Here is a 144,179-nt window from a genome sequence, read left to right as displayed (position 1 = left end):
CCATTTAATACTATGCAGCAATAAAAAGGGATGAGGTCATGTCCTTTGCAGGGACATAAATGACATTATTCTCAGCAAACTGACACAGAAACAGAAAACCAAACACTGCATGTTCTCACTCATAAATGGGAGCTGAACAATGAGAATGCCTGGACACAGAAGGGAACATCACACACCAGGGCCTGTCAGTAGGTGGGGGGCTAGGGGAGGGATAACATTAGGAGAAATACCTAATGTAGATGACGGGTTGATGGGTGCAGCAGATCACCATGGCACGTTTATACCCATGTAACAAACCTGCACATTCTGCACATGTATCCCAGAACTTATAATTTAAAAAAATAAACAAAAATAAAACAAGAAATGAGAGGCTAGAAAAGGAGGCGCCAAAACTTAGATAACGGCTTTCATTCATAATGCTCTTTAAATGGCTTTGGTTTGGCAAAATAAAATGTAACTTATTTTACTTTATTTTATTTTATTATTTTATTTTATTTTAGTCTTCTGATTGCTACCAGGCAGTCTTAGATGCTGAAGGACATAGCAGAAAACAAGTTAAAGTTTTTTTTTTAATGAAACTTATGTTCTAGAGAGACGAAGATCTCAAGACAAATCCACAAATAAGTGCGTACTATGTTAGATGGAGATGTGCTATAAAGCAAAACAAAGTGAGATGATGTGAACACACAGTGAAAGTAACACTGTTTTATAGAGGGTGGCCAGGAGTGATATTTCTGATAAGGTGATAATTGAGTGGTCCTGAGGGAGTGAGGGAATGAGTCATGTGGGCTTGGGGAGGAAGGACCTTCTTGGCAGGACCTTCTCTGCGCTGCTATCCTGCTTGAATTTGAGAAACAGCGCGGAGGTAAGCACTTGTACTTGTTATAATTCAGGGGAGAGTGGATGGTATTTTGAACTAGGATGACAGTGATAGAGATGGTGTGAGAGGTGGCTAGCTTCTAAATATACATGGAAGGTGGATAGGACTTGCTGGTAGTTTGAGTATGTGGCATAAGTGAAGTTAGCAAGATGGAGACTATTGATGGACCTTGACAAGGGCAACTTCATTGGAGTGGAGGAGAGAAACTGGGGCCAGTGAGTATAAACAGCTCTTGTAAGAAATTTAGCTTTAAATAAGGTCTTTTGAGAAATTTAAGTCAATTTTTATTGCCATTTATGCAATTATCTATGCTCTTTTTCTTTGGTGTCCAGTGATTTTTTTTTTGTATATGTCAAATTCTCCCTATTATAAATGCTAGAATTTAATTATTTCTATTTTAAAACATTAATCTATTTATAGATTATTGGCTAGAACTACAGTTTTAATGGTTGTTTTATAATGTATTTTAATATGTGGTAAAGCAAGCTTCTTATCCTTTTCTTGTTACAAGCTTTCCTATTATATTCTTTTACCTACTTATTCTTCCAGATGAAGTTTAGAAACATCAAGAGTATTTTTAAAAAGAAATTATTTTAAAATTTTGATTAAAAATATTTCAATCCAAACTCATTTTTAGAAAAAAAATAACATTTTAAAAATATTCAATTCTTATATTCAAATTTGTGCTTTCTATTCTACTCATTAAGACCCCTTTGGTGACTTAGTAAGCACACTTACACGGTCTTTCATAAACGGAGTGCACAGCTGTTTTAAATTTTTTGCTGTGTTTGTTTCTTTTGTTAATAGTATTTTAGATTATATGTTCTAACTGGTAACTGCTCAAACTCAGAAAGATTATTGATGTTTGCTACTGATTTTTAATCTGGCCAAATTACTGAGTTCTTTTATTTGTTTTAATATTCTTATAGGAGATTCTATTGGCTGCCCTATGTGGACAATCATATTACCTGCAAACAGCAATATTATTCTTTGTCCCTTGAAGTAGTTTTACCACTTAATTTTATTTTCTTCCTAATTACATTGCCTATAAATTATTGTTGTTGTCATATAAATCTGTTTTAGAAACATATTTATAGTTTTCAATGTCCACATCTATATATTCGATTGATTTCATGGCTCAACTCTAATTCTTGAAAATTACATTTTTAAAGATTTTGGTTTTGATTCAGAAGTACCTGAGGTAAATATTTGACTATTTCTGTATATTTGTTGTTTTTTAAAGAAAGAGAAAAACTTTGGAGATCTACATATCTGAGATTGACTGACATTTTTATTTGCTCTCACACATGAATGGCTACTAGGCTAATTATAAAATTCTTATTGTGGGAAATTCTACATTATATATGTATGCAGGGTTATCAAATGTAGAGTTGTAATTTAACTACAAATATTATGTTTCCCATGGATATTTTTTCTGTCTGATAGGAATACCAGGGGAAATAAAAATTAAAGAACCAGATCACTGATTTCTAGGAATAAATTTCCCAGGAAGTGGTGTTCAAACTTTGCAGGCAGTTTTAAAATATATGAACCCAAAGGCACGGTAGTGCTTGCCTGTAATCCCAGCTACTCGGGAGGCTGAGGCAGGAGAATCGCTTGAACCTGGGAGACGGATGTTGCGGTGAGCGGAGATCGCGCCATTACTCTCCAGTCTGAGCAACAAGAGCCAAACTCCGTCTCAAAAATAAAAAATAAAATTTAAAAAGCCCATTTGCCCATTTTACAACATTTATCTCTCATTCATTTTGAGTTAATTTTTAAATTACATATAAAGTACCCATCCAGATTTATTTTTTTCATGTGGATGTTCAATTATTCTTGTATTATTTGCTGAAAAGACTAACCTCTCTCCTTTGAATTGTCCTTGTCCCATGCATTCTATAGATTTTGTTTTGAATGGAATTTCTCTTCTATTTTTAAGTTGGTTTTTACTAATATGTAGAAAAGTATGTATTTTGTATTAGACCATTTTGATGAACTTCCTTATTAGTCCTAAAATATTTTTACCTGTTTCTTTTAAATTTTTGAGGAAAATGGTAATGGGGTATTTAAATTATAGTAGTCTTTTTCTTTTCAATATTGATGCCTCCTATTTTATTTCCTTTACTTATTGTGTTGGCTAGCTAAATCAAAATGGTGATTTCAGGAATCACTTATTGAATTTTATGAACTGCTTCACATTGTTCACATTTACTGGTTTGTCTGATTCCTGTTAAATATAATTTATAAGGTTATTGAAGTGTTCTTTTAATCCTCGTTTGCTTAGAGTTTTAATCAGGATTTTTTAAATTTATCTATTTATTGAATAATAGACTTTTTTGTGGAACTTGTAAATTTTTGAATAAACACAACTCATTCAAAATAAATTAATCTTTTAACACACTACTTAATTTAATATTTAATATTTTATTTTGAGTTTTTATATCTATATTCATAGGTGATATAGATATTTGATTTTTGTATTAGTTATTCTAACTTCCTGAAATGTGTTGGGAAATTTTCCTCTTTCTACTTCTGTTATTGCTGGTTTTATTTTTTCCCCTAAATTTATGTTGTCTTGCACTATTTATTGAAGTGCGTTTGCAGGAGGATCTCTAAGTCAGCATTTTTATTAGAATCATTCATGTTGTTGTACATAACTGTGCTAAATTTGTTTTCACCACTGAATAAAAGTTGATTGTGTGAATACACAGCAATTTGTAGACATCTTCTCCTCTTGATAGACATTTAGATTAATTTCAGTTCAGAATTGTGATAGTTCAGAGCTATTTCTGTTCTGGGCTATTGCAAATAATGTTTCCATAACATTCTTTTGCATGTATCGTGGTTTACATACACAAGAGTTCCTCCAAGGTACACACACATACTCTATGAGTGAAGTAACTGGTTTGTGGAATATGCAACCTTCCAACTTTCCAGATAACGCCAAAATGGTTTCAAAACGACTCTACTAATTTATATTGTCACCAGCAGATATGAGTTTCTGTTGTCAACATTCTTGTCCAAACTTGTTTTGTTGAGACTTTCCTTTTTAACAGTCTACTATGTAAGTGGTAATATCTGATAAGAACTCAGAAATTGGGCTGTGTCCACACACCTCTGTCATTACTAAAGGAAAACTGAAACTACATTCCCTATCTATAAAGAAAAATGTTAGTCTGATAGAGGAAAATAATCCATGTTACTAAAACTAATTTCAAAGTAACTCAAGGTCTTTACTGTTATCTCCTGGAGGAGAAGACAGGACCCCAGCAACACTAATTCAAGTACCCTCTCTTCTCTACCCATCCAATGCCCTTCTTGATCTTCTCCATTCAGATTCTGTCTCCAACTCTAAGACTCCTCAGTCCTCATTCCTCTACCTTCTTTGTTTTATGCACTTCTGTTCACACTTTCATGTACTTCCCTTCACACGTTTGTGATCTTTTATTCCAAAAGTCAAAGAACCATGTCTGGCAAGGCAGGATGCTTTTTGGAAGTATGAGAGGATAAGACAATCTAATCAAGTTATATTAAATTCTCATGCTAAGAATTTAAAACAACACACCACATACACACATACACACACACACACACACACTCAAGAGAAATCTGCCATTTACTCTTCTATGTCATGTCATCCTCATGGCAACCTTGTAAGGAGGTGTATTAGTCTGTTTTCACACTGCTGATAAAGACATACCTGAGACTGGGTAATTTATAAAGAAAAGAGGTTTAATTGACTCACAGTTCCACATGGCTGGGGAGGCCTCGCAATCACGGGAGAGGCAAGGAGGAGCAAGTCAGATTACCTGGTGGCAGGTAAGAGAGAACTTGGCAGGGAAACTCCTCTTTATAAAACCATCAGATCTCGTGAGACTTATTCACTATCAGCAGAACAGCAAGGAAAAGATCTGCTCCTGTGATTCAATTACCTCCCACTGGGTTTCTCCCACAACACGTGGGAATTGTGGGAGCTACAATTCAAGATGAGATTTGGGTGGAGACACAGCCAAACCATAAGAGTAGGTAATATTTCCATTTTACAGAGGAAGAAACACCCACAGAGATGTTTCTGAATTGCTGTGGAAGAGAAAAAACTAGTTAGTATTCAAGCTGTGTGACTCTCAATTTCATATTCTGAGCCACTCTGCTCTGCTTCTTTTCTAATGAAATGCTATGTAAATACGAACCTTTACATTTTGAAAGCATTCTCACCTTAGTACAAATAATTTTAAGAAAGGTAAGATACATTCCTTTAAAGATTAATCTGATTCTTGAAAAGAGTCAAACCTTGTTGGAGCCAAGATTATGTAATTAGGTAGTCACCACACTGGGTGCTATAGTTTGGGGTAAGAATGAAGATATGGATTCAAAATAATGAGACAGAATTTCCATGTCATTTATAAAATGGTTCTAAGGTATCACAAAAAGTGAGTCAGTAAGTACTCTAAGTCATGGTGCAGTTGATCCCTTTCTTGGCAGTCATTAAAACATAGTTCAAATCTAGATTCGAGAGTATACATATCAGTAGCACATACAGTTTTTTTTATAGGTAATAAAAAATTATGACATCAAAGGTGATTATTCTTGCAATAATCTGTAATACTCTTAGCAGAGTATGAAGTACTAAGAATATACTAAACACTCCACACATGCTATCTGCTGACATTAATACTAATTATGACAAATTAATTCATTTGCAGTCATCAATTATGTATGCTGTATTTGCTACTGAAAAATAATTGGAAGGCAATGTTGACTATTTTTAACAAGAAAACTAAAGATAAAAATAAATTTAAATGAATGAAGTAAATGGCTATAATGAACCTAAAATGCAAAAGCCAGTGAACTTCTCAAATTACAATTATAGGAAAAAATAATAGTGTAGAAACTTGAATTACTTAGTCATATATGAGCTTACAACTATGAATAGACCTAGAGTAACTTCTTTTTGTGTCTAAAAATGGGAGAAGGTTTATCTTCCAGACAGCAACTAGGTATCATTGGCTAAAAAACAAAACAAACAAAAAAAACCCGCTTTTTTCTAACGTGATAGGTGATTAGGAAGGAAAAAGGATTGATAAATTTTAAAGAGGAGAGAAAATATTAAATAGATATGGTTATTAGAGTTGGATAGGTTAAATATCGATGAGCTAATGGGGTCTTAATGAATCCATATGCCATAGATTTTCCCTTAATTGAAAAATTAACAATGTTGGCCAAATGAAATGGGTGACATTTAGAAACAATCTTACAAAATTGCTTCAGAAGTGTTAAATCACTGGAGAAAACTTTTCCTGAGATATGTTTGTACACACATAGACACACACACACACACACACACACACACACACACACACACCCCTACCTACCTCTGTGGCAGGCCTGGAAGGTATTTGCTTCTACCCTGGCTCATACTCTGTTGTGGTGATAGTGTCTAGGTCAAGGATTCTCACCCTTCAGGGTGCATTAGAATCCCCTAGAGAGTTGGATGAAACAGATTTCTGAACCTTACCCTCAGAGATCCTGATTCAGTGGGGCTGGGATAGGGCCTAAGAATTGCATTTCTAACTAGTTCCCTCATGATGGTGATGCCACTGGTCTTGGGATTAAGCATTGGAACCTACTGATTTGGAGTCCTAAATGCTTTGGCTCTGGTACATAACCACTTCTGCAGAATTTAACTTGGTTTGCTATCTTGCTCCAACAGTCTATAACAGCATAGTTTTGGAACATCCCATAATGTTTGTGCTGTAATGTAATATTCCTATTGTGTATGAAAGACAAGTGAATTTGGAATATTTTTGCATTTATTTTACCTCTCAATTTGAACAGAAAGAAGTAAGTTGGTGTCAGTCAAAACACTTCTACTTGTCAAATTGTTTTTTAAGAGCTCACATGTCTATAAAACAAAAATAACAACCTTGGAAAGTAAGCTTTTTGCTCAATAAATAAACATTGAGTTGTTCCACTATATTTTTGTAGTGTATTTATATTTTGATTCTTTGGAGTTATCTCAATGACAGCTCAGGAGTGAAGACAGTATGAATGCCTCTTTGAAGTCCAAAATATTCGCTGTTATTAACAGAGGACAAGAGTTACCATATTAAAAGCAGAGAATGGGATGCAAAGACTAAAGCAATGCATCTAACAAAATGGATGCATGTTACACAGACTGGCTTCTGGCTATCTAATCAGCATCCTCCTCTGTTTCAGCTTATTTCAACTAAGTTGAATACATATTAACACCATGCACTTAAAATATGGAGAAGAGAAGGCTCTTGTGGGTGTGTTGTAGTTGGGTAGGCATAGAGGTGGCACCACCTGCCCTTTTCCCTGTGTTTTATCCTCACAGTAGGACACTTGCCAGAGCCAGGCATTCACTCTCAAAATGAATATGTTGGGGGAGAGATTAGATGGTAATGACCACACCTGTATGACATGGCTATTTAAGAGAATCTCACAGGGATCTAATTCTGTCTCAAAAAATAATTTACATGAGTACATTTATGTCACAGAAATCACATCCTTCCCCATGGTGGGTGAGTTCATTCTACCCAACCAGTGAGCTCACAGTGCTACAGAAAATTGGGCTCACTTGCCTGCAATACCTGGTCTCATGCAGCTCTCTAAGACCTTTGTTTATGAGAAACAAATCGTTTCATAAATGTTAAGTCTGAAGTGGAAGTTTTTCTTTGATTATCTCATTTTCTTGTAAGAACCAGTCAGTGAAGAATTAATAGCTGAACTTACTGTATCTGTTTATATGATGCTCAAAGCCTGCCTTTTTATTCATTTTAAAGTAAAATGTACTCAATTTCTAACCTGACATTTGTAACAACATAGATGAACCTGGAAGAGATTACGCTAAGTGAAAAAAAAGGATAATTTCAGGCACAGAAAGACAAATTTACATGATTCCTCTTTTATGAAGTATCTATAATAGTCAAACTCACAGAAGCAGAGAATAGAATGGTCATTGCCAAAAGATGGGGAAGGGGGAAATGGGAAGTTGTTGCTCAATTAATATAAAGTTTTGATTATGCAAATAAATAAGTTCTAAAGATCTACTTAGAATATTGTGGTTATAAAACATGACAATATAACATCATGTCTTTTAAAATTTATTAAGAAAGCATATCTCATGTTAAATGTTTTTACCATAAAACACATACACAAAGGGAAACATTTGGAGATGATGGGTATGTTTGTCCTTTGTAATGGTAGTATATCACAGGTGTATGCATATGACTAAATTCATCCAATTATACCCATTACACATGCACAGTTTTAATGTTTAAAAAAATCACTATTTCAATAGTTACTGCTTTCTTCTTATCATTAGACTTTAAGATAATGAATAATTATTTAGTATCTACTACGTATTTTTATTTCACTTTTAAAACAACTTTGAAAGGTAGATCTTATATTCATTTTTCAAGTAAAGAACTTGAAGCTAAGAGAGGTTAGACAATTTCCTCAAGGCAACACACACACACACAGAGAGAGAGAGAGAGAGAGAGCGCACGCTTTGATAAAATCAGGACTGGACCATAATCGTATTAATTTCTACACATTTTTTTCCATACCATGCTTAAAGTTGCTTTGCAAATAACTACTTCACTAAGATTTTAATTCCACAACTTGCAATTTGTTCGTTGGTGAAATCTATACCCCAAATTGGCTACATTATAAGTGAAATAAAGGATACAATATAGAAGATTTAAACTGGAAAAATATTATAAACTGAAGACAATGCCAATGGAAAAAAAACCCAGAAATGACTAGATTAATAGTTAGCAAAACAAAAGATTGATCAAACATAAATAAAGGAAAAACATATAAGTTGGGGAAAGACTTCACAAATGATTGATCTGATTCACTCTAAAGTAGAACAAAAAAATCTTCTAACTTGATATGTACAAAAAGCATATGGAATTCATTTTCAAAAAAGGAATTTTAAAATCTTGAGAAAAGTTCAAGTAGTTTTAAGTATATAACACAAAATAGAGAAATAAGTCGTCTAGATTTCATTGCTTTAAAGAAACTTGTGTCTTTTACAGATGTCCAAGAACATGAAAATGAATTGCCACTTAACTATAACATTTGAAAAATGTATTTGATAAACTGTCTCTTCTATCATTTACTAGTGGATATGTTCTGAATAAAAAATAAGCAAAACATTCATTGAAAACTATTAGGGAATTAGAATAAAAAATATTTTAAAATGCACATTATATGATCATAGTTATTCACTTATCAATGCATTATTACATATGTGGCAAAGCTATTTTGCAATAAACGAATTGCTAGAGTTCTTACCAATAATGCTTAAAAATAATTTCATATGCCCAACTAGTTCAAATGGATTAAATCTGATACTTTTAACCTCTCTAAAATATTAACTGACACCAACATTATGACTTTAGTGATTTGAAAACAGTCTCTATCTCTCATATAGAAACACAGAAGATAAAACATCCTCATTCAAGTAACATAATTTTTAAAATCAGAAGATTCTGTAAATTTAGGAGGGCAACCTCCTTTTGTATTTCTTGCTTTGTTGACTGTGATACTTCACACTACAGGCTAGTGTCTGGAATCTCATAATTACAGATGATTTCTATAGCTTGAGTTATATAAGTTAGTATTCTCTTGAGCTGTAACTATAGTAAAAATGATTTTATTTAGAAAGATGTGGAGGTTTTAAACAATTGACAGAATGAGTATGAAAAGCAAGTGAAATAATAGGTGGTATGGAAGAATCAAATATCAAAGCCAATCTCTTTTTATCAGAAAAACAGAAAAATGTCTAACATCACAATCATCATTGGCCCTTGATGCTTCTGCCACTGGACGCATGTCTGCTGCTATCACCAGTACATTATAATTACCCTTTTACCTCGCCACCCAGGAAGGAGCCAACCTCAGGACATTAAGCTACCATAAGAAAAGAAGCAGGAGGATTCTCTTCTTTTGGATCTTGTGGTAAAGGTGGGGCATTTCCTCTGTATCAGTCAAAATTTGATCAGAAAAAGAGACCTTATTCTAAGTGTTTCACCAGGAAGATATTTAATAAAGAGAACTAGGGGCTTATGAAACAACTGAAAGAGCTTCTAGCACGCAGATTTTTGCTAGCGTTCAAACATTCTGTATGTAGCTAATACTACTTTGGTCAAACATTTTAGGAGGATATTTATTGCCAGCGACTACATTTTCCTGTCAGCACCTAAGTAGGTGGTTTGTATGAGAATTCCCAGCAGCTGCTGCAAATCTTCACATTGGACAAAAGCTTTGAGTTCACCTGCCAATGCTGAATGCTTCCTGTCCACCTTCCAGATGCTGTGTGAATGCCTAATGAGTGAGATCTGAACACAACTCTGCTAATAAGGAAGTCTCCAAAATGTAGTTCCTAGCTTTCCAGTTCCTGTGATTCTTGAACTGTTGTTAAAGAGGATGAGTATGTTGTTGAATGCCAACATGTAGTTCTGTGTTCCTTCATGGAGACAATATACATGGGGAATCATCCTCAGATAGAAAGATAAGTTTCATGCTGAACCAAGCTAAAGACTACAGCAGTGTACATCGCAATGTAACACTCACAAGTTCTTTATATAATATGTATTTCTAAACAGATCAAAGCATCCAATGAAAATTGATTTTTAAATCACCAGTAAATCTCTCTAAGCCATTTTCAAGCATGATCTTATGGTCCCTGTACCATGTCTTTAAATATGCAGTGTTTTCTTCTAATATGATTGCTATGTGTTAGTGTAATTAGGGGGAAACAATAGCAAAACTAGATGATAGATAGATAGCACAACTGGATTGATAGACAATACATACATATATACATACATACATACATACATACATACAGATGATAGACACATAGAGGGTCTCTCCTCTTCTATCTACTATGTACAAAAAATTGCCCTTGGATCTTTGACTAGATCTTCAAATGGTGTTCTATAATCACTATATTTTACTAGAAAGAAGCTATTTATTTCATGGTTTTTTAAAAACCAATGTAGTTGAATTATTTTAAACTCACTTTACAGTGTATTTGAGTTCACCTTTCTCTGCAAGAAAGACCATTTAAGGCAACCACAGCTTTTCATTGATGCATTCAGAAAACAAAGTCAATCTGAGGGATCCAAATTAACTTAAACTTCACTGTAAGCAACTTGTGAGATTTGAAAACCACCTTACTCATCCTTCTTTCACCAACATAGATCCTAGCACATAGTAGGCACTTGATATTTTGTGAATGAACGACAGAAAACTAGCTATAACCAGGATTTTGTCCTTGATTGATCCGATTTTATCATGTGACATAATTCCAGCTATGAAAACATGTGACAAGTGACATAAATCCAGATTTTTAAAAATATTTTGTGTTTTAGTAACTTTCTATTATACACTAATTTTTCTTATGTGTTAGACAACGTAAATCATTCCTTTTTTATCTCTATTATTTGCAAATGTTCTGTGACTTTGGCAACCACCCTCTCTGATGAATTGTCAGAACTCACACTCAAATTACTTCTCAAATTATCTAATATTTAAACTGAACATCCAAGGAGACATTTATTACTTTGGAGTGAGACATTTTCAAGATTAAACTCTTTCATTTCCGACCAGATTCTAAGACCTAAGCAAGTTATTATCAATTTAAAAAATGCAAAATAAAACTAAAAATTAAAAGAACATTTTTCTTTAATTCCTCCAATGTCAGTTTTAAAATACAGATGACTGATTGTCTCTTTTACTTAATGATTATCAATTGTTACATGATAATACTTTAATAAGTAATTTTATTTCCAAACTGGCTAACATTTAATAAGACTTAGCAAGTACCAGCTAGCCTTAACTTGAAAAAATCAAAACTATATATTCCATAGATCCTTTGGCTGAACTGGTTAGCTAAAATATTATTTTATAAATTTCCCAGCAATAGAATTTGAAAAGTGATGAAAACAATCAAATAGTAATTAGCAAATGAAGCCAATTTGAAAAAGTCCCAAATAAATGGACACCAAAATCTATCTAATAAATCATTGAAATAGAATGATACACATTATACTAAATTTAAGTTCAAGTGACATTTTTTGGTTAGGTAAATTTAAATTTAATTCTGATGTTGAATCCTTGTGGTTCTTTTCCTTTAAAATATATAATTCCTATTCCTTCTAAATATGAATGTGTATTATTTAAATATAATTTAAATAACAAATTTTAAAAATTTAATGAAATAAAAAATTAAATGTCAATAACTTCTATCTTTGTAACTTTTGCAGTTTAAATTGTAAGAAAAATGCTACTATCAAAAAATAAAGATAAGAAACCACTATAAAAAGCCATTTATATTATAAAAATACAAGTTAAACCCCTTTTATTAAACATTCCTTTCACTTGTGTTTTTCTAATATTAACAACTATAAATTGTTCTTATTTTTTGAATGATTGTATTAAACTTTATTGAGGTATAATTGATCTACAAAGAAACACACATATTAAATTTATGCATTTTCATGAGCTTAGACAAACATGCAAACAATCATGATGCCATCACTGCAATCAAACCTCTAAGTCACGAGTTTACTATAGAACAAACCTGCATATGTACTACTGAACCTAAAATAAAAGTTAAAATATTTTAAAAAATAAAAATAAAATTAGTTTTTGTACTTGATTTTATATCCCCCAGGCTTGTTAAAATTCCTTATAAGTTCTAAGAGCTTTCTTGTAGCTTCCGTAGGATTCTACATAGATGATTGTGTCCTCTTTGAACACAGTTTTATCATATTCTTTTTTTCATGTGTCTTATTGCATTGGGTACAACCAGCTGCAGAGTGTTAAATAGACATGGGTGAGAGTAGATAGTCTTGCCTTGTTTCTGATCTTAGGGGGAAAGCATTTAATCTTTCACCATTAAATATGACGTTAGCTTTAAGTTTTCTACAGACGCCTCTATAGGTACTGCTATAGGTGGTGGAAGTTCTCTATTTTGGGTTTCATTAGTGAGAGAGAGTGAGAGGGGTTTTATTGGTGAGAGAGGAGGGGGAGTTGCTCCCACCTCCATCCTTCCCCACCAATAAAACCCAAAGAAATATATATGGAATTTGGATAAATATTATATCTGCATCTAAAGAGATACCATATTCTCTTTTTAGGCTTTTTTTTTAGTCTACTAATATGATAAATTATATTATATTTCAAATGCTAAAACAACCTGTATTCCAGGGTCAGATGTCATTTGGTCATAATGTATTGTACTTATATATTACTGGGTTCATTTTATCAAAAATTTAAAAACAAATTTTGCATCTATAGCATAATAGATACTAGCCTTTAGTTTCCTTTCTTTTAATATATTTGTCTGATTTCTCTATCAGAGTAATGCTACTCTCAAAATGAATTGGGGGTAGTTCTTCCTTGTCAATTCTCTTAAAGCATTTGTATAGAATTGGTATTATTTCTTCCTTACATCTTAGGAACAATAGACTAGAGAAGCTGTCAGATACTAAAAGTTTCTTTGTGGAAACATTTTTAATTAAACTTTTCATTTCTATAGTAGATACAAGTCTACTCAGGCTATCTATTTTTTCATGAGTAAGTTTTATTAGTTTGAGTGTATCAAGAAATTTGCTTAATTCATCAGAATTTTTCACTTTATTGACATAATGTTTTTAATATTCTCCATTATCATTTTAATATCTATAGAAGCCATAATAATATAATCTCTCTCATTACTGGATTGGTAATGTGCATATTTTCTCTTTCTGATTTGTTAGAGATCATTCCATTTCTGTCTTTTTTACACAAGTTTGTTGTATTATTAACTTTTTCTATTGCATGTATGTTTTCCATTATTTTAACTAATGTTTATTATTCCCTTTCTTCTATTTGGACTTTATTTGCTTTTTTAGTTTTCAAAGTGTACATTGAGGTTATTTGTTGTCTCAAAACTTTTCTCTTTTTCTAATACAAGTATTAAAATTTTCCTCTAACTATTGCATTAGCTGCAAACCAAAACATTTTGATGTTATATTTTCATTTTCATTCAATTCAGAATAACCTCTGTTTCCCTTTTATTCTTTCACTGATAGTTATTTAGAAGTGTATTATTTAGTCCAAATGTTTATGCATTTTTTTCACAAAATTTCTTTTTCACAAAATTTCATAGAAGGAGAAATTTAGGAGTGGTACCTAAAGAGGAAAATAAGAAAGCAATGCACATTATCTACTAAAATTGTGTAAGCAGTCAGTAAACCTATGTTCCAAAGTGGCATTGAAAAATTAATTTTATAGCTCTATGTATAGAGGAAGGATGGAAGCTACCTGCAATACATCAAGTTATTCTGAGTATTGAAAGTATGTTTCAGAAATTCATGTGCTCAAATAGCAATGAGACTTTGCTGAATGCCAATGAATATCATATAAATCTGATACAGTACAATCAAATGTAACTGTTTCACAAGAAAAGAAATAAAGTTGAGAGTTGCAATTAATTTGAATGGTTCTGTTTCTAGGCCTGATCACAGTTATAAGTAGTCTAAACAGATTCTCATTGGTGATTTGTCAACGTAAGTTCTTTATTTGCACATATTTATTTGATAGTAACCAAACAGCCAACACTCTGCTTATATTAGAAAAGCCATGATCTTTGATCTCAAAGTGACTACAGTCCAGTGAGTGGAAAAACAAATTTTGTGTAAATAGCCATAATGCAAAGTGCTGATATGAGTATAGGTAATGAAAGAATGGGGAGAAGACAAAGCAATATGTCTGTACAGGGCAGTCAGGGAGAGCATTGCAAAGGGAGAAGTGTTTGAACTACCCTTAAGGAAGAAGATATTTGACAAGATCAGAGTGGAAGATTGGTCCAAGGTGAATATTTTGGTAATCTATAGCAGTTTCTGTCAACACATTAAGACTAGGAAAGTATACCATTTAAGAACTACCTGGACATTTAAATTTTCAGTCTTATTAAGGTTGGTACAAATCTAAATAATAATCATATTGTCTGTTCTATTTTGGTATTATTTAATACTATTGTGCTATTACTCTTGTAAGTGAGCATTGCTTTGTCCTAAGAAAACCAGACTCACTAGCAAAATCAGATGTATAGAGAATGAGTAATGGTGAGGGACTCTAAAGATTTAAGATCATAAGATAATACGTGATTAAAGTTATATAAATGGAACTCTGAGTATGTCAAAAAAAAGTTTAAATTTTAAACTCCTTAGGAGTAAGAATTCAAATATCATATTTAATGTTCAAAAAAATCACCTCACAAACTATTTATAACATCTATTATTACTATTATTATCACAAGTGTTTAGAATTCAGTGTTGAAACCACTCTGTGATAGCAAGTTAGATGTGTGCTTTCAATTTGCACATTTACTAGGCTATTATATTTATCAGCTGTTACTCATTATTTGTTTTAACAATGTACTAAAGAATATATTTTCAGGTATAGAGCACTTAAGATATAAACACTTAAACTGAGATGTAGATTCCACATTATCATAAAATAAATTCTGAGAAATCACCTGCTTAGGTCAAAACAAGGTGATAATTTTGCAGCTGAAAACAATACAGAGTACTTATGGATTCAGTTGAATAAAATGATCAATGTTGGAATAAGAAATTATGTATGAGTCATTAACTGAAATAAATTGTCTTTCCCTTGAATTCTGTTGAGTATGGATGTCATTATTCAGATTCAAGAGAAGTACTCTTTCTAAAGTTGTTTCTAAGATGAAAAAAATAAATATCTAGGAAATATAAGTGAATTAACCAATTCAGAACTAACAAATGCTGACTTAAATGTTAGCCATTAACCTAGCCCTGAGTTTTAGTCTTGAAGATGGGTAAAATGGAGACTTTTACTGGATCTGTGACCATCCACTTGCCTTGTTACATCTAAGAAAGGATTTCAAAATCCAAGCAAGGAGTAATAATCTATTTTCCTTGCTAAGTTAGTTCATTTTCACACTATTATAAAGAATACCTGAAATTGGGTAATTGATCAAGAAAAGAGGTTTAATTGACTCACAGTTCCAGATGGCTGGGAAGGCCTAGGAAACTTACAATTATGGTGAAAGCTAAAGGGGAAGCAAGGCACTTCTTACATAGTGGGAGGAGACAGAGAGAGTGGAGGGGGAGTGTCACGCTTCTAAATCATCAGATCTCATGAGAACTCACTCACTACAAGAACAGCATAAGAGAAATCTGCCCCCATGATCCAGTCACCTCCTACTAGGTCCCTCCCCTGACACCTGGGGATTACAATTTGAGTGAGATTTATATGTCAACACAGAGTCAAACCATATCACCTGTCTTTGAGCAGAAAATAAATTTGATCTTTTTACACTAAACAAATTGTGAAAGGAAAACACAAAAACAAAACATGGGGTCCAAGAAATGCAGGAAAGACAAAGCATTAAAAACAATAAGGGAAAATTTTTCTCTCTGAAAACACTGACACCAAAAAAATAACCTATTTAAAATTTGTATTACTTCAAAGAAATGCTATGGCTCTATGACAATGGTCATTCAACAGCTTTATACCATGGTGAATACAACCCAGCTCCTTTTCTACCATATCTACTTTAGGTTACCAAAGAAGATGAATGCAAATTAAAAGCAAAACAGAAAACTTTCAAAGTTAAAATTAACTTTAAAGTTTTTTTCCAGAGGGTGGATTTGAGTCTTTCAGCATGACTTAGCTGTGTTGAAATAACAAGAAAGTGCATAAAGATAAACTCTGTGTGTGATAATTTGAGAAGGAAAATAAGAATCCACCAGAATTGTCAAGGACACCCCAATTTGGTGAGCAGAATGTGGGCAAACAGCCCCCGCGATAGCAAACAGCTGATAAAAGTGATTGAAGCCTCAGTACATGGGAGAAGCAGAGAGTCTCCTCTTGTGACTCATCTTTCCATTGGGGATCCAAGCAACCCAGGCCAAAGAAGAGCACTTTGTTTCTCCCAAGTCCGGGAGCTAACCTGGGGAGAAGCATGGAGGCACTGAGAGGAAAAAACACTGGGGAAAGTTTCAGGCATCTTCCCAGACCTTGGAACGAGAGCAGGACACTATTTATAATCCAAGCGAATACAAAGTCAGCCATTCTTTGTCGACCCAACAGCATAGCCACACAAGCATTTTAATCTTGATCCAAAGACTGAAGAGCTTGCTCTGGATTGGGGCATGCACCTCTACAGCTAGAACTGTGGCAAATGTATCAGCAGTAGGCATTACAATTGTGATCTACCCCATCACAGTCCTGGAGCAGGCGGAGAGCTACTACACCTGTGGTTTTCCTGCACAATGAGACTTGTAGCCAGGGCCAGCTTGGCAAGCTGAAACTGATCTGTGTGTGTCATTGCTGAGTGCCCCAGCCTGCATCCCTGAGATTATGGTGTCGCAGGGGTCTCGCTACTGCATCCCCAGGCAGAAATCCAGGCATTCAGAAATCCAGAGCACTTACTTGCCTGGAACAGCAGCCAGAATCACCCCACCCTTCAAGGAGATAGATAATCGTGAAACGAGGCTTTTTCTGGTTCATCCCCAGGCAAAAATCCAGGTATTTAGAGTACCCGTTAGCCTGGTTCAGTGGACTGAGCCTCTTCATCCTTTTTATGCAGAGATTATTGTGAAATAGGGCCTGCTCTGATCCACGCCAATGCAGATCTACTGGCATTCAGAGTGCCCACTTACCTGGTTCAGCAGCCTGAACCATCCCACTCTTTCCATGCAGAGACTGTGGTGCAGCAGGACCCTCTCAAATCCATATGTCATACTTAAGAGCATTTTGTGGCTGTTTACTGAATTCTTTTTTGGTACTGGTATTTGTGCCTGCTATCTGGGGACCTGTAGGTGAGCCTGCCCAGTCTGGCCCCACCCATCTTGTATCTCCTTCCCCGTGTGGCAGGGCATGGAGCTGAGACCTCTGAGAGCTCCATGGATCAGCCCATTGCCTGAGGCAAAGGATAGCTTCTCCCAGTAAACAAAGATTAAGTAATATTTCCAGCTCTGTTAGCTGCCAGCAGCTCTTACCCATAAGGCTATCTACTGGCTTATAGGTCAAACTGCATAACCCAATTAAAAAAAAACCTGCCAACAGAAGTGCACAGGACTATAGAAGTAAAGCCAAAAGATCCTACTCAGCATTCTCTACAGTCATATACATCAGGAGGGAGAGAAAAGGAAAGAAAAATACTTAAAAGCCCAAATAATATTGTAGACAAAGAAAGAAAAAAAAATCCTACCTGCACAAAAATAATAATGAAAATTAGAAGTGCCAACACATGCAGATAAGGAACTAGTGAAAGATTTCTGTAATCATGCAAAATCTGCATGTAGTGACACCACCAAAGGATCACACTAGCACTCCAATAATGCTCCCTAATGGTAATGGAAACTCTGAAATGACAGATGAATAATTCAAAGTATGGATTGCAGGGTAACTCAATGAAATCCAAGACAAAGTTCAAAATCAACACAAAGAAATTTCTAATAAGCAATCTAGGAAGTGATGACACATCTTTAAAAAGTCAATCAGAGCTTCTTGAATTGAAAAAGTCACTTAAAAAATTTCAAAATACAATTTGAATCTTCATCAATAGATGAGACCATGCAAAAGAAAGGATTTCAGAGCTGAAGACAAATCTTTCAGACTAACCCAGCCACACAAAAATAAAGAAAAAAGAATTTTAAAAAATGAACAAAGTATTTGAGAAGTATGAAATTATGAAAGTGACCAAATCGACAAATTATTGGAATTCCTGAGAGAGAAGGAGAAAATGTAAACAATTTGAAAAGTATATTGGAGGGAATTATTCAAGATTTTCCTAATATTGCAGCAGAGGTAAACTTGCAGATACAATAAATCCAGGAAACATCTGCAAGATGCTATGCAAAACAAACATCACCAAAGGATATAGTCATCAGACTGTCCAATGTCAATGCTAAAGAAAAAGTCTTAAAGTAAGCTAAAGAAAAGGGCCAGATCATGAACAAAGAGAATCCCTTCAGGCTAACTGCAGTATTCTCAGCAGAAATCCCATGATCTGGGAAAGATTGGAGGCATATTTTTGGCATTCTTAAAGAAAAGAAATTCCAACTAAAATCTCATATCTTGCCAAATTAAGCTTTATAAGCAAAGGAGAAATAAAAACTTTTTTAGACAAGCAAGTGCTAAGGGAATTTGTTACCTCTAGTCTAGCTTTATAAGTTACTAGAATTTAAAGGAGTTCTAAACATGGAAACAAAAAAAATGATACCTGCTACCACAGAAACACACTCAACTACATAGCCCATGCTATCACATTGCTATCATGTCGCACACACATGGTGCGAGTATGTGCATGCAGACACTGCTGTGCTGGCCTCAGTGGCACAAGTGCATACACACAGGCCCAGCCACCACAAGTGCACATGGACAGCACCATTATCACTACCACTGGTGTGAGTTCACATGTTCCCTGCTAGCATACATGTGCACACACAGACCCTGTTGCTGCTTTGGCAAGGGCAGACCCCACTGCCACCACTGTAATGAAGCATTTTTGCTGGCATCATGCATCAGAGTGTTGTCGCCAGCAGACTAGAAACACTTAGGCCCCTCCAGTGAAGCAGGTGCTTAATTTTGAGAGGCCAGACAACAAAGCCGTGAGCCTCACACCAGGTCACCAGGGTTGAAGCCTACAGCTCAGGAATGCTGAGCTAATCCTGGGCTTCTTGAAATCATCCGGATTTGAAGACAGTTGGCTAAATCCTACTTATATAACAGTCAAACTCTCAAGGGCATCAAGGAAAATAAGAGCAAAAAAAAAAAAAAAATCCATTGAAAAGACAGCAGCTTAAAAGATTAAAGAAACATCAGCCCACCGATGAGAAAGAAACAGTGCAAGAATTCTGACAACTCAAAAATCAAGAGTGTCTTCTTTCCTCCAAATGATCACACTAGTTCCCAGCAATGGTTCTTAACCAGGCTGAAATGGCTGAAATGACAGACATAAAATTCAGAATCTCAATAGCAATGAAGATCATCAAGATTCAGGAGAATGTTGAAGACTAATCCAAGGAATTTAAGAAATCCAATAAAACTATATGAGCTGGAAGATAAAATCACCATTTTAAGAAAGAACCATACTGATCTGATAGAGCTGAAAAACTTACTACAAGAATTTGTTAATACCAACTGAAGTGTTAACAGCAGAATCGACCAAGCTGAGAAAAGACTCTGTGCTCAAAGACCACTCAGATGATAACAAAGAAAAAAGAATTTAAAGAATAAACAAAACCTATGAGAAATATGAGATTATGTAAAGACTCCAAATCTACAACTCAGTGGTGTCTCTGAAAGAGAGGGAGAGAGCACAAGCAACTCAGAAAACATATTTGAGAATATTGTCCAGGGAAAATTTCCCAACCTTGCTAGAAAGGTAGACATTCAAATCTGGGAAACACAGAGAACCCCTGTGAGATGCTATATAAGACAGCCATTCCCAAGACACATAGCTATCAGATTCTCTAAGGTTAACATGAAAGAGAAAATATTAAAGGCAGCTAGAGAGAAGGGGCAGGTCATCTACATTAAAAATCCCATTAGGCTAACAGCGGAAATTTTTAAAAAGCCGAGGTTGCTATTCTAATTTCAGATAAAACAGATTTTAAATCAACAATAATAAAAAAGGACAAAGAAGGGTAATACATAATGATACAGGGTTTAATTCAACAAGAAGACTTAACTCTCCTAAAAATATCTGCACCCAACATTGGAGCACCCAAATTCATAAGTTCTTAAATACCAACATACAAAGAGACTTAGATACCTAAACAATAATAGTGGGAGACTTCAAGACTCCACTGACAGAATTACACAAATATTTTAAGGCAGAAAACTAACAAAGATATTCAAGACCTCAACTTGACACTTGACCAAACAGACCTAACAGACGTCTACAGAACGCTTCATCCAATGACAACAAAATATGCAGTCTTCTCATTTGACCATGGCACATACTCTAAAATTGACCACACGCTTGGCCGAAAAATAATTCTACACAAATTCAAAAGACTTGAAATCATACCAACCATACACTGGGACAATAGCACAATAAAAATAAAAATCAATACCAAGATCTCTCAAAATCATACAATTAAAAAACCTTCTGAATAACTTTTTGGTAAATGATAAAATTAAGGAAGAAATCAAGAAATCCTTTTACACTAAAGAAAACAAAGATACAACATACCAGAATCTGTGGGACACAGCTAAAGTAGTGTTAGACAAAAGTTGATAGCATTAAATGCCCATATCAAGTTAGAAAGATCTCAAATTAACAACCTGACATCATACCTGTTTTATACAGGAACTAGAAAAACTAGAGCAAACCAACCCCAAAGCTAGAAGAAGACAAGAAATAACCAAGATCAGAGCTGACTAAAGGATATTGTGATGTAAAAAATGATACTAAAGATCAACAAAACCAAAAACTGTTCCTTTGAAAGAATATATAAGATTGACAGATGCCTAGCTAGACTGATGAAGAAAAAATGAGAGTAGATCCAAACAAATCCAATCAGAAATGACAAAGAAGACATTACCACTGACTCCACAATAATACAAAAAAGCCTTCAGAGACTGTTATGAACACCTCTATGCACACAAACTAAAAAAGCTAAAAAATATTTTTAAATGGATGAATTCCTGGAAACATGCAACCACCCAAGATTGAATCAGGAAGAAGCTGAAACCTTGAACAGACCAATAACAAGTTCCAAAATTGAATCAGTAATAAAAATCCCTGGATCAGAAGGGTTCACACCCAAATTCTATAAGATGCATAAAGAACTGGTCCCATTCCTACTGAAACTATTGCAAAAAATATTGAGGAGGAGGGACTCCCCACTAACTCATTCCATGAGGCCAGCATTACCCTGATTCCAAAACCTGGCAGACACACACACACACACACACACACACACACACACACAACTTCTAACTAATTAATATCTCTGATAAGCATAGATTCAAAAACCATCAACAAAAACCATCAGCAGACTGAATGCAGCAGCATATCAAAGCTAATCCACCATGATCAGTTAGGCTTTATTATCAGATGCAAGGTTGTTTTAATATACATAAATCAACAGATAAGATTCATCACATTTTGATGTTTTGATAAAACTCAACATCCCTTCAAGTTAAAAATCCTCAACAATTTAGACATTGAAGGAATATACATCAAAATATTGAGTCATCTATGACAAACCCACAGCCAACATCACACTGAATGGGCAAAAGCTGCAAGTTTCCCCATGAGACCCAGAACAAGACAAGGATGCCCACTCTCACCATTCCTATTCAGCATAGTACTAGAAGTCCTACCAGAGCAATCAGACAAGAGAAGGAAATAAAAGGCATCTAAATAGGAACAGAGGATGTCAAACTGTCTCTCTTCACAGATGATATAATTTTATACCTAGAAAACCTCATAGTCGCTGCCCAAAAGCTCCTATATCTGATAAACAGCTTCAGAAAAGTACAGGATACAAAAGTAATATACAAAAATCAGTAGCATTTCTATTCACCAACAACATCCAAGCTGAGTGCTAAATCAAGAATGCAATCCCATTCATAATAGCTACAAAAATAAAATAAAATATCTAGGAATACAGCTAAAATGATCTCCACAGCAAGAATTACAAAGCACTGCAGAAAGAAATCAGAGATGACACAAACAAATGCTCATGGATAGGGAGAATCAATATTGTTAAAATGCCCATACTGCCTAAAGCAACTGACAGATTCAATGCTATTCCTGTCAAACTACTAAATATCATTTTTCACAGAATTAGAGAAAACTATTCTAAATTTCATATAGACCCAAAGAAAGGCCAAATAGCTGAAGCAATCCTAAGCAAAAGGAACAAAACCAGAAGCATCATACTACCTAACTTTAAACTATGAGGCAAAAGTAACAAAAACAGAATTACTGGTACATAGACAGACCCATATACCAATAAAACAGGTTAGAGAACCCAGAAATAAAGCTGCACACCTATAACTTTAACAAAGTCTACAAAAATAAGCAATGGGGAAAGGACTCCCCATTCAATAAATGGTAGTGGGATAACTGGGTAATTACAAGCAAAAAATTAAGACTAGACTCCTGTCTTTCACCATATCCAAAAATCAACTCAGAATAGATTAAAGACATAAATACAAAACCTAAAGCTATAGAAATCTTAGAAGAAAACCTAGGAAATACCATTCTGGACATAGGCCCTGGCAAAGATTTCATGACGAAGACAACAAAAGCAATTGCGACAAAAACAAAAACCGAAAAATGGGACCTAATTAAACTAAAGAGCTTCTGCACAGCAAAACAATCAACCAAGTAAACAGACAACCTACAGAGTGAGAGAAAATATTTGCAAACTATGCATCCTACAAAAGGCTAATACCCAGAATCTAGAAACAACTTAAACATATTAATGAGCAGAAAACAAACAACCCCATTTAAACATGGGCAAAGGACATGAACAGGCACTTCTCAAAAGAAGACATATATGTGGCCAACAAGTATATGAAAAAATGCTCAACATCACTAATCATTATAGAAATGCAAATCAAAACCACAATGAGATACTACCTCACACCAGTCAGAATGGCTATTATTAAAAAGTCAAAATATAACAGATGCTGGTGACATTGAAGAGAAAAGGGAATGCTTATATCCTACTAGTGGAAATGTAGATTAATTTAACCACCATGGAAAACAGTGTGAAGATTTCTCTAAGAACTTAAAACAGAACTACCATTTGATCCCTCAGTCCCATTACTGGGTTTATTACCTAAAAGAATATAAATTGTTCTACCATAAAGACACATGTATTCATATGTTGATTTTAGCACTATTCACAATAGCAAAGACATGGAATCAACATAAATGCCCACCAATAGTGGACTGAATAAAGAAAATATGGTACATATACACCATGGACTACTACACAACCACAGAGAGGAATGAAATTATGTCATTTCCAGCAATATGGATGGAACTGGATGCCATTATTCTAAGAAAATTAATACAGGAACTGAAAACAAATACTGTATGCTCTCACTTGTAAGTGGGAGTTAAACACTGAGTACATATGGAAACAAGGAGACAAACAACAGACACTGAGACCTACTTGAGATTGGAGAGTAGGAGAAGGGTGAGAGTCGAAGAACTACCTATCGGGTACCATGCTTACTACCTGGGTGATGAAATAATTTTTACCCTAAACCCCACAATACGCAATTTACCAATGTAACTGTATCCCCTGAATCTAAACTAAGAGTTGAAAAGATGATAGATAGATAGATAGATAGATAGATAGATAGATAGATAGATAGATAATAGATAACAAGAAAAACATAAGTCAAGGATTATGCAACATTTCTACTTCTGTTATAGAACCTCCAATTCAGGCTTGTGTGCTGAATGCACAGTTGATGCCAAACATGGACACACAGGTGCTTGGAGATAGAGAAAGGCTTATTCAGTTTGGCCAAAGCAAGAAATCAAGAGAATAAGATCTCTCAAATCTATTTTAACAACAACAACAAAAAAATAAGTGCTTTTTTTTTTTTTTAATTTAGTTAGAGAGTAAAGAAGGAGGAGTTTCAGGGAACCAAAGGAAACAGCCTGTGTTTCTTCAGTCTCAGATAACACCTTGAACAAGCAGACTTCTGGGTGTCAACAGGTGGTCTCAATATACTTAAAGGCATTCATTCCTTCTACAAAATTTTTTTCATGATCTTCAAATTATCTTCTCCTGCTTGACATAGAAACAGTACCTCAGCAGTTTATCATATTGTGGGAACAAGGGATGTTGGCTTTTGCACAAGCAAGCGCCTAATCAGAATTTTCGTTAATTCAGTCACTAAAAATGCTAGTGTGCTGAAATCTCAAGAAGCCCAGTTACACTTTTAACCCCCAAATAATTAAAACTTAGAAAATACTGATCTAGCTTGTATACAAGGCATATCTATAGAGAACTAGATGTTTTAAAGTTGAAAACAATTCCCATCTGAATTGTAAGAAAAGAAGGCAGACAACTTCTTTTGTTGGAAAGAATATAACAGAAAAAAAAATAAATGATACCTATGCAAATTATCTCATCAAGGTTGTGAAAGAAGCCTTTGTAATTGCTCAAGTTTATCTTCTCTACGTCCCCATTCCTTCCCCTGACTACTTTTCCTTAAAATGGAAGGGTGCTCTCAGCTAGTTACGTAAACCAGCATCTGGTCCTGCATGCTACTCTATTCAGAGAACTTCACCAAACCACGTGGCACTAAACGGCCACGTTAAGCAGACAGAACTCTCTTCCCACTCCATTGCTTCGGCAGTCTCTGGGGATCCAATTAATAAAAACCACTTTCAGGAAGGCTATGACTGAATATGCTTATTAGAAGGAGAAAGAGAGAGGAGTAGGCGAGAAGAAAATGGTTTGTAACTGAAATGTGGTGATAAGATTTCTGTTCTGTTCACACTTTATATATGAGGACTGATCAAGCTGAATCAGCAGCCCAGGTGCATAAAATCACCCCATACTGAAGGAGGAGTTTCTGAGGAGAGCTGGGAGTGTAGACCGGAGTTAAAAAGAGAAGAAGATCTGCTCATTCGAGAAAGTGATCTCTGCTGATTGTCCTTCCTTTTTCTGGACTCAGAAGTAAACTGTTTACTTAGTCATTTATTTGGTGCTGGTACTATCCTAACAACAAAACAGTAATCAAGTGTCAACATGATTCCATGTCTTTGGGGTAGAATAAAAAGTGGCACTAAGGTTATTGTATGAACAGTATATCCACTTACGGCCCTAAAGCAACTGTTTTGTTTAAAAATAGAAAAGTTACCTGTAAAAAATGTTATCTTCTTTACAAGTGTAGGAGAGTGAAATAAAAGTTTAGCAGCTCAAGTTTGATTCATATATATCTGAGTTTGCTGAGTCAATTGGTAAAGGAGGCTAGACAATGATGCATTTGTAGGGAGGGCTGAAGAGTTTTCTTAGAACCCATGGGGTAGAAAGTAGCTTGTCCAAGAACTTTATTTGCCAGAGGGGAGACTCAGTTATAAAAGTCATGCTTGGCTATGGCTCTAGCAGTTGTCTCGTGTGAACCCAGGGACTTATGTCAAAATATAGTGGAGAGCAAAGATGCTATGAATGAGAAGGAACAGACGTTCATTAAAAACTCTCTTAGATATTGTATTGCTGGCAGCCATGCTGCAGTTAGCCCACTGACAGAATGTAATTCATCTGTCCAGTGGAGTGAGGGACAGCATGATGGACCAGGGAGGTGCCTGGTTCCACTGGCTGAGAAACGCAGAAAACCAGGGTCCCCACAACGATTCTCAGAAATGACTGGTAGAGGAGGGAAACTTTAAAGCAGGTCAGTTCTGAGCAGGATGAATTCAATTATTATTTAAATTAATTTGTTGTAATAGGCTAAAGTGCAGAGTATCTGTGTACAGATGCAGGTGGATAGGAGATGTGATGGTGAGAGCCTGTGGAAGTTCTCTTCCACTTGCTTCCATTTCCTCAGGAAGATAGAAAATTAAGTCATCATCTGAGAGGGAATTGCAGGGCTGGAGGAATAACAGAGGAGAAAGTGTAAAATAATCATTTAGAGTAGAAGGGGACTGCACAGATAAAAGATAATGCAGTCTGATTCCTGGGTACTAAAGACTCACTTGAGGTTAATGATCATGAATGCAAAGTGAACTTACCAGCGGCTTTCAAGTTTCTTTCCACCAACCCTACACTCCTCTGTACCCCTGCTGATGGAAAGCAGAAGAGAGAAGGGGTGGTTCTGAGAAGCACATGGAATTCAGGAATTTCTCTTCATGCCTAATAAGATTCCAAAGAAGGGAATTCTATTTGCAGGCATCAACTCCGTGTCTCAAAAATATCATGGCCAGAGTCTGCAATTCTCTTGGTCTCAGTATGGTTGTTTTTCCTAAAGCCCCCACATCCAAGTTCTAGGTAAAAGGAAGGAGTAAAGCAAAGGTAATAAAATGCCCATCCTTCAATAAAAGTAAAGGGAAGTAATTAATGGAAAAAATGGCATGAGAATCCCTAGATGCAGTAAATGGACTGAAGGGAATGTGTGAGCAACCTTGGGGAAAGTCTTCTAAAAACTATAAATTAGAAGAGTTTCACCAAGGGCAGGAAAGTCTCCTAGCACTCACCATCTTATTAGTACCCACCTCTAAGAGGTCAGAGAGAATAACGACACAGAGCTAATGGTCACCAACAATAAAGAGTTACTGTGATTATCAGGATAGATAAAGAAATAACCAACTATAAAGACAGACTGGGAAGAAAGGCATAAGAGAGAAACTGTGATATTCTCCCTCTGCCTCCTTTCAATGTGAATTACTAATGTTGTGGACACAGAACAGGTTAGGTCTAGGTTTTCTCTCATGCACCTGGGAGCAAAGGTGACGATGACTTCCAGGAAGCTGGTGAAGTGTGTGATAAAGGGAGAATAAACACTGAATGGTTATTGTTTTTTGTCATGCAGTAAAGGTTGTGTGCAAAAAAAAAATTTGCACCCAAAATTGAGAGTCATTTGAAAATCTGTTATTAACCTCATGAGAATATAATAGATTCTGGAGAAGAAAAGATAAACTCTGATAAGTAGTTTTAAACAAAATTATGGAAGAAAATATAGCAGAAGCCAAATCTATCAAATATGATTGTGCACAACCCCAGCTGAATATAGAGGAGGAAATACTAGGAATATAACACAAAAAGACAAATACAGAATCCACCCTAAACGAACCAATACACTATGCATTAAGGAGGAATATTTGCCATAAATGCATCATTTGGAGAAAATTAGAAAAAAACACTAAAGCTAGGAAAAACTGGATCACAGAAATTAGATAACAGAATGAGATGAGAGGTGAGAATGTAGACACAAAGAAAAAAAAGCAAATACAGGTATTTTAAAAAGATTGAGTCAAAAGGTAAAACTTAACTACTTGCTGCATACAAGTGCTGCATTTAAAGCCTTAGAAAGATGAAACTTAAAGAAAGTACAAAATATGCCAAGTACAAGCTAATGAAAATAAAGTCCAAATCACCATGAGAATGTCAAGTAAGTTTGAACTCAACTTTAACAAAAAGTGTTTAATAAAAAGTTAAATTAGTGAAAACCGAAGTAATTGAAGATGGTACAAAAAAAAGAGCAATTCACAATGTCAGTGTACCAGTCAGAGATGCTAGCGGATAAAAGAAAAAAGTGCCATAGTAAATGTCAAAATAAATCTCAGAAATAGTAGGAGACTATGTCTTCTTTATTAACCTGTGGCAGATAGAGTAGGAAAAGATTTATATAAATGATGTAGAAAATCTGAATAATATGATTTTCTGGCTAATCTAACCTACACACAAAGAATGGATCTTTTGAAGGATCCTTGCAGCATTTAGAAAAAAATGATTATATATTATGTCAAAATGAAAAAAAGTAATTGAATTCAAAAGGCAGAATTATGACAAATTGCACTCTCATATACCAATGCAATAATATGATCAGAATATTTTAAGAAACACTAGAAACAAGTTAGAATTTTGAAAATAATCTCTGAAAATTTGGTTAAATAGTAAAGAAAACAATGTTCAGAATGTCTAGGACATACACGTAAAACTAATTGATGATCTTAAGCCCTTGATTGATAAATGACTGAAAAATATGTGAACTATTCAGCTCAAAATCTTAAGAATAAAATAAATCTATTGAAAGTGAAAGCAAACTAGTAAGGATATATAAAAATAAATAATTTTGTAATAAAAAAGGAACTGGAACAAACATGTGAAGCCAATATCTTGTTTCTGAAATCAAAAAAAGAAAAGAAAAATGTATGAGCTTCAGCCAGCTTCAGGAAGTAAAAAGAGTGAAAGTACAAATACATAAAATCAAAAATGAGAAAAGGGAAATAAGCACATACATCAAGAATATTAAAACAATTAATAAAAGTAACTTGCAAATTGTGATGCAAATTAATATCACCATTTGGATAATGGAAATGATTTCCAGGAATCAATACTGGTAGAAATCAAGAAAATGACTAGAGTTGGCTAAACTTTCCCTATCAACAACAACAAAAAAATCTAAGGCTGCAAATTATTTCAAAGGTAAACTTTTCCAAACGTTTCTAAACTTTTCCAAATCTTCATAGTATGGGAACAAGTTATACCCATACTATTTAAACATTTTAGGTATTAGAAAGAAAAAGAAACCTTCCAATATTTTACTAAGCCACAATAACACAGACACCCAAGTCAAAAGACAGCACAACATAAAACCCTAGAAGTCAATCATATGTGTGAATGTGGATATAACAAAAATGCATAAAATATTGAGAGATGGCCCTCCATAATATATTAAAATTAGAATGTAGGATGTAAATCATAATGAAAATAAATTAATTCCTTAGTTCATTTATTAATAAATTTTTAATGTAATTTAACATAATAGTGAATTGTTTGCATACCTAGGATGTTAAATATAATACCATGAAAAGATTAGAAATAATAAAACATTTCATATCTCTTAATTACAAAAAAAGCATAAATATTAATAGTTTTCTTTAAGACAAGTAGTGTTAAGAGTTGCTGAAGAAAATATTCCATTAAAATTCTATAGCAACATAATAGAAAAATTCTTGGTAATAAAACCTTTAAAAGGTACAAAATATACACAAACTTTGATGAAGATAATTGATATGGTTTGGCTGTGTCCCCACCCAAATCTCATCTTGAATTGTAGTTCCCATAATCCCCACATGTCATGGGAGGGACCCATTGGGAGGTAATTGAATCATGGGGGCAGTTACCTCCATGCTGCTGTTCTTGTGATAGTGAGTGAGTCCTTGTAAGATCTGATTGTTTCATAAGGGGCTTCTCCCTTTTGCTCAGCACCTCTCTTTGCTGCCACCATGTGAAGAGGGACGTGTTTGCTTCCCCTTCCACCATGATTGTAAATTTCCTGAGGCCTCCCCAGCCATGCTGAAATGTGAGTCAATTAAACCTCTTTCCTTTATAAATTACCCAGTCTTGGATATGTCTTTATTAGCAGTGTGAGAACGGACTAATACAATAATTAAACAAATATTTTAGGAAATAAAAAGATATATCTTTTTCTTGAATAGAAAAACTGAATATTTTTACATGTCATACAATCAAACTGATCTGTAACATTATTTTATTTCCATTAAGTATAATAATGAGTTTGACCCTGTCAGGGGTGCCTTTTTGTTCAAAGAAAAATAAACATCTCACCATCAACAATCAATTTGATTTGAACAATCAAATGAGAATATTTAGTAAAATTCTGATTAGGAAGTATAAAGAAGTAGAAATTTGATAAGAAGGGAAAAGAGACTCCAAATATTAAAATTCATTGTGAGGTTTCGATGAGTAAAGTCATATTTCATTCTATTGTTCTTCACCTTATTGAATTTTTTAACAAATTGAAGGTTTTTGAAAACCATACATCAAGGAATTCTGTCATTAACCTAAAACCTTTTTGTACAGTAAAGGAAACAATTGACATAATGAAAAAGCAACCTATGGTATGAAAGAAAATCTTTGCGAACCATCTATTTGTTAAGAAATAAATATTTAAAATATATAAGGAACTCCTATAACTCAATGGTGAGGGGTGGGGGAAAATCTAAGAGCCTGATTTTAAAATGGACTGAAGACTGGAAGAGACATTTTTCCAAACAAAATGCAAATTGATAACATGTTTATGAAAAACTGCTCAATATCACTAGTTATTAGAGGAATATAGATAAAAACTACAATGAGATATTACCTTATATCTGTTAGAATGGCTCTTATCAAAAAAGAAAAAAGACAAGTGTTGGCAAGGATGTGGAGGAATTGGAACCCTTTTACACCATCGGTGGGAATGCAAAATGGTGTAATTATTAGAGAAATCAGTATGTAAGTTCCCCCCAAAATTAGAAATATAACGAGCATAGGATCCAGCAATCCACTTGTTAGATGCTATCCAAAATAAGTGAAAACAGGATCTTGAAGACACATTAGCACTCCCATATTCAATGCTGCAATATTTGTAACAGCCAAGATGTGGAAACAACATAAATGTCTATCAAATGATGAGTAGATAAAGAAAATTTGGTATACACATAAAATGGAATATTATTCAGCCCTAAAAACAAGGAAATTCTACCATTTGTAATATGAATGAACTTTGAGGACATCATTACTAAGTGAATATAAGCCAGTCACAGAAAGAAAAATACTGCATGATTTCACTTGTCAGCTATCTAAAACAGATACATTCATAGAATCCAAGAGCAGAATTGTGTTTATCAGGGGCTGAGGATAGGGGAAAATGGAATATCATAAATAAACAGGCATAAAGTTTTACTTAAGCAAGATGAATAAGCTCTAGAGATCTGCTTACCTATAGTCAGCAATAACGTATAGTACACTTTAAAAATTTACGACAAAAGATCTCATGTTAAGTATTCCTACCATAATAAAAATACAGGCACACCTCATTTTATTGTGCTTTGCTTTATTGCCTTTCACAGATACTGTGCTTTTCCAAATTGAAGGTTAGTGGCAGTGCTGTATCAAGAAAGCCTATAGTGCCATTTGTTCAACAATATGTGCTCACTTAGTATCTGTCACATTTTGGTAATTGCAACATTTAAAGCTTTTTCATCATTTTTATATCTGTGATGGTGATGTTATTAGTGAATTTTAGATGTTACTATTGTAATTGTTTTGAGGGTGCCATGAACTGTGCCTATATAAGATAGCAAACGTAGTTAAGTGTTGCGTTTGGTCCGACTATTGTACCAACTAGCCATTCCCCATTTCTCTGTCTCTCTTTTGGCCTCTCTATTCCCTGAGAAAAACAATATTGAAATCAGGTTAATTAATAACCCTACAATGACCTCTAGTGTTCAAGTGAAAGTAGGAATCCCACATCTCTCAGTTTAAGTCAGGAGCTAAAAATTATTAAACTTAGTGAGAAAGGGATGTCAAAAGCCAAAACAGGCTGAAAGCTAGGCCTCTTTCACCAAACAGTTATCTAAGTCATGAATGCAAAGTAAAAACTTTTTTTTTCACTAGTGAAACAGCCTTATTGCTGATATGGAGAAAGTTTTAGCGGTCTGGATAGGAGATCAAACCAACCACAACATTCCCTTAAGCCAAAGCCTAATGCAGAGCAAACCCCTCTCTTCGATTCTATGGAAGGTTGAGAGGTGAGGAAGCTGCAGAAGGTAAGTTTGAAGCTAGCAGGAGCTGGTTCATGAGGTTTAAGGAAACAAGCTGTCTCTGTAACATAAATTGCAAGGTGAAGCAGCAAGTGCTGATGGAGAAACTGCAAGTTTATTCAGAAGATCTAAAATAATAGATGAAGGTGGCTACATAAACAGATTTTCAATGAAGATAAAACAGTCTGATGTTGGAAGAAGATGCAATCTAGGGCTTCCATAGCTAGGGAGAAGAAATCAATGCCTAGCTTCAATGCTTCAAACAACAGGCTTACTCTCTTGTTAGGAACTAATGTAGCAGCTAACTTGAAGTTCAAGTTAATGCACGTTTACCATTATGAAAATGGTAGGGCCAGCCAGGCATGGTCTCATGCCTGTAATCCCAGCACTTTGGGAGGCTGAGGTGGGTGGATCACTTGAGGTAAGGAGTTCGAGACCAGCCTGGTCAACATAGTGAAATCCCATCTCTACTAAAAATACAGAAAAAAATAGCTGGCATGGTGGTGTGTGCCTGTAATCCCAGCTACTTGGGAGGCTGAGGCAGGAGAATTGCTTGAACTCGGGAGGCGGAAGCTGCAGTGAGCCAAGATCATGCCACTGCACTCCAGACTGGGCAACAGAGGGAGATACCATCTCAAAAAGAAAAAAAAAGAAAAAAGAAAATGGTAGGGCCATTAAGAATGATGCTAACTCTATTCTGCCTGTGCTTTATAAATGAGACAACAAAGCCTGGATGACAGCAAATCTGTTTACACCATGGTTTAGTGAATGTTTTAAGCCCACTATTGAGATCTACTCCTCAGGAAAAAAAAGAGAGAAAGAAAAAGAAAAGATTCCTTACAAAATGCTGGTGCTCGTTGACAATGCACCTGGCCACCCAAGAGTTCTGACAGAGATGCACAGGAAGATAAATGCTGTTTTCATGCCTGCTAATACAAGTGATTCTGCAGCCTATGGGTCAAGGAGTAATTCCAACTTTCAAGTCTTGTTACTTAAGAAATACATTTTGTAAAGCCATAGTTGCCATAGACAGTGATTCTTGTGATGGATCTTGGAAAAGTAAATTTAAGATCTTTTAGAAAGAATTCACTATTCTAAATATTATTAACAATGTAGTTCATGGGAGGAGATCAAAATAGCAATATTAACAGGAATTTAGAAGAAGTTTATTCCAACTCTCATGGATGGCTTTGAGGGGTTCATGATGTCAGTGGAGGAAGTAACTGCAGATGTGGTGGAAATAGCAAAAGAACTAGAATTAAAAGTAGAGCCTAAAGATGACTGAATTGTTGCAATCTCATGATTGAACTTGAACGAATGAGGAGCTAATTCTTATGAATGAACAAAGAAAGTGGTTTCTTGAGATGGATCTGCTCCTCGTAAAGATGCTTTGAACATTGCTGAAATGACAACAAAGGATTTAGAATATCACATAAGCTTGGTTGATAAGGCACAAGCAAAGTTTGAAAGGATTGACTCCAATTTTGAAAGAAATTCTGCTGAGGATAAAATTATATCAAACAGCATTGCCTGCTACATAGAGATCTTTCACACAAGGAAGAGTCTGTCAATGTGGCAAACTTCACTGTTGTCTTCTTTTTAAAAATTGCCACCCTAAGCTTCAGCAACCACCACCCGGATTAGTCAGCAGCCATCAACATCAAGGCAAGATTCTCCACCAGCAAAAAGATCAAGACTTGGGGCTCAGAAGATTATTAGCATTAAAATAAAGTATATACATTATTTTTAGATATAATACTTTTACACACATAATAGGCTTTAGTATGGTATAAAGTTTGGTATAGTTACATGCACTGGAAAACCAAAAATTTTATGTGACTCACTTGATTGCGATATTTGCTTTAGTGCAGTGGTCTAGAACAAAACCTGCAATATCTCCAAGGTATACCTGTACATACATACATACATACATGCAGTTCAAAGTATTAGAAAATGCACCTAAGTAAAAGTTGGGTGTTTTATCCTTGCTCTACCTGAGTAAGTTATGAAATCTTTCCCAAGGTCTCCATTGAGACATTTTCTCAGAAGTTTAGTTTCCCAATCTGCAATTAGTATACAGATGTACAAAGCTTTATGAAAACAAAAGAACACACATGAAAAGCTTTTTTTATTTTACATTACTTCAAGATGCAGACTTCATAATAGAAAGAAAATATTTGAAGAAAGATTCATGCGTTATTTTTAGCAAATGAAGTTGGTGTGATTCTCATTCTGTTTAAAACTGCTTTCCAAGGTAGTTTTCTGCATAGATGAATTATTCTTCTTCAGGGAAAATACGTTTAATAACTTGTTACTTAGCATCTGCCTCCTCACTTCCAATATTGACAGCACATTTGTATTCTTTTCTATACCACTTGGTAGAGGGCACAGTGTCTCCTTTTTGTGCACTTAATTTCAAATTGTTAACATTACAAACACATTTCAGTTGTTAATATTATAAAACAAAGCCTTGAAGTAACAACAGAATACTTTATATATGAAATTGAATATACTTTCACCTCTTGCCCAAACTTAACACTAAATAATATTATCCACAAATGAAATATTTTAGTAGCTTAAAGGATGTTTTATGAATATAAATTATGTTCTTCCACTGTTATCATGGATACTGGTTACTCTGGCCAAATAAACACCTTGCTTTTGTAAAATCATCCTATATTTACAGCTTATATTCATATCTTTCAAAATACAGGAGTTGATAAGATTTTACAAACATGCATACAACTTCGTTCTGCATCAACTTGAGCATGATTTCAAAAAGCAAACTCTGCCAACAGCATTATGAGAGGTGTAGACACTGTACTTTATACAAAAATCAGCCAAAAAGGGAACTTAAGTGTCAGGGGGTCTCTAATGTTGTGGGAAAGAGAAATTAAGACAATCCAAATGTACATATCTCTGTACTTCATTTCCTTCATCAGTAAAAGTGGATACAAATGTTAAATAACCACTACTAGTGCATCCTATGCACCAGGCATGGTTGTCAGTGTTTTACTGCGTTATTCCATCTAATTCTCCAGCAACCCAGGAGGGTTTAGTAACTTCCCTAAGATCACAGCATCATCTCTCACTGCTGCCTCCTCTGTGCAGCATCAAGTCTGCATCTAACCTTTTGTCCACACAGGTCACATCTTATTGACTCTATTTCTGTTAACATAAAAAGCCTCTTTGCATAAAGTTATTCTCATTGCTACAGCCATGCATCTGGAATCATAATCACCCTAGCATAAGACCCTGAGCTGTCAGAAGGGTACCTCAGTCACAAACCCACATAAGAACAATAAGGCCAGATAAGTGTACAAGCCTCAAAGCAGTGTCAAGAATTTTAATTTATTTGACAGGGAGAAGGAGATTGCAACAGAATACCAGAGGAGAACAAGTAGGGAAGCTACTTTTACTATAATTTTATAGATAATTATTTCAGGTATGAAGGGATTATTGTAGTGAGATAAGGAAGAAAGTTTAATCCAAGAGATATACAGATAAAGAGTCATGACATACTGACAGACTGGAAGCAAAAGTAAAAGTAAAAGTAAAAGAAAAATCAAAGTTAAGTGCAAGTCCCTGAGTCTAGGGCCCTGGAAAAGCAATTTTGGAGAAGAGAGACAATTTGACTGAGAAGACAAGCTTTGGTGTTGACAGGCTTCATTTTCTATATAGCCTGTGTTCACTTTCTACAAAGAAGAATATTTGATTAATCAAATATCTCATTCCCCAACTATACTAAATACCAAAACCAATATAACACTGTTATCAGAGATAAATCCTAGAGGCTACCAGGTTTCTTATAAGCTATACATAGTGCTCTAAAATAAGAAATTATTTCAACTTTGTAAAATTTTAAATATATAATTGAGGGGTGTGTGTGGGGGTGTGTGTGCCTGTGTGTATCAGTGAGTGAGAGACAGAGAGAGGGAAAGGAAGAGAGAAGAAAAATAGAAATAAAATTAGTTAATCTTGCAATAGTATTGGTTAGAAGAAATGCATTTATTTCAGGAAAGACTTCCCATGGAAGACATAGATTTTAGGACAGAAGATTGGGCTTCATTCTTAATAAGTGATTAGATAAGTAAACCTTACTTACTTTATTAAAGAAATAGAAAGAATAATTCAAATTAATTATTCACTTGCTTCTTGATCCAATGATAATCTGCCAAAAGTGAAACATAAGGATTTCTCTTAATTAAATTGAAAATAAATAAAAACATTTGTTTAGCTTGACTTTTGTGGAAACTTTTCAAGTATATTGGCCTAACATAATTAATTTATTCTCCCTTCTGGCAAAGCCAAATGTTATAATTATAAACTAATTGAGAAAATTTTAATCTAATTAAGGCACAACATTTATACTTTTTGAAATAACTAATGCTTGTTGATATTCATTCATTGTTTTGGAAAAATTATATCTCCTTTTTAGGCTCACCATCAAACATGAAAATGTTTATAAAAACATAAAGAATATCACTAAAACATTTATTCAAGCAAGTCAAAAAAAATAAATTTTTGTATTGAAAAAATATATAACATACTTCTATTTAATCATCCTTCTCTTTCACTTATTTTACTACTTTAGTGATAATGTACTTTAAAAATGTGAGCTGAAAGAAATTACAGGTGAAAAAGTACCTGTCTCTGTTAAAATGTAAAGAGCAACTCTAGGTAACATACGTTGATTTATTCTGTGTTTAAGTCAAGGTAACAGCTGTTTCCAATTCAGGAGGCATATGAACAGCAGAGACCTTGTGGGCTCATCCACTCTTTAGCCTTTGGCACCCTGCAGAATAATTGAATTGAGTTTGGCGAAGTCTGGAACATCAACTGTATCAATGTAAAAGTATATTTTGTGGTGACTTTCCAATCAGTCTGAAATTTTTACAGAAACAAATGGGGGTTGGGGGAAGCCCACATAATTTTAGAGATAAGGTTACTTCTGCTTTTCCACAGCATAAACTGGCACTTTAGGGAAATTTCTGAGATAGTGGCTGATAGACGGAACTGAGGGCTGGTCATCTTCCCAGTTCCCCAGCCTCTCTTGGGATTAGTTAGGAACAAAGTACACCAGCAATTCCACTTGAACTGAAATTATAGTTGGCAGGACACAAAAGCTTAATGTAGCAGGAAATATTAACATTCCCAAGAAAAAAAATCTATGTCTGGAAAAAGATAAAATACTGTAATTAGAGTGTCTGTTCAGAATCCTCTTTAGCTGTGAGCTGTGTTTGGGTTGCCTAAGATACTGGGTCTAGGTTCAAACAGGTATTCAGGCCCTTTCTGACATTTCTCTTTAAATTTGAATTATTTGGGGTATGTAAGAGTTTTATGCCTTGAAAAATGGAATGGAAGTATTTACACTTACTTCTTTAGCAAAGGCAGATTTTAAAGGGCAGTGTTCTTTTTGGAAGAGAATTATTTAAACTCCCTAATTTTATTTGTTCAATTAAAGAGCTCTGTTTTCCCCCCATTATCGAGAAATAAAACACGTTTCTGTTCTTTTTCTTCCCCGTACGTCACGGAGATGGGAGCATAGAAAACAACACCTACTCTGGTTGAGTCTCTCTCTGGTAGCAGCAAATAATCTGGGAACTTCTTTGTAGACAAGTATTAAGAAGGACGGAGTGGGTGGAATGGAATTTCACCCACAGGGCTCCTCTAGAGACACAACTTCCTTAAGGTCTCTAATAACCATCTTTCTGCAGTACAGTTAGTTAACATTTCTGAACTCTGGATTCTATTTCTTTTGCTTCAATTCAACACTTTTATTTCAAAGCTACAGACAAACCTAATGACCTCTATAGAGAAGTGATTTATTCTTTACATTCCATTGATTTAGCACTAAGCTTGTGGGGATTTCTGTAAACTTTTATTATAAATATATTTGTTACTTTCCATTTTTGTATTTAATTTTCAAAAAAATACTCTGGTAATTGTGCTAGTGATGATTGCTCTCATTAATTCTTGCCCCTGTGTTGTCTTGTTGCCTTTTAAATTCTGTTCCAACTGCCTTTTAAGTGGTATGCCACTTTGCCCTTCACTTGGACAAATAACAAATAAACTAAAGAGATGCACAGAAGAACTAATGCTAAACTATTTGCTGCAAGTTCTGGAGTGAAAGGAATCAGCAAAAGGATAGAAATTTGACATTTAAAATGAAATCAAAATAGTATCATTTATTATTATGTCATGAAAATAAAGGAATGTGTCTTCTGTTGAAAAAAATTAAAAACCTCATGCTGTAATATTTACATTAGAATCTTCATCCATAATTGGGGGGGAGAAGACCTATTGAGTGTACTCCCCATCCTTTCAAGAAGGTGATAGATATTTTTGTTTGTTTAACTTCGATATGTAGTTAGTCATAATATAGTGTAAGGAAACTGTATGTTTCAGCAGAAAACTATGCATTGTCTATAGCTCACCTTTCTGTTTTATCTGGCTGTGAGTCTATGGGAGCTATTTTGCAACTCTTGTAAGCTATCAATAACTGATAGCATATCCTTTGCCCACTTTTTGATGGGGTTGTTTGTTTTTTTCTTGTAAATTTGTTTGAGTTCTTTGTGGTTCTGGATATTAGCCCTTTGTCAGATGAGTAGATTGCAAAAATTTTCTCCCATTCTGTAGGTTGCCTGTTCACTCTGATGGTAGTTTCTTTTGCTGTGCAGAAGCTCTTTAGTTTAATGAGATCCCATTTGTCAATTTTGGCTTTTGCTGCCATTGCTTTTGGTGTTTTAGACATGAAGTCTTTGCCCATGCCTATGTCCTGAATGGTACTACCTAGGTTTTCCTCTAGGGTTTTTATGGTATTAAGTCTAACATTTAAGTCTCTAATCCATCTTGAATTAATTTTCATATAAGAAGTAAGGAAAGGATCCATTTTCAACTTTCTACTTATGGCTAGCCAATTCTCCCAGCACCATTTATTAAATAGGGAATCCTTTCCCCATTTCTTGTTTCTCTCAGGTTTGTCAAAGATCAGATGGCTGTAGATGTGTGGTATTATTTCTGAGGACTCTGTTCTGTTCCATTGGTCTATATCTCTGTTTTGGTACCAGTACCATGCTGTTTTGGTTACTGTAGCCTTATAGTATAGTTTGAAGTCAGGTAGCATGATGCCTCCAGCTTTGTTCTTTTGACTTAGGATTGTCTTGGAGATGCGGGCTCCTTTTTGGTTCCATATGAACTTTAAAGCAGTTTTTTCCAATTCTGTGAAGAAACTCATTGGTAGCTTGATGGGGACGGCATTGAATCAATAAATAACCTTGGGCAGTATGGCCATTTTCACGATATTGATTCTTCCTATCCATGAGCATGGTATGTTCTTCCATTTGTTTGTGTCCTCTTTTATTTCACTGAGCAGTGGTTTGTAGTTCTCCTTGAAGAGGTCCTTTACATCCCTTGGAAGTTGGATTCCTAGGTATTTTAACAGACATTTCTCAAAAGAAGACATTCATACAGCCAACAGACATGTGAAAAAATGCTCATCATCACTGGCCATCAGAGAAATGCAAATCAAAACCACAATGAGATACCATCTCACACCAGTTAGAATGGCGATCATTAAAAAGTCAGGAAACAACAGGTGCTGGAGAGGATGTGGAGAAATAGGAACACTTTTACACTGTTGGTGAGATCGTAAACTAGTTCAACCATTATGGAAAACAGTATGGCGATTCCTCAAGGATCTAGAACTAGATGTACCATATGACCCAGCCATCCCATTACTGGGTATATACCCAAAGGATTATAAATTATGCTGCTATAAAGACACATGCACACGTATGTTTATTGCAGCAATATTCACAATAGCAAAGACTTGGAATCAACCCAAATGTCCATCAGTGACAGACTGGATTAAGAAAATGTGGCCAATATACACCATGGAATACTATGCAGCCATAAAAAAGGATGAGTTTGTGTCCTTTGTAGGGACATGGATGCAGCTGGAAACCATCATTCTTAGCAAACTATCACAAGAACAGAAAACCAAACACCACATGTTCTCACTCATAGGTGGGAACTGAACAATGAGATCACTTGGACTCGGGAAGGGGAACATCACACACAGGGGCCTATCATGGGGAGGGGGGAGAGGGGAGGGATTGCATTGGGAGTTATACCTGATGTAAATGACGAGTTGATAGGTGCTGACGAGTTGATGGGTGCAGCACAGCAACATGGCACAAGTATACATATGTAACAAACCTGCACGTTATGCACATGTACCCTAGAACTTAAAGTATAATAATAATACTTAAAAAATTAAAAATAAATAAATAACTGATAGCAATAGAAAATAATTATTGTCTGTAGACATGCAAATTTCACCTTCAGGTAGAGGTTCAACTGACTTCCTAATCTAGTTTTGCCTGCCTTTGCACATTCATGTCAACATTCATTTACTCTAAATAATAAGTTTCTGCTCTTTGGATTTTTTTCTTTGAACTGATTGTAACACCTCAGTGGTTTCCTCATTAATAAGTTAAATAAAATCTTTAACTTGTGTTTGTTTTTATATCTGTAAAGAGTCATGATTTTACTCACTTTTGAAAATTGTCTTTTAACAATGGTAAACACTAAGTAAATCACACAAAGGGCATAAAAGCTTTCTTTGATGAAATTCAAGCAATGACATTTTGGACTAGAACTCTATATAAATAAAGAAAGAAATTCAAGCACAAACAGCCTCATTTAAATGTATACCACTCCTATACATACTCTTTTTATTTAATAGCATTTACTACATTCTCCCTTATGTTGGAGTTCGGTGCATACTTGACTACTGCTCTCAACCAGATTTGTATAGTGGACATTTCTTAATTGCTAACACAGCCTGAGTTAATCCTCCCTTCCTCTTTTTTGATAGCATCCAGATTTTTCTTTAAGAGCACATCCTCCCTCATTGTGGAACAACCATGATATCTAGCTGGGATTGTTCTTACTCAAGAACTTCAGATGTGAGCCCTAATTGGTCTAGACAAGTAATACATTCCCATCACCTTTGCCAGAGCCACTGGTTTACACATGGACATATGAACCAAAGTTCCTCCATAAAGGTGAAACTCAAGTCTCTATTCAAGCAATTCTGGGAGCTATTGGCAGAAATAGAAGCTGATCCTAGAGAGAACACAACCTTACAATGAATCTGACACTACAAAGGGTGAAATGAAGAGAAAACAAAAAACAAAAACAGTTCCCAGATTGTTGGCTTTGCTGAACCACTGTGACAAAGCCACCCTGAAGCACACGTGTCCTATAGGCTTTGCAATCACATGAGAGAACAAATTTTCTTATTTTTTAATCCAGTTTGACTTGGTTTTCATTTACTTGCATCAAAATATTTCCTATATGATACACATTGTAGGTTTTCTGAGATTCGAACCTCTAATACACTATTTTCTTAATACCTCCCACAGCAAAAAGTAGGCACTCAAAGATGTTTTTAAACTGTATCACACTTTTTTCAAAAAAATTACTTGCACTCTTTCCAATTTTTACACTCCATTCTGTTGCGAGAAGTCAGGGACCCTGAACGGAGGGACCGGCTGAAGCTGAAGCAGAAGAACATAAATTATGAAGATTTCATGGGCATTTATCAATTCCCCAAATTAATATTTTTATAATTTCTTACACCTGTTTTAATCTCTTAATCCCATCATCTTCATAAGCTGAGGATGTGTGTCACCTCAGGACCCTGTGATGATTGCATTAACTGTACAAATTGTTTGTAAAACATGTGTGTTTGAACAATATGAAATCAGTGCACCCTGAAAAAAGAACGGAATAACAGCAATTTTCAGGGAACAAGGAAAGATAACCATAAGGTCTGACTGCCTGCAGGGTCGGGCAGAATAGAACCATATTTTTCTTCTTGCAGAAAGCCTACAGACAGATGTGCCTGTAGGAAAAATATCGATGAATTCTTTTCCCAGCAAGGAATAGCCCTGGGGAAGGAATGCATTCCCAGGGGGAGGTCTATGAACGGCCACTCTGGGAGTATCTGTCTTATGCAGTTGAGATAAGGACTGAAATACGCCCTGGTCTCCTGCAGTACCCTCAGGCTTATTAGGATTGGGAAATTCCAGCCTGGTAAATTCTAGTCAGACTGGTTGTCTGCTCTCAAACCCCGTTTCCTGTTAAGATGTTTATCAAGACAATGCGTGCACAGTGGGACGTAGAACCTCATCAGTAATTCTAATTTTGCCTTGTCTTGTGATCTTTATTGCCCTTTGAAGCATGTGATCTTTGTGACTTACTCCCTGTTTGTACACACCCTCCCCTTCTAAAATCCCTAATAAAAACTTGGTGGTTTTACAGCTCGAGGTTGCCATCAGGGTCCTACCAACACGTGATGACAACCCCAGAGACCCAGCTGTAAAATTTCTCTCTTTGTACTCTTTCTCTTTATTTCTCAGACCAGCCGACACTTAGGGAAAACAGAAAGAACCTACATTGAAATATTGGGGGATGGTTCCCCAGATACGACTCCATTCCATTCCTTTTTTTTTTTTTTTTTTCTGTATTTTAAAGCCGCTTTATCTCTGGCTTCTATCTTCTTTCTCATTTCCTCCAACACTTATTCCCTTAATTGTGACTAAACTATCTGTTTATTCCTTTACCTCTTACTTCAGGTATTTCATTTTGTACTATTAGCAAAAAATATGTATATTGTTTCTAACTGGATTATAAAGCCTTCTTACTTCCAAAGCTCTTCCATAGTGAGATAAGACAGAAGAAGTCGCCCATGAAATACAACCTAACTGATGTAATCTTTTCATCAGCTTTATGGATGCTCTGTGTGCCCTCGACTTTCTTCTTCAATTATAAATTGTCCCATTACATATTAATAAATCGTTAGAATAAATTGAGCTTTGTCTTCATCAATTGCTATTTTGAAAGAAAAGAACAATCTCAAACACCTATCTAAAATGAAGTTGCACAGTTGCACAATTAGGTAAGTAGAATGACAGTTTTGAGGACACATTAAACATATCTGTTGATTCAACCTCACTAACTGTGAAAGAGATGGAGATTACACAAAACATATTAATTTCCTCTCCCTTTCTATCAGAAAACATTTTTAAAGTAACAACAAGTGCTAGAGAGGGAAAATTAGAAAGATTAATAAAATGCAAGAATATTTTAAAAGATTATGTGTGAACAGTAATCCTGAAAAGACTATTTTTTTAAAGTTATGTAAACCATGCTTGTCTTTAGGTGATGAGAATATAGATAAAATTTCTCTTTTCTCTTTTTTTGTATGCAGAAAAGGTTTTTTAAAAAAAAAACAAAAAAAAGTGCATTTAGAGATAAGCATGGCTTCTCCAATGATCCTTCTTTGCTCTTATCTAAATAACTTCATCTATTTAACTGTTCATTATAGAGTTTTGGGTCTCCTTTTAGCCTTGGGTACATGTGATACAAACTGAATGCAACATTTCATGCCTGAGGTAAAAAGCACACGAACAAACCAACAGAAAAACAACGAAAATCTGGTGAAACCAAAAAAAAAATGCCTATCTGTTGATTTAGATATTTATTTTATCAAGTTGAAATACTTGCATTTGTTTATAATAGCAAAAACATGCAAAAATATGTAAATGTCCTTGAAAAGGAGAATGGTTTAATATGTTGTATGAGATGCTGAATATACAAACAGACAATTTCCGGATCATACATGACAATAGAACTCTGAGCTATAACATCTGCAACAACTGTTCAGGAAGACAAACGCCCACCTCCCCAAACATCAGCTGAGAATGGTCAGAACTTGGTAAATGACTGCCACCTTCCCTACATTTTGTTTCTTCTTCCAACTCAGTATGAAAGAGGGAAAGTAAAATATGCTCTCCAAACCAGCCGTACATATCATGCTTCTAGTTAACTGTTTCCAGTTTCTCCATGCCTACAATTTCCAATCAGAGCATACAGAAGTTCTTCCCTTTGGTTCACTATGAAGTTTTCTCACTTCCCTGCTTGTCCTTGAGTTATTGCCAGATGCAAGATGGTGGCTGACTCCCTTGCTATATAAACATTGACTTAATGGAATGTTTTATAGTCTTTAGAAGGAATCAAAAGACCTATATGATATATTTTAAGAAAAAAACAAGTTACATGCAATAGGAACTCCCCTATACTTTGGAATATAAATTAGATTAATATGTAGTAAAATTGAAGAAGTGCCTACCTTATGACACAGTTAGTTCACTCAGGTATAAGCTTTAGAAATTTTTCTTTCATATGAACACTATATATAAAATCTCAATAGCCTCATTTTTATAAAGGAAAAACTTAAGAAATAATTCAAATGATCACCATCAAATGATTAGATCAACAAATTGTGTAATATTCACATGGTGAGGTTCTATTATGCTTAAAGAATTAATAAGCAAAAGCTGTATGCATTAATAGTGGTGGATCTCTAAACCAAAATGTAGAACAAAGAAACTTAGAAAAATATGTGTAGGATGATATAATTTACATGCAGATCAAACCAGACAAAATTAAAATATGCATAATTTTGGTGTGCTGTAAAATAGTAAAGATAGAAGGAAAAGCAAAAGAACATTTCAACTAAAATTTAAAAGTATTGGAGGAGAAGTATAATTGAGAAGGGCATACAACTTGAAGAGTACGTATAATATTTCATTGCTTAAACAGGTGATTTGAGTTTTTCATCATTCTTTAACTCTTACATTTATGCATTATCTGTACTACTGTATGCTTGACATATGTCATGATAAAATATTTTTATTACAAGAAAGTTGCATGTTCTAAAATCTATATGGAAAGGCACAGAACCTAGAACAGCTAAAATAGTCTTGAAAAAGAAGAATAAAATGGGAGAAAGAATAACTCTACCTTCTGTCAAGACATATTATTATTAAAATAATAGTAATTATGACAGTGTGGGATTGGCCTTCTACAGACAAAAAATTAACTCCCACGTAAATATCAAATCTTTTACAAATACTAACTCAAATGGATCATAAACTTTGATGTGAAATATAAAATTATAAAACTGTTAGAAACAATTATAGAGAAAATCTGTTAGATCTAATGCTAGGCAATCAGTCCTTAGACTTGAAACAAAAAGTGTGAGTCACAAAAGAAAAAAAAATGGATACACTGGACCTCATCAAAATTAAAAGCTTTTGATTTGAGAAAACCTCAGTGAAAAGAATGAAAAGACAAGGCAGACTCAGAAAAGATATTTGAAAACCACATATCTGAAAAAGGACTGATACTTAGAACACAAAAAGAACTCTCGGAATTCAACAGGAAAAAAAAAATCTAATCAGTAAAAGGCAAAGACATGAAGAGATATTTCACCAAAGAGAACATGCAGATGGCAAAAAAGCACATGAAAGAATTTTATTATTAGCCATTAGAAAAGTGCAAATTAAAATCACAAGGAGCTATTACTATACACCTAGAATGGCTGAATGCTAATAACACCAAATGCTGGACAGGACGCAGAGAAACTGAATCTCATACACTGCTAGTGGGAATGTAAAATGGTATATTTTTTTGAAATGTTTGAAAAACTTAAAAACAGTATGTTAGTATCTTATAAAGTTAAATATACTTACAATATGACCTAGCAATCCCACTGCTATATGGTTCATTCAGAAATAAAAACAAAGTCCATACAAAGACTACCATGTGAGGGTTCACAGCAGCCTTATTTACAAAAGCCGAAATCTTGAAGCAGCCCAAATACTGATCAATCAATGAATGCATAAACAAATTATGGTATGATATAGAATACTACTTAGCAATAAAAAGGAATAAAATGTTAATACATATAACAACATAAGTGAGTCTCAAAAACATGCAAAGTGGAAAAAAATCAAACACAAAAGACTACATAACATTTAATTCAATATATAGAACGTCTATAAAGGCAAAACTATAGTGACAGAAAGCAGATTGGTGGTTGCCTGGGTTGGGAATCATGAGAGGAGATTCATTGAAGAAGGGCAGAGAAAACTTTCTAGGGTGATAGAACTGCACTATATGTTTGTGGTAGTAGTTTTTACATGATTGCATATGTTATAGGCTGAATTGTGTCCCTGTATTAGTATGTTCTCATATTGCTATAAGGAACTACCTGAAACTGGGTAATTTATGAAGAAAAAAGTTTTAATTCACTCAGTTTCACAGGCTGTACAGGAAGCATGGCTGGGATGGCCTCAGGAAACTTACAATCATGGAAAAGTGAAGGGGAAGCAGGCACATCTTCACATGGCAGAGCAAGAGAGAGAGAGAGTGAACAAGGAAGTGCTACACACATTTAAACAACCAGATCTCGTGAGAACTCACTCACTATCATGAGAATGGCAAGGGGGAAGTCGGCCACCATGATCCAGTCACTTCCTATCAGGCCCCTCCTCCAACATTCAGGATTACAATTTAACATGAGATTTGGGTGGGGCCATGGAACCAAACCATATCAGTCCCCATTAAAATTTACATGTTGAAGTCCTAATCCCCAGTACCTTAAAACATGACCATGTTTGGAGAAAGGGTCTTGAAAGTGGTAACTAAGGTTATTAAGAGGAACTAAGGTAATTAAGTTAAAATTAGTTCATTAGGGAGGACTTTAATCCAAAATGATTAGTGTCCTTATAAGAAGAGGAAGTTTGGACATAGACATAGATGGAAGACAGTGTGAAGACACAAGGAGAAAAAGGTCATATAAAAAACCAAGAAGAAGAGATCCTTCCCCTGCAACCTTCAGAAAACCAACCTGCTTATCCTTGATCTTAAACTTCTAACCTCCAGAACTCTAAGACAATAGATTTCTGTTGTTTAAGCTTCCTAGCCTATGGTAATTTGTTATGGCAACCCTAGCAAACTAATTCTGCATACAATTATGAAACTGTACACTTATGGTTGGCAAATTTTACTACATGTGAGTTATACCCAATAAAGTTTATGGGGGGGCATAAAACAGTCCCATTATCATTAAAAATAATAATAATAATAATAATTGTATTATTCCTGAAGTCACTATTTGACTCAACTTCTCACTTCTAACTGCCTTGAAAGCAGTGATTACTGTTTTTCTACCTCTCAGGGAGTAAAAAAGTAAGACCCTTTCCTACTGAATAGCTAAGCAAGACCCTTCTGTCCTGCAGGTTTGAAGTACCGTCAATTTAACAAATCAAATTAGTAATATATCCCAAGGTACCTGTACACATTTATCTTATTGTGATAACAGAGCTAGTCTGCTCTCTAAAACTGAAAAAGTAAGAATATATAATAGGCAAGTTTCTTAGGATAAGCCTTTTCAAAACTGAAGATGAAAAATGAATAATTTTTCAATACATATCAGGCAATGTCATTTTAAATTAAATTTTTGCCCTTGTGCCTACCTTTCAGTGAAAACAAACAAACAAAGCTTCCTTTGTGAGAGGCAAAGCAATATACCAGAAAGACTCTCAGGAGATTTCTCAAAACAGCATATCAAATGCACAAAATAAAATAGTACAGAGCAACTGTTCTATAGGATTTTGTGGTCTTATTTGATTTTCTTTGAAATTTACTTATGATTATGATCTCTCATTTAGAAAGTAAAATCATGTCATTTTTATGTCATGATGAACAGAGAAGATAGAAAACAGATAATTAATTTCAATACATATTCCCTAGTATATTCTCTGCATGAAAACAATAAGATGGTAAAATTTGAAGATAATGTGTGGTCTTTGTGGCCGGGAGTTCCAATTAAGTGTAATCATATGCAGTTGCCATTGTTGGCTCAAGAAGATTTAACAATTATTGTTGCAGACAGGGTGGGGCATGATAGTAACCCAGGTGATTTTACTTGATTTTCTTTTGCTATCCTTTTGAAAGGACTGATGATCTTCTGGGACATCTACAATATCCAGCTCCTCTGAAATTCAAGGAAACACATCACTGCAGTCATCAGGAAAAGGGACAATACTTTGTGTGAGTCAGGATGAAAAATTACTTACACAGATGCCTAAAGCTATGCTATAGATACTGATGAAGAATGACCAGGAAACTGGAGGATATCTAGAAATCTTGATCTGAACATTACAAAACTGGAGGCCAGGGTCGCTGACATTGGTCTATAAGGTTAGCGGTTTAGAGAAAAGGAGGACTGTACAGAGAGATGAGAGAAAGGCCTGGAAGCGAAATGTTTCAAGTCAGGATTTTTTAAACCCAATTTATGGATTTATCTATGGCAGAAAGTTCCAAGGCATTTCACACAATTCAAAATCAAAAGTGACAAATGTTTTTCTCTCTGCATCGTTTTACTTTCTGCTTGCACATAGAAGTGTAAGCAAAGAGGAATCAATAAAGTGATTTTTTTAGGCAAGACATGACCTTGAGAAAACTTGTCACATGCCAGACAGATCGTTGAAGAAAATTTTAGACATGGCAGATAGATTGGAACCTCAGAGCCAAAAGGATGTGTAGCTCTCAGAAAACCAGAAGCCAAGTCTCATCCCACAATCCAGTATTCCAGGCAACAAATCTCTGTATGCCTTTCACCTCATCTTCAGTTCCAAAAATTTGTCATCTTCACCTGAGGTGAGAATTAATAAGGAACACAGCAAGATTACTCTTTGGAGAATGCTATTATTATACCAGTGGGTCTTAAAATGTTCTGAAGGAATTGCCAGGTTTGGTGAGAGTTTTTTGGTACTTACTGCACAGAAAATACGGTCATGATAAATATATTTAATTTGTCTCAGAGCCCAGGGCTTCTGGATATTGCTCTCACATAGCAGTACTCATACAATAATTTTGGAAGGCTTCAGAACTTCAAAACAGTTTGGAAACTTTGTTTTCTATTATTTGGGTCTTTATTAAAGAAAAGTAAGATACTGCTCTTTATAAGACTGTTTGTATTCTGATCTTTAGGTAATAGTGCTATTAGAGTATGAGGGTAGGGGAAAATGAGATAAATGTGGGAGAGAGGGGGATGAATTTTGGTGGGTAAAGCACAGAAGCCTTGTCCTACATTTTCACATGATGGAAGCCTTCCTTTTTTTCCTTATTCTGCCTTTCTTCTCATTTTGAAAAATGACATTTTTAAAAATCTTGGCCGGGTATGGTGGCTCACATCCATAATCCCAGCACTTTGGAAGACCGAGGTGGGCAGATCATGAGGTCAGGAGATCAAGACCATCCTGGCTAACACGGTGAAACCCCATCTCTACTAAAAATATTTAAAAAAAAAAAAAATTAGCCGGGCGTGGTGGTGGGCACCTGTAGTCCCAGCTCTTTGGGAGGCTGAGGCAGGAGAATTACGTGAACTGGGGAGGCTAAGTTTGCAGTGAGCTGATTTCACACCACTGCACTCCAGCCTGGGTGACAGAGTGAGACTCCATCTCAAAAAAGAGAAAAATAATTATTTCTTTTCTGAATTAACCTATTGAAGATAAAATTTGTTTCCTTTAAAAAGTGTCTCTAGTGAGAAAATACAAACTAACCTTTCAGTGGTTTGGAACAGTTGACTCCCCATTTGACAAATAAATCAGATGTCTGCCTGACTCGAAAAAAGAAATTGCCTCTTGACCTGAGAAGAGAGATCTATAAAGTTTGGATCTGCCTAAATACGTTGACAAGTGGGTTTCATCTTAGGAAAAAGCATTTGTAAGCAGTGTTATCCAAGACTGCAAATGCATATAAAAGAAAAACAAGTGCAGAAATAAAAATCTACTCGGAATATTTTCCCCTCTACTCAAAGTGGAGAGCAAATCACATTAACAGCTATTTATTGAAATACCTTCTGTTCTCCCTGACAGTTAATACTAAATAAAACTAACCACAGGGAGAAAATTAGAAAAGTTTAATAAAGTGAAAATATAACAATACCATGGGTTACAATAATACATGTATTCATCTCTTAGGGGCTGCCGTAAACTGGGTATCTTAAACAACAAAAATTCATTGTCCCACATTCTGTAGGCTAGAAGTCCAACATCAGTGTGTCTGCAGGGTTAGCTCCTTCTGAAAGTGATGAAAGAATCTTCCCCTTGTCTCTCTCCTGGCTTCTGGTGGTTTCCCGGTAATCTTTGGCATTCTTTGGTTTGTGGATGGATCACCCCAATTTCTGCCTTTATCTCTACATGAGGTTCTCCTCACTCATTTGTCTATGTCTGTGTCCAAATTTCTTTATGTATAAGGACATCAGTCATATTGGATTAGCAACCACCCCAGTGAACTCATCTTAACTTGATTATCTGCAAGACTCTATTTCTAAATGAGGCCACATTCACAGGTACCAGAGGTGAGGACTTCAATATGTTTGTAGAGGCTATAATTTAACCCATAACAAATATTGTTGCTTATTTGTAGTAAACACTCACTCTGTGAGCTAATTTGCTAATTAGATTAAACTACAACTATCCCAGTGACATCCTTTACAGAACTAGAAAAAAAAATTTTAAATTCATATGAAACCAAAAAAGAGCCTGAATAGCCAAGTCAATTCTAAGCAAAAAGAACAAAGCTGAAAGAATCATGTTACCTGACTTCGAACTATACTATAGGGCTACAGTAACCAAAACAGCATCATACTGGTACAAAAGCAGACACATATACCAATGAAGCAGGGTAGAGAGCCCAGAGATAATGCTGCACACCTACAACCATCTGATCATCAACGAAGCTGGCAACAACAAGCAATAGGGAAAGGACTCCTGTGATGGTTAATATCGAGTGTCAACTTGATTGGATTGAAGGATGCAAACTATCATTCCTGGGTGTGTCTGTGAGGGTGTTGCCAAAGGAGATTAACATTTGAGTCAGTGGACTGGGAAAGGCAGACCCACCCTCAATCTGGGTGGGCACAATCTAATTAGCCACCAGCATAGCCAGAATAAAAGCAAGCAGAAGAACATGCAGACTAGACTGGCTAATTCTTCTGGCTTCCAGCTTTCTCCTATCCTGGATGCTTCTTGCCCTCAAACATCAGACTCCCAGTCCTTCAACTTTTGGACTTTTGGACTTACACCAGTGATTTGCCAGGGGCTCTTAGGATTTGGACACAGACTGAAGCCTGCACTATTGGCTTCCCTACTTTTGAGGTTCTGGGACTAGGACTGGCTTCCTGGATCCTCAGTTTGCAGATGGCCTATTATGGGACTTCACCTTGTGATCACGTGAGTCAATTTTCCTAATAAACTCCCCTTCCTATATACATCTACCCTATTAGTTATATCCCTCTAGAGAACCCTGACCAATATAACCCCTTATTCAATAAATGGTACTGGAATAACTAGCTAACCTTATGCAGAAGATTGAAACTGGACCCTTTCCTTACGCCATATATAAAAATCAACTCAAGATGGATTCTAGACTTAAATGGAAATCATAAAATTATAAAAACCTTGGAAGATAACCTAAGAAATGTCATTCTGGACATAGGAACAGGCAAAGATTTCATAAGGAAGACACAAAAAGCAATTACAATGAAAGCAAAAATTGACAAATGGGATCTAATCAAATTAAAGAGTTTCTGCACAGCAAAAAGAAACCAAAACTATCAACAGAATAAACAGAAATCTACAGAGTGGGATAAAATTTTTGCAAAATACGCATCTGATAAAGATCTATCCAGAATCTATAAGGAACTTAAATTAACAAGCAAAGAACCCCATTAAAACGTAGGCAAAGGACATGAACAGACACTTTTCAAAAGAAGACATACACACAGCCACCAAGCATATGAACAAAATACTCAATATTACTAATATTTAGAGAAATGCAAATCAAAACCACAATGAGATACCACCTCACACCAATTAGAATGACTATTAATAAAAAGTCAAAAAAATAACAGATGTTGGTGAGTTGTGGGGAATGCTTATATACTGCTTGTGGGAGTGTAAATTAATTCAGGCATTGCAGAAAGCAGTGTCACAAATCCTAAAAGAACAAAAACAGAATTACCATTTGACCTAGCAATCCCCTTATTGAGTATATACCCAAAGAAATACAAGTCATTCTGCCATAAAGACACATGCACGTGTATGTTCATTGCAGCACCATTCCCAATAGCAAAGTCATGGGATTAACCTAAATGCCCATCAACTGTAGACTGATAAAGAAAATGTGGTGCATATACATCATGAAATACTTTGTGGCCATAAAACAGAATAATATATTGTCCTTTGCAGCAACACGGTTAGAACTGAAGGCCATTATCCTAAGCAAACTAACAAAGGAACAAAAAAAAAATACCAATACCGCATGTTCTCACTTACAAGTGGGAGCTAAATAATGAGAACACATGGACACATAAAGAGGAACAACAGACAGTGGGGCCTATAGGAGGGTGAGAGGAGGGAGACGATCTGAAAAAGCACCTATCGGGTACTATGCTTAGTATCTGGGGGAGAAAATAATCTGTACACCAAACCTCCATGACACAAGTTTACCTACATAATAAAGCAGCACATGTACCCCTGAACCTTAAATGAAAGTTAAAAGAGAAAGAAAAAGATGACTGTGTTTCAGCAGACTTCACATGGTCAAGGAGAGAGTCTGAGGTAATAAGAAGGTTTGACAATAGAAAAGCTCCTCAGCATTTGGATGCTGAGGTCTGTGTCTGTTTCTTTGGGCTACCTTACAGAGACATGCAAGACAACAGTTTTTCTCTTCAGGAAGCAGCATCAAAGAGGATTCTGAACCCTTAGAAACCACAAGCCCAACACAGCAGACAGACATGTGATGGAGCCCCATGTGCTCAACGGCACAGAAGGAAACCAATACAATTTGGAAAATGGTTGATTCTATTAGTTATCTGTACTGTGTAATGAAAGCTGCTAGAAAAGGCACAAAAACCTGTGTTATTGGGAGGTTTTGCCTATCTTTTTAGATTTTTTTGTTTTAGGAAAAGACTTTGTTCTTCATTTGTCTTAGTTCTTTCTCCAGGAAGGCTACACGAAACATGTCACAAAATACAGATGAGTCAAAAAGAGACTTCTGAAGACTGTCAGTAGACCTCTCTTAATGTCTTCCTGACAGGTGATACAGATTTTCGGCATCATCCCCCAACAGGAAACTATTAACAGGTTTTGTCTGTGGCAGTGGTTCTGACAGTGTGGTCCACAGACCATCAACATCAGCATTATCTGGGAATTTTTCAGAAGTGCAAATTCTTGGTCCTATCCCCAGACCTCCCAAATCAGACACTTGGAGGGTGAAGTCAGGCCATCTGAGTAAGCACTCAAAGAAATTCTGAAGCTCCCTCAAGTTTGAGAATCACTGATCTCCACTAAAGTAAAATATTGCCTTCCAAAACAATTTGAACAAAAACTATCAGACTTTTTCCACAGTCAGTGTTTATGGTTTGCTTTAAGTAGTATGTTTAATATTAAAGGCTATAATGCTCCCTTGAATATTTGTTAATAAAATTTTAGAATCATTTTCTTTTAGAAAGCTATACATATCATGATGTTTTAGTGATGCATGTTCAAACTTCCTCTGAGAGGAGAATTATTCTTCCAAAAGCAGCCATTGCCAAAAAGATTTCAGACACAGCAGCTTCGTCCATCTCATTCAGATTAGAAAAGCCTTCTCTTAGGAGCTCTGAAAACTTTATTTACTTTGAATGTCTTGCTTCAGACAGTTTTTAAAACACAAATGTCATCTCGGACCTGCTGAATCAGAATCTTTGTGGCTAGAGACTCAAGTATTTTCAAAAATATGCACAGATGAAGCAAGGCATACCTTGTTATGAACTATAGAACAGACTTTACAAATTCTATTCTCCCCTTCCTCTGAACAGTGATTATTTTTAAAATGAAGACCATCTGGCCTGCTAAAGTCACTTGAGAGGGTAATTAGCTATCTTTAAATAAATAAATCCTTTCTGCTACTTCTTTTGAAGAATACCACACGGAGAAAAGGCAAGCCCAGCTGAAGGCAGTAGGAAGGAGCCTAATACAGAGGAAAAGATGCAGTATCCAAAGGGCTTAGCCACATTTTGTAGTAATAGTTTTTATTTATTGAGTACCTACCATATACCAGAGACTTAACTTACATTATTTTAATATATATTATCTCTAATACTTTCAACAACCTTAAAAGACAGTTACTGTTAGTTGTATTTTACAGCCTAGAAAACTTAGACACTGTAAAGGAAAGTGACTTGACCACGGGCGCAAGGGTGGAAAATTGAATTTGAAGTCAGATCTCTCTAGAGTTCTTCTATTCTTTCTGTAGTGCTGTCATTCAAGGACATGTCAGACATTGAGGCTTTGTTTCAAAGAAATAGGCTGACAAAACCTAACAGCAGGAAATCCAGAGGCAAGTATGCAGCTAGAATTAGTGGCACAGGCTAGAAGGTAGCAGAAATCAGATCCCACTAAAACATCCCACAACAGAAGAATGGCGAAAAATAGATTATTTTTAAAAGTTAACATTTGTTGAAGTTTTACAGTATGCTAGGCTCTATTCCAAACACTTTCCCTGTTTGAACTGATCCTTGTAAAAAAATTGTGAAGTAAACATTATTATTCTCTCAGTTTTACAGGGAAGTTAAGCAATTTGCCTAAGGTCGCTGGGGTTTCACTTAGACCTAGTCTAGTCTCAGAGAATGAGCTCTTACTCATTATGGAAACTACTATGTGTTACTATGATGATATTACCATAGAGTCCATAAAATGATAAACATATAGACTATATCATCACAAATTTTTATAACAAATATGATATACAATTCAAAAATATTGAATAATTAACTTGTTCAGTTGCATGATGTAAGTGTAAAAATTAATATATACTTTCTGTATTATGTTCAAGGGGTAGTTTTTTTAGGGGCTAGAGTTGCTATTTCTTGCCATGTAACAAACTAACTGAAATTTAGTGGCTTAAAACAACAAACATATATCGTTTCACAGTTCCTGTGGATTTTGATTCTTGCCGTGGTTTGGGCTATGAAGAAGCTGTTGGCGGATGCTGCAGTCTCCAGTCTGAGGTGGGTCTGATTTCAAGCTCACAACATGGCAGCTGCTTTCTCCAGAGCAAAAGGTTTGGAGAGAAAGAGAGAGAAGGAAACAAAGAGGATAGCCACAGGATTTTGGCGATGTAATGAGAGAAGTGACATCCTATCACTTTTGCCATAGTCTGTTTGCCAGAAGAGAGTCCCTAGGTCCAGCCCACACTCATGGGCAGAGGATCACCCAAGGAGAGGCTGAACACCAGGAGGTGGGACCATTGTGGCTGCCTACCATGGCACAGATGTGTTTTATTATTACTATACTGTGATGAACACCTTTCTTCAAGTTCTTTTGGGGCACATTTCCCAAAATTAAATAGTTTAAGCACAGCTTTTGAAGAGCTTCAAAGCTCTTAAAAACGAATGTAGTAGGCCCTTTGTATCCACAAGTTCCACATTTCTGGTTTTGGCATCTGTGGATTCAACTAACTATGGATCAAAAATATTTTTAAAAATAAAAATTATAAAATTAAAAATACAGTATAACAATTATGCACATAGCATCCACATTGTATCAGGTATTATAAGTAATCTAGAGATTATTTAAAGTATATGGGAGGATGTATATTTTATATGCAAATACATCATTTTACATGAGGGACTAGAGCATCCATGGACGTCAGTATCCACAGGGTTCCTGGAACCAATCACTTGCAGATACTGAGAGGTAACTTTATAACTACGTATAGTTGAAAGACACTTTACATATGTTATCCTACTTGGTGCTTCAAAGTATTTTTTTGCTTCAAGTCTCACACTGATTTTTTGTAAATGTCATAATGCTTTTCTTATTACTTATTATGGAAACGCATATAAAAAGAAGGAAAATAAAAGATTTCACAGATTGGCCACAGCACTGAGCCCAAGACCTAATGCAATAGCACAAATAAATTAAAGATGAAAGGAGGCTTAATGGAATAGGTGGGAAAGGGAGCCAGTTTGAAAGTACAGACGTATTTATGAATTCCTATAAGCCTGGGGGATAGTCTAATGAAAATACAGAACTGAAGGCCAGGTGAGGGGTTAGGATTAGAGAGCTTTTTCTTACCTTTTATTTTTTATTACAATAGTAACATGCATTCATTGCAAAATATTCAAACAATGTTAGAATGCATAAAAACATAAAAATCTTATGGTCACACAACCAAGAGATGTATGCTATTAATATTTTATAAGGCACTTCATAGAAATATGTATTTGTGCATACAAAAAAAATTGGTATGCAGAGACTGTGACTCTGTCTTCTACAAGGCGTCACATGATTCTCGTAAGTGGTGAGTATGGGTGGGTTAATCCCTTTAATCTCAGAGACTAGTGAGGGTAGGAGTGGGAAAAGAGGAAATGTCCCTGCCTCTGCCAGTTCTCCTGTCCTACTAAAGGACAGGCCCTGGGCTGAAGGAAATGGTGTTCAGCAGAGCGTTTTAGAGTCTTTGCATGGGCAAAGGTAGTTCCTGGACCTGAGAAAAGGCCAGGGAGTTAAACTGCTTTGTATCATAAAGCAAGAGGAATTGTGATTGACCATGAAGCCAAAGAAAAGAGTTCTTCAAAATAGAGAAGCAGGAGAGATTGGGGGAAGCCTAAAGGATTTTCAAAGACATATGTATCTAACATCCATCTTTTGCTTTATTTTGTGATAGTCTCTTTCCTCTAGTTTTCAGTAGAAAATATGTGTAATTATATACGTGTGATTGAAAGGGGCTCCCTTTTGTATCTTGGGTGACCTGCTATAGAACAGGGATACAATAAAGAAGTCAAAGAACTAAGGCTTTGAGCATTTAAATAAAATAGCCTAGACTACAGAGCTAGTACTTTGAAAAACATGGATTCAAAAGCAGGAAATCTCTCCCCAAAGACTCTTGTTCAGCAACAATATTGCTTTCCCCAATTCTGTAGTACTACTCAATAAATAGGAGATTACTTTTTAACATTCTTTTTATTTATTTATTTATTTTAATTCTGGAATACATGTGCAGGACTTGCAGGTTTGTTACATAGGTAAATGTTGGTTTGCTGCACCTAACAACCCATCACCTAGGTATTAAACCCCTCATGCATTAGTTATTTATCCTGATGCTCTCCCTTCCCCTGTTCCTTGCTATTCTTTAAATATAATTTTGTGTCCTGGATTTTTACTTTACAATATGTTCTGAATATGTTTAAATGACAACCAATGTGAATTTGTATTACTAGTTATCAAGCCCAACTGTAAACTAAAATCATCTGGTTTACATGTGACACATTTTTTTAAAAACTTGACATTCAAGCCACATCTATAAATTCTGATTTAATTAATTTGAATTAATCACTGGTCCACATGGAGATTTAAATCTGCATGAGTCTAAACAGAACATTCAGAGGAGGTAAAACTATAGAGAGAATATGTCACACCAAAGAGTTTGGAAATATTCACTTTGAGAAAGTGGTCAAATAAATGAAAAAATTTAAAAAGAAAAAAATTACTTTTTTGGAGATAGAGTCTTGCTCTGTCACCCAGGCTGGAGTGCAGTGGCGCAATCTCGGCTCACTGCAAGCTCTGCCTCCTGGGTTCACGCCATTCTCCTGCCTCAACCTCCCAAGTAGCTGGGACCACAGGCGCCCGCCACCACACCCGGCTAATTTTTTGTACTTTTAGTGGAGACGGGGTTTCACCGTGTTAGTCAGGATGGTCTCGATCTCCTGACCTCATGATCCGCCCGTCTCGGCCTCCCAAAGTGCTGGGATTACATGTGAGCCTCCGTGCCCGGCCCCAAAAAATTACTTTTTAAATTTTTTCTTTACTCTTTTTGTAAGAGATTCAGAAATATTTGGAAAGTCAATAATGTCAAGAATTGTCAGGAGTTTTACACAAATTAAGATAAAAACAAAGGCCCTGGATTCAGCAAAAAGGGGGTGACACACTGACGGTGTACATTAATTCAACCATTATGGAAGACAGTGTGGTGATTCCTCAAGGATCTAGAACCAGAAATACCATTTGACCCAGGAATTCCATTACTGGGTATATACCCAAAGGATTATAAATCATTCTACTATAAAGACACATGCACATGTATGTTTATTGCAGCACTGTTCACAATAGCAAAGACTTGGAACCAACCCAAATGCCCATCACAGATAGACTGGATAAAGAAAATGTGGCACATACACACATTGGAGTACTATGCAGCCATAAAAAAGGATGAGTACATGTCCTTTGCAGGGACATGGATAAAGCTGGAAACCATCATTCTCATCAAACTAACACAGGAATAGAAAACCAAAACACCACATGTTCTCACTTATAAGTGGCAGTGGAACAATGAGAACACATGGACACAGGGAGGGGAACATCACACACCAAGGCCTGTCAGGGGGTCGGGGGCTAGGGGAAGGATAGCATTAGGATAAATACCTAATATAGATGATGGATTGGTGGGTGCAGCAAGCCACCATGGCATGTGTATACCTATGTAACAAACCTGCATGTTCTGCACATGTATTCCAGAACTTAAAGTATTAAAAAAGAACAGCTTTGTAAAATACAAAAAGGAAAAATGACGGGTGACAGATAATCTTAGAATAACAACAATGTGGTGGGCAGGCTGACATACCAGCTGGGGGTAGGTGGGACACACACTGCAAGAGGTTAAGTAAAAAGACAAATGAATAAGGAATGAAGGTAATAAGAAAGTGAGAATAACTCCCTAAAAATCAATTAGTAATTATAGAGGAGGGAAAATAGTAACTTCGCTGCAAAGAATCTAGAAGGCATCACCAAGTGATCAAAGTTAACCTCACCTTTGGAAGTGAGGATAATGGAACAACCTGACATGTGTTGCCCGACATAAATGCATAGAGAAAGACATATTATGTGATATGGCCTCTGAAAATGCTTGAGCTGAATCCAACCATGAGAAAATATCAGACAAGCCAGGGCTGACCAACATAATCCAAAATTACTTGACAAAACTGTCAAGCTGAAGAAAAACAAAAGGTTGAAGAATTGTTCCAGATTTAAAAAAACTCAAAAGGGATTATACTTAAATATAATTCATGATTGAGACTGGGCCAGAATTCCAAAGATGACCCCCCAAGATTCCCTTTATAATATTCAATCAAACACTAAATTATGTCTGCAGAGAGGGTTCTTCCATGATGACAGATTTGTATAGGTGTGTATCATAGAGGGATGTAGCGTGTTCACAGAGGCCACTGTGAGCCCAGTGGCATAGAAGATGCTATTCAGTCAAAAGTAATACAGAAAAGCAAAAGAACAGATGATGAACACTAAGAAAAGAAAAAAAGTTGGCTTTTGGATTCTAGTGTAGGAGAGGACTGTTATACCTCTTCATTCTTTTCTATAGAAGTAGAACCATTTTCAGTTTTGAGACTTGACTGAGGAAGTGTTGAAAACAAAGCCCTGTACAGGGGACACCAAGAAAATCCTTATACTAATAGCAAACATGAGAGTTCCCTAAGAACTCCCCGACCTACTTACAAGAAGCATCAAATGTCAGTGTTTCTAGAGTTGGGAATGGGATTTACAGACTGGAGATGTCCCAAAATTGTCAGGGTCCAAATGCAATCAACCCATTTAATGTTTTATTTGTTTTCTGTTACTTAAGAATTAAGTCTCTCAATATAGGTTTCAGCTTCCAATTTAATTAGACTCCTTAAACACCAGATCACTCAAGTAGATAAGAATCAACCTGAACACGTTGCTGAATGTGTCAAGGCTACATTACTTTCAATCTGAATGAAAACTTTGCCTTGTATTTTATAGGTTTGATTACTTAATAACACCTGTCTGAACCAAAGAGACCAAATACTGAATAAAATAATTAGTAAGTAGTGTGAAGAAGTGTTCTCAAGCTTTGGTTCACAGACCACTGGGATTCCCAAGACTCTCAGGAAGTTCATAAGGTCAAAAATATTTTTATTACAATACTAAAGTGTTATTTTTGTTCTGCTGTGTCAACATCCACACTGCTGGTGCAAAAGCAATGATGAGTAAAATTGTGAGTGCTTTGGCATGAGTCAAGGCAGTAAATAAAGAAAAAGAGGAAAGGAAAGAGAAAGAAGTAGCCACTATACTTACAGAATATCTTGGATAAAGTTGTGAAAATTATCAATTTCATTACATTTCAATTCTTTTGTCTCTGCATTTGTAATAATTTGCGTGATAAAAAGGGAAATAGGCATGATACTCTTCCACTGCATACTGGCAGACAGTGGTCACTGTGGTAGGTAGAATTGCAGTGTTGTTCCCCCAAGATTCTCCTTCTAATATTCAATGAAACACTAATGAAGATACGGCTGTGAAGAGAGTTTACAGATAATAACTCTACCTGGCATTAAAACAGGGAGATTAACAAAGATACAACATACCAGAATCTCTGGGACACATTTAAAGCAGTGTGTAGAGGGAAATTTATAGCACTAAAGGCCCACAAGAGAAAGCAGGAAAGATATAAAATTGACACCCTAACATCACAATTGAAAGAACTAGAGAAGCAAGAGCAAACACATTCAAAAGCTAGCAGAAGGCAAGAAATAACTAAGATCAGAACAGAACTGAAGGAAATAGAGACACAAAAAAACCTTCAAAAAATAAATGAATCCAGGAGCTGGTTTTTTGAAAAGATCAACAAAATTGATAGACTGTTAGCAAGACTAATAAAGAAGAAAAGAGAAAAATCAAAGACACAACAAAAAATGATAAAGGGGATATGACCACCGACCCCACAGAAATACTAACTACCATCAGAGAATACTATAAACACCTCTACACAAATAAACAAGAAAACCTAGAAGAAATGGATAAATTCCTGGACACATACAATCTCCCAAGACTAAACCAGAAAGAAATTGAATTCCTGAATAGACCAATAACAGGTTCTGAAATTGAGGCAATAATTAATAGCCTACCAACCAAAAAAAGTCCAGGACCAGACGGATTCACACTGAATTCTACCAGAAGTACAAGGAGGAGCTGGTACCATTCCTTCTGAAACTATTCCAATCAATAGAAAAAGAGGGAATCCTCCCTAACTCATTTTATGAGGCCAACATCATCCTGATATCAAGCCTGGCAGAGACACAACAGAAAAAGAGAATTTTAGACCAATATCCCTGATGAACATCGATGCAAAAATCCTCAATAAAATACTGGCAAACCGAATCCAGGAGCACATCAAAAAGCTTATCCACCATGATCAAGTGGGCTTCATCTCTGGGATGCAAGGCTGGTTCAACATATGCAAATCAATAAACACAATCCAGCATATAAACAGAACCAAAGACAAAAACCACATGATTATCTCAATAGATGCAGAAAAGGCCTTTGACAAAATTCAACAGTGCTTCATGCTAAAAACTCTCAATAAATTCGGTATTGATGGAACGTATCTCAAAATAATAAGAGCTATTTATGACAAACCCACAGCCAACATCATACTGAATGGGCAAAAACTGGAAGCATTCCCCTTGAAAACTGGCACAAGACAGGGATGCCCTGTCTCACCACTCCTATTCAACATAGTGTTGGAAGTTCTGGCCAGGGAAACCAGGCAAAAGAAAGAAATCAAGGGTATTCAGTTAGGAAAAGAGGAAGTCAAATTGTCCCTGTTTGCAGATGACATGATTGTATATTTAGAAAACCCCATCATCTCAGCCCAAAATCTCCTTAAGCTGAGAAGCAACTTTAGCAAAGTCTCAGGATACAAAATCAATGTGCAAAAATCACAAGCATTCTTAGACACCAATAATAGACAAACAGAGAGCCAAATCATGAGTGAACTCCCACTCACAATTGCTTCAAAGAGAATAAAATACCTAGGAATCCAGCTTACCTCCTTGAAGGACCTCTTCAAGGAGAACTACAAACCACTGCTCAATGAAATGAAAGAGGACGCAAACAAATGGAAGAACATTCCATGCTCATGGACAGGAAGAATCAGTATTGTGAAAATGGCCATAACACCCAAGGTAATTTATAGATTCAATGTCATCCCCATTAAACTACCAATGACTTTCTTCACAGAATTGGAAAAAACTAGTTTAAAGTTCATATGGAACCAAAAAAGTGCCCGCATTGCCAAGACAATCCTAAGCCAAAAGAACAAAGCTGGAGGCATCACGCTACCTGATTTCAAAACATACTACAAGGCTACAGTAGCCAAAACAGCATGGTACGTGTACCAAAACACAGATATAGACCAACGGAATGGAACAGAGCCCTCAGAAATAATACCACACATCTACAACCATCTGATCTTTGACAAACCTGACAAAAACAAGAAATGGGGAAAGGATTCCCTATTTAATAAATGGTGCTGGGAAAACTGGCTAGCCATAAGTAGAAAGCTGAAACTGGATCCCTTCCTTACACCTTATACAAAAATTAATTCAAAATATATTAGAGACTTAAATGTTAGACCTAAAACCATAAAAACCCTAGAAGAAAACCTAAGTAATACTATTCAGGACATAGGCATGGGCAAGGACTTCATGTCAAAACACCAAAAGCAATGGCAACAAAAACCAAAATTGACAAATAGGATCTAATTAAACTAAAGAGCTTCCGTACAGCAAAAGAAACTACCAGCAGAGTGAACAGACAACTTACAAAATGGGAGAAAACTTTTGCAATCTACTCATCTGACAAAGGGCTAATATCTAGAACCTACAAAGAACTCAAACAAATTTACAAGAAAAAAAAAGCAACCCCATCAAAAAGTGGGTGAAGGATATGAACAGACAGTTCTCAGAAGAAGACATTTATGCAGCCAACAGACACATGAAAAAATGCTCATCATCACTGGCCATCAGAGAAATGCAAATCAAAACCACAATGAGATACCATCTCACACCAGTTAGGATGACAATCATTAAAAAGTCAGGAAACAACAGGTGCTGGAGAGGATGTGGAGAGATAAGAACACTTTTACACTGTTGGTGGGATTGTAAACTAGTTCAACCATTATGGAAAACAGTATGGCGATTCCTCAAGGATCTAGAACTAGAAGTACCATATGACCCAGCCATCCCATTACTGGGTATATACCCAAAGGATTATAAATCATGCTGCTATAAAGACACATGCACATGTATGTTTATTGCGGCACTATTCACAATAGCAAACACTTGGAATCAACCCAAATGTCCATCAGTGACAGACTGGATTAAGAAAATGTGGCACATATACACCATGGAATAATATGCAGCCTTAAAAAAGGGTGAGTTTGTGTCCTTTGTAGGGACATGGATGCAGCTGGAAACCATCATTCTTAGCAAACTATCACAAGAACAGAAAACCAAACACCACATGTTCTCACTCATAGGTGGGAACTAAACAACGAGATCACTTGGACTCGAGAAGGGGAACATCACACACCGGGGCCTATCATGGGGAGGGGGGAGGGGGGAGGGATTGCATTAGGAGATATACCTAATGTAAATGAAGAGTTAATGGGTGCAGCACACCAACATGGCACATGTATACATATGTAACAAACCTGCACATTGTGCACATGTACCCTAGAACTTAAAGTATAGTAAATAAATAAATAAATAATAGAGAGCGTGTCCCACGTTATTCAGCTGATTCCAATGTAATCACATGAGCCCTTAAAAGGGAGACAGAAGAGCCAGTCAGAAGTGAGGCAGAAGCCAGGTCCGAGAGATCTGAGGCATGAGGAGGACTCAACCTGCTGTTATTCAATTTGAAGACAAAGAGAATCACAAGACAAAAAATGTAGGAAGTAACTGAGAATTATTCCCAGCCCCAGCTAGCAAATCTCATTCCTACAGCTAGCTGCATGTCACTGAATTCTGCCAACAATCTGGGTGAATCTGGAAGGGGATTTTCCCCAGGAGCCTCCAGATAAAAGCCTAAGATATCATAATTTTAGCCTGATGGGATCTATGGCAGAGTACTCAGCCAAGCCCACTGGATTTCTGACCTACAAAATTATATGATAATAAATGGTTATTCTTTTAAGCTGCTAAATTTGTGGTAATTGTTACCGTAGCAATAGGAAACTAACACAGTTGTCCTGATAAAAAGCATCTGTGGGATTGAGTTGGTAGCTGAAATGGCTAATTTTTCCTGGAACACTTCTATTCCAAAGAATAAATGACTTACCAACTATGAGTATTAGAATTTTTATATTTGGTAGTTGTTTTCTTAAAAATGATGAAATTACACTATTGATTCCAGGAAAACAAATGACAGTATTTGTTGCCAATAAAAAATTACAGCTTTAAAGCAAAAAAATAAGAAATTTGGAAAAATTGCATCTACCATCATAAGTTTGATAACGTCCCAGTCCTGAAAGACTTTTGTATGAGATTGGTGTTAATATTTTTAAAAGTGTATTTTTGGTATTGATAATGAAGTTTGACATTTAGAAGATCTTTATAACTCAGGAAACCAAAATTTTCCAAATGACCAATATCTAATGTTTCAAAACCTTACATGGCTAAAAGATCCAATCAAAGTGCAAGATAAATCAATATACTTTAAGGTAACAGAGTTCAATAATATGATTTCTGAATTTACAATGAAACTAACCTTTAGGAAACTACCGCTTGCCAAAATTTAGTGTAGTAACAAAGAAGAATACCAAAAATTATCTGAAACACTATTGAAATACAACTCCTTTTTCCAACTACAAATATCTGTGCAAAGTGCGATTTTCTTCATATTTTTAAATAAAACAGTATGTCACAAAAGATTAAATGTAGAAGTGACTAGAATAATTCAGCTGTCTTCTATTAGTTCTTTAAGACATTAGAAGGACAAGGGGCAAGATGGCCAATTAGAAGCAGCTGCAATTCGCCGCACTCACAGAGAGGGAATGAAAACAGGCAAGTGAATTCAATACCTTCAACTGAAATATCCAGGTTCTTGCATTGGAACTAAATAGGCAAGCAACTTGGATCATTGAGACAGAAAATTAACAAAGATATTCAGGACCTGAACTCATCTCTGAATCAACTGGACCTGATAGATATCTATAGAACTCTCCAGCCGAAACCAACAGAATATACATTCTTCTCATTGCCACACAATACTTACTCTAAAATTGACTGCATAATAGGAAGACGCTCCAGCAAATGCAAAAGAACTGAAATAACAACAAACAGTTTCTCAGACCACAGTGCAATAAAATTAGGACTCAAGATTAAGAAATCCACTCAAAACCACACAACTACATGGAAACTGAAGAACCTGCTCCTAAATGACTCTTGGGTAAATAATGAAATTAAGGCAGAAATCAAGAAGTTCTCTGAAACTAATGAGAACAAAGAGACAACATACCCAAATCTGTAGGATGCAGCTAAAGCAGTGTTAAGATGGCATTAAATGCCCACATCAAAAAGCCATAAAGATATCAAGTTAACAATCTAACATCCCAACCCGAAGAACTGGAGAACCAAGAGTAAACAAACCCCAAAGCTAGCAGAAGATAAAAAAATAACCAAGATCAGAGCCAAACTGAAGGAGATAGAAACATGAGAAACCCTTAAAAAAAAAAAATCAATGAATCTTGGATCTGGTTTATTAAAAAAAATAATAAAACAGACCATGAGCTAGACTAATAAAGAAGAGAGAAGAATTAAACACAATCAGAAATGATAAGGGGGATATCACCACTGACCCCACAGAAATACAAACAAGCATCAGAGAATACTATAAACACTTCTATTCTCATAAACTAGAAAATATAGAAGAAATGGACAATTTCCTGGACAAATACACCCTTCCAAGACTGAAACAGGAGGAAATTGAATCTCTGAATCAACCAATAATGTGTTCTGAAATTGAGACAGTAATACATAGCCTACCAACCAAAAAAAAAGAAAAATCCCAAGACCAGATGGATTTACAACTTATTTCTACCAGAAGTACAAAGAGAAGCTGGTACCATTTCTACTGAAACCATTTCCAAACAATTCAAAAGCAGGGAATCCTCCCTAACTCATTCTATGAGGACATCATCATCCTGATACCAAAACTTGGCAGAAATACAACAAAAAATAACACTCCAGGCCAATATCCTTGATGAACTTCAATGTAAAAATCCTCAATAAAATACTGGCAAACTGAATTCAGCAGCATATCACAAAGCTTACCCATAATGATCAAGTTGGCTTCATCCCCAGGATGCAAGGTTAGTTCAACATATGCAAATCAATAAATGTGATTCATCACATAAACAGAATTAAAGACCAAAAACCACATGATTATCTCAATAGATGCAGAAAAGGCCTTCCATAAAATTCAATGTCCCTTGGTGTTAAAAATGCTCAAAAACTAGGTATTGAAGGAACATACCTCAAAATCATGAGTCATATATGACCAACCCACAGCCAATATCATACTGAATGGGCAAAAGCTGAAAGCATTCCCCTTGAAAACTGGCACAAAACAAGGATGCCCTCTCTCACCACTCCTATTCAACATAGTATTGGAAGTCCTGGCCAGGGGAAGAAATAAAGAGTATTCAAATAGGAAGAGAGGAAGTCAAATTGTCTTTGTTTGCAGGTGACATGATCCTATATCTAGAAAACCCCATCATCTCAGCCCAAAAACTTCTTAAGCTGATAAGTAATTTCAGCAAAGTCTCAGGATATAGAATCAATGTGCAAAAATCACTAGCATTCCTATACACCAACAACAGGCAAGCAGAGAGCCAAATCAGGAATGAACTTCTATTCACAATTGCTACAAAAAGAAAAAATTACCTAGAAGTACAGCTAACAAGGTAAATGAAGGATCTCTTCAAGGAGAACTACAAACCACTGCTCAGAAAAATCATAGAGGAAACAAACAAGTAGAGAAACATTCATGCTCATGGATAGGAAGAATCAATATCATGAAAATGGCTATATTGCCCAAAGTAATTTATAGGTTCCATGTTAATTCCCATTAAAGTACCACTAACATTCTTCACAGAATCATAAAAAAAAAACTATTTTAAAATTCATACAGAACCAAAAAAGAGGCCAGATAGCCAAGTCAATCCTCAGCAAAAATGAAAAAGCTGGAAACATCACACTACCTGACTTCAAACTATACTGCAAGGCTGCAGTAACCAAAACAGCACGGTACTGGTACAACAGCAGACATATAAACCAATGCAACAGAATAGAGAACTCAGAAATAAGACTGAACATCTACAGCCATCTGATATTTGACAAGCCTCACAAAAGCAAGCAATGGCAGAAGGATTTCCCATTTAATAAATGATGCTGGGAGAACTGGCTAGCCACATGCAGATAATTGGAACTGGACCCCTTCCTTACATCACATACAAAAACTAACTCAAGATGATTAAAGTCTTAAATGTAAAACCCAAAACCATAAAAACCCTAGATGAAATTCTAGGTAGTACCATTCAGCATATAGGCATGGGCAAAGATTTCATGATGAAAACATCAAAAGCTATTGCAACAAAAGCAATAATGGACAAATGGGATCTAATTAAACTAAAGAGCTTCTTCACAGCAAAGAAAACAACCATCAGAGTGAACAGACCACCTACAGAATGGGAGAAAATTTTTGCAACCTGACAAAGGTCTAATAACCTTAATCTACAAGGAACTTAATCAAATTTACAAGAAAAAAAAAACACAAACAACTTCATTAAAAAGTGGGCAAAGGACATGAACAGACACTTCTCAAATGAAGACATACATGAAGCCAACGAATATATGAAAGAAGCTCAACATCACTGACCATTAGAGAAATGCAAATCAAAACCACGATGAGATATCATCTCACTCCAGTCAGAATGGCTACTATTAAAAAGTCAAAAAACAACAGGTGCTGGTGAGGTTGTGGAGAAAAAGGAACACTTTTACACTGTTGGTGGGAGTATAAATTAGTTCAACCATTGTGGAAGAGTGTGGCAATTTCTCAAAGAACCTAGAGGCAGAAATACCATTTGACCCAGCAATCCCATTACTGGGTATATACCCAAAGGAATATAAATCATTCTATTATAAATATATGTGTATGCTCATTGCAGCACTACTTACAATAGCAAAGTCATGGAATCAACTTAAATGCCCATCAGTAGTAGACTAGGTAAAGAAAAATGGTACATATCCACCATGGAATACTATGCAGCCATAAAAAGGAACAAGATCATGCCCTTTGCAGGGACATGGATGGAGTTGTCTATCCTCAGCAAACCAACACAGGAACAGAAAACCAAACACCATATGTTCTCACTTATAAGTAGGAACTGATTGATGAGAACACACGGACACATGGGCAGGGAACAGCACATACTGGGTACTTGTGGGGGTGGGGTGGGAAGGGAGAACATTAGGAAGAATACTTAATGGATGCTGGACTTCATAGCTGGATGATGGAATGATCTGTTCACTAAACACCATGGCACATGCTTACTTATGTAACAAACCTGTACATCCTACACATGTATCCCTAATCTTAAAATAAAAGTTGGGCGAAAAAGTAAAAAAACAAAAAGACATTAGAAATTTGCAAACAGTAAATTAATTTCCCTCTTCTCCCTAATTAATTGTATTTGGAAAATAATTTATTTACTTAATATTAACATGTAGATTACCATGTTATTTAAATAAAATAATAATTTTTAACTTCTCAGTTTCCATTTCAAATACCGTAGTGAAAGAGGTACATGAGCGAAAGCTCTTTGGCATCCTTATTAATATTTAAAAGTATAAAGTCATCCTGAAACTGAAAAAGACATGTTGATTTTATAGGTGTGGTTATATGACTCAACTTTGAGGAGGCATTCTGAGAAATTTTTAATCTAAATTGATATAGTTGTTTCTGAAGCTGTCTTCTTCCATTAACTGGCTAGTAACAAAAAGGTGGCTCTATTCATGGGGTTTCTTGAATCATGAGTTGTAAAAACGTATAATTACATCTTGAATTTATGCCTGAAAATCTGCAGCTTTTGAAATTCATCAAATTTGATCAGAATCTAGTATGCCAACAGTAATTTAATTGAAACATATTTATAATTTTTGTCTTTCAGATTCTCTTAAAAGAGGCTATTTAACATTTGGTTAAAATGCCATTTCTAAATTTCTAGTTATTAGAAAGTATCATAATGTAATTAATTGTCTCAGTGAACTCACTTCTTCAGAGAGAAGATAATGGGGATGAGTAGCTATTAGCAACAGCAAAGCAAAAGGATGGTAAGAATTTTGTTTTTTGAATAAACTATTCCATAGTATTTATAAGGTTTATAGGCACCAGCTTCACAGTGCAACTCACTAGCATAGAAAAACTCCTATCAATATACATTATTCACCCATAAGCTCAAAATAAAGGGATGGTGAAAAATCTACCAAGCAAACAAAAACAAAACAAAACAAAAAGCAGAGGTTGCCATTCTATTTTCAGACAAAATAGATTTTAAACCAACCGTGATTTAAAAAACAAAAAAGATAAAGAAGACCATTATATAATGGTAAAGGGTTCAATTCAACAAGAAGACTTAACTATCCTCAATATCTATGTACTCAACACAAGAGCACCCAGATTCATAAAACAACTTCTTAGAGATATACAAAGAGACTTAGATAACCATTGCACAATAACAGCTGGGGACTTCAACACCCACTGACAGTATTAGACAGAACATTGAGGCAGAAAACTTACAAAGATATTAGGGACCTGAACGCAACACTTGACCAAATACACCTATTAGACACCTGCTGAAATCTTCACTCAACAACAACAGAATATGCATTCTCATCTTCACACACATGGCACACACTCTAAAACTGACCACACAATCAGCCATAAAACAATTTTCAGAAAATTCAAAAAAAATTCCAAATTCATCCCACACACTCTTGGAACAGAGCGATAAGAATAAAACTCAATAGTAGTGACATCACTCAAAACTATTCAATTACATGGAAACTAAACAAGCTGAATTTACACTTGAAATGACTTTTGGGTAAACAATGAGATTAACGTAGGAATCAATATATTATTCAAAACGAATAAGAACAAAGATATAGCACACCAGAATCTGGTACACAGCTAAAGCCATGTTAAGAGGAAAGTTAATAGCACTAAACACCCACCTCAAGAACTCAGAGAGATCTCAGATTAACCTAAAAAATCTAGAGGAACTAGCAAAGCAAGAGCAAATTAACCCTAAAGTTAGCAAAAGACAAGAAATAACCAAAATCGTAGCTGAACTGAATGATATTGAAACATGAAAATGATACAAAATGATGAATTCAAGAGTTGGTTCTCTGAAAGAATAAACAAGATTGATAGACTGCTAACTAGACTAATAAACAAAAAAAGAGAAGATCAAAATAAGCACAATTAGAAATTACAATGGGGACATTACCACCAGTCCCACAGAAATACAAAAAAAAAAAAAAACAACAAAACCCCTTGAGACTGCTGTGAACTCCTCTATACACATAAACTAGAAAACTTAGAAAAAATGATGAATTCTTGAAAATATACAACTCCTAAGACTGAATCAGAAATAAGTTAAAACCCTGAACAGTCCAACAATGAGCTCCAAATTTCGATTGGTGATAAAAACCCTACCAACCAGAAAAAGTCCAGGACCAGATGGACTCATAGCCAAATTCTACCAAATGTATAAAGAAGAGCTAGTACCATTCTCTCTGAAACTATTTCACGAATTTGACGGGGAGGGACTCCTCCCAAACTCATTCTGTGAGGCCAGCATCATTCTGATACTAAAACCTACCAGAGACACAATAAAAGCAGAAAACTTCAGGCAATATCCTTGATGAACATAGACGTAAAAATCCTCAACAAAATACTAACAAACTGAATCCAGCAGCACATCAAAAACGTAATCCACCACAATCAAATAGGCTTTATCCCTGGAATGCAATGTTGTTTCAACATATGCAAATCAACAAATACAATTCATCACGTAAACAAAACTAAAGACAAAAACCACAAGATTATCTTAATAGGTGCAGAAAAGGCTTTTGATAAAATACAATATCTTTTCATGTTTAAAACCTTCAATAAACTAGGTATAGAAGGAACATAATTCAAAATAATAAGAGCCAACAATGAAAAACTTATAACCAAAATTATACTGAATGGGCAAAACCTGGAAGCATTCCCCTCTAAAACCTGCACAAGACAAAGATGCCCTCTCTCACCACTCCTATGCAATGCAATGTTGGAAGTCCTCGACAGAACAATTAAGAAATAGAAATAAAAGACATCTAAATAGGAAGAGAGGAAGTTAAACTTTGTTTGCAGACAACATGATTCTTTATCTGGAAAACGTCACAGTCTCTACCCAAAAGCTCCTTGAGCTGGTAAACAACTTCAGCAAAGTTTCAGGATACACAATCAACATATAAAAGTCAGTAGCATTCCTATACACCAACAATATTGAAGCCAGAAGCCAAATCAGGAATGCAATTCCCTTCACAATTGCTACTAAAAGAATGAAATAGCTAGGAATACAACTAACCAGGGAAGTGAAAGATACTGAAAATTGCAAAACTGCTGAAAGAAATCAGCAAACAAATGGAAAAACATTTCAGACTCATGAATAGAAAAAAAAAAATTGTTAAAATTGCCGTACTTCCCAAAGCAATTTACAGATTCAATACTATTTCTATGAAACTTTCAATGACATTCATCACAGAATTAGAAAAAAAAAAGTTCTAAAATTCATATGGAAACAAAAAAGAGCCCGAATAGCTAAAACAATCCTAAGCAAAAAGAATGAAGTCAGAGGCATCACATTATCCAACTTTGAACTATACAACAAGGCTACAGTAACCCGAGCAGCATGATGGTGATACAATAACAAACACAGACCAATGGAACATAACAGAGAGCCCAAAAATGAAGCCACAGATTCAAAACCATCTGATCTTTGACAAAGTCAACAAAAGCTAGTAATGAGGAAAGGACCCCCTATTCGATAAATGGTGCTGGAGTAACTGGCTAGCCATGAGCAGAAAATTGGAATCAGACCTCTACTTTTCACAGTATTGAAAAATCAACTCAAGATGGATTAACAACTTAAACGGAAAATTTTAGACTATAAAAACTTAGGAAATACTATTCTAGACATAGGCCCTGGCAAAGATTTCATGATGAAGATGACAAAAGCAATTGCAACAAAAACGAAAACTGACAAATGGGACCTAATTAAATTAAAGAGCTTCTGCACAGCAAAAGAGACAACCAACAGAGTAAACAGCCCACAGAATGGGAGAAAATATTTGCAAACTATATATCTGACAAAGGTCTAATATCCCAGAATCTATTAGAAACTTAAATTTACAAGCAAAAAGCAATCCCTTTTAAAAGTGGGCAAAGGATTCAGACACTTCTCCAAACAAGACATACATACAGCTAACAAGCATATGGAAAAAAACTCAACCTCACTGTTCATCAGAGAAGTGCAAATTAAACAACGAGATACCATCTCACATCAGTCAGAATGGCTGTTACTAAAAGGTCAAAAAATAACAGATGCCAGCAAGGTTACAGAGGAAAGGGAACACTTACACACTGCTCATGGGAATGTAAGTTAGTCAGCCACTGTGGAAAGCAGTGTGACGATTTCTCAAAGAACTTAAAACAGAATTACCATTTGATTCAGCAATCAGATTATTGGGTATATACCCAAAAGAATGCAAATTGTTCTATCATAAAGACACATGCATGCCTATGTTCATTATTGATAAAGACACATGCATGCCTAAGTTCATTCACAATAGCAAAGACATGGAATTGATCTAAAAGCCCACCAACTATAGACTGGACAAAGAAAATATGGTATGTATACATCATGAAATACTATGCAGCCATAAAAAAGAACAAGATTATGTCCTTTGCAGCAACATGGACAGAGCTGGAGACTATTACCCTAAGCAAACTAACACAGGAATAGAAAACCAAATACCACATGTTCTCATTTATAAGTGGGAGCTAAACATTGAGTATACATGGGCACAAAGAAGGGAACAATAGACACCAGGGCCTACTTGAGGGTGGAAGCAGGGAGGATGGTTAGGATAGAAAAACTACCTACTGGGTACCATGCAACATGGTGCAACCCTGTCTCTACAAAAAGTAAATAAATAAATAAATAAATAAATAAATAAATAAATAAATAAATACAAAAATCAGATGGGTGTGGTAGTGCTCACCTGTTGTCCCAGCTACTCGGAAGGCTGAGGTGAAAGGATTGCTTAAGCCCAGGAGACAGAGGTTGCAGTGAGCCGAAATCATGTCACCGCATTCCAGCCTTGGTGATAGAGTGAGACTCTGTCTCAAAAAAAATTTTTTAAGGACATCTAATTTACTTATTTAACATACTGTACATGTACTCCTGAATCTAAAATAAAAGTTAAAAAAAATAGTTGGCATTGTAAGTTTAAAAATACAAAATATCTTCACTAAAAGAAGGAATTAAGATTGAAGCAGGGGGCTAAGGATTTTTTAAGGCTCTTTATTTTTCTAATCATGAAATTCTATAAATTAGAATGGAAGTATAGAAGACCTGATTTATCAAGATAAGTATATCTATCTTTTAAGGAAATAAGGAGGTATGGAATAGAATTGAGAGGAATCTCACAATTCTGAAGATCTTACCATGCAATATACTGAATGTTTGGAAGTCAGGCTAAAAAGGTATTATCAGAGGTCAACTGGACATAACTAAGAATAAATACATTTCTTTTCCTCTCATATGATTGTACCAAGGTGAATGTTTCTCGATGGTGGACCACCACTGCCCCTGGCAGTCTTTTAAGATTCATTTTCATTTTGTCATCATTTGGTGCACACAACTTTCCTGCTTCGGTTGAAATAGCTCATCAGTCCTCACCACTGAGCTTTTTATTCTGTAGCAAGCATCAATAGAAGTATGCTGTGTGCCTGGTAGAGCATACCAACACCAGTTGGTGTCATTCTGTTCATTATTCTATAAATGGTTTCTTTATCCAAGTCCTAAACTATTATCTTTTTATGTTTTCTTTATCCTCCTAAAATTATTCAAACAACCACATTTTATCTTTAGTACAGTCTTTTTTATCAAATAGTTAAAGGACATAAATCTATTTTGTACATGAAAATTATCCTCACTTTTTAAATTTCACTTCTCAAGATCACCCAAGTCAGCATAATAAAAGAATTTGGGGGCTAGTTCATTTTGGAAAATAGGTGGAAAACCAGGCCGAGGAGCAACTGGACTTTTAAGCAGGTAAACAAAATCTTTGCACACATTTATTTTCTCTCTCTGATTTTTTGGAATGCTCCCAACTCATTCGCCCAGTGCTAGACTAAACAATGTCCTCAAGTTCTTTTTCCAAAGTTAAGAGCATTTCCTGTGACCTGCAGAAGTTAGGAAAATAAACAGCAGCAATAGCAGCATCTCATAAGCAGCTAAAACTCATTGTAAAATCAACAAAGAGAAAAGCAAAGGCAATGAGTGATCTCAGATAATAAAAATTAATTGCTTTTTAGAGAGGTTAAATCAAGATTGGAGACAAAATAGAATGATGCAGTTGTAGGTCTTAGAAGCTGGCTGGCTGGAATCCCAGGAAGTAAGAGGTATTCTGTTCTTCCTAGGTACATCACGAGATGTGCACGCCTCTAAAAGTGATCTTCAGACAGGTCCTGGTCTATAAACTGTTATTAATTTGTGACTCTATAAGGAATCTAGACTAGAATATAAATCAACTACAGTACTAAGCACAGAGTTAATTTCAACTGACATTTTCTTCCTCAGGAAGACTTTCTTGATGAAGAAAGTCATGTTGTTATTTATCTTCTTATTTAAGCATCAAGGATTTACTTTCTCATTTAAGCATCAAGCTATTTTGAACAGCACTGCACTAGACAACATCTCCCAAACTCCTTAGATGTTGTTGGGAGCACATGACTAGATCTCCTTAATGTAATGTTGTTGCAAGTAGGTAGCTAGTCAGACATAGGCAGTGCCAGGGAAAGTCTCCCAATAGGTAGAAAAACCTGAAACTGGTGATCAGCTTCCCAATAAGATCTCAGGAATCGGGTGAGTGGGCTCAAGCATGTGCATTAAGATGCAAAATGGCAGAGTTTAACTGGTATATGACTTTACAGGAACACTCCACTGGTAAGGGGAGGACGCCTCAAGTGAGTATGTGCACAGTTTCAGTAAACACACTTTGCATGCTGCCCCTCCCAAGTGCTAGCAGGCCATTGTGCATGTGGACAGCCCACCCCAGGGAAAGAATCCGGGTAGAAGTAATGCAACCTCGGAAGTATGCCAATGTAGAAGACCCCAAGTCAAAGGTCAAACTGTGCACTTGATCTTTTGAGTCACCTGCATGGTCCTCTTCCAAGTACACTTCACTTCCTTTTGTTCATGCTCTACAGCTTTTTAATAAATTTTCACTCCTGCTCTAAAACTTGCCTCATTCTTTCACTCTAGCTTATGCCTCTGGGTCAAATTTTTTCTTCTGAGGAGGCAAGAATTGACTATCGCTGCAGACCTGTGCAGATTTGCCACCACTAACATAGTTTGGTACTGTGTGACTCAGATACATACTGCTGCAAACAATGTAAGCAGAAGTAATGTGGATCTTCTCCCAGCCAGAATATTTGTAGTGGACACTGTGTCATGGCACCCAGATCTTCTTCCTTGGGACTGAAGCACTCATTCCTCTAGCTGTTGTCAATGTTGACAGCTTACAGATCACAGCTGAATATCCCCTTCCAGTGATTGCTTTTGTTTGAATAGAGTGGACCCTCACCACATGGGCTATATGTACTTCTTGGAAATAGCTCACATTCAATTATCTATTCATGTATGGGTCCTGGCTCCTTACCCTAAATTTTGTACATGAGGAGATCATCTCAACTCCAGAGTTTCCTGTAGTTTGACGGAAGCTTTCTTTTTGACTATGCCTCAGCTCAACTTCTCTCTCTGTCCAGTCATGCTTCCTTCATTTCTCCATAGATTTTGATTCCAAGAGAATTATCCAAAAAACTTCCTAAACACAAATCTTAGGGCATCTTCCCAAGGAACCCATTCTGCCACAATGGTAAAAAGCAGATATTACCTTTTCTAGCTGTTTCTCTTCTCTGGGCTCACAGTCTTATGTAGAAGATTCACTAGAGACCTAGAAAGATAGAGGAGTCACATAACAAATCCTGGGCCCCAAAAGATTCCTTGGAGCCTGAGCTTACTCATCAGCCAATATTGGACCAGGATACCTTTGCCCTGTTTATTTGTTAAGCATCTGAGATTTATGATCATTTGTTGAAACAGTTAATCTACACAAACTAACATATAACATATATTACAGATTTATTAGTAACTAAATATTAAGTAGATATTTTTATCTTACTCCAAAGCTGGGGTGTTTTTCCTCCATTCTGTCTCACAGTCAATTGGGATTGCTGTGCTTAGTTTGTCAAGTGATCTTACCTCTTCATCTTTATTTTTAGCTCTTCACGTGTGATAATGGTAATTCTTGAAGAAGCTATCCGAATTTTATTTGAAAATTACCAGCAGGTAAAAAGACCCCTTGTTTTATGGAAATTCTAAGTTACTAAATAAATTTTTAATTGAACAGCTGATATGCTGATCAGGTGCAAAAGTGATATTTACAGTCCCAACCTTAGATTTGAAAATAACTATAAACTGATTATAGTGTAGATTGATGAGACAAGTTGAAATACAATTAAACTGCACTAATATTCCAAACTAATGTTTTTGGATGGCTTAAATAAATGACTCTTTGCCATGAAGAAGGAACCAAAGATATAGTACAATGCAAATTACAAAAGGCAAATAAGAATAGACTACAATTTAAAAAAAAAAGCCATACGCTTTAGACCCAAAGTACAGAGTTATGCACTGTAAGTATGTGCATTTAGTTGGCTCATTAAAATTAGATGCTAAGATACACTCAGGAGTAAACAAACTTTATGAGAACTGCAAACAGTCTGAAATTTACAATTTTATGAATATTCATAGAAGACATGAGACTCCTAGGTCAGAGGCAAATAACAGTTTATTATTTATGGCAACAGCAGAAGCCAAATTATCAGCATTTTTGCCCTGATTTCTTGATCCACTTTCCACATAGCAAAGTGAAGAGGGGCAGATGTCCCCTGCATGCACAATAGATTGTATTACAGGAGAGAAACCCAGAGCTTAGGGAACCCAAACTATTTATAATGGGCAGTTAGCATGCACATCCTTTGTTCCACAAGGTGATACTAACACTATTTACCAAGACTGTAATCAAATCTTCCTCTGGTTCCTGGGGGAGACAGTGTCTTCATCATTCGAGGCTGTCTATTATGCAAACATCCTTGAAACAACAGTCTAGGACAAAAGACAGTTAGGTCTCCTGCTCACAAGCTATACAGAACCACGAGAAATCCTGAAACAACTGTCTCTCAGAAGTCCTTAAAGAGAGACTTTTCTATGTTTGCATATCACACAACAATGTAAAACCATAAAACTCATGTTTTATGTAATTGGTACTTTTACATACTTACATAAAACACAGAAAAGTATAAAGAAAATAAACCACAGTACTTTACTTTTCATATTGTTTTTAACATTAGCTAGACTCATCTTTTAATTTTATGTCTTGAGTCTTTGGAGGACAGAATATATTCCTGGAGCTATGAATATTTCCAAACATGCTAAATTTTCCTTTGTTTTATGCCAATTCTGTCTCCCTTGGAATTTTATTCTCATCTCCCAGCTATGGGGAGAGCATTTGCCCTTCTGTTTTTCTCCCTTTGTTACTGATTGGTTCGACCAAGTCTTTGTGTTTTGTGCCCGGGAGAGGCTCTCATCTGTCATGATGAATACCCAATTAGTCCCTAGTATTGTCTTCCTGCTATTACTTTTCCCCCTAATGCAACCCTGAAGTCACAGTAATTGTTTAATGGACCAAAAAACATCTGATGATAGCACAAGACCTCTGGACTTCTAGATTGTTGTGAATATCTATGAAGATTCTTTCACTTGGCTTCTGCTGTGCAGCTGGCACTATGAGATAAATAGGCTGACCTAATTGGGGCCACTAATGAGCTATTCTACCCTTTTAAAAGAATATTTTGTCCAATTTCTTACATATACATAGTACAGCATTGGAAAGATTCACTTTTCTAGCATTTTTGCTTTATGAAAGCACGGAGTGTCCTGGGAATTATTAAAAGTGTCATCGTTGATACACAGACATGTCAGCCACCCGGCCTCTGCAGGCATATGAACTGGAGACCCACTATTTAAAGATAGTAATGAGAAAGAGATAGAAAATTACTAACCTATAATTTTTCATTTATTGATATGAAACAAAATCCTGGATAATAGCAGATATTCCTCTTAGGAAGATTTAGAGTAGAAATTTAATGGATGAAAAGATTGTAGGGCATGAGAAAAAAATATATTTCACTTGATTAATCAAATAAAACTGATGATCTGGTATCATTATATTATGAATTAGGGAAGATTACAAAATAGGATGAGTTATTATTCTTTCATTTTAATAGTTTGTCACCTATGAGGAGAGAGAAGATAATAAAGATGCAAAGTTACACAGCAAATAAGACAAAAAATAGACAGCAACAATAAAGCATATATCATAAAGAATAGCAGAAAATGACAAGTTACCAAATGGCATAGATTTAAAAGTGTTTTTTGTGTTCACAAGAAGTGGTAGGCACTTGGGATTACCAGAGAAAGCCCTATCTCAACTATGCAAAAGAGCTGGTTGTCTATCAGTGTTGAGAATGTATCCCAAGTAAGAAGATAGTGAAAGCGAGAAAAAACACAGTGACTATCTTCATTTTACACTTCTTTCCTGGATACTTGGAACATTTAAATGAGCCTGAATATATTTGGGAGTTACTGCCAATTTTAACTGAGAAATAAAGAAAGTAATTATATGAAAACTAGACATTATTCAAGCAGTCTTGATATTAGAATGTATGTCATACTATATAAGTGCAAACTCAATCACATAATAAAGAATACTTTTAGAAATCCAATGTTTAATGCTGAAATTAATATAGAAAAGATTAAGCACAGCACTGGAGAAATAGGAAACCAGAGATTATTAATGGTAATAATCATGGAGTTGAACATCCAAGACAAAGTAACTTTGAAGCAAGAGGCATGTTACTAGGTTTATTAGCGAGACTCTACAACAGTGTTCTTAATTTTTTTTTTTAGAAAGATGTGTGTGATAATCTAAAAAAAGCTTTTGTTTCTTCTCCCTTTTTCAGTATTTCCAAGTTCAGGCATACAATATTTTCATTTAATTTCAGGTGTTCATGTGTCTTCTGAAGCTCATGCACATATTCAAATATAAGGCACCCTACTCATAAAGAACTGTTAGGCCACCATCTACTGCCACAGAGTTCTGTATTGACTATTATATATCAGCTGTCCTAAGTCCTGCTTTACAAAGTCAGAGATGGGGTATGGGGACAGGTACTAAACACCTTGGTCCTAAACAAAGGTACTAAACACCAGATTCCACTTAAAAAGGAATTTATTGTTAAGCCATTTACAGACTTATTCTGTATTCTAAAGAAGAGAAAATAAATGTTTTCAGGGAGCACCATTAAAAACTGCCACCTTTGGTTATTATGCCTTTGTTGCTTATGCTCAAAATTTGCCTATTGTACTTTGCACTAATTTCTATGATCATTTAAATCTTCAGTTACCATTGAAGATAATACCTTGAAATAAGTGGCAGTTGGCCTTTACATTTTTGCTACTGATATGAGTACTACACTCATATCAAGACAATCTATTTGAATAATCTTGATTTCAGTGCTGCCCAAACCCAAACTGATTCTTTATATTGCTAATAACATCTCTACTTGGCATGTGTTCTGCATCCTATTAATAATTCTCTTTGCCCTTTTCCTAGCCAGGGGAACTGAGACACACAACACCTGGAAAATCGGGTAACTCCCACCCCAATACTGCGCTCTACAAAGGATCTTAGCAAACGGGTACATCAGGAGACTATATCCCACACCTGGCCGGGAGGGTCCCACGCCCACGGAGCCTCCCTCATTGCTAGCACAGCAGTCTGCGAACTCAGGGCAAGACAGCAGCCAGGCTGGGGGAGGGGCTCCAGACATTGCTGAGGCTTAAGTAGGTAAACAAAGCTGCTGGGAAGCTCGAACTGGGTGGAGCTCACAGCAGCTCAAGGAGTCCTGCATGTCTCTGTAAATTCCACCTCTGGGGACAGGGCACAGCTAAACAACAACAACAACAACAACAAAAAGCAGCTGAAACCTCTGAAGACGCAAACGACTCTGTCTGACAGCTTTGAAGTGAGCAGTGGATCTCGCAACACGGAGGTTGAGATTTGAGAAGGGACAGATTTGAGAAGGGACCTGCTCAAGTGGGTCCCTGACCCCTGAGTAGCCTAACGGGGAGACATCCCCCACTAGGGGCAGACCGACACCCCACACCTCACACGGTGGAGTACACCCCTGAGAGGAAGCTTCCATAGCAAGAATCAGACAGGTACACTCGCTGTTCAGCAATATTCTATCTTCTGCAGCCTCTGCTGCTGATACCCAGGCAAACAGGTTCTGGAGTGGACCTCAAGCAATCTCCAACAGACCTACAGCTGAGGGTCCTGACTGTTAGAAGGAAAACTAACAAAGAGGAAGGACACCCACACCAAAACCCCATCAGTACGTCACCATCATCAAAGACCAGAGGCAGATAAAACCGAAAGATGGGGAAAAAGCAGGGCAGAAAAGCTGGAAATTCCAAAAGTAAGAGCGCATCGCCCCCTGAAAAGGAACGCAGCTCATCGCCAGCAACGGATCAAAGCTGGACGGAGAATGACTTTGACGAGATGAGAGAAGAAGGCTCTGTCCATCAAACTTCTCAGAGCTAAAGGAAGAATTACGTACCCAGCGCAAAGAAACTAAAAATCTTGAAAAAAAAGTGGAAGAATTGATAACTAGAATAATTAATGCAGAGAAGGTGATAAACGAATGGACAGAGATGAAAACCATGACACAAGAAATACGTGACAAATGCACAAGCTTCAGTAACCGACTCGATCAACTGGAAGAAAGAGTATCAGCGATTGAGGATCAAACGAATGAAATGAAGCGAGAAGAGAAACCTAAAGAAAAAAGAAGGAAAAGAAATGAACAAAGTCTGCAAGAAGTATGGGATTATGTAAAAAGACCAAATCTACGTCTGATTGGGGTGCCTGAAAGTGAGGGGGAAAATGGAACCAAGTTGGAAAACACTCTTCAGGATACCATCCAGGAGAACTTCCCCAACCTAGTAGGGCAGGCCAATATTCAAATTCAGGAAATACAGAGAACGCCACAAAGATACTCCTCGAGAAGAACAACTCCAGGACACATAATTGGCAGATTCACCAAAGTTGAAATGAAGGAAAAAATCTTAAGGGCAGCCAGAGAGAAAGGTCGGGTTACCCACAAAGGGAAGCCCATCAGACTAACAGCAGATCTCTCGGCAGAAACTCTACAAGCCAGAAGAGAGTGGGGACCAATATTCAACATTCTTAAAGAAAAGAATTTTAAACCCAGAATTTCATATCCAGCCAAACTAAGTTTCATACGTGAAGGAGAAATAAAATCCTTTACAGATAAGCAAATGATTAGAGATTTTGTCACCACTAGGCCTGCCTTACAAGAGACCCTGAAGGAAGCACTAAACATGGAAAGGAACAACCGGTACCAGCCATTGCAAAAACATGCCAAAATGTAAAGAACATCGAGGCTAGGAAGAAACTGCATCAACTAACGAGCAAAATAACCAGTTAATATCATAATGGCAGGATCAAGTTCACACATAACAATCTTAACCTTAAATGTAAATGGACTAAATGCTCCAATTAAAAGACACAGACTGGCAAACTGGATAAAGAGTCAAGACCCATCAGTCTGCTGTATTCAGGAGACCCATCTCACATGCAAAGACATACATAGACTCAAAATAAAGAGATGGAGGAAGGTCTACCAAGCAAATGGAGAACAAAAAAAAAGCAGGGGTTACAATACTAGTCTCTGATAAAACAGACTTTAAACCATCAAAGATCAAAAGAGACAAAGAAGGCCATTACATAATGGTAAAGGGATCAATTCAACAGGAAGAGCTAACTATCCTAAATATATATGCACCCAATACAGGAGCACCCAGATTCATAAAGCAAGTCCTTAAAGACTTACAAAGAGACTTAGACTCCCATACAATAATAATGGGAGACTTCAACACCCCACTGTCAACATTAGACAGATCAACGAGACAGAAAGTTAACAAGGATATCCAGGAATTGAACTCATCTCTGCAGCAAGCAGACCTAATAGACATCTACAGAACTCTCCACCCCAAATCAACAGAATATACATTCTACTCAGCACCACATCACACTTATTCCAAAATTGACCACATAATTGGAAGTAAAGCACTCCTCAACAAATGTACAAGAACAGAAATTATAACAAACTGTCTCTCAGACCACAGTGCAATCAAACTAGAACTCAGGACTAAGAAACTCAATCAAAACCGCTCAACTACATGGAAACTGAACAACCTGCTCCTGAATGACTACTGGGTACATAAAGAAATGAAGGCAGAAATAAAGATGTTCTTTGAAACCAATGAGAACAAAGATACAACATACCAGAATCTCTGGGACACATTTAAAGCAGTGTGTAGAGGGAAATTTATAGCACTAAATGCCCACAAGAGAAAGCTGGAAAGATCTAAAATTGATACTCTAACATCACAATTAAAAGAACTAGAGAAGCAAGAGCAAACACATTCAAAAGCTAGCAGAAGGCAAGAAATAACTAAGATCAGAGCAGAACTGAAGGAGATAGAGACACAAAAAAACGCTCCAAAAAATCAATGAATCCAGGAGTTGGTTTTTTGAAAAGATCAACAAAATTGATAGACCGCTAGCAAGGCTAATAAAGAAGAAAAGAGAGAAGATTCAAATAGACACATTAAAAAATGATAAAGGGGTTATCACCACTGACCCCACAGAAATACAAACTACCATCAGAGAATACTATAAACACCTCTACACAAATAAACTAGAAAATCTAGAAGAAATGGATAATTTCCTGGACACTTACATTCTCCCAAGACTAAACCAGGAAGAAGCTGAATTCCTGAATAGACCAATAGGAGGCTCTGAAATTGAGGCAATAATTAATAGCCTACCAGCCAAAAAAAGTCCAGCACCAAACGGATTCACAGCTGAATTCTACCAGAGGTACAAGGAGGAGCTCGTACCATTCCTTCTGAAACTATTCCAATCAATAGAAAAAGAGGGAATCCTCCCCAACTCATTTTATGAGGCCAACATCGTCCTGATACCAAAGCCTGGCAGAGACACAACAAAAAAAGACAATTTTAGACCAATATCCCTGATGAACATCGATGCAAAAATCCTCAATAAAATACTGGCAAACCAGATCCAGCAGCACATCAAAAAGCTTATCCACCATGATCAAGTGGGCTTCATCCCTGGGATGCAAGGCTGGTTCAACATATGCAAGTCAATAAACGTAATCCAGCATATAAACAGAACCAAAGACAAAAACCACATGATTATCTCAATAGATGCAGAAAAGGCCTTTGACAGCCCTTCATGCTAAAAATGCTCAATAAATTCGGTATTGATTAAACGTATCTCAAAATAATAAGAGCTATTTATGACAAACCCACAGCCAATATCATACTGAATGGGCAAAAACTGGAAGCATTCCCTTTGAAAACTGGCACAAGACAGGGATGCCCTCTCTCACTACTCCTACTCAACATAGTGTTGGAAGTTCTGGCTAGGGCAATCAGGCAAGAGAAAGAAATCAAGGGTATTCAGTTAGGAAAAGAAGAAGTCAAATTGTCCCTGTTTGCAGATGACATGATTGTATATTTAGAAAACCCCATTGTCTCAGCCCAAAATCTCCTTAAGCTGATAAGAATCTTCAGCAAAGTCTCAGGATACAAAATTAATGTGCAAAAATCACAAGCATTCTTATACACCAGTAACAGATGAACAGAGAGCCAAATCATGAATGAACTTCCATTCACAATTGCTTCAAAGAGAATGAAATACCTAGGAATCCAACTTACAAGGGATGTAAAGGACCTCTTCAAGGAGAACTACAAGCCACTGCTCAGTGAAATAAAAGAGGACACAAACAAATGGAAGAACATACCATGCTCATGGATAGGAAGAATCAATATCGTGAAAATGGCCATACTGCCCAAGGTTATTTATAGATTCAATGCCATCCCCATCAAGCTACCAATGAGTTTCTTCACAGAATTGGAAAAAACTGCTTTAAAGTTCATATGGAACCAAAAAAGAGCCCGCATTGCCAAGACAATCTGAAGTCAAAAGAACAAAGCTGGAGGCATCACGCTACCTGACTTCAAACTATACTACAAGGCTACAGTAACCAAAACAGCATGGTACTGGTACCAAAACAGAGATATAGACCAATGGAACAGAACAGAGTCCTCAGAAATAATACCACACATCTACAGCCATCTGATCTTTGACAAACCTGAGAGAAACAAGAAATGGGGAAAGGATTCCCTATTTAATAAATGGTGCTGGGAAAATTGGCTAGCCATAAGTAGAAAGCTGAAACTGGATCCTTTCCTTACTCCTTATACAAAAATTAATTCAAGATGGATTAGAGACTTAAATGTTAGACCTAATACCATAAAAACCCTAGAAGAAAACCTAGGTAATACCATTCAGGACATAGGCATGGGCAAGGACTTCATGTCTAAAACACCAAAAGCAATGGCAACAAAAGCCGAAATTGACAAATGGGATCTCATTAAACTAAAGAGCTTCTGCACAGCAAAAGAAACTACAATCAGAGTGAACAGGCAACCTACAGAATGGGAGAAAATTTTTGCAATCTACTCATCAGACAAAGGGCTAATATCCAGAACCTACAAAGAACTCAAACAAATTTACAAGAAAAAAACAAACAACCCCATCGAAAAGTGGGCAAAGGATATGAACAGACAGTTCTCAAAAGAAGACATTCATACAGCCAACAGAAAAAATGCTCATCATCACTGGCCATCAGAGAAATGCCAATCAAAACCACAATGAGATACCATCTCACCAGTTAGAATGGCAATCATTAAAAAGTCAGGAAACGACAGGTGCTGGAGAGGATGTGGAGAAATAGGAACACTTTTACACTGTTGGTGGGATTGTAAACTAGTTCAACCATTATGGAAAACAGTATGGTGATTCCTCAAGGATCTAGAACTAGAAGTACCATATAACCCAGCCATCCCATTACTGGGTATATACCCAAAGGATTATAAATCATGCTGCTATAAAGACACATGCACATGTATGTTTATTGCGGCACTATTCACAATAGCAAAGACTTGGAATCAACCCAAATGTCCATCAGTGACAGATTGGATTAAGAAAATGTGGCACATATACACCATGGAATACTATGCAGCCATAAAAAAGGATGAGTTTGTGTCCTTTGTAGGGACATGGATGCAGCTGGAAACCATCATTCTCAGCAAACTATCACAAGAACAGAAAACCAAACACCACATGTTCTCACTCATAGGTGGGAACTGAACAATGAGATCACCTGGACTCGGGAAGGGAAACATCACACACTGGGGCCTATCACGGGGAGGGTTGGGGAGGGATTGCATTGGGAGTTATACCTGATGTAAATGACGAGCTGATGGTTGCTGACGAGTTGATGGGTGCAGCACGCCAACATGGTACAAGTATACATATGTAACAAACCTGCACGTTATCCACATGTACCCTAGAACTTAAAGTATAATTTAAAAAAATAAAAATAAAAAAATAATTCTCTTTGTACTCCCCTTTCTATGTTATGGCCACATGATTTTCAGACCATAGCAATATGAAAAGCTCTCAACATACTTCGTCATAGGAGATCTTGAAAACAGGTTTTTGTGATTGATTTGTGCATGGTCACATGGATAGCAAGAGCAGCCTGTTAAACCTTGTCTTCAGTCTAGGGAATCTGTATGTTTTCTCCCTTAATATACAACTTAAGTTGATGGTATTGTGACTTTGCTGACCCCACCTGCCCTCTTTTTCAGATCTGCCTCTCTTTCAGGATGTTCTTTATTTTTAGATGTCCTGGGATTTCATGCCGCCATATAGTACTTTAAATAAAGAAGAACCATGGGGGAAAATCCATAGACTATTCATAATAAAGAAGAATCATGGGGTGGAGGGAAACCCACCCCATTATAGAATAAGACTTTTTTTTTTTTTTTTTTTTGGAGACAGAGTCTCACTCTGTTGCCCAGGCTGGAGAGCAATGGCGCATTCTTGGCTCACTGCAACCGCTACCTTCTGGATTCAAGCAATTCTCCTGCCTCAGCTTCCCAAGCAGCTGGAATTACAAGCACCTGCCACCATGCCTGACTAAGTTTTGTATTTTTAGTAGAGACAGGGTTTCACCATGGTGACCAGGCTGGTCTCGAACTCCTGACCTCAAGTGATCCGCCCATCTCAGCCTCCCAAAATGCTGGAATTACAGGCATGATGAGCCACCATGCCCAACTAGTAGAACAAAACTAACTTTCTGTACTAGCTTGAACACTTACTAGCTGCACATCTATAGGAATCTGTCCTAAACACACTATACCATACCTGCAGTATAGGGATTATAATAACTACTCTGAGAGACTTACATGATTGTTTTAAGGTCAAAGTGATAACGAAAATTGCAAAGTATTATATAAATTTAAGGGCTTTCTATGGTTATTTACAACAACAACAATAATAATGAAAGCATTTATACTAAAATATTTGAGTCACAAATTCTGGAACAAGACTAATAGGGCCTCTTTCTCTGATTTTGGTTACGGTACTGATGCTAATAAACTCTGCATCTTAAAATCATTTAGTTTATCATCTGTATATTTATTCAACAGACATATAAGTACCTACTCACTGTCAGACACTGGGCTAAACACTCACAATACAAAGATGAATTGCCAAATTCCCTACTTTGAAGAAGTTCTCGGCCTAGGGAGGAAGACACACTGTTAGCAGAAAAGAGACACAATGGTATAGAAGTATATACAGTTATAGATGTGCAGAGAATGGCAAGGATGTTCCAGCCTTGTGTTCATTCCACCAAGCACAGCAACTCTATATCTACTGTTCCTTAAGGCTGGAGCTGGTTTCTGTGGCATCAGTTGTCCAAGTTGTGTATTCCCAATGTGGAAACAACAAAGTAAAATTTAATCCACCAAAAAAAAAAAAAAATAGGCATAGTTCAAAGTAGTAGAGCTGGGCATTTGTAGAGCTGTCCATTGGTTTTTCCAGGCCAACATTCCTTTTCCATTATTTTGTTAACAGACTCCCCGTTTTTGTGAACATTGTAAGCAGTCAAAATGGACTGACCCTGTCCTCCCATCATGGGTGTGGGCACAACCCAATCCAGACTAAACAGAACAGACTCTTGCTTTGTGTTTTCTGCCAGACCTGTCAGAGTAGGATCTCTATTGTCCCTGAAGTTACTGAACAATTAATGTGTGGACCCGGAGAGGAAGGCGGTCTCCTTTGCCTCTGTGAACGGAGCCTGCTTGAGAATGATATACACACAGATGCAGCACAGTTGGAAGCTGAAAGATGAAGACATGTAGCCTTAACAACATTGTTTGAACCCTAAGATCCAGTCATTCCTGAACTGCTACATCCTTTGAACTTTTCACTTATATGTTAATAAATTTCTTTCTTTGCTTAAACTGATGTAAATCAGGCTTTGGCTACTTGCAAATGAGAGAGTTGCCAATATATTCTTAATGGTAGCTATGAAACTTCTATTACTTTTTTTCCCCATTAGACTAGAAAGGAAGCTGAAATGGTCTTGCTCAGCAGTGTGCCTTTGATAAAACAGAAATTACCAATCCAATGGAAAAGTCATTACTAGTTTTACAATATGGCTTTCTTCCTTAATTTAGCCATTTTATTCTCCTTCATCTTATCTACCTAATATATACACCTAAACATGTTATTGATTATGCAGGCAGCAGATGGAGAATCCTGCTCTAGTCAATGTTGGCAAGATTGAATCTGCCTCCAGCACACGGTCCACATATTCAGCGTGATTTGTTATTTTACATCTTTGACTTGGTGGCAGGGAGGAAGGTATGATTTTATGCTGCTGGGTGTGCAGGCACAGATTTGGAAAGTTGAAGGTTGAATTGGAAGAGAATTTGGCTTCTACAGAGTTAAGTAAAATTAATCTGTTTTGGCCAGGCACGGTGGCTCACACCTGTAATCCCACCACTTCAGGAGGCCAAGGTGGGCAGATCATTTGAGGTCAGGAGTTTGAGATCAGCCTGACCAACATGGTGCAACCCTGTCTCCACTAAAATACAAATATTAGCTGGGCATGGTGGCAGGAGCCTGTAATCTCAGTTACTCGAGAGGCTGAGGCAGGAGAATCACTTGAAGCCAGGAAGCAGAGGTTGCAGTGAGTCCAGATCGGGCCAATGCACTCCAGCCTGGGCGACAGAGTAAGACTCCTTCTCTAAAAAACAATAAAATAAAAATAGAAATAGTCTGTTTTAAATGCCGTGGCTTCTTTAGCATCAAAACTGCTTTATATGGATGACTACTCTTAAATGCAAATACTTTTTTTTTTTTTTTTTTTTTGAGATGGAGTCTCACTCTGTTGCCCAGGCTGGAGTGCAGTGGCCCAATCTCAGCTCACTGCAAGCTCCACCTCCCAGGTTCACGCCATTCTCCTGCCTCAGCCTCTCGAGTAGCTGGGACTACAGGCGCCCGCCACCTCGCCCGGCTAGTTTTTTGTAGTTTTTAGTAGAGACGGGGTTTCACCACGTTAGCCAGGATGGTCTTGATCTCCTGACCTCGTGATCTGCCCGTCTCGGCCTCACAAAGTGCTGGAATTACAGGCTTGAGCCGCCACGCCTGGCCTAATGCAAATACTTTCTGTACTGGGGGAAAGTAAATATATTGTGATAAATATCCCAGTGTGTTTTAAAGATGAAATATTATAAAAGGAAATCTCCTGTCCCTCTAGAATGGTATTGAAAGGAAGTTTAATAATTTTGCTTTGAAGACACAATTAAGTGTTAGGAAAAAAAAGAAATTTTTTGAACAGTAGAGTCAACGAATTTAAAAATCAATATATAAACATTATTGTCCAAGGCCATAAGCCAAACTTATTTAAGATTGGCAAGGCAAAAGTACCTGAGTACCATAGCAAATAAGGTAGGATGAAGGAGATACAAAGGAGAAAATCATGGTTGTTACTGTCCTGCCATCACAGAGATTTTTAAAAAGTGGAGTGCCATGATTTGAATGTGTCCTCTTCAAAATTCAAGTTTCCAATGTGGTGATATTAAGAGGTAGAACATTTAAGAGGTGATTAGACCACAAGGGCTCCTTCCTCATTAATGGGATTAAGCCCCTTTTAAAAGACACTTCACACAGCATTTAGTTAGCTTTCTCTTTTGCTCTCTGGCTGTGTAAAAACACAGCATTTATCTCTTTTGCTCTACTGCCTTCTCTTTGTGAGGATACAGCAAAAAGGCTTTCACTGCACACTAAATGCCAGCATCTTGAACTTGAACTTCCCAGTCTCCAGAACTATGAGCAAATAAATTTCTGTTGTGCATAAATTACCGCATCCATAGCATTCTGTTATAACAGCACAAATGAATGAAGACATCAAATTACGTAAAATAAAAAGAAATCCTTAGCTGGGACACAACCATTCTTGCTATCTTGACATAGAGTATTATCGTTGTCTTCATAATAAATGAATATAAATGAGTGAGACAGGCAGTGGTAAGAGTCATGTATCAGGTCACAGGCAGACTTGGAAATGTCCATGACCGTTGCATTTCCAGTGGAAGATGGCCAAAGCCAAATCTCACCAGATATTCAATTACAGATTTACCAGCTGTATTTGCATATGTTCTAAATACAATGAAAACTTAAAACAATGAGTATCAGAGCTCTAAGAATTAAGGACTTGAAAACATAATTTCACAGAAAAAAATTGGAGCAAATTGTTGTTAAGTTTTGATATGCTTAAGAGCTGACTGACTGATGAGATTGGGAAATTCTGGAGGAACAAAAGCACAGACATCTAATAAAATGTCATAAGGAGGCTGCTCGCAATGCTCTTGGTAATGTTACAAAAGTATACAAGGGACATATTGTAAGTACATGGATTAATACCCTTTAGCTTCAACTTCTCCACTAATTGTAACCTTATAGGTAGTCAAAAGCACTCATAGCAGCCCACAATGCCATGCCCTCAGGAGTTAACTTTCTGCTTGAGGATTAGCACATAGTAACTTACAATATTTACTTCTGTCATAAGATTCCCTTCTGACCTTGTGATAAGATATGTCTAAATACTGCGAACCTGTCATATTATCTGTTCTTAGTTTTTCCTAGCAGCTGATTGATAGCCCATCATGTCCTTCAATGTCTAATATCTGTAAGATTATTACACATTTTCTTGTATACAGGAAGGTACAGAATGAAAAATATATACCAAGAAATAAAATAGTGTTCTAAGTGGAGAGAAACGTTTTCATTTTTGCCATGTATTACTATTTTGTAACAAGATTTTTATCAAAGTAATAAGAGATATTTGAGGTTATTTGAAAAGAATTATTAAACTAGCCTAATAAAACTATGGCACCAGTGTTAGAAACCTGATGTAACAGACACTTTTTTCAGTATTGTAGCAAATAGAATCAAAGATGTTTTCAGAACATGGTATTTTTATCAACTAAGGAGAGCTGGGTAAGACCCTGAGCTATTTCTAAGGTACACTGTGCATATCTGGCTCAATGAGAAATGGGGAAAATATAGAGAGGAGGTGGTGAGGCTTTCTAGACTCACTGGAATTTGAATTCCGAGTGCTTAATTGTTAGTGGAGAGCCAATTTTAGAGACTCCTAACTGTAACCTACTCCTCAGATTCCTTATGGAATTTATCAACAGAAAACAGGAATAAGAAATAAGTATAATTAGCATGTTTTACTATTTTGGGGAAAAGATGCGGATCACACAGTATACACATCATGGTGTTGTGAGACCTTTTGTCCTGGGGACCAACCAACCTCTTTATCAACTGATTCCAGGCTGAAAACTGTGCAAAAATATTATAATTTTTAAAATAAGAGCAACTGCCTTCAGCCATCTGTTCATCTATTCTGGTTTTCTTTTGATTACATAAGTTAAGCAGTACCCTTATTGGCTTCCCATCTATTTCTTCTATGGAGGCTGTGTTCTGTTAACCATTTCCACATTTCTCTGAAGGTCAATCTTCCTTGTGTGCCACACTGATCTTACTGGTCATTACAACGATGCATGCACCCCAAATTGGGGCAGTTGAGAGCCACTACCCCTCCTGTCCTGGTTTGGGGTCTCATTGTACCCATTGTCAGGAATAAGCCAAGCTCTGTGAATTTCCTCATATCATCAGTCCTGACCTGAAAAGCCACCACTGATGTTGCTGATGCCTCTCTTGCCAGTGCTTTCTGGATGACTTTGGTTAATGGTATGTCTTCTGGGTCTTCCTGTGTAATATAACGCTGGGGTGTGTCTTTTGTTCTCATGTAATATATCCACTTCAGCATACTCCCTTACCTGACCCTTTTATTCTTTCCATCACTTTCTGCTATAGCAATTGAAGCAATTGAAACACCACTGTGAAGGAGTCCTCACTTTTTGCAGTCTTTCAGGAACCACCCTAGCAGCAAGGTGGAACCATCTACTGAGATATTTGCAACATATTCAACATTGCATCTCGAAAAAATGCCTCCAAGCCCATAAAGTCTCCCTTTATCAGTTTTATGTTTCAGCTTCCTTAATTAATCAACAAAAATATCCAATCCTACAGGTACTCCCTTAACTTGTGCTAGTATATACTGGCTAACATTTATTTGTTAGTTCATTTGTATTTTCATTCCTCTCTTCCCTTACCAGGCCAGCTAAGTCCAGGCAGATCCTGAAGGGGCCTCCTAATGCTTTACAATGAAAAGGCCACAAAAGGGAAATGCTAGCTCTTAATAGGAAAGAGCTATGAGAGCCACATCAGTAGGTTCTCATACCACACCTTACAGAAAATTACCAATATAGAGAAAGAAGAAGGAAGCATCACTGTAGATTCCATAAATAGTAAAGGGATAATAAAGGAATGTTATAAACAAATTTATGCTAATACATTTAATAACTGGAAGAAAATGAACAAGGTCTTTGATAGACACAAGTTACATTTTTAAATAAGGAAAATATAAATAGCTCTTTGTCTTTAGGAAATTGAATTCCTAACCAAAATTTTCACACAAGGAGAACTCCAAACTAAGATGATTTTACTAGTGAATTATATCAGAAAATTAAGGAATAAATAATCAATTCTATACAAATACTCCTTCTGAAAGTAGTGAAGTTACATTTATCAATCTCTTTAATGAGGCCAGTATAACCTAGTGGCACAATAAACCTCAGGAATGCAATCTTACTCAATCAACCATCAGCAAATTAAACCCAGTAATATATAAAAAGAATAATACATCATTACCACGTGGGGTTTATCCCTGCAATGCAAGGTTAGTTTAACATTTGAAATAAAATAAATGCAACTCACCATGATAAGAAATTTTTTTACAAAATCATCTCAAGAAATGTGGAAAAGACACTTGAAACAATGCAACTGATTCATGAAAAAATTCTCAGCAAACTAGGGACAGAAGTTTCCTCATTCTGATAAGCATCGTCTACAAAGACCTATCGCTAACATCATTATTCTTCATAATGGTGAATTAATGAATGCTTTCCCCCTAAGAGTACAAGACAAGAATATTCTCTCTGCCCATTTCTATGCAATATTTTACCGGTCAGTGAAATATGATTTTTAAAAAAAGAACAAAAAAGAAAAAGAAGAAAAGATGTAAGATTTGAAAAGGAAAGAGTAAAAACAGTATATTTGTAGACAATATGGTCATGCAACATTGTCCTGTGCATAGAAAATCCTAGGACACATACTAAAACCAAAATTGACTTAACAAAGTTGTAGGATACAAGATTAATATACAAAAAGTATCTTCCTGTATACTACTATAAACAATTATAAAATAAAATTAAAATAAAAACATTTTCATTAACAGGCACAAATATATAATAAATTTAAAGAATAGATGAAAGAGATTATTGAGAGAAAGTATGGATATAATTAAATAGAGTGCTATACTATGTTCTTAGATTTGAAGACTTCATATTGTTAAAGATAATAGTTCTCCACAAATTGATCTATACATGCATTGCCATCTTATGCAGCCAACAAACATATGAAAAAAAGCTCATCATCATTGGTTATTAGAGAAATGCAAATCAAAACCACAATGAGACACAATCTTATTCCAGTTAGAATAGCAATCATTAAAAAGTTAGGAAACAACAGATGCTGGAGAGGATGTGGAGAAATAAGAATGCTTTTACACTGTTGGTGGGAGTGTAAATAAGTTCAACCATTGTGGAAGACATTGTGGTGATTCCTCAAGGGTCTAGAATCAGAAATACCATTTGACCTAGCAATCCCATTACCAGGTATATACCCAAATGATTATAAATCATTCTACTATGAAGACACATGCACATGTATGTTTATTGCAACACTGTTCACAATAGCAAAGACATGGAACCAACCCAAATGCCCATCAATGTTAGACTGGATAAAGAAAATGTGCCACATATATAGCATGGAATACTATGCAGCCATAAAAAAGGATGAGTTCATGTGCTTTGCAGGGACATATATAAAGCTGGAAACCATCATTCTCAGCAAACTAACACAAGGACAGAAAACCAAACACCTTATGTTCCCACTCATAAGTGGGAGTTGAACAATGAGAATACAGGGAGGGGAACATCATACACTGGGGTCTGTTGGGGGATGGGGGGCTACGGGAGGGATAGCATTAGGAGAAATACCTAATGTAGATGATGGGTTGGTGGGTGCAGTAAACCACCATGGCACATGTATACCTACGTAACAAACCTGCATGTTCTGCACATGTACCCCAGTACTTAAAGCATAATAAAAAAAATAGAAAAAAAGAAAATCCCAATAGATTTTTTAATAGAAGTTGAAAAGCTGATTATAAAATTTATGTTGAAATTGAAATGACCTAGAATAGCCAAAACTATCTTTAAGAGGGAGCAAAGTTGGAATACTTATATTTCCAGAGTTTCAAACTTACTATAAGGTTAAATCAGTGAGGTATCAGTAAAAAGACAGACAGACAGATCAGTGGAACCAATAGACACACTCGTATTTGATCAATATATTTTCAGAAATGTACAATATATTTTCAACAATATTACCATGAAATAAAACAAGCAAAGAAAGTATTTTTAATAAATGGTGTTGGGATAACTTTATATACTTATTTTTAAAATAATAAAAAGTAATTGAACCTCACATGATACACAAAAATTAATTTGATGTGGATTAAAAACATTAAACATAAGGAAATCTATAAATCGCACAGAAGAAAACATAAGAGAACATCTTTGTAACCTTGAAGTGGGCAGATTTTTCAGGCCACAAAAAGCATAGTCATAAATAAAAATAAATAAAGTAGACTTCACCAAAATTAAGAACTTTAACAACTCCACTTATAAAGTGAATAAAAATATTAAACATACATTTCACAAAAGAAGATAGTCAGATTGGCTTTTAGCACATAAACAGTTGCTTAATAGACTTAATCTTCTAAATTCTAATGCAAATTAAAGCCACAGTGAGATAACACTACATACCCACTAGAACTGATTATACTAAAAAGACAGAAAATACCAAATGGTGAGTCTTTAGAGTGAATGGACCTCATATATCACTTGTAAGAATACCAGTGGCAATTCACTTTTGAAAACTATTTGAGTTTCTTATAAAAGCAAACATACACTTATGTTCAAAATGAATTGTACAAGGATATTCATTGCCACTGTACTCACCATAGCCAAAACTGGAAACAATCTAATATGTCCAACAATAGGAAAATAAATAAATTGTGATATCTTCACCTATACCACATATATTGTTAGAATACTTCTCAGCAATAAAAAGAAATGTATTACTAAAATAAACATAGGGATGAAACATTATGTTAACCTAGAAAAAGGCCCAAAATAGAGCATACTATATGACTTCATTATCTGACATTTTAGAATAGACAAAACTGATCCATGGTAATAGAAATCAGAAAGATGATTCCTGAGGGTGGAAGGAGGAGAAGATTAATTAGAAAAAGGCACGGGGGAACTTTCTATGATGGTGGAAATGTTGTATATCTTGGTCATTGTTTCACATGAGTGTATGCATTTGTAAAAATCCATCAATCAGTACACTTATATTTTGCTCATTTTATACTCTATACATTAAATGTCAACAAAATTGAGAAAAAGATGATTTTTCTTTATGCTGATATAACCCAGAATCTTTAATCTCATTATGTTCATCTAAAATATGTCTGAGATATGAAGGTGAGCATAAATTTGTAATTTCAACCATAATTCTTGTGTTTATTTTAGATTTAAAGAGTCATAGTGTCTTTAAAATGCCATGGTCTCTATTTTAATAGTCTATTATAAACAACTAATAAAATTCACCTTGGGTCACTCTGGTTTTGGCATCACTCTCAGCATCTCACTCAGCACTAGATATGACTGCTTCCGATTTATGGCTATCAAATTGGTTTCCTCTCTAGTATTTGAAATTTGCATTTTTAAAATTACATATTTAATGATTGTTGCTGCATTAATCGAACCCACTTCCTGCATACCAATTCTCTCACACACTTATGCTCAACAAATAAGTCTTCTCTGTTGCATCACTATTTGCTAAATTCGCAGATGAATCAACTTTTAAGTTAAAATGAAAATGTTCCTTTTAGCCAAACATGTAAGTTTGTTCCCCAAATGGAAAATACAGTGTAGTTTTCCCTGTCGACTGAAGAGCTGATTGTGTAGAAAAAATATAAACAGTAATGTGCTGAACCCATGTCCATTGTCACACCCTCACTTGAGACAGTGTAAAGCCTTATGTGGCATTGTGCCCTACACTGCCCTCTGGGAGGTCGCTGGCATACACTCCTAGAATCATTCCTGCTGCCTTGGGGTCCTCATCCTATTGTCTTATCCATTCTGTATTTGCAAGGTCTGTGCCTTTTGCATTCCTTTGGGAGGTACTCACAAGCAATGAATACATCTAATTCCATTTGGATTTCTTTTCTAATGTCTGCTGGCCCAGTGGTCCCCAACTGATTATTCAAAATGAATATTGTATAAAAATCTACTTAAAACGACAAGCACTTGTGTATCTATTACCAAACCAACCTCAGATTTGTTTAGTTGCTTTCACGCTGCATCTATCTTTTTATATGAAGGATTTTCAAAATATATTTTGCACAACAAACAAAAAGTAGAATTTCACATGATTTCCAATTGAAGGATTGGGTCCCAAAATCATTAGAGATCACCTCTAAGAAATATCAGGTACACCACTAAACTCTTGAATATAATTTATGGGAAGCCAAATATTACATTTTATTAGAGCCAATGTCTACACTATTTGTAGAAGTGATCTAATAACAAGCATCTATGTCAAAGCCTGACAGTTTGAGAGATGCTTTGGGGGAATAAAAGTACTATCTTCCGTGGATCAACTGAAACTCTGCCACTCCAAATTTTTCTGAAAACAGAGCTTTTCAGTTAAAAAAAAAAAAATGACTCACCTCATTCACTATAGGTCTGTTGAGACTGAATTTGTCATTTTCATACTTGAAAGACTCAAATCAAGTGCCTCTGATATTTTCCTGCAATTAGGAGAGCTTCATGGCATCTTTGGAGATGGTTTACTTGCTGTTGGCATCCATTTAATTAAATCCTAATAGCATAGCTAGCAAAACAAACAAAAATGATATGTGTTAGCTTTAAATATCTGGGGAAAGTGACAAAGACAAAGAAATGCTTTATTAACAAAAGATTAATTATTTTTAATTATAAATGTGTATTTTCTAATTTGCCTTTATTTTCTATGAGAAAAAGAGTAATGACAGACTGCTGTAATTACTTTCAAAGTCAAAGAATAATTAGTATTTGGGCATGAACTTCATCTTTGAAGATTATCTTTTCAAATACTATATCTCTTCAAATGCATTTTTTCTCCTGAAATATTTAGTTACCAGGTGGGGTATTATTGATACAGAATACTCAGAAAAAGCCAGTGAATAAGCTGATATCCTAGAGGAGTTTTCCTAACAAGCTTATGGGTACATCTAGCACATAGGTATTTTAGTCATAATAACCTTTTTAACTTTTCTTAACCGTGAAATATATCCAGAAAGAAATAGATAAATAGACAGAGGCATGAATTGGTGGATAGATGAACTGATGGATGGAGGGATGGGGGAAGGGAAGGACATATGGATGGCTGGATCGATAGATTTATACAATAACAATCATTAATGTAATTCCCTGCCACCCTTACCTAAGTTAAGGAACAGGACATCACCAATACATAGAAGCCACCCCCAACTTCCCATCCATCCTAGATCACATCCCATTTCCTATCCTATAAAGATAACCACTATCCTAACTTCTATTATACTAATTCCTTTGCTTTTCTTGATAGTTTACCATCAATAAATTCATCACTAAACAACATGTTTTAATTCTTCCTGATTTTGAAATTTGTTTATAAATTCCGACTACGTTTTCCTTTGTAACTTGCTACCTTTGACGAACATTTGTTCATGAGATTAATCTCTGTTAATGTGCAGCTGTAGTTTTATGTCCACAGCCATATAGTATTCTTTTGTATGAATGTACCATAAATTATTTATCTGGTGTATAGTTGATAGATAAGTTGGTTGTTTTCAGTTTGGGACTATTATAAACATTTCAATATATTTTTCTTGGTGCACTTGTACAAAACTTTCTCTAGGATTAAAATTGGTTATAGATTATACACATTTTCAACTTTTCTGGAGAAGGCAAACGCTTTCATGCTGTGGTTGTACCAAGTTCACTCATACCAGCACTGTGAGAGAGGTACCTTTGCCGCACATCCCCACCAACACATGGTACTATCAGAATTTAAAATTTTTCTATAACTGGTACATGATTTTAATTTACACTTTTCTAATCATTAGTAAAGTGAGCAACCTTCCCTTATGTTTATGAGCCATTTGGATTTTCTCTTTCGTGAAAGATTCACTCAAATCTTTGCCTATTCTTATGATAGATTCTTTTTCTTATCATTTTGTATTGAGTTTATTCTGGATATTAGTTACTTTGCACATCTGTTCTTAGATTTGTTTTTTATTTAAACCTTTATATTTAATTGACAAATAATAATTGTATACATTTATGGAGCACAATGTGATGTTTTGATATTTGTATACATTGTAGAAAAATTATATCAAGTAATTAACATATTAATCACCTCTCATATTTACCATTTTTTGTAGTGAGAATATTTCAAGTCTGTTCTTTCAGCACTTTTGAAATATGCAATACCATATGTATCATTTTTAATGTTATCTTTTTTAAAAATGTGTTTTTTAACTCTCTGTTGCTGGTACATAAAAATATGTCATATGCAACAAATTTTTATAAGTGGATTTTGTATCCAATTGCTTTGTAAAACTATCTTGTTGAATCCAATATTCTATTTTCACATTCTTTTATATTTTGTTTTAGGTACAAAATCATGTTAAATATTTTTTATTTTGTTCTATGTACAAAAAACATGTTATCTGGAAATAATTATGGGCTTGTACCTTTTTAATTCTTATACTTTTTATTTCTTTTTTTAAAATATGGGAGATTGAATAGAAGTGGAAAGCAGAGGTAGCCAACTTCCTTGTCTTGTCCTGATTTCAGAGGAAAAGCTTTCAATGTTTTACATTAACATACTGAATTTTAATTTTTTTAATATTCATTTCATCATAATAATGAATTTCCTTCTATTTCTAGTTTGCTAAGAGTTTTCATCATAAATGAATATTAGTTCTTTCAAAAACTTTTTACATCTTGCAAAATGATCATGTGGTTTACTCCACTGATTGGTACCCATGGAAATTGCATTAATTGTTTATACAATCTATAAATCTATACAACAATCTATACAATCTATACAAACCTACTTTTTGTTCTTAGAATAAACTTTACTTCATGAAGGCATGTGAATTTTTTATTCAGTGCTGAATCCAGTTCTTAACATTTGTCTAGGGTTTTTGAATCTCTATTCTTGGATGATATTGAATTATAGCATTACTTTCTCATTCTTATTTTCAGGTTTTGGTATCAAGGTTTTACAGGCTAGTAAATACATTAGGGAGTATTTCCTCTTCTTCTATTCTCTGAAAGATATTGTATGAGATTAAAATGGGTATGTATTCAATGTCTAGAGCATTCTTGACCTCTATTTGGTAAGAAGGAAAACTATTCTAAGTGTGTGGGCTTTGTCTAGCATCTAGCAGATTTCTAGCAAGTTCATGAATGTATTTAAAATGGCAGTTTAAAAAATATTTTTATTAAGCATGTTTTGATGTTATGTTACAGGAACCTTTCATAACCTTTAGTGTGCCAAATTGCTAACAACAAAAATCTCTAAAATTAGTTTAAAATATGTTTTGAATAATTTTGAGACTTCCAACTGGAACATCAATAGGTAGATGGAGGCTGTTAGATAACATGGAATAGACTCCCATTGATGTAGAAATCATTCTTGTGGAGCAACTGGATGAAGCCACAGAGTAACCAGGCTTTTTTGGATTAATAGTACATGCAGAGAACAGAAGATGGTTATTAACTATCTTCATAGGTAAGGGATCAGCTAAGGATCTAATGAAGAGTTTGAGGAAGAAATGAACTTAGAGTATAATTTTTAAAAAATGGGAGGAACTGGTCCCCATCTGCAGCTACAAAAAAAAAAAAAAAGAAAAAGAAAAGAAATAATGACAGGTATTCAAAGGCAGCCATAGACTGTAATATGGCATTTCATTACAAAAGAAATAATAGTATTCACATATACTTTTACAGTACTTACTATTATATAGGAAGTCCCAAGTTCTTCAGGTATGTAAATTTCTTTAATGCTCACAATGCTATAAGATAGGGTGAATAAAGTAAATAAGAGAAACTAATTACGTAGCAGCACGGAGATTTGCAACTGGCAAGTCTGTCTCTAGAAGCCACTTCATTCATTGATCTTTTACACTGACTCTAAATGTTTTAGTAAACGAACCATTTTGATAATTATGTTTTTGAAGACTATAATAGGCTTCCTTCACCAAATGAACTTTTGATTTCATGAAATACACATTTCTTATTATGATAAAGAACATCCATCAACAGGATGCAAAATGAAGCCTGCATATTTGGAGTAAATTCTTCCCATCCTTAATGAGGGTCAAACATGAGTCCACACTGAACTAAGATGGCTACCCTAGGCATTCTCTCTTCAGCATTGGAAAAGTTGAGGAGGCTCAAGCACTCAGAATTTCAACTATATCAACAGAATTCAATTCACAACCAAGACGATTGCTATAAGCTCAATCCTTCCCAAGAAGCAAACACAAACACCCTTTGGTTCTACTTTCAAAGCATGTTTAAAATCTGACTATTTCTCACCACTTCTATGCCACCATATGGGTCTGAGCCACCATCTCCTTGTCCCTGAATTACTGCAATTGCCTTCTAACTGCTCTCCATGGTTCTGCTCGTGCCTTCCCATTCGGTCTATTACGAATATGACCAATAGAGAGATCCTTTTCAAATATAAGTTGAATCTTATTCACTCTCTGCTCAAAATTGTTCAAAGTCTCCATATCTCACTCAGAATAAACACCAAGGTCTTTATGGTAGACTGCAAAGCTGTCACTCCTTGTTCTCTCTCTGGCCCTTTCTCATACAACTCTCCACCTTGCTTTGCTCTGCTCCAGCCCCAATGTTCCTCTTGCTGTTCCTCCAACAAACTAGGCACTCCTGCTATAGGGCCATCGCAAGAACTACTCACCCCACTGGGCATGCATCTCCCTGCGATGTCCTCATGACTAGTTCTCTGACCTCTGAAATGTTTGCTCAGATGTCTCCTCAATGAAGTCCTCCTTGACCACTCCATTTAAATCTGCAATGGACTTCCCCATTCTGTCTCCCAGCACTCCTGAACACACTCTTTGCTGTGCACTTTCTTTTTTCTAACCACCTTAACATACTACGTACTACACTCAGCAATTCTGTTTGTTATTTATTGCTTGTCTCCTTCTACTAGAAAATAATATCCTCAAGCACAGTAATCCTCCTTGTGTCCCGGGTATGTAGATCAGTGCCCCGCCCATGGTAGACACTCTAAATATTGGTTGACAATGGACTGACTGATTTATTGAATAAAGTAACTACTACTGAATATTTTTGTGTTTTCGTATATTCATAGTCCTTATGAAGGACTATGAGTTTTAATAATACAAGGACAATATTTTAAAGTTCTCTTTTGAGTTTTAATAATACAAGGACAGGGGCGGAGCAAGATGGCCGAATAAGAAAAGCTCCAGTCTCCAACTCCCAGCGCGAGCGACACAGAAGACCGGTGATTTCTGCATTTTCAACTGAGGTACTGGGTTCATCTCACTGGGGAGTGCCGGACGATCGGTGCTGGTCAGCTGCTGCAGCCCGACCAGCGAGAGCTGGAGCAGGGCTAGGCATTGCCTCACCTGGGAAGCGCAAGGGGGAAGGGAATCCCTTTTCCTAGCCAGGGGAACTGAGACACACAACACCTGGAAAATTGGGTAACTCCCACCCCAATACTGCGCTTTAAGCAAACAGGCACACCAGGAGATCATATCCCACACCGGGCCGGGAGGGTCCCACACCCACGGAGCCTCCCTCATTGCTAGCACAGCAGTCTGTGATCTACCCGCAAGGCAGCAGCGAGGCTGGGGGAGGGGCGCCCGCCATTGCTGAGGCTTAAGTAGGTAAACAAAGCTGCTGGGAAGCTCGAACTGGGTGGAGCTCACCGCAGCTCAAGGAAACCTGCCTGTCTCTGTAGACTCCACCTCTGGGGACAGGGCAATAACAAACACAGCCGAAACATCTGCAGACGCAAATCACTCTGTCTGACAGCTTTGAAGAGAGCAGTGGATCTCCCAACACGGAGGTTGAGATCTGAGAAGGGACAGACTCCCTGCTCAAGTGGGTCCCTGACCCCTGAGTAGCCTAACTGGGAGACATCCCCACTAGGGGCAGTCTGACACCCCACACCTCACAGGGTGGAGTACACCCCTGAGAGGAAGCTTCCAAAGCAAGAATCAGACAGGTACACTCGCTGTTCAGAAATATTCTATCTTCTGCAGCCTCTGCTGCTGATACCCAGGCAAACAGGGTCTGGAGTGGACCTCAAGCAATCTCCAACAGACCTACAGCTGAGGGTCCTGACTGTTAGAAGGAAAACTATCAAACAGGAAGGACACCTACACCAAAACCCCGTCAGTACATCACCATCATCAAAGACCAGAGGCAGATAAAACCACAAAGATGGGGAAAAAGCAGGGCAGAAAAGCTGGAAATTCAAAAAATAAGAGCGCATCTTCCCCGGCAAAGGAGCGCAGCTCATCGCCAGCAACGGATCAAAGCTGGACGGAGAATGACTTTGACGAGATGAGAGAAGAAGGCTTCAGTCCATCAAATTTCTCAGAGCTAAAGGAGGAATTACGTACCCAGCGCAAAGAAACTAAAAATCTTGAAAAAAAAGTGGAAGAATTGATGGCTAGAGTAATTAATGCAGAGAAGGTCATAAACGAAATGAAAGAGATGAAAACCATGACACGAGAAATACGTGACAAATGCACAAGCTTCAGTAACCGACTCGATCAACTGGAAGAAAGAGTATCTGCGATTGAGGATCAAATGAATGAAATGAAGCGAGAAGAGAAACCAAAAGAAAAAAGAAGAAAAAGAAATGAACAAAGTCTGCAAGAAGTATGGGATTATGTAAAAAGACCAAATCTACGTCTGATTGGGGTGCCTGAAAGTGAGGGGGAAGATGGAACCAAGTTGGAAAACACTCTTCAGGATATCATCCAGGAGAACTTCCCCAACCTAGTAGGGCAGGCCAACATTCAAATCCAGGAAATACAGAGAACGCCACAAAGATACTCCTCGAGAAGAGCAACTCCAAGACACATAATTGCCAGATTCACCAAAGTTGAAATGAAGGAAAAAATCTTAAGGGCAGCCAGAGAGAAAGGTCGGGTTACTCACAAAGGGAAGCCCATCAGACTAACAGCAGATCTCTCGGCAGAAACTCTACAAGCCAGAAGAGAGTGGGGGCCAATATTCAACATTCTTAAAGAAAAGAATTTTAAACCCAGAATTTCATATCCAGCCAAACTAAGTTTCATAAGTGAAGGAGAAATAAAATCCTTTACAGATAAGCAAATGCTTAGAGAATTTGTCACCACTAGGCCTGCCTTACAAGAGACCCTGAAGGAAGCACTAAACATGGAAAGGAACAACCGGTACCAGCCATTGCAAAAACATGCCAAAATGTAAAGACCATCGAGGCTAGGAAGAAACTGCATCAACTAACGAGCAAAATAACCAGTTAATATCATAATGGCAGGATCAACTTCACATATAACAATCTTAACCTTAAATGTAAATGGACTAAATGCTCCAATTAAAGACACAGACTGGCAAACTGGATAAAGAGTCAAGACCCATCAGTCTGCTGTATTCAGGAGACCCATCTCACACGCGGAGACATACATAGGCTCAAAATAAAGGGATGGAGGAAGATTTACCAAGCAAATGGAGAACAAAAAAAAGCGGGGGTTGCAATACTAGTCTCTGATAAAACAGACTTTAAACCATCGAAGATCAAAAGAGACAAAGAAGGCCATTACATAATGGTAAAGGGATCAATTCAACAGGAAGAGCTAACTATCCTAAATATATATGCACCCAATACAGGAGCACCCAGATTCATAAAGCAAGTCCTTAGAGACTTACAAAGAGACTTAGACTCCCATACAATAATAATGGGAGACTTCAACACTCCACTGTCAACATTAGACAGATCAACGAGACAGAAAGTTAACAAGGATATCCAGGAATTGAACTCATCTCTGCAGCAAGCAGACCTAATAGACATCTATAGAACTCTCCACCCCAAATCAACAGAATATACATTCTTCTCAGCACCACATCGTACTTACTCCAAAATCGACCACATAATTGGAAGTAAAGCACTCCTCAGCAAATGTACAAGAACAGAAATTATAACAAACTGTCTCTCAGACCACAGTGCAATCAAACTAGAACTCAGGACTAAGAAACTCAATCAAAACCGCTCAACTACATGGAAACTGAACAACCTGCTCCTGAATGACTACTGGGTACATAACGAAATGAAGGCAGAAATAAAGATGTTCTTTGAAACCAATGAGAACAAAGATACAACATACCAGAATCTCTGGGACACATTTAAAGCAGTGTGTAGAGGGAAATTTATAGCACTAAATGCACACAAGAGAAAGCAGGAAAGATCTAAAATTGACACTCTAACATCACAATTAAAAGAACTAGAGAAGCAAGAGCAAACACATTCGAAAGCTAGCAGAAGGCTAGAAATAACTAAGATCAGAGCAGAACTGAAGGAGATAGAGACACAAAAAACTCTCCAAAAAATCAATGAATCCAGGAGTTGGTTTTTTGAAAAGATCAACAAAATTGACAGACCACTAGCAAGACTAATAAAGAAGAAAAGAGAGAAGAATCAAATCGACGCAATTAAAAATGATAAAGGGGATATCACCACCGACCCCACATAATACAAACTACCATCAGAGAATACTATAAACACCTCTACGCAAATAAACTGGAAAATCTAGAAGAAATGGATAATTTCCTGGACACTTACACTCTTCCAAGACTAAACCAGGAAGAAGTTGAATCCCTGAATAGACCAATAGCAGGCTCTGAAATTGAGGCAATAATTAATAGCCTACCAACCAAAAAAAGTCCAGGACCAGATGGATTCACAGCCGAATTCTACCAGAGGTACAAGGAGGAGTTGGTACCATTCCTTCTGAAACTATTCCAATCAATAGAAAAAGAGGGAATCCTCCCTAACTCATTTTATGAGGCCAACATCATCCTGATACCAAAGCCTGGCAGAGACACAACAAAAAAAGAGAATTTTAGACCAATATCCCTGATGAACATCGATGCAAAAATCCTCAAGAAAATCCTGGCAAACCGGATTCAGCAACACATCAAAAAGCTTATCCACCATGATCAAGTGGGCTTCATCCCTGGGATGCAAGGCTGGTTCAACATTCGCAAATCAATAAACATAATCCAGCATATAAACAGAACCAAAGACAAGAACCACATGATTATCTCAATAGATGCAGAAAAGGCTTTTGACAAAATTCAACAGCCCTTCATGCTAAAAACGCTCAATAAATTCGGTATTGATGGAACGTACCTCAAAATAATAAGAGCTATTTATGACAAACCCACAGCCAATATCATACTGAATGGGCAAAAACTGGAAGCATTCCCTTTGAAAACTGGCACAAGACAGGGATGCCCTGTCTCACCACTCCTATTCAACATAGTGTTGGAAGTTCTGGCTAGGGCAATTAGGCAAGAGAAAGAAATCAAGGGTATTCAGTTAGGAAAAGAAGAAGTCAAACTGTCCCTGTTTGCAGATGACATGATTGTATATTTAGAAAACCCCATTGTCTCAGCCCAAAATCTCCTTAAGCTGATAAGCAACTTCAGCAAAGTCTCAGGATACAAAATTAATGTGCAAAAATCACTAGCATTCTTATACACCAGTAACAGATGAACAGAGAGCCAAATCAGGAATGAACTTCCATTCACAATTGCTTCAAAGAGAATAAAATACCTAGGAATCCAACTTACAAGGGATGTAAAGGACCTCTTCAAGGAGAACTACAAACCACTGCTCAGTGAAATCAAAGAGGACACAAACAAATGGAAGAACATACCATGCTCATGGATAGGAAGAATCAATATCGTGAAAATGGCCATACTGCCCAAGGTAATTTATAGATTCAATGCCATCCCCATCAAGCTACCAATGAGTTTCTTCACAGAATTGGAAAAAACTGTTTTAAAGTTCATATGGAACCAAAAAAGAGCCCGCATTGCCAAGACAATCCTAAGTCAAAAGAACAAAGCTGGAGGCATCACGCTACCTGACTTCAAACTATACTACAAGGCTACAGTAACCAAAACAGCATGGTACTGGTACCAAAACAGAGATATAGACCAATGGAACAGAACAGAGTCCTCAGAAATAATACCACACATCTGCAGCCATCTGATCTTTGACAAACCTGAGAGAAACAAGAAATGGGGAAAGGATTCCCTATTTAATAAATGGTGCTGGGAAAATTGGCTAGCCATAAGTAGAAAGCTGAAATTGGATCCTTTCCTTACTCCTTATACGAAAATTAATTCAAGATGGATTAGAGACTTAAATGTTAGACCTAATACCATAAAAATCCTAGAGGAAAACCTAGGTAGTACCATTCAGGACATAGGCATGGGCAAAGACTTCATGTCTAAAACACCAAAAGCAACGGCAGCAAAAGCCAAAATTGACAAATGGGATCTCATTAAACTAAAGAGCTTCTGCACAGCAAAAGAAACTACCATCAGAGTGAACAGGCAACCTACAGAATGGGAGAAAATTTTTGCAATCTACTCATCTGACAAAGGGCTAATATCTAGAACCTACAAAGAACTCAAACAAATTTACAAGAAAAAAACAAACAACCCCATCAAAAAGTGGGCAAAGGATATGAACAGACATTTCTCAAAAGAAGACATTCATACAGCCAACAGACACATGAAAAAATGCTCATCATCACTGGCCATCAGAGAAATGCAAATCAAAACCACAATGAGATACCATCTCACACCAGTTAGAATGGCGATCATTAAAAAGTCAGGAAACAACAGGTGCTGGAGAGGATGTGGAGAAATACGAACACTTTTACACTGTTGGTGGGATTGTAAACTAGTTCAACCATTATGGAAAACAGTATGGCGATTCCTCAAGGATCTAGAACTAGATGTACCATATGACCCAGCCATCCCATTACTGGGTATATACCCAAAGGATTATAAATTATGCTGCTATAAAGACACATGCACACGTATGTTTATTGCGGCACTATTCACAATAGCAAAGACTTGGAATCAACCCAAATGTCCATCAGTGACAGATTGGATTAAGAAAATGTGGCACATATACACCATGGAATACTATGCAGCCATCAAAAAGGATGAGTTTGCGTCCTTTGTAGGGACATGGATGCAGCTGGAAACCATCATTCTTAGCAAACTACCACAAGAACAGAAAACCAAACACCGCATGTTCTCACTCATAGGTGGGAACTGAACAATAAGATCACTTGGACTCAGGAAGGGGAACATCACACACAGGGGCCTATCATGGGGAGGGGGTAGGGGGGAGGGATTGCATTGGGAGTTATACCTGATGTTTACATGATGAGTTGATGGGTGCAGCACACCAACATGGCACAAGTATACATATGTAACAAACCTGCACGTTATGCACATGTACCCTACAACTTAAAGTATAATAATAATAAATAAATTTAAAAAATAATAATAATAATAATACAAGGACAGTATTTTAACTTCTGAGTTTTAAAAATACAAGGACAATATTTTAACTTCTCTTTTGACCTTTGCTATTAAGGAATTTGTAATCATGGTGATTTAATTCTGATATAGATAAATAAGGCACACCTTTTCAGGTTGAAATTATTTAAGAAGGATTGCAAGGCAATACTTGAAAAAATTTTAGACATTAGATATTTACTGTGGTAGAACTTGGGAAGGAAATATTCACAAAGAATAAAATATTATTCATGGAGCTATATCATATCCTTGACAGAATAGGCAGGTTAATTATTTTGAGACCCATTAAAATGATACAAAGCTTTTCAAACACATTTTTCTAAGGAACAATACTTTTCTATTAATGTGATTTTCATCATGATGAGTGACCCCTTTGTTAAAATGACAGGAAGTCTGAGAAACATCAACAAGCATAATATATTTGATTTTTGCCCTATTCCATTTTAAAAGACAGTTCATAAAACCACTCTGCATATTCATATTGATGGCTGATTTTAAATTTTTCTTGTGATAAATTAAAATAATAAAATATTTATATCTTGAAGATGTTCTTTAACTTTAAATAGATAAAACTCCTCATTTTGTGGAGAGGGAAACCAGAGAGTTTATGTGAGCTACCTGGAGTCATACAGCAAATTAGCAGCAGAACTCCCACCCAAGTGTAGTACAATGTATTTTAAAATATTCTCTGCCACCACATCCTTGGTACAATAATACTAATGTTTTATATGATTAAATTTTTGTGCTTTATTTAGATGCTAATTTAACTTTAACCTAAGCTCAGTATTTTTATTTCCCTTCTTTAAAAAGGAGTCTTCTATTTTTGAGAAGCTTGCCTTATGTAATTATTTAACTTATTAAATTTAACATATAAGAGAATCTCAGATAAAAACAAGTTAATTAACTGGCATACATTTTCCCTAGGCCTCAAAAATATTTTAACATTCTCACTGATGCCTGTGTCTTGGCGATGACTCTTCTAAGAACATAAATGCCAATAGTTCAAAGAAGTGGGGAGCCCTGTAGCAACTTGACTTCCACTGAAATTCTTGCTTTCTCACATTTTTATTTCTCTTGGGCCTAACTAATTTTATTAAGGATAAAGCCTGTTATAATTAGTTTGTTTTTTATAGCAAAAAAAAAAAAAATCCAAACTCTACAATTATTAACCCTGTTCCCTGGATTGAGATTTGATTTTATCTTAATTCTGTAAAATGATATGAAATCAGAGAGTTGATATTTGTTACATTTTGATATTTTGGTAAAAATAGCTCAGTAAGTATGAAACAGAATGAAAACTCATATACTTCTCTTTTAAAAAGTTGTTCTCAGTCGGGCACAGTGGTTCATGCCTGTAATCCCAGCACTTCAAGAGGCCGAGGCAGGTGGATCACTGGAGGTCCGGAGTTTGGGACCAGCCTGGCCAACATGGTGAAACCCCATCACTACTAAAAAAATACAAAAATTAGCTGGCCGTGTGGCAGGCTCCTGTAATCCCAGCTACCTGGGAGGCTGAGAAAAGAGAATCGCTTGAACCAGGGAGGGCAGTGAGTAGAGATGGAGCCCCTGCACTCCAGCCTGGGTGACAGAGTGAGTCTCAGAAAAAAAAAAAAAAAAAAATCCCCCTTTACCCCACTCTGTATTAATGTCAGAATATCTTTTTTAAATTTTTATTGATACATAATATGTGTACATATTTATTGGATACTTGTGATATTTTGTTACATGCATAGAATATGCAGTGATCAAGTCAGGATATTTAAGGATATACATCACCCATCACCTAGGACATTTATCCATTCTACCTGTTGGGACCATTCCAAGTCCTCACTTCTAGCTATTTTGAAATACACAGTACACAATGTTGTTAGTGATAGTCACCCTATTCTGCTATCAAACATTAAACTTTTTCCGTTTTACCTAACAGTATGTTCATATCCATCAACTCGACTCTCTTCATTCTTCCCTCTCCACACACACACCCTACAGGGAGATGATAAAAGGGCACAAAGCCTCCACCTTGTTCTCTGGAACACTTGCTCTTGGACTGCCATATCAGTCCTGAAACGACAATGCCAAAGATGTCACATGTAGGTCTTTGGTTTGACTGTCCCAGCTGAGCCCAGTCTTTCATCTATCCTGACAAGGTTCCACACCCTCCAAACCAGTACATTTGCCAGTTGAATATTAACATGTGACAACTGTTGGTGCCATGTGGAACAGAAGAATCACCCAAGCACGACTGCCCAAATTCCTACCAACAAAACAGTGAGCTATAGTAAAATAGATGTTGTTTAAAGCTACCGTGTTTGAGGTGGTTTGTTTTGAAGCTAGCAATGAAGTAGTGAGAGAGCACTAGAATGGAATTTGACACCTGAAAGTGGGACACTGCCATAACACAAAATTAAAACAATGTGGCATTGACTTTGTGACTTTGTGACTACCAGCCATCAGAAGTTGCAAAGCTCTTGAGAAGACAGACGGTAAGAGTTTAAAGACAGTGAGGGATTTATTGTCGTTAAAAAAAAAAAAAAAAAATGAAAAAGAAAAGATGACCCATGTTACATAATGACAAAAGGCTTAAAAACACTATAACCTGTAGAGTGTGGACAATATAAAATATATCTGATGAACTTATGGATCTAGTTAAGGAATTTCCCAGGCAGACTGTCAAACATGCCAAATGGTGTGGCTTCTGACTGGTGGGTGTCCCCTGTTTTCTTCTTGAGTGCAGCTCCTAGAAAATAACAACATATGACAACTATGTATAAGAAATTACTCAAAAAAAGAAAAGAAGAAAAACTATTTAGTTTGCTTTCGATCAGAATTTATAGGAAATAGATAGAAACCAGGATGTGTTGGGTTCTAAAATAATGAAACTGTTTTTCATCCACAATCCCTCCAGGAAATAAAATGTTCAAAATAAAGAGTGGCCTCAGGTCAAAAAGGCCACTCACACCATAAGAGTGTGGCAAATTGTGTTCGAACAACTGATAAACATCAGGTTCTATTTTATGATTTTTTAACTTGTTTGATAATCATTGAAGCTATCTCCAAAAAAATAAATAAATAATAAATTTTCTAACAATAATGTTTTCTCTTGAAACATTCTCAAGGCATCCTGGGGTAAAGAAATTTGATCTTGGGTTTTTGATGATCAAAGACAAAGAAAGAAAGAAAATAGTGGTGTAAAATCATTGTTTGAGTTCACTGTATCTTTGAGAGAAGACAGATTACACCAAATAAATGTTGAAATAAAATGGAATATAAGTATTCAAATTACATATAACCAAGAGTAGCTAAAATGTGCTCCCTAGCTTAGGTGAAGAAGCAAGGCTGATAAGTTAGAATAAGATAAAACAACAGATAGTTACATTCTGTTCTGTCATTTTCTGAAGACTGTTTTATTTAATCTAAGTCAAACAGGTCAAATGCCTTCAGAGATTACAAAGGCAATAGAAATTATGAAATCAATAGGTGAAATGTATGAAATTAATAGGGAGAAATATTGCCTGTGACTAACTGAAGAATGCATATACCACTTTAAAATTCTAATTGAAAATTCTTAACTATGCAAGTAATTTTTCTAAATATGAGAGTTGCTAATTGGTCATCTGTGTGTTAAAGAATTCACCATAATCAAGAAAGATGCCTCAGTCACAGAGGCAAGTTTGTGAAAGTTCATATGGAACCAAAAAAGGCCCCACATTGCCAAGACAATCCTAAGCCAAAAGAACAAAGCTGGAGGCATCACGCTACCTCACTTCAAACTATACTACAAGGCTACAGTAACCAAAACAGCATGGTACTGGTACCAAAACAGAGATAAAGACCAATGGAACAGAACAGAGCCCTCAGAAATAATACAACACATCTACAACCATCTGATCTTTGACAAACTGGACAAAAAGAAGAAATGAGGAAAGGATTCCCTACTTAATAAATGGTGCTGGAAAAACTGGCTAGCCATATGTACAAAGCTGAAACTGGATCCCTTCCTTACACCTTATACGAAGATTAATTCAAGATGGATTAGAGACTTAAATGTTAGACCTAACACCATAAAAACCCTAGAAGAAAACCTAGGCAATACTATTCAGGACATAGGCATGGGCAAGGACTTCATGTCTAAAACACCAAAAGCAACGGCAACAAAAGCCAAAATTGACATATGGGATCTAATTAAACTAAAGAGATTCTACACAGCAAAAGACACTACCATCAGAGTGAACAGGCAACCTACAGGATGGGAGAAAATTTTTGCAATCTACTCATCTGACAAAGGGCTAATATCCAGAACCTACAAAGAACTCAAACAAATTTACAAGAAAAAAACAAGCAACCCCATCAAAAAGTGGGCAAGGGATATGAACAGACACTTCTCAAAAGAAGACATTTATGCAGCCAATAGATACATGAAAAAAATGCTCAGTGTCACTGACCATCAGAGAAATGCAAATCAAAACCACAATGAGATACCATCTCATACCAGTTAGAATGGCGATCATTAAAAAGTCAGGAAACAACAGATGCTGGAGAGGATGTGGAGAAATAGGAATACTTTTACACTGTTGGTGGGACTGTAATTTAGTTCAACCACTGTGGAAGACAGTGTGGTGATTCCTCAAGGATCTAAAACTAGAAATACCATTTGACCCACCCATCCCATTACTGGGTATATACCCAAAGGATTATAAATCACGCTGCTATAAAGACACAGGCACACATATGTGTATTGCTGCACTATTCACAATACCAAAGACTTGTAACCAACCCAAATGTCCATCAATGCTAGACTGGATTAAGATCATGTGGCACATATACAACATGGAATACTATGCAGTCATAAAAAAAGGATGAGTTCATGTCCTTTGTAGGGACATAGATGCAGCTGGAAACCATCATTCTCAGCAAACTATCACAAGGACAAAAAACCAAACACTACATGTTCTCACTAACAGGTGGGAATTAAACAATGAGAACACTTGGACACAGGAAGGGGAACATCATGCACTGGGTGATGTTGTGGGGTGCGGGGAGGAGGGAGGGATAGCATTAGGAGATATACCTAATGTAAATAACGAGTTAATGGATGCAGCACACCAACATGGCACATGTATACCCTCGTAACAAACCTGCACGTTGTGCACATGTACCCTAGAACTTAAAGTATAATAAAAAAACAAATAAATAATAAATAAACAAATAAAAAGTAATATTTTAATGACAACTCAGCTGAAAATAAACATTGAGAAGAAGCTACACAATCTGATAATCATTAGAAGTTTCAATAGCATAGCAAGTCAAGAAATCAATTGCAACTGTTTAAGAAAGCTCAGTGTCACCTTAATATGAGCCTTCTTGTGGTCTGCTCATTGTATTCCTTCATAACTACAAAAACAAGTCAAATAATGTAGAATATGATTAGAGACTCCCCAGAACTGATGATTTTCAGCATTTTGGGTCCAGAAGGATAACTTGGCAAACCCTATTGATTGGTCTGACATATCTACAGGCCCTTACCCAGTCCTCAAAATAAATTTCCATTCCAAATGTAGGATGAGAGCGGAGTTCTGCTCCTCAACCCAAACACAGAGTGACTCAAAGAGGAGATGTTTTTCTCCTTAAACAAATGGCAACTTTGATGTTTTCCAGCAACTTCTGTGGTTGGAAATATTTGTCAAATGATTGGATGACAGCAGCTCTTTATGAAACTTGAGGTATGACAATCAGGGTTATTTTGGGAAAATCTATGGGCAATTTACTAACACGTTCAGAATAAAACCTGAACTTTTGGGTACTTGGGTTCCTAATAAATAGTTTATTTTTTGAACAAAGTGCTAATATTGTAAAGGCAAAGAAAACAAATGTCAAAAGGAAAACTATATTTTTTAGATCAGCTTCTGTTTCTAAAACTTCATTGAAGTAGCTTATTTAACAAGATGCAGGCTGTAGAAAGTTGGGGAGTATTTACTCTGAACATGCAATTATTTCCTCCCTATAACATTTGTACCCCTAGGGAGCCGCTGTCAACCTCACTGACTAAAAGAACTCTCCCTCAGCCAAGAAAACTGGAATTTTGATGAGTATTTTTTGAATGCTGCTAAATTGTTTACAGTGCTGGAGATGTAAATAGCTTACCTCTTGGAGACATCGCATTACCCTCTGACACAAACTAAATAGTGGTGTTCACTTTCTATTTCATTTCATTTTTTCGTTTTATTTCTATTTGGTCATAGAAAAAAATAAATTAGGCCCTTTTATTTTTCCTTTTCATTATGAAAAACTTCATACATATATGAAAGCAGAGAGGAAAACATAATGAATAGCTTCAACAATATTCATCTCCTGGGCACTTTTGTTTCAGATATACCCCTATTCAGTATGCCATTGTGTGGATGCACCGTAGTTTATGGAATCACTTCACTGTTAATGGACTGTTGGGTGGCTTCCTCTTTTGCTAGAAGGCAATAAATAGTGTTCCGATGAATAATTTTATACATATAACTTTTTTCATATGTCTTCTGTGGGTTATAGATGCCTAGACTTAACGATTTCTTTTTCAGAAGTAAAAGTGCTTGCCCTTTTGATATGTGTAGTAGATTATTTGCTAATATGACTGCAACTGTTCTTCTCACTGTATTTATATGTCCTTGCCTTGTAACTTTCCAACTCCTCCCATCAACAAATACAGTCCATTTCCCCACTTGCTGAATTAGCCCTGGCCTTGTGACTTGTTTTGGTTAATAGAATATGGCAAAAGTGATCATGTACAACTCTGATACCAGGCCAATGGGAGGTCATTGGGAGGTCATTGAATTGTGGGGGTCAGTGTTTCTCATGCTATTTTCATGATTGTGAGCAAGTCTCATGAGATCTGATGGTTTTAAAAACAGGAGTTTCCCTGCACAACCTCTCTCCTCTTGTCTGCCACCATGTGAGACGTCTTTACCTTCTGCCATGATTGTGAGGCCTCCGCAGCCACGTGGAACTGTAAGTCCATTAAAACCTCTTCTTATTCCCAGACTTGGGTATGTCTTTATCAGCAACATGAAGACAGACTAATACACCAAGTTACCCAGGAAAGAAATAAACATGGAAATAATGTGTGCTAGGAAGTACAGTCTATCATACATGTGTCCTCCTTTGCTAAGAGCTAATGGCCACAGAGAGGCTGAGCCATGAGCAAATCCATGAATTGGAAATCTGTGTCATCTGCTCCAGAGAAGTCTGGTACATATACATTCCTATCTCTCTATGCCGTTCTCCATCTTACCTCTTATCCTAGCAAATGGGAGCCATTTGTTTATCCACCCATCACCTGAAGAGCAGGTGAACAAGCACTGCTCTGCTCATCTAGACATCTCCAGCCTTTAGTCCATTAGGCCAGTACCTGAGATATAATAGATGTCCAATAAATATTTGTTGAACTGAAATAAACTGAAAGGAAATTGTTAGCATCATTAAAACTACCCATCTTAATGACAGTTCTTAATATAGAAAGATATTAACATAACTTTCAGAACTTCCTAAATTATTAGTAACAATTGAAATATACTTAAGACATCTTATTAATGTGTCATTCACACAGTAATGCTAAACAAGGCCAGATAGCTTAATACAGTGTAAGGAAGATTCTAGTTATTTTATAATTATTATTTCACACTGAAAATGCCCTGATATTGACATCATGTAAGAGAGGGCAAAGGAGCATGCAGGGAGAAAAATAGATTGTTCAGCAGGATCAATATTTAACTATCTTGGCTTTATGAACACAAGGCTGTGGAGCATTTTCTAAACCACTTTTTCCAAACCCACTCTCCCAGTGTATTTACAAGTGGGGAAAGAAGGACCCAATAAGTTTCTCAGTCTATGAATTTACATATGTCTGTCCCATGTTCTTGTCATTAATTGCACTTAGGTGCTTTGCTGTTTTGCAAAATGATATGCAAGTTTCCAATAACTTAGTCCTAATAGCCATGGCGTATTGTAGTCCTATACACTTTAACCCAGTGATTAAGTTTTTGTATGGTGTAGAAAGTGGGGCACAGGTACCTGGCTTGAATGTCTTGCTCCTCCACTCAGCCATGTGATCTCGGGCTTACTACCTAACTTCTAAAACTCTAGCTTCCTCATCTAGAAAAATAGGAATTGTGAGATGCTGAATATGAAACTATACGTGCTATCCAGCACAGTACCTGGTAAAAACTAGGTATTCAATAACTAGATAACTTGTCCTGTTCTCTCTGAAAATGATTACCCTGTTAACCTGGGAATTCACTGCGAAACACATTTTACTGTGGCAATGGTGTTGGCAAATTTAGCTCAGCAGGCTGTAGGGGGAAAATCACAGGTTTAGAAGATTGACCCTGGTTTGAAACTGAGCAGGTTGCTTCACTTTTTTAAGCCTCTGTTTCCACATTGGTAAAATAAGGATATTGAGAGAAATAAAACCACTTAGCACAGTGTCTGACACAGAGTAAGTGCCCAATAAATGTTAGGTTAATATCTTTTCTTCATTTAAAATTACTGTACTTGAAATTTATAGCTGACTGTATTTGCTTGATAGGACACTTAAAAACTAAAAACTAACTGATTTAGTTGGTTTTTCCTGTGCTGTCATCACTGTCTGATAAAACTTTAAAAAGTAGCTTAGAGCAGAAATTCTTGGTTCCCTGAATCCTAATAATGCTTCATAACATATTGATAGGATTTCATGCAATGCATTTCTATTTTGTATTCATTAGTAAATTATTTCACAGCTCAGAAAATGCTCTCATAATACAATAACCTCAAGGTTTAATATCCACTTATAAAATCTCACTTATACTAGTTCTGTTATTTTTTGCCAGAAACAAGACGGGTTAATCAGGAAAAGAAAAAGAGGGAAATCAGCCTAAGGCATTCTCCAGGAGGAGGACAGTGAGAATTTGAACTGAAACCTGGTCTGATCTGAGAAACCAGATTCTGGGTTATTTTGTCTTTTAGCCATAGAGACTATTGCCAGTCAGTACGGTGCAATATGAAGCGACTGCTGGAATCTAATGGAAATCTCCTTTTCAAGATCAGGGAATAAACACTGGAGCAATGACTGTGCGTTGAGCAAGAGGAAATGAAAGTTTTTAGGAAAAAAGGTATGACTGGACACAGAGGAGGTGGTTATTACTTAGGATTTATCCTAAAAAATTCACTTCATTTCATAAGATATTGTCAAATTCTGTACCAATGACCTCTCTTAGGAATCACCAAGGTCAAGGGGAAGCAGCAGCAAGTTGAGGAGTAGTTGAAAAGTATAAGTAGATAAGGCCCTGTGTTCTCTTCAAGGTGTGAAATATATGCCTTTTGCCTGATGTATGTGTGCTGACTCCATAAAGAATCTAAGCCTAAAATGATGATTAATTGAGAGAAAATGATTTAGTCATCATAAAATCAAATAATAATGGCAATAATACAAAATTTTAAAGACAACATACACAGCTTAACACGTTTGAAGTTTAATTTGTTTAAATCCTAGTTAACATTTCTCTTTTCTTTCACAAATGATCAATGTGTCAAATCCGTCTTTGAATCATGTGTCAAATGTGTCAAAACCCTAAGACTGTGTCTTTGCATGCCCTAGGACTCAAAAAAAAATAGATACACTAGTGTATTCATATTTAATTGTTTTGAAATTGAAATCTATATGGTCTTTTTTAAGATCAACAAGTCCTAAGTCATCAGAATTTACTAAGGTAAATGTTTAAGCATATTATCAACCAAAAATGGACAGTGAAAAATCTAAATTGTTGTAGGGCTATTTGTTGTCATCCTTCCCATCAGTTGTTGTACCTTCCTCTCTGAATTAATTGGCTGACTGTGGTATTACAATAGTGTAGTGAGTGCTACCGTTGATGAACTTGCATTCATTTCTTCCTTTCTACTCATAGGACTCAAATTCTGTTGAAGAATTCAATCATCCTCCATGTGGCCTGTATTAGTGAGGGTTCTCCAGGGGAACAGAACCAATAGGAGATGTGTTCAGAGAGAGAGACAAAGATTAATTTTAGGGAATTTGCTCACATGATTGTGGGGGCTGGCCAGTCTGAAATATGTAGGGCAGATTGGCAAGTTGGAAATTCAGGTAAGAGTTGATGCAGTATTGAGTCTGAAATCTGCAAGGCAAGCCAGCAAGCTGGAAGCCCAGGCAATATTTTATATTGTAGTTTTGAGGTAGAATTGTTTCTTCTTAGGTGTATTAGTTAGGGTTCTCCAGAGAGAGAGAAGTAGTGGAATGAACAGATGATTTATGATAGATAAATAGATGACAGATAGCTTAGATAAATAGATAATAGATAGATACATAGATAGATAGATAGATAGATAGATAGATAGATAGATAGATAGATAGATAGATAGATAGATGAAGAATTTATTTGGGAAATTGGCTCACATGACTATGGAGCTGAGAAGTCCCATGACAGGTCATCAGCAAGCTGGAGACCCTGGCATGATTGTAGTGTGGTTCAGTCCAAGTACACAAGCCTCAGTAACCCTCAGAATCAGGGAAGCCAATGGCGCAATTGTCAGCCTAAAGCCAAAAGCCTGCGAACCAAATACAGGAGAGATGGGTGCTGGTGTAAGCCCTGGAGTTTCAAGGCTAGAGAGCCTATATTCTTATGTCCAGGGACAGAAGACAAATATGTACCAGAAAAGAATTTTCTCTCTGCGTTTATGTTCCATTTGAGCCGTCAGCCAATTGGATGGTGCCTGCATTCATTGAGGGTAGATCTTCCCCCACTTAATCTACTCAACTTCATATTACAGTCTCCTCTGGAAACACCTCCACATCTAGACCCTAAAATAATCCTTTACCAGTTCTCCCGGTATTCCTTAATCCAATTAAGTTGACATCTACAATTAACCATCACATTGAAGAAACCACAGTCTTTGCTCTAAGGCCTGCAACTGATTCGCTAAGGCCCATCTGCATTGTAGAGGGTCATCTGCTTTACACAAGTCTATTGGCTATAAATATGAATCACATCTAAAAACTGTCTTTGCAGCAACATCTTGACTGGTGTTTGACCAAACAACTGGGTACCATAGCCTAGTCAAATTTACATATAAAATTAATCCTCACATGGCCCATGAAGCTGATCTCATCAGCAGCTCAAGGTTGTAAACTGATTATTCTAACCCAGGCATAGTTATCCCATCTCTTTCCTCAGTGGTTGCTTTAGAAGTCAGGCATAAGCCAAACAGAACATGCCATCCCTCTGCTGGCTCTTGTTTGTTCAGGAATAGTTATGTAAGTGAGCGTATGTCCCCACTCAGGAGGTGCTGAGGTTTGAATGTTTGCTCCCTGCATAACTCATGTTGAAATTTAATTGCTATTTTAACAGTATTGGGATGTGAGACTGAGATGGAAGAACTCCTTTGACCCCTTTGCAGGACTCCCCATGAAGGGGGTGGCTTGTTTACTCAGCCACTGCATGCTTAAACCCCTTATGGAAGAGGGAGCATGGGGTACGTGAGCCCGGGCAAGCGCTTTTGGGCTCCAACTACACAGCAGTGTCTAGAGATGTTACAATGCTCTTTTAGCTTTGCCATCTGCAGATGGCTAAGTGTTACCCAGCTCAGTGAAGAGTCAGGGTGACAGCCTTTTACATCCTGCTCTCTTGGTACGCAGGTCCTTGACCAGCATCCGGGAAGAATCATGTCAACTAGACTTGAAGAATGGTGAATGCAGGGATTTTATTGAGTGATGGAGGTGGCTCTCAGGAGGGGGTGGATGGGGAGCTAGAGTGGGAAGACGATCTTCCCCTGGAGTCTGACCATCCTGCAGTTCATCTCCCCTCAACCTTCAGATGCTCCTTCTTTCCTTCTGTGCTGTGCTGCTCTGCCACTCTGCCAGTGGAGCTTGGGGTTTATACGGTCACAGGTTATGGGTGTAGTGGTCCAGCGTGGTCTTAGAAAAGGCAACATTTTGGTGCAAAAACAGGAATGTCTGTTCCCATTTAGGCCCACGGGTTTCCAGGCTTGAGGGTGGGGATTTTGCCAGGGAACCACCCTCTTCTACCCAGTATTTACCTGCCTCCTGTCCATATCAGGACCTTTAAGAGGCATTTAGGTCATGAGGACTCTATCTCATTAATGGACTGATGCCATTATCATGAAAGTGGGTTTTTATTATGAAAGTGAGTTTGTTATCATGGGAGTGGGTTTGCCCCCTCTTGCTCTCTCTCTGTCTGTTTATGCCCTGCCACTGTGATGCCTGCCATCATATTACGATGCTGCAATAGGGCCCTCCCCTAATGCCAGTCTCTTAATCTTAGACTTCCCAGCCTCCAGAACTGTGAGATAATAAATTTCTGTTCATTATAAATTACCGAGTCTGCGGTATTACATTATAGCAGCACAAACCAAACAGGCTGAAAGGACCATCTTTCATTCCACAATTAGTGGAGAAGTTTTCTCTTTTTAATGCTCGATTTGAACAAAGGGAGCATTTTTGCCTCAGTTGTCACTGTTAGTCATCTTGAAATTTCATGGGAAGTCAGCCTAATAATAAGGTAACATCGGCAGAATGTCAGAGATATGGATCCAATACTTTATTTGAATCATGTCCGAAACCCACCCATACCTGACTTTCTATTATATAAGATAAACATCTTTATTGTTAAAGCTAATTTGAGTTGAAGTCTCTCTCATGCAGTCAAAAGCAACTTAACCGGTAAAAGGAAAGACTTTCAGTTCTAGGTGACGCCCTCTTGACCTTAAGTCAGTAATTTTATTGAAACCCCCGCCATAGTGAGTAGGTCAATATCAGGCACATTAACAGGTATTTAATACGGTTAATGAGACCCAATTCTAAATCTTGAACATTTGAGGAAGTAGACTTTCTTTTTATTTCCCAGTAAATATTAATGACAACGTACACAGTTCCAGTCTCTACTGTCAATCACCTTGGTGTGCCACAAAAGAATCTGCCTAGGTTAGCCATGAGAATGCTCTTGCATTCTCAGAAACATGCCTGAGAGCCACCCTCAGGTGCTCACTTTGAGATTCATTTCTGGGCTTGCCCTAACATCTTGCCTCCCAAGGACAGCGTCCCGGTGACTGAGTTCCTAAGAGACACAAAACTCTTGTTAGTTGACTTTAGTTTAAAAACTTCCAAAAAACTTAGTTAACTAAGCTTTCACCTGCACAGCTGCTAGGACACCTTTACTCACCCCCCCTCCGTTTGCAGTACTGGGGTCTGATGGCTCTTTGGACACTCCCAGCTGACTCACTATTTGCTTTCACACAGGCACTTTTCACTTTTCACCTCTCCTTGTGTGTTTAATCTCATCTTGGTGTCAGCTTCTAAGAATATCTGGACCCTGCTTGAACAGAGTCAGGAAATAGTGAGAGGAAAAAAGAAACTGGAACTAATTACATTGTTTAAATACTGAATAGGCCTGGCATGGTGGCTCACACGTGTAATCCTAGCACTTTGGGAGGCCAAGGCGTGCGGATCATGAGGTCAGGAGTTCAAGGCCAGCCTAGCCAAGATGGCGAAACCCCGTCTCTACTAAAAATACAAAAATTAGCCAAGCATGGTGGCAGGTGCCTGTAATCCCAGCTACTCAGGAGGCTGAGGCAGGAGAATCGCTTGAACGCAGGAAGCAGAGGCTGCAGTGAGCTGAGATAGCACCACTGCACTCTAGCCTGGGTGACAGAGCAAGACTCCGTCTCAAAAAAAAAAAAAAACCGGATTAAATACTTGGCTAAAGTCATATCTCCTCCAAGAATGTTGAATTACATAAGCCAGCAAATTCAATCCAAAGCTAATTTGAGTTTTCAGTACCTTGCAACAGGAAGTGTTCTAAATGATAGTTATGTCTCTAAACAACACTAGATCTAGTATATTTCAGAGTGAGTTTTCACTGTATGTGAGATCAACATCCTGATGACAACTAGATTTTTAGTTTTAAAGGTCATGAAAGCCCAGAAACAACCACTTTTTTTTTTTTTTTTTTTTAAGATGGAGTCTCGCTCTGTCACCCAGGCTACAGTGCAGTGACATGATCTCAGCTCACTGCAGCCTCTGAGTCCCGAGTTCAAGCAGTTCTCCTGCCTCAGCCTCCTGAACAGCTAGGATTACAGACACCCACCATCATGCCTGGCTAATTTTTGTATTTTCAGTAGAGACAGGTTTTCACCATGTTGGCCAGGCTGGTCTCAAACTCCTAACCTCAGGTGATCCACCCACCTCAGCCTCCCAAAGTGCTAGGATTACAGGCATGAGCCACCATGCCTGGCCGAAACAACCACATTGCTTTTTTAATACTTTAAATTCTATGGTACATGTGCACAACATGCAGGTTTGTTACATATGTATATATGTGCCATGTTGGTATGCTGCACCCATTAACTCATCATTTACATTAGGTATATCTCCTAATGCTGTCCCTCCCCTCTCCCCCCATCCCACAACAGGCCCTGGTGCATGATGTTCCCCTTCCTGTGTCCAAGTGTTCTCATTGTTCAATTCCCACCTATGAGTGAGAACATGTGGTGTTTGATTTTCTGTCCTTGCGATAGTTTGCTCAGAATGAAAATTTCCAGCTTCATCCATGTCCCTACAAAGGACATAAACTTAACCTTTTTTATGGCTGCATAGTATTCCATGGTATATATGTGCCACATTTTATTAATCCAGTCTATCATTGACGGACATTTGGGTTGGTTCCAAGTCTTTGCTAGTGTGAATAGTGCCACAATAAGCATATGTGTGCATGTGTCTTTATAGCAGCATGACTTATAATCCTTTGGGTATATACCCAGTAATGGGATGGGTGGGTCAAATGGTATTTCTAGTTCTAGATCCTTGAGGAATGACCACACTGTCTCCACAGTGGTTGAACTAGTTTACACTCCCGCCAACAGTGTAAAAGTATTCCTATTTCTCCACATCCTCTCCAGCACCTGTTGCGAAACAACCATACTTTTAAAAGAAATCTTCACACAAGAAAATATAAGAGTCTTCACTTAAAATAAGACAAGGCAATGGTCAAAATTATCTCTTCATTTTAAAGTTTTTCATCAAAGTTAAGAAGGGGCTGTAGTTTCTTCTTTGCATAACTCACGACAGTAAAGGAGGGGACTGGTCAGAGACAAGTATGGAGCTGCCCACGGAATTTTCATGGGTCATGGATACAAGCTTCAGAAATTAAGAAATCTGGGTGTGTTTGTCATTTATTATGTGACCAGGCATAAATGGTCCATTCACTAACTACATTAGAAAAATGACAGAGGTTCATGTCATTAAATCCCCTTCTTTATATAGTAACATCTCAATGTTTTAACAAAATTAGTTTAAAATGTACATGCACTAACTACATTAGAAAAATGACAATGGTTCATATCATTAAATCCCTTCCTTTATATAGTAACATCTCAATGTTTTACCAGAATTAGTTTAAAATGTACATACTGGCTCTTTCAAAGAAGTCCTGCTAGGAGATTAAACAGTATCTCCAGTGAGGCTACCATTTTCTCAGAAAGGCTTTAAAGTTGCTTTCTTTTGGAAATGCCGTCATAGACTTTGACACATTCTTTTTGACTACTGTTCATCTCAACAAATTTTCTACTGAGCTTGGAATCAGTTTATGAAAACAACCCAAATTTATTCAGCACCATCCAAGTCTTTTGAATGAGATGATGATTAAGTTGGATAACACTATTTTTACTCAACAACTGAAAGGAGATTATGAAGAAGCTATGTGGGAGTACTTTTTTCCTTGTATTTGAGTTGAGACATGAAGATTATATGGTTCCCATTTTTGAGGAAAAAAAAAATCTTTTAATTGAAACAACAAATCAATAATTAAATTTCCTGCACAGTCTATCAGAATGCCAGCTTGCCATGAAAGATATATTTTTTTAATTTTTGAAAGCTTTTTGGCTTTTAAGAATTTCCCAGGAAAGCATATCTGTTTATAGGTGGGTGGTGAAGACAAGTCATCTACTGAATTCTGATACTGTATCAAAGATAACATGGTGGGGAGGTGGGAAGTAGAGGGGATTCGCATACAAAAGGAATTTGTTTGAAAGAAGAGGGGAAAGTTTGTTTAAAAAAATAAAATAAACCTTATTTGAAGTTTCACAAAAGCTCCTCCCATGTTATAGGAAAGAGTAGATTTTGAGTGTTCTGAGAAATGGGGAGAGAGTTATTCCAAGTAACTGTAAATAATAGAATTGATTAAAATTTACTTTTATTAACTTAGAAGATTTATCTTGTTCTCTGCATTCAGAAATAAAGCTTCCTATTATAAACCTTCTTTATACTAGTGTTGATAATTGTACCTTTTAAATACCATACAACATCAGTGGCTTCAGACTTCATTCTCAGAGCACATTATATATTTTCTGGGGCCTAGGGGAAACAAAGAATGATTTTTGTTTGTTTGCTTGCTTTTGACTGACAGAGAGCTATAAGCATTTTTCCCAGAACTTCCAAAATATTTTTCAAAAAATTTGTGCCGAGTTTCTTTCTGAAAGTATAAGACAGTCCTCAGAGATTGTACTATAGTGAGATTAAAAAATATATATCTATGGCTAAACTGGACTTGGTCCATTTGACTTAAAATAAATACATGAGTAGATTTAAAGCATTTGGGCAGTGATTTTGGCTTTATTGTATAACTTTCACTTTCTGACAAGTACAAGCAGAATTATTCATTTGTATAGAGATTTTTTTCCCCCTAGAGTGAATCTCCAGCAGGAACTTAGCACAGGGGGCCTTTGCTAACAAACTGAAGGACATTGAGCTTTGTATGATCAGCCAGGAGCATGTGCAATAAGAAAAATGACTGAATACTTTCCTCAGTCAAATAAAGAAAACTCTGTGTAGTAACTGAGAATTCCAAAAAAAGCACATTGATCAAAACCAAACAATGCTTCTCAGTGTTTTGGTTATATTTCTAAAGTCAGAAAGAGTTCAAGTTTTTCACACTTTCTAATCCAACAAAAATTTGTTCCAGATGATCACATTTTTTAATTTCTTGCTCTTCAAATTGAATCTTAAATTTGTTCCTTTAGCCCTGATAATGCCAAGAAAGTCTACTTTCTGAATAAATAGAAGGCACAGCACATACATAAGTGGCATACACAAGGTTCCACTCAATTTGTAACAGATGTGAGAACAGAGTATATTTTCTGGGTTTTTTTTCTGGGACTTGGTTCTAGCAACACCCTCCTTCTGGGTGTTATTGCTCAAAGCCAAGCACTGCATAAAAACAGAGTTTCTTTTTCAAATACATTCTTCTCTATGGAATATGGATTTCTCAGTTAGTGAATTCACTAGATGTTCCTTTCAGATGAGAAAGAGATTCAGAGGACACAGATGGGTTGTGACCTTCCTTTATGTAGAAACAAGATCTATCAATGATTTCTGTCTACCCTCACTGTAGCACAAAGAATTCTAAAATGACCCCCAAAGTGATCCTTGCCCCTTCTCGTGTAATTTATTCCTCTTGAATTTATGTAGAAAACGTGATTATGTTATTGCTCTGGGGAGTTATGTGTATGTTATTTTCTTAAGTATGGGTGTGTTATTATCATATTCTGTGGCACAGTTGACCTTATGATAGGGAAATTATCCAGGTGGGTCTAACATAATCACCTGAGCCCCTTAAAAACAATTTTCTCTGACTAGTTGCAGAAAAGAATGTTAGAAAGATTAGAAGCATGAGAATTCAATGCATCTTCACTGGCATTAACAATGAAAGGGAACCACACAGAAAGGAGTTAAGAATGGTCTCTAGATGAGAGCAGCCCCTGACCAATAGTTAGAAGAAAAAAAAAATCAGAAACCTCAGTTCTAAAGCCACAAGAAACAAAATTCTGACAACATCCGAATGAGCTTGGAAATGAATTGTTCCTCAGATCCTCCAAATAAGAATGTATTTTAGCTAAAGTTTTTATGACAGACTTGTAAGACTCTAAGCAGATAATCCAACCATGTTCGCCTGGACAGTAACCTAGAGAACTTATAACAATAAATGTCAATTTAACATGTTGTTAAATGTTAGCCAAAAAAATGTGTTGTTTTAAGCCACTAAGTTTGTGGCAATTTGTCATGTTGCAACAGAAACTTAATACACACAATCCATCAGAGACATTGAATTTTGCAACCATATATATATGGAAATATATGTATATATATTTCCATGATTCAACTCAAATAATTAGTGGAGAACTTGAAATTCAGAGAAAAACAACTAGCAAATTATATGAGAATCCAGATCCCACAGACCAAGAGAATTTGCACCATACTAAATATTTTCTTTTAATATTTGACAAAATATTAATAAGTCTATGGAATGTCTATCTCTAAAATAAGTGCTTAAAACATATTGCTAATCATTTTCTAAAATACTGCATACAAGTCTTCAATATCATATTTCAGAACCTTTGAATTCTCTTCCTTGTTTCTGATATCTACCTATTCAGCAGGAGTCTCCATTCATACGAAGAATGCCCAGAGACCTTTATTAGGTCATCTTAATTTAAATAAACTGGTAAGAGGCAACGTCTCAAATCTTGTCATTATCTCTGTTGGAAAACCACTAAAGAAAAACTGTTTTAGCAATCTATGAACCAAACTTCTTATTTCCAAAGCCCAGCTGTAATTTTCACTGGCCCATGGGAAATTCATTCAAGAACACAGAGCTATATTTCTATTTATTTGCTCATTTTCCAGTTAATTAATGCACTTGGTCATCAACCCACAAGTACAGCACTAGCTGTATTTCCACTGTGTGCCTTCCACAGAGTTAAATGAGATGGCCCATATCTTCCCTTCTATAATCCTAGAGTAGCTCTCATTAACTTCTCTTTTATTTTTAATTCTGGTAAAATATACATAACATAAAATATATCATCTTAACCATTTTTAAGTGTACAGTTCAGTCATGTTAAGTACATTCATTCACAGTGCTGTGTAGCCAATCTCCAGAATTCATCTCATCTTGCAAAACTCAAACTGTATACCTGTCAAACAACTCTCTATTCCTTCCTTCCTGCGGTCCCTGGCTACCACCATTCTACTTTTTATCTCAATGATTTTGACTACTCTAGGTACTTTGTAGAAGGAGAATCATACATTATTGCCCTTTTTGTGACTGGCTTATTTCACTTATCAATGTCCTTAAGATTCATACATGTCATTATCTGTGTCAGAATTTCCTTCCTTTTTAAGGTTAAGATATCATTGTATGTGCATATGCTTTATTTTGTTTATACATTCATTCTCAAGTTGCTCTCACTTTTGTATATTGTGAATAATGCTGATTTGAACACGGTGCATAAATATCTTATTAACTTCTTAGCTGATACTATAAATAGCTGTTTATGTCCCGTCTCACCTGTTGTGATTTCCTTTGACATCGTGTTTAGTGTGTATTTCCATATTTTAACCCAGCACCTGTTCAATAAACATTTCTTGAAAAAACAAACGTCAATTGTTATTGTAGGCAATGGGAATTAGGATATAAAAGAGAAGTTCATTTGCCATCAAATAGTTCAGTGTCCAAGAACACACAATGCAGAAAGTACATTATTACACGTGTGAGAGTGTAACTATAAACAGGATGTATAAAGGGGCACCTAACAGTCAAGGAAATAATTAGAAATGGTGAACAAAGGCTGACCAGGTAAAGGAAAGGAACATAAGCATTCAAAGAAGAGGAGATAGCAGGAGCAAGTGAAGGGAATCAAGACATAACTGAGACATTCATAGAAATATATACAGTTCACTATGTCAGGATGGTGGATTGAGGAGTTCTCAGTGAGGGTGAAGGTAGACATATATGTAGAAGGCAGGTCATAAAAGTTTTAGCAGGCCATGTTGAGGAGCTTGGACTTTGTTCTTAGGATAACGGGGAGCCAGTGAGAAACTTTTAGTTGGACATCCACATGAGAATGTTGTCTGGTGCCCACAGTGCCAGGCTGCTCAAGTGACTGATGGTTGTGAATTCTGGCAAGAAAGAAGAGAGGCTAATCTGGCAGAAAAACAACTACCATAAGTCAAAGTCAAGAAATATACAGAGACCCAGGCTACATGGCAGGGAAGGTCCAGGGTCTGATAGTTTGGCTCTATTCAACACTGGGACTACCTCAAGGTCAAGACTATTTCTTAGGAACATTTCAGAAAGCAAAGAAAGATCCCAGTTTGTTCAGAATGAGGCAGGGACTCAGGCTCAAAAGAAGATAAACTCCTATCAACCAACCAACATCATTTTTAACAGAATTAGAAAGAACTCTTCTAAAATTCATATGGAACCAAAAAAATAGCCCAAATAGCCAATGCAATCCTAAGCAAAAAGAACAAAGCAGAGGTATAACATTGCCGACTTCAGATTATAATGTGAGGCTACAGTAATTAAGACAGCATGGTACTGGTACAAAAACAAACATGTAGGTCAATGCAACAGAATAAAGAACCCAGAAATAAAGCCACACACCTACAATCATCTAATCTTAAACACAGTCAACAAAAATAAACAATAGAAAAATGACTCTATTTAATAAATGGTGCTAGAATAACTGACCAGCCATATGTAGAAGAATAAAACTGGACCCTTACATTTCAATATAGACAAAAATTAACTGAAACTGGCTTAAAGATATAAATGTAAGAACTCAAACTGTAAAAATACTAGAAGAAAATCTAGGAAATACTCTTCTCAACATCAGTCTTGGCAAAGAATTTATGGCTAAGTCCTCAAATGCCAGCAACAAAAAAAAAAATTGAAAAGTGGGACCTAATTAAAACAGCTTTTGCACAGCAAAAGAAACTATCAATAAACAGGCAACCTAAGGAACTGGAGAAAATATTCACAAACTATGCATTCAACAAAAGTCTAATATCCAGAATCTATAAGAAACAAATTAACAAGCAAAAACCAAACAACCTCACTTTAAGAATGGGAAAAAGAACAGACACTTTCCAAAAGAAGATACGCAAGTGGCCAAGAAACATGAAAAAATGCTAATCATCACTAATCATTAGAGAAATGCAAGTCAAAACTATAATGAGATACCATCTCACACCAGTCAGAATGACTATTATTAAAAGGTCAAAAAAATTACAGATGTTGATGACGCTGCAGAGAAAAGGAAACGCTATACACTATTGATGGGAATGTAAATTAGGTCAACCTCTATGGAAAGCAGTTTGGAGATTTCTCAAAGAACTTAAAACAGAACTACCATTCAACCCAGCAATTCCATTACTGGGTCTATATACCCAAAAGAAAACGAATTATTCTACCAAAAAGATAGATGCAGTGATAGGCTCATTGCAGCAGTATTCACAATAGCAAAGACATGAAATCAACCTAGATGCCCATCATTGGCAGATTGGATAAAGAAAATGTTGTACATATACAGCATGGAATACTACACAGCCATAGAAAAGAACAAACTCATGTTGTCTACAGCAATGTGAATGGTCTGGAAGCCATTATCTTAATGAATTAATGCAGGAACATAAAATCAAATACTGTGGGTTCTCACTTACAAGTGGGAGCTAAACATTGAGAACATGTGGACATAAACATGAGAGTAATGGACACTGGGGACTTCTGGAGGTGGTGTGGGGTGGGGGTGAGGTCTGAGGTACTATCTATTGATTGCTATGTTCACTGCCTGTGTGACAGGATTACCCATATTCCAAACCTCAGCATCATGTAATGTGCCCATGTGACAGACCTGCACATAAACTCCCAAATCTAAAATATAAGTTCAAATTCTTTTTTAAAAAAGAAGATTAAATTACTGTTGTTATTGTAACTGAAAGGAGCACAATGTGGATAGGGGCGATTTTTCACAGAAACAAAATAGAGCTCATTCACCAGAACATGATCAGAACTGAATTCCTATCAAAGCTAGGAAATTTAGGAAACCCTGAATCAGGGTTATGTAAATCCTCTAAGTGTATTAGTGAGCTTCTGCTAGGTAACAAAGCATCTCAAAAATTAGTGGCTTAAAACAACAACCACTTATTTAACTCAATTCTGTAGGTCAATAACATGTGTTCTCCTGCTGGTCTCACTGTGTTCACTCCTGAGTCTGTGTCAGTTGCCAGCCTGGAAGCTATGCCTCTGGGGTTTGATTGGCTTTTGGTTGGACCATGTGCCTCTCATCATCCAAAAGGCTAGCTCATGCTTATTCTAATGGCAGCTCAGAATTTCAAGAGAGCCGGAAGAAGCATAAAGAGTCTCTTGACACCCAGGCTCAGAACTTACACAATTTGTTTTCACCTTATAATGTCTAAAGAGCTTAAACAAATGGACTAGTCAAAAGACTAGTCCAAATTCAAGGCATCAAGAAACAGACAACAGTCTCTTGATAGAAGACGCTGCAAAGTTTTATTGCAAGGGCATCAAAGTAGGAAAGAGAATTTGTGGCCATTAAAAAAAAACCTTCCACATTAACTAAGATAAGAATTAATCCCAAATGCACAACGGAGAGGAGGTTTTAGGTGAGTATAGATGAAGACCAGAGAATCTGACAGTCTATTCCAGACAATCCTTGCCTGAATCTTGGGCTACACTAATCCAGAAATGCAGTAAGTAGCCAGCCATACAGTACTAACTGAAGGGGCATTTAGAGTCCTATCTAGACCTAAGTATAGTCCTTCTTGGGCAACTTTAAAGAAGATTTATGGGCTATACATAAAGTATAGAGAACTTTTTTATTATCACCCTAGAAAAAGAGCCTGGTAGAAATGTGATACAGAAAGAAAAATTTGAAGTAGGGGAAAGAAGAACAGGGATGTGGGAAAATGTTATTCTAAACTTGATCCTCAAAGTGTAGTCCACCAGAACAGAAGCATCACAAGACATGGAAGTATATTAAAAATGCAGCAGCTCAGGCCCACCCCAGACCTCTTGAGTCAGAATCTGTATTATAACCTGATCCCCAATAATTCATATGTATATTAAAGTTTGAATTGCACAGATCTTACAGGACAGCTGACTAGATATTTTCAGTATCCACAATGTACCAAAAGGGCTCTGAGATTTTGTTTAGTGTGAGTATATGCATTAGAGAGAGGACAGAGAGAGAGAGAGATGGAAACGTGGTTATAAAGCTACCAACAGGAAAGCCAGCTGAATAGCAATGCCAAATCCCCCATTTTACTTAGCAATTTGCACTGATTCTTGATCAGACTACGTATTAGTTTACATACTGGTTCAAATATTTGGCAGAGTAAAAAGGGCACTGGTTTTGAAGTTAAAAGATTGTATTAGACCATTCTTGCATTGCTATAAAGAAATACCTGAGGCTGGGTAATTCATAAGGAAACATGATTTAATTGGCTCACGGTTCTGCAGCCTGTACAGGAAGCATGGTTCTGGCATCTGCTCAGCCTCTGGAGAGGCCTTGGGAAGCATACAATCATGGTGGCAGGTGAAGGGGGAAGCTGGAATTTCACATGGTGAGAGGAAGCAAGGGAAAGAGGGAGGATGTGGGAGGTGCCACATACTTTTACACAACCAGATCTCATGAGAACTCACTATCTTGAAGAGAGAATCAAGGGTATGGTGCCGTTCGTGAGAAATCCACCTCCATCATCCAGTCACCTCCTATCAGGCCCCACCTCCAACAGTAGGGATTACATTTCAACTTGAGAATTAGGGGGACTAATAACTAAACTATTTCAAAGACCTTATTCCGAATTCCAATCATATTGCCTACCAATTAGATTTTAATTTTCAAAGTCTTCACTTATACATTGAGCTGTATCCATCAGGGTTCACTGAAAAGAAACAGGAACCCCATCTATGCTCTCAAATATAACCAGACTTGTGGGAAATATAATGATTGGCTCTTCACACCTTGGACATGATCTCCTCACTAGCAGATCATATGGGTTGCAACCTTGTGCTTTTCTCCAGGGATTCCTGGATCCATTGTGCTGAATCTTAACCAAACCTAAAAAGAATACACAAACAAATGACTAACATTGCTCTGTGCTACAGTCCAAAATACACCAGAAGGAAGCCTGTGCAAACTTGTCAGTAATGTTCATAGGAAATATTTGATTTGGTGGTTTACATCTGATTTTGATTATATTATCTGAGTTTCTCTTATTCAGCATGATCAGACAGGTTTTAGCGATTGACCAATGGGGTATAAAAATTCTTCTTCTTCAGATGAAACTGGCTTCTTTGAAATTAAGGTCACTCATATGTATCTTAGTACATTATGATCCAACGGCCAAGTTTATCCTGTGCAATTTGGCCCTCTCAAGTGTTTACTTATATATTCTTTCTCTTGCTTCGCTATACTATTCACCATTATTAAAGCCTTGCATCACTATATTCTGTAGAGGCTTATAAGTCTTCAATAATTTGAATACCTATGATGAACACCATTATCATAACCTCTCCACAAATTATGCTTAGCTCTTGAGCTTGGCTGTATGAGTTGCACTGGCCAATGAATGGTATGTAGATAAAAGTAACAATGCACCAGTTCTGCAACAAGAGTTTAAGAGCCCTTGCATATTTCTGTCCGTCTTTTTGTACTTCCACCACTGCCATGAGAAGAATTCCTCTTCAGGTAGCTAGCTGCTGCCTCTTTCACAGAGACCCAAGATTGAACATACATGGAGTGGAATTGCCCAAGCCAAGCCTAGCTGGATCAACAGCTTGAAGCAGAACCACATTGCCAAATCCAGCCTAGGTCAGTCAACTCCTGACAATTTTCAGATCTACAAGAATAGGTGCATGTTGTTTTAAGCCCATGAGTCTGTGGGCAGGATGGTTTCTTACACAGTGTTTGTGAAGCAATGGCTAATTAGTCCAAATTCAATTAAAGAAATTAAATGCTTGCAAATTTGTTGGAAGGGCTGAGAAGTCTCTGAGCACTAAGGAATGTTCAGAGAAGACGCAAGCCAAAGATGAGGAAGCTGATGAATATCTAGATGTCAGAAAGCTTCAGGAAATTTCTCTGTAACCCAAAATCATAACTGATAGGAAAATAAGGAGATTCATTGCTAAATAAAATTCAGTTCTGCTAAAGTTCATGAATGATGGAGGAAAAACAGCTGCTGCCTCTCTTCCAACTTCCAAATCTTCTTTAACTGCAACTAATTGGCAAACCCTCCTGACAAGAGTTGGGAAAATGTAGTTCTTGGACTTCTGGTCCCTACACAATAGAACTAGAGGGTTATGGGAATAAATGTGGAGTGCCTGTGTGCCTTTTCCTGAAGAAGTGCTGTAATTATCTTCTCAACAGTGTTCTTGTAAGAATTTAATGGACTATATATACACACATATACAAACTTTATAATTTATAATTATGTAAATATAATAGAAGGTAAAAACAAAATGGCACCATTTAAATGGAACCTATCTTAAAACTGATATTCTCATTTTGCCAAATACTGCTTTTAGTTTGGAAAGACCAGTTTTGGAGCATTTTGTTTGAGAGCGAAAGCCCTGGACAAATATGGACATAATAAATAGAATAAAAAGAGAGTTAAATTGCTTGGTTTGAGTAAAATAAAACATATTTGAAATTTGATTCATAGGAACTCAAAAAGAAGAAAGTTTTGTTTTTGTTTGCTTCAGAATTTGGAGAAAAGAAATATATAAGAAATGTTCGGTGAGTGGTGGGTGGAAAGAGAGAACAAGAGAGAGAGGCTGAGTCCCGGTAGCCAGGCCTTTAAAAAGGAAACAACTAACTTTCTGGGAAGAAACTGAATAGTGCAATTTAGAATGTCTGATATTGTTTTTGTTTCTTTTCTGTGCTTAAGTTCCACCATTATCTACAAACCTTCAGCAAAAGATTTTTACACAATAGTCTTGTGTATGTGCTACTTTAAGGCATGAAGGTGAAGAGGCACTTGAAGAGCAAAACAAAGTGGGACTGCAGCCCTGACAGGTAGGTGACAGGCAGGAATCTCCAACTGAGTTAGGAACACATATTTAAGACAAGTAGTAGAAAACTACCAAGAAAAAGTAAGTGCTATCCAAGAATCCTAAAGAGAGAGAGAGAGAGGTGTCTCAGCTTTCCATTTTTGCATGAAATGAAGTCTGAGTTATTTCATTTGAACATAAAACAAAAGGAATGCCCCAGGATACTGAAAGACTTGGGGATTATTAGACTATATAAGCTACTAGTCCATTTATGAATAATTAAAGAGAATAGATTTCAACAGATCAGAAGTGCTTGAGGATGAGCAGACTGTGTTTTATCCTTTATTTCCTATTATCAGATTACATAGAAAAGAAACAGGCAATCATAAATATTCAAGTAATATTTATCTTAACAATTTAGACAAAAAAGTGCTCCAAATATCAGAAAATATTTTAAATTTGTCTCATATAGTATCCAAGAGTAACATTATAGATCTTGTCTCTTATCGATATTACTTTAAAAATAAAAAATAAAAGCCCTAATTGCCTTAGAAATAGCTTAAACTGGGAATTGTGGATCTTATAAGATTTCAGATCTTCAAGAACTGAAAAATGTATTTTTGTGTAGGGAACAAGGGGAAGAAAGAAGGGCGTTTTTAGCCTTCATTAAAAATCTAGGAAATATAGCCAGAGGGATGTGCTATAAGAATAATGACTCATTGTATTGTGACCCTAGATCTTTAGATAATAGACTATAAAAGTCACAACTCATTCAACCCAAAGTGAAAAAGAATAATTCTTCACCCCAGTTTTGAATTTAAAAAATGTCTTGCTTGCTCTTTCCTGAACCAAGAGTAATTTCTTGGAAGCAGATAAAGCAGCTGGGTGACAGCCAGTTTTCTCTGGCTTCCACTCGTTGATATTAAAATTATATTTGGGTTTTGAGTGCACTTTGGGGTTCAAGAAATACTGGTTAGAAATAAAAGGACAAGAAGCCAGAGTGTTCTCAAAATGGATAATAGGCATTCAAGGTAGAAAGGATCTTTCTGGAGAGATCTTTGTCCCATTTATAGTCTTACTTCAATTCGTCTTTGTACTTTTTAATAGCTCAATTCCAAATACGTTTCTTAATGTCATTTCTTTTTTGCAGAGGAAATGAAACTTTCTCGGTTAAAAAACAAAGAAAAGGAAAATGCCCTGTTCAGTCTTCATCTAAGAGTTGATTTTCTAAAAATTGATTTTCCCACGCACTGATTTCTCATCTTAGACATCCTCATTGTCTTCTCCTTACAGTTGTGTTATTATTGCCTCTTAAAGGCATAAAGCTCTGTTTTATCTTTCTTCTTTGCCAGTGCCCACTATGCAGTAAGAACTCAAACAAATTCTGTTGCTCATAATAATGGACTTTGTTCTATTGTATCATGACTTTGTCTTTTCTTGTTCTCATCCTTCTGCCTACTAAAATGTCAAAATTTTCCAAGTCCAACATCTTGATCATCTTTATTTCTCTTAATATATCTTACTACTTCTGTACTAAAGAAGATGCATTTCTATTTTAGGAACATAGTTTTATTAAAATATGCTAAAGAGAAGTATATGAAACAGTTTTTTCATCATTGACCTCACCTGTTTTGAGCAATTATGAGAGAAGGCAAAAGAAAAAACAGGTTATCAAAAAAAGAAGCCAGACACTCAGATTTTAGGAGGAAAAAATACTGAATGTCATCATTTTTTTAAAATATTGTTTCATTTAGCTGTCTATTGTACACCTATCTCAGCCAACTTGACAGTTTGTAATACCAAGTACCTCAGGGTAAATATCAGTGGCTTCTGGTGATTAGAAGAAAGAGGAACCTATGCATCTCCTTTCTCAGTAATCTCTTTGGCATATTATAATGAAAGCAAGTGTTAGAGCAAAGTCTGACACACTTACAGACATTTATTAGCAAACAGACACAAAATAACTATGTAACTGTTCTTTTCTCCTCAGTCACTAAAAAAATCTCTATCCATATGCACTCCAACAAGCCCACTGCATGAGATTCTCATTCTAAAGCTTATACAATAATAACCTAACAGGCCATCCAACTTCTTTTGTGTCAGGCAATAGGCAAAATGCAGGGTACACAATATCAAATGAATCTCTAGATCTATAACACTACTCCATAGGTGCTATGCATCTAGGTTTAATTAACTCTTATGCCACCACCACAGAAGATGATGGTGCCTATACAATTGTTTTAGCCAATCGTGTATCTTGGACTTCACTCATTTAGCCAATGGAAAATTATTTCTAGCATTCCTATGCTAACCAGTGACTCCTTTAGAGAAGATTACTATAATATTTAAAGAATATATGAAACCATAACTGGAGTAAGAATTACTGATTAAAGTCTTTCAAATCCTACTAGCATACTATAGTATATGCTACAATATATGTGATGTTATATATTAAAGTTAATATACTAAACAATTTATATTACACAATTTAAATGAAGTATTGTGAAGTAAATTACTACATAAGCAATATAATAGTCTTGAATCTTAATCTGCCTTTGATCACCTTGAGATAGTAGCCATATTTTTTATTTGTTTAGTATTCTCTCTATTGAAGCACTGTTATTCATATATGGATTATAAACTATTTCTGTCTCAAAACACTTTTTTGGTAGTGGACATACAACAAAGTAACAGGACATGATGAATAAGAATATAATAATTGGGCTAAGAAAGAACCAGAGCCTCTCAAGGGCCTACAACAAAGGTTCTCATAACAGCAATTTTGGTTCAATTAACAAGCTTTTCTTGGCAGTGAATATAGTCAACCTTCTCTTGACCCTCTTATATTACTTTATTTTTATGTTTTCATATTGCTTTACTATATATGATTTTTTTTGCATTTACTGTTTTAAAGTAACTTTTGGAAAAGGGGAATAAATTATTTTAAAAATCGATTTTCTGTGAAGTGTCCTATAGACAGAAACTGTGTATCTGGTTTCCCCAATGAAAGCTTTGAGCTATTTCACCTGTTGTTATTAATACTTAGAATGCCATTCTCTATGCTGACAAACTGTATACTCATCATCTTTCGGTATACATCCTCTGTGATCCTTTTCCAAATTAATACTTCTCAAATGTTTTCTTTTCCTACTCTTCAATCCCAAAGCCAAACTTCTATCTCCTATATTCATTTAGCTGTCTTCCTCAATAAATAATAAGTACCACAAGGAAGGTGCATATTTATTACTTTTTGTTTTAATTTTACTATAGCAACAATACATACAAAAATGATATTGAATGACATTATCGAAAAGTTATTTGTATTATTTTCTGGCTTTTTAAACAAAGGGTTTGAAATTCATCTTTGTATTTACGACTGGTTCACACTATGCATACTTATTGAGTGATGTAATAATAACTCATATTATTTTATATTTTATCTTGAAAATAAGGCAATTAGTTTGGCATTATTACCTTTGGAGAAGATAAAGCTTAAAAAGGATAGTTTTCCCTATGTCACAAAGATAGTAAGTGATGGGTCCTTCATTCTAACTCAGGGATATTTTACTCCAAGGCTCATATTCTTATACTGGGCACTACATAGAAATAGAGAGTTTAATACTCGGACAAGTATAATTTGTTTCTTACATGAGAGAAATTCAAAAGCACCAAATATAGTTCAAAGAAAACTTACAAAGAACAAAATTAAATATACTGGAGGCAAAGAGTTAAGACATGATCAAGAATAACAAAAATGGAGGTCAAAAGCCCATGACCCTGCTATCTAAACAGTTATGTAACCATGGGTAAGATACTTAATCTTTGTGTTTCAATAATTTCACCTGTTCGGTAAGGTAGCTGAACTAGATGAACTCTAAAACTCAAAACTTTTTATAACACTGAAAGTCCACAGACTTTTTAAGAACCCAGCTCAAGTATAGAAAATGAAAATGTTTCTTCAATAATTATTGTCAGTAACCATATAGATTCAGCAAAATTATAATCAAGCTATCTTGGGATTTTTGTGTATATTTGTGTAATGTCAAACCTTGATGTTATTATCCAACCTATATTTATGATTTTTATGGTTTAGTTCCTTACTCTGCACTCCTGCTGAGGGACAAACAAAATAAAGCTGAAGTTAAAAACACATAAATATTTGTCTTTGGTAACACTGATTTTTGAAAATAAGATAATGTCCCTTGGAATTGCTCTAATTGATAAGTTATCAAAAATATCCTTTTGCAATGCTTTATCACACTCACTTAGGCTTTGAAATCTTAAAATAAATTTATATATACATAAATATATCAGAAAAGATTTAAAAACTCTATTTCTCTTTCTGTGGAGTGATTCACATTCTGAAAAAAAGACATTGTATTCAGATGTAAAGAAAAAAATACACATTATTTTAAAGTTTAAAACCACTACAACAACTAAAATAATATCCTTTGCTATAAATAATTATAGCTATAATCACAATAACTTGGTTTTATAAAAAGTCAACCCAAGTTTTAGTTAATAAGATCTCTAAAAATAATGTGTCTATCTTTTAAGTAGATTATTATTTTAAACCTTTAACTCTACCTGACATTCCTGGTTAAATAATTATTTCCCAATGAACAAGGATATGTCAATAATATTTTTTAAATAATATCTACTTTCTTCTTGAATTTAAGAAAATTTGTGTAGAGTTTTTAGTTTATTTCAAAAAACATATATTTAACGACCTCAGATGTATATTGTCAAAATGATATTATCATTTAAAGTGGAACTGAATAATACCTGAATTCAACATACAGGTGACATTTTATGCTTCATTGATATCATTGAGGACTGGTTTTTAACAAAGATTTAGATGATGGCATTCTGAGTATGCTCATTACATTTTCACAACCATAACAAACTAGAAATAGGGTAACAGAAGGCAAGCAGTACATCGTGAAGATATGACTAAGAAGTAAAAATGATATTCTTCAATTAAAGAAACACACAGATAAGTCTTGTTTTAAGGAGCTAAAGGTAATAGCAAGAACTGGGTATGTTAGCGAAGTGTCTTTAAGATTATTGAAACTTTTTATATAGACATATATTGGCACTTATTCTCTCCCTTTCTCTTTCCTCCCTCTGATTAAAAAAAAATCAGTCTCAATTAAAACATTAAAAATTAAAGAAAAATATCAAGATTGAAAACAGATATCATCAAAGTAAGTGTTCAAATCCCCTTTTTGATGGCTGTTAAAAGTAGTATGAATGTTGAAGAGCACTTTGACATGTTATCAATTAGAATTTGGGTTTATTTTTTATGAAGCTAGTTTAATGCATACCATAAAACACCATCTCTGGTGAATGTTTTCAATCAAGTTTTCTTTTGTTAAGCCACTCAAACCAAGTGACCTATCACGAACGTATTTTTTAAAGCCATTTCTGTTTCAGGTTTGAAACTTTCAGAAGCTCTTTTATTTAATTTATGCTTGGTGTAATTCCACAATAGATATCTGGAGTCTGATTTACAGAGATGACTGCAGAAGAGAGTGGAGGAACTCTGGAAGAGAAAGGGGTAGAAGAGGTATCCCCAAATTTTATCCACCCACATCTCTGACTGACCCCCTGAACCACATACATTCAGGGAAGAGTCGTTTCAATTTCACTAAAGGAAATGTTTTAAAAACAATATTGTAGTTGCGTGTCAAAAAAAATTCAGTTCAATTCAATCAAGATAATTACTTAAAGAATCTATGTTCATCAGAGAAAAATAACAGAAATCAGGAATTCTACAATTTAGCATTCATAAGACTCAGAACACAGTCTAAAATGGGGATGGTTAATGGGTACAAAAAGAATAGAAAGAATGAATAAGACCTAGTATTTGACAACACAACAGAGTGAATACAGTCAACAATAATTTAATTGTACATTTTACAATAATTAAAAGAATACAATTGGATTGTTTATAACACAAAAGATAAATATCTGAAGGGATGGATATCCCATTTACCGTGATGTGATTATTACACATTGCATGCCAATATCGAAGTATCTCATGTACCACATAAACATATACCTACTATGTACCTAAAAAAATTAAAAATTAAAAAAGATTATTTTTAAATAAAGATATAAGAGGCCTGTACATTAAGAACTACAAAATATTGCAAAGGGTAATTAAGACTTAAATAAATGGAGAGATACACCATGCTCATTGACTAAAGACTCTCTATTAAGATGGCTTTTCTCCCTCAAAATTTTTGCATAGATACAATGCAATCATAATCATAATCCTAGCAGGACTTTTTTATTTTTATTTTTTTAATTTTTAAATGAATTGATAAAATATTGCTAAAATGTCAATGAAAAAGCAAAAATGCTAGAGTAGCCAAAACAATTTTGGAAAAAAAAAAAAAAAGAATGAGTTTCACGGACTTACTCTGCCTCATGTCAAGGATTATCTTATCTTCAAAGATCTAGAGGTAGAAATACCATTTGACCCAGCAATCCCATTACTGGGTATATACCCAAAGGAATATAAATCACTCTGTAATAAAGATACGTGCACACATATGTTCATTGCAGCACTATTCACAATAGCAAAGACATGGAACCAACCCAAATGCCCATCAGTGATAGACTAGATATAGAAAATGTCATAACTTTACACCATGGAATACTATGCAGCCATAAAAATAAATGAGATCATGTCCTTTGCAGGAACATGGATGAAGCTGGAAGCCATAATCCTCAGCAATCAAACACAGGAACAGAAAAACAAAACCCACATGTTCTCACTTATATGTGGGAGCTGCATGATGAGAACACATGGATATATGGCAGTGAAAAACACAGACTGGGGCCTGTAAGGAGGACCAGGGGAGCGAGAATATCAGAAAGACTAGCTGGGCTTAACACCTAGATGATGGGTAGATCTGTGCAGCAAGCCACCGTAGCACATATTTACCTATTAACAAATCTGCACAGCCTGCACATGTGCCCCAAAACTTAAAAGTTGATGAAAAAAATCATGATATATCCATACTATGGAATATCTAACCACAAGACAAATAAATAAAATATTAATATAAGCAACACTATGAATGAATCTCAAATAAAAGCTAAGTCAAAAAAACATAAAATACTACATAATGCATGAATCTACATTTCTATGAAATTATGGCAGACACTAACAGTAGGTGACAGAAAGCAGATCAACAGTTGCCCGAGGCCCAGTGCTGGTGGACAGGATCAACTACAAACAAGCAGAAAGACGGTTTCTAAAGAGACAGAAATGTTCTATATATTGTATATAACACTAAAGAATAGACAAATAATTTCAGAAGAGAAAAAAACTATAAAATAAAATAAAAATAAGCAGAAGAAAACGTTAGAACTGAAAAGTACAATTTTCAAATTGAAAAGTGAACTCATCTGAAGGCATATCGAAAGACTAATACGGCAGAAAAAAAGTGAAATTAAAGAGGGGTCAACAGAAATTACACACAAAATTTCTTTTAAATAAAAATAAAAAAAGAAAGTGTCAGGATTTGGAGGACAGTATCAAATGGTGTAATAGATGAACAATTGGAGGCACAGAAGGAGAACAGACAAAGAATGAGAAAAAATTAATATTTAAAAACAATAGCCAAGAGTTTGCCAAGATACAAAAGACATCAACCAACAGACTAGAAAATAGCCAAAACCAAAGCAGAATATATATATACATATGTATATAATTTTAGTACATATTCAATATATATTTGGAATAAACATACATATATGTTAAAAAGACTGTTGTCTGATATAAAATAAATGTAATAACACTATACTGTGGGGTTTATTACATGTAAGTAAATTATTTATTACATTTTATTAAATGTAAGTAAATATGTGACAAGAACACAAAGAGCAGGAAGGGAGAAAATGAAGTCATAAAGGTGTAAAGTTTTGACATTGTGAAACACCTTGAATATTAGTTGAAAATACATGATAAGTTAAAGAAGTACATTTTATTGTCATAACCACAAAAAATAATTCAAGGTTTAGGATCCATCTTTCATAATGAATACTTTGGACAAATCCCAGGCAAAACAAACCCAAATCCAAATATCAATTAAGATTCTAAATCAGCCTTGGTTCACTGAATTTTATTAAAGCATATGAAAAAAAAATCTAATTAGTTTTTGAAAATTGACCATCTGCCAGGTACTAAATGAATGTTTAAATGTATTCTCTCATTTAATTTCCATGATTTCATAAAGAAAAAAACTGAAGTACTGAAGTCACATAGCTAATTACTTGGGGATCCAGAATTCAGACCTAGGTAGTTTAATTTCAGCCCATGTGCTTTTAGTCACAGGTATGCAACTTCCTAAGTCTATGTAACATTTTATTCCAAGAGAGAAAACTGGGTTAGCACAAGCATATTGCCTGGGCAAAATCATATTGTATTGGGTAACTTTCGTTATTTGTCTAATCAGGCACTGAGCAAAGTTTGTTTACCATTTTAAAACTTGTATTTAAGTATATAACCCATATATCAATAAACCCCTTCAGCCTGGGGGTAAATGTAATCATAGTAGCTATAATAAACAGTATTTCTGCTTTTTGTTCCTGCTCATTATTTCAAGCCCTCTAGCTCTTTCTAAAGCATTTTGTGATATCTCCAGGGCATTTTTCACATCTGTTCACAGTGTGTCCTTTTATCCCTCCCCTAATGGGGATCCCCTTGACTATGTGTGCAGCAGAGGATCCTGCTGTCTAGGGTGCTGTGTGAGCCATCTCACTGTGGCCACTGCTCCTGGCACTTGCTGATGGCTATAGCCCAGATGGCCATGTCAAGGGCACAGTCCTTTAACATTTCTAAAGCCATGTGGGGGCCTGCTGTTCCTGGAACTGTCTATCTCTGCTGTATACTGGAAAGCTGGATGCCTGTTTCCCCCAATGTCTAGAGGGTTCCTCTATTTAAGCTCAACTGAGCACTGGAGTCAAGCCCTGTTATCCCAGCTCATAGTGCATTTTGCCTGCAGTCTAACAGTAGTGATTCTACATATTATGGTATTAGTATATCACAAGCACAATAGACCTAGTTCCCACTGGCCCCTTGGTAGTGCTGAGGTGTGTTATTGCCAGCACACATGCATGCATTCTCTCTCACACACACACACACACACACACACACACACACACACACCAGGTTATAGAACCTTGATGTGGGCTGACCTCCTGGGCCCAGGAGCTGTTTGTAGGTTTAAAAAAAAAAAAAAAGCAAATGCAATCAATGTAAACCAAAAAAAAAGAAGGAATGGTGTCTTTGGGGAAAAGCAGTTGTTTCACAGAAATGCATTTCCTCACAGAAGAATCAAAAAGCATTTGACATGTTTGATCTGTAGATAAGAACATTTGGTTAGCTCTTTAAATGCCTTGTTTGTCTACCTCTGCAGGAATCAAGTTTTATAAAATTCACTTTAGCCTTAATATAATTAGAATGATGTCTTTATAGCACTTCTGTTTTAACAACAGAAGTTTTAACAACAACATTAATTCTGTGACCAATTAATGAAAAAAATAGCTTGGACTATGTTCTCCACTCCATTTTAGCTACTGAAATATTGAACTGAGGAGAGCAATCTCTTGTATCAGAATTCTCATCAATTGTCTTTCCAGCTGCCAGTGGGTATCATTAACTAAAATGCTTATATAGGATATAAGTAAAAAAAAAAAAAATTCATTTGACTTCAGCTGAACACTTCCATTTTCATTTATTTCTACAATATAGGCCGTCTGTTCAATATTGGGTAGTCTTTAGTAAAAATTGAACAATAAGGAAAGCGACTTGGTTTTTTCATGACAGCATCACATAAGTGAAGTCAGAATTCTAGGTTGGAGAGAAAAGAAGCCTAAGTAAACTGTGTCTTTTATTAGGGTAATCCTAAATTAGGGCTAGCATTAGACCATATATCAAAGAAAACACACTTAGAACCCTGCAAAGGGAAAAAAAAAAAAAAACACCCAGGTGCTATGATAGTCATCAGATAATTAATAAAGTCAGGAATTATTTTCTGCACTAATTAGCATTGCATGAAGGGTCACAGCAATGGAAGAATGCAATAAGAGTACCTGATTTCTTTCCTCCGTAAGAGGCGCCAATTAGAGATTTCTTTAAATCAAGATCAGTTAGGCTAAGAGGGTTACAAGGTCATACCACCTCAACATTTGATGCTTTGCTAACTTGGAACATTAACTGTGCCAATGGAATCAA

The sequence above is a fragment of the Macaca fascicularis genome, chromosome 12 (assembly GCF_037993035.2).
Source record: "Macaca fascicularis isolate 582-1 chromosome 12, T2T-MFA8v1.1".
In the NCBI taxonomy this organism is placed as follows: Eukaryota; Metazoa; Chordata; class Mammalia; order Primates; family Cercopithecidae; genus Macaca; species Macaca fascicularis.
Note: the sequence above shows the minus strand (reverse complement) of the source record.